Raw genomic sequence first — 106,246 nt, 5'->3', positions numbered from 1 at the left:
ATGCACTATATTTTTTATATCATCCATGTTTGGCGTACACCCGCTCAGGGATATGCAATACGATACTGGTACCTATTATACACTCAAGGCATCAGAACACAATTAATCCCCCTTGGTTTTATATATATTGTTTTTTTTTTTAATATAGTTCCAACTTGGGTAATAGTTACCTTCCACATTTTTTTCATATTTTTACTGGAAACTTATTTGCTGAAGTTTTGCCTCTAATTAAAAGATTAAAAGAACTAAGGACTACATTTAATACTAAAAATATTCTTATGTGTTACTTGCAAAGATTTTGGTTACTTCCGGTATAAATTCTCCCAACTTAAAGCGTCACGTATTGTGTGTGTGATCAGACATCAGGTCTCAGTATCGTATTAATTTTCCCATAGACTTCTATAGTGAAGTGCATATTTTTAGGATTTTTTAAAAAATATGTAAATTGATTCAATAAAACTTTCACTTATGTAGCATTTCTAAGGACATGTGAAAAAATAATTTCCCGCAAAGAAAATAGGGTGAGTCCACGAAGATCGGACAGAAAAGTAGTCTCGAACTATAAATAGCCATTTTCCCTTCTTTCACTTTCGTTTTGTACTCACCAAACCAACCTTTTCAGTGGAACATTTTTATGATATTATGTTAGATTTTCTTTTAAAAAAGTTCTTCATCTTACAGTGTGATGTTTGCTCTATTTTATATGTCATTGTTCATATCTTTTGACAAAATATTAGTTTGTAGAGAGGCAAAAAGAAAATGCACTATATTTTTATAGCATCCATGTTTTGACGTACACCTGCTCAGGGATATGCAATACGATACTGGTACCATCAACCAGGTGTACAAGAAAACTCTTTAACATATCTCCGCAGGCATGTACAATGATATTTTATCTCTTGAGCTACAACATCTCCTGCACTAAGTTTTGCTAGAAGATTTGGGTTTTGCAGATTATGCGCTCACCGATTACGTTCATTATTCAACTTCATCGTCATAGTCATAGCTTCAAGTAGCTCAGTTAAGGGTACCTGTTTCTCACATATGAAACAGTAACCGTGCATGGACGACTGATTTTCTGTTGGTACTGAAGTACTTCTTCGGATAAATTTCGATGATATTTCTCAACCTTCTAAGTTGATTTTTGAAGGATGATGTTTCTTTTGAGCTCATTTCAGTTTTGTGCTATTAAAAAGCAATCTGCAAGATTCATGATACTGTGCCTGATTTTTCATTAAGGCTGTTTTTATTCCATCTCCGTCATTAATCCGGCGAATATCTAATGATATAGGCATGTCATTTAATTTGGCAAACTCGAGTATATATACAAGTGTTTCCTGAAACATTTTAACCCTGCTTCTGCTGAGCAGATGGGGGAAAGTCGATTTCTTTTCAACATTCGCGTCATAAAATTAAAGCAAGATAAACTAATAAGAAAACCAAGAATAATTATTAATCCTGACTGTTAATATCGATAGGACAACAGACCAAAACGATTCAGACGACAGAACAGAAAGAATAGAAGACAAAACACAGAACCGCATATTTTCACAATGCTCAAACAGGACCCCAGAAGTCACAAATTCAAGTATTGCGGATTAGAAAACGGTTGAAATAAATGAAAAAGGTAGCCATTTACATTCAAGAGTAAAATATATGGGCTGATCCTGGTTAACATGATGTATAAATGACCACTTTTAAGATTTGCAGCTTGCAAAATGTAACTATTTTAAAAATATAGCGGCCATTTTGAAAATGGCGGAAATCATGTTGGCCAACACTTGTTATCGAACTAGTAGTACCTAGGGAGTAAATGTGCAAAATTTCATGCTTGTATCACCATGTGAAATATTTTGGTGAAATATTGAGCTTAGCCGGTCCACTATTAATATAGATATGTATTGTGGTTGTATAAAAGGGAAATAAATTCTTTTCTGATTTGGGTGACTTTTTATCCTTGTAAATAATAACAGTGTAAAGTAATATTCGTAATCCTTTTGAGAACGAGAGCCATCTTATTAGCCTTCATTAGCATTGCAGTCATATACTTTTTTGATCACTTACATTTATTAGGTTGTAAGAATTATTCAACAATGGAATACCGTCAGCATACTCTATGGATAGTGAACCTGTCGCTGAAATTGATATACAATTTGTTAAGAAAATTAGTTTGAACAGAAAAACGAGTTTTTCATCTGTGTCATATATATTAAAAAAAAAAGAAAGACAAATCAACGAAAAAATGTTCTTTATCATGAATCTGTATTTTGAGAAATGTATGAAAAGGGGCATATCTAAAATGTTTTGCGTTAACTTAAACAGTTATCAAAGGAACCACTATTCAAGCGGAAATTAAAAAAGGTATGTTTCAAGGATAAAGACTAAACAGGGAAATCAGCCACGTACATAAAAACGAAAGTAAATGAGCAATTCGGATTTCACTTAAAACCAGTAGCATGGATCGGATGCATCGGTAAGGTAGGCGTACACAATTAAACGTATAATGAAAACAAACGTGAATGCTCAGCCATTTTAGTTGATAATTGTTAATTGTCTGTTCTGTGTACCTTAGGCAGTTGGCGGCCAATTGACCGAAATGGTTTCTTATGTTTACAATATTTGTAATAAGAACCAGTTGTACAGTTGATACCTGTTTGAAATACCCATTAAATTAATAAGTAATACGAAAATTAATGTTCTCTGTGATCTTTTGATCGGTGTTATCATGACTATTTGTACACTTACAGTTACATGGCTCCCCATACTTTCTGAACTGGATGGATTGTCCAACACAGTTCTTCCCGCCGTTATGCGGAGCTGGGTTTGAACAGGATCGTGTACGGTTTACATAACAAAAGAAAGAGCAATATATCAAAACAAAATGGTAAAAGAAAAACCGATGGGGATGGGGATTTGAAATAGAAAAAGAAGGCTACACATAGCTTCCCGATACTTAACAAAATAAGCCATCTTTTTTTATGACCCATAGACTATACTATATAATTCATCGTGCAAAATATACTCAACGAGTTTCTTGTATTTTAACCAATAGATTAGTTCGAAAATACACGATGTCGATATCACTGAATATATTTTAGATACTTGGTTATGTCAATGATTTTCTTTAAGTTATGAGGCAGACTTAAATATAAAAGAGAGTTTCTTAAGTTATTTACTTAATACCACCAATGCGGTTATAGCAATAATTGTTTGACATAACGAAACAATTCTTATACCTCTTTCAAATGCTAAATAAATCAAAGCTCTTTAGACAATTAAGTAACAGACAAATTAGACAGTAGACGATTCATGTATGTAAAAAGATCTACCAAATTCCTTTTATTTCTTACTTAGAAACACTTACAAAGCATGTTTATCATTCGCTTGATGCAAGTCCGAAAAAGGTAAATATATTTATATATAAATCGTAATTGATATTGAATCTTTGCAAGAGTTATCGTTCTTGATATGCTTGATATATGTGGCAGATTAATACATATTTTTTTCTTAAATAAATTACACAGTTGGATATAGAAAAGACGATTGTTACGTAAAATCTCAGCTTATTCAGTCAAGAAAAGCATCTGCTCAGTAGTCGTTCTGCACAAAGAATGACCTCTGCAATTTACATTGTTTTAATCTTATATGAATTCGTACGTAAGTATAAAGTATCATTATTACCTGGATTATTATTCTTTTTATTATTTTTGTAATAATAGTTTCCTGCTAGCTTCTTCTTTATCGTGTTATGACCCGTTATATAAACTGGGAAGGCAGGATTATATATATATGGTACATCTGGATAGTAACTACCAGTAAATTCGCCCCAAAATTAAATTGTCCCAGAACTAGATTTTATATATCAATATACCGGTTCAATACATTTCAATAAAATTTCCAGATGTCACGATAGAATTAAAAGGATTAAACAGCTATTTTCGGATCTTGTATTTCCTATAGTTTTATTTATCAAAAGCAGGATTTTTGGTTTATGTGACCAATCTAAACGAGTGACCACATTACTTTCGAAGTATATGTATGTTGCCGTTGAATGAGATACATTACATGTAGCAACTTGAAAGAGATTAATATTTCAATAGTTCGATTTTATAAAATCATCCAGTTTTACTGTAATTATTAGACAACTTGTGTTATGAAATTGAACAAACTTAGTGGTAGGCTAAAACCCAATTAGAACAAGAAGTTTCTATAATAGCATTTTAAAGAAGGAAATCAGGTATCACACTTCATCCTATTATAATTCTAATCATGAGATTCTTCCAGCTTATAGCCGTTTTTGATTGGTCGAGAACGTCTTTGCCAGAAAGTTCATACTTGCATGAACTAGCTGTTTAATCCTATAATATACCCTCGTGAGAGTATAATGTATGCCAGCACTCCACAGTATTGTAGAACTGCCTAATTTTGGTCTTGTAATCTGATGCTTTGTAACATTTATCATTTTAAAAAAATGTCAAGCATCTGTAAATCTATATATCTAGAAATAGCTCAAGCCAAGGCCTTCAGGATGCAGTAAAAATTTCCTGGAAAAAATTACCCACAGCATATAGGGTAACCATAGAAACCATGCAAAAATATGCGAAAATTTGCAAAAAAAGTTCATAAAATTAGGTTTTAAAATATCAAATTTCCCGCAAAATATCTGAAATTTTTATTTCATCCCCTGAAACTGTTCAAACTTTTTCCTTCGAAAACCCCTTCCTCATATGGGCATCGCCAGTTAGATTTTGAGCTATTTCACTTTGTAATCCACTTATTAAATTTAGCATAGTGAAAAATTGACTTACTTTCACTTTCACAATGAAGTCAAATTGTCAATGAAAAAAGCACCTTCAACATTGAAAATGTATAAAACATTGCAAAATACTTTTAAAAGTCCCCTTTTTCAGAAAATGTTTTATCAACAATAGATTCTTCATTTTTAATCACTATAGCAACCACCGGTTTCCATTTATGTCATTTTTCATCCCTAGCCAAAAGTGCGAAACTAAACTAAATTGTGGAGTGCTGGCTATATGATTCGAGTCGGCCGTATTTCCGTCATTTGTGTAATATGATGTCGCCTAGATAGCGCCTCAATTTGTTGACAGATTTTTTTTTCACTAACATACTTTGTTGAATAGTTAGGGGGGGGGGGGGCGTCCGTGAGTCTGCCTTTTATCATTGAAACCATTAATTAATTATAAAAGGGGTGGAATCACTCCAAGTATTTAAATCAATTGGTTGTCTTTTTGAGGCCATTTCTCGTTCAGATTGAATTTTACATTTATAGTAATTGCGTTATTAAGTTGGGTGTTCTTTTCTGGAATAGGGGCATTATTTTTCTAAAGATGGCATATTTGTGCGCGTGAGGGTATTGTGGGTGTGTGAACTAGGGTTCTGTGATTTTTTTTCTCACTTAATGATTATTTTTCAGTATATGTATTGTCTGTTCCACCATGAATGATAACACCAATAGTAATATGTTAACAAGTCCAAGTTCTAAGCCAGGCATACATGGTTATCAAAATAAATAAGCAACAAAGGTCATAATTGTGTTTCTTGTCTGATTGTACAGACAATATATACAAGTAACCGTCCCACAGCAATATGTTTTTAGGATCATAACAGGTACATGCACTTTTAATTCAGTCGTGTTCGGCTGTTAAAATTAATGCAACTTTATACACGATAATAAGAAAAAAGACAAATCAAAATTATCAAATGTACTAATGAAATTAAACACAGAATTGTACTTAATCTTACATTAAGTCATTTACTAATTTTGTTACATAGAACAAGTGTTGTAATGTTTAGACATTGTGATCTACGGGCATGAATTAAGCACGAGGTCAAATTTGACCATTTTTGGACGGTGAAGATATTTAGTTTGAATTTTTCAACACAGGTCAACTGAATCATAGTTCACTGATTTTTATCATTAGTCAGAGATAACTCAAATGAATTTCTATGCTAGTTTTAAAAATTTGGTAAAATTTGAGTGTTTTTACCCCAGTAAGTAAGTTATAAACAGACTTATGAAGTTACGAAATTATTTTCTCAGTTTGGTATTAACGGTATATTTGAATATGGATCTAATGCATACGTACCAAGAGAACTTTGTTTTGTTAAATTTGTATTCAAAAGTCTCTGTCCTAAGAATGCATTGAGGGTACCCTCCGAAAATAGGAGCATTTTGAAAACGTGACCATTGCAGATTACGACGACATACCAAATTATAAACTAAATATATTTTTTTCTTTCGAATGAGTCTAAAAACAGCCATGTGTCATACTATTAACCCATACTCGAAAACTTATTTAAATGCCCACAACCCAACTACAAGAATCATTGAAACACGGGTATTGCTACACCTCAGAACTTACCATTACAGAATTATATGTCAAGCATCTTTGTACATAACTTAACGGCTATCTCAAGCTACAGAAGCTATATGCCTTAACTTGACAAAGAAATATTTACAAATCGGTTCACCATTATGACAACGTAACCTCTTGATTTCACGTACAACATACAAGATACATGTGTAGTCTTGCTGGTAATGAATTTGCATTTAGTTGTTAATGTTTTTCATACAGAAAACAGCTATTTTAAAGTCAAAAAAGAAAGTTCGCAGTAAGCCAGAAAGGGCGAGATGTGATGTTTTGTTGAAAGGTTTACATAAAAGTTATTCTTTTTCCAGTTCTAAACAACAGCGTCTGACTTTCGAAATTCACTTAAGTCAGAGGGGAAACAAACGGCCATCGTTGATTCTGTTTATCGGCAACGCCTCGGTCTGTTTGATGCAACGTTGTTGTAGTAAATTTCTAATGCTTTTGGCGTATCACGCCAGCAGCTTGAGATTCAGGCAGTATGAACACTCGGACGCGATGAAATGTCGATAAACTATAGTTTAGTTTTAGAAAACAACCTACATCAATGCTAATGATGATAGTGTAATTTATGTTTGTGAAGTTGTGCACATCTCCACTCTAGCTTCTGGTCACTTTTATTAAGCCCCCTTTTCTGAAATGTCAAGATCGCTGACTACTTTTCACTGTCAGTAAAAAGTGTTATTAATTTGAAGAGACACGACACAAAAAGTCTACACTTTCAGTAATATCTTAATTAGGATATATAAATTGAATAAAAAGTCGGTCGGAATCAGTCCTACTAGCGATTTGGTTGCTGTGTTGACGTTCTGGCATACTTCCAGACGTCACTATGTCAAATACTGATGAGTTTGTTTTATAATTTTAAAAAAATATCAAAATGAAACGTAACAGTCTATTTGTTTGAACAATTTCTACTCTTGGCAAATCTTCGTGAAGATTGTACCCCTTTAAATTTATAATAAAATGAAATCTATGTACACATGCACTTAATGAAATAAAAGAGGATGAAAAACATTTATCTCTTACCATTACAACCTATAATCACTTCCTAATATACTACTATATCTGCTAGCTTTTAGACTCTGCTATACAGGTTGTAAAAAACAGGGTAGGAGCACCTCTCGTAATAAATTCGTGAAGCTGTTTCCAGTTTACTGCAGTACTAGTTTGGGGAGGGGTTTAACACCGAGTGTGGCAGTGGTGTAATGCTTTGAAATAGCAATATACACTCTTTCTGCAAGATAATCTGCTTGCTTGTCCTTAGGTCTACTTCCTTAGGATACTTGATATCTATTCACACTCTTTTGTATAATTGAACTATACAGATAGACAATAACCAACTAAATGTATCATATCAGGGTGCTTTGAGCAAGTACTTTCATTCAAAATGGACGTGAAGGTTTTCCTTAAGCATAGAAAAAAGACCACATTTTTTGGAACAAAAACTCATCGAGTACTAAATCAAAAATCTTTACGAGGACAGGCATTAGATCCAAAACAATGTTTTTAAGATATTAATTAACAATATCATCAATTCCACGTTTTTTATTTCTTATATTTGTTACTATTTCGTCTTCAGAGACCGGGCCATTTTGTAATTCATTCAATTAGCTACACAAGTTGTTAACATTATTTTATTAGGTCACATGCAAAAGTTTGTTCTCAAATCATTTTCGTTCATTTGAGGTCACAAACCCTAAAGTATGGTCAAAAATGGATATTGTTTTATAATATACTGAAATGATAAGAATGAAATAACTGCAATATTTAAAAGGAGTATCTAAAAGGAAATAACTATTTGATTTGTTCATAATTTAGATGACGTGTTGTGTAAATCATATTCTGAGTTATCCACTTTTGATGTAGAAAAATCCTTGTTCTTCCTGATATCATAATGAGTTGTACGTTGGAACAAATCATTCGTTGAAATAAGATTTACTCTGTGTCACCCCTATTAGATATGGACAGTCTTATAAGAGAAAAATCAAAAACTTACCTAAAAAGTCCTTGGAAAGTATTGAATGATATTTAAAAGATCCAAACAAAATACAAAGAGTGACGTCACTGTGGAAAAAAACTAAAGTATTTAGAAAACTTTATAAATCAGAAGATCAGACTATTCCTGATATCGATTTTAGCTTGATTCCCAATGAAAATATTAACAATATGCTTAACTCTCCAATAACTTAGGAAGAAATTGTGCATGTTGTTAAGAAATTGAAGAATAAAAAGTCTTAAGTGTATTTTGATATTGCTAATGAACATATTAAAAATTCTATTTGATATTCTGTAATATATTTAATATAGTAGTGCAGTCTATTGTAGTTCCAGACTCAAGGTATGAAGATATCATTTTTTTTCAAATTTATAAAAAGAAAGGTAATGGAAAAGATCCCAGTTCGTATAGACCTATAATTTTGGTTTCATGTCTTAGTGAAACTTTTACATCTCTATTGAATAAAAAAGATTATTTTAACTTTCTAATGAAATTGATTTAATTAAAGAAGCTCAAACTTGTTTCAGGAAAGGTTATAGCACATTAGACAATATTTTTAATGTATATACATTAAGGTCTTTCACTACCAAGGGAAAACCTTACTACTATTCGTATGACTATCATAATCATTTTTTTATTCCGCCACATTTTGACTTTGTCGTTTCAAGAGAAATCAAGTTCAGTTGTACACCAAATAAAGTTATGTAGCTTCAGAAGGTACAGAATTTCCCCTGCTAAGAAAACACGTGTCGTTACAGAGTTATTTCCCTTTCGTCAACAATAAAACTTAGCTCTTCTCCTCCTAGGTTTTAACAAATAGAGGTGAAAATTGTAAAGTCAAAACAGACAAGAGTTATGGCCACTATCCACTTCCTGGTGTTTGTCTCAGATTTGGATAGGAAATTAGAACTCGTGAACAATTTACCAAAGAAACTGTAATGCAATAAGGTGTTGTATTTGCATAATTTCTTTTAGAAATTTTATGTCATATTTGTTAAAATTGCTTATCAATAACTGAACTTTTATAATATAGAACTTATATAGAAAATCTGTCAATAGATATTAGCTACTATATTCGTACACAACGGACTTGCTGTGGTGCGTTTATTATTATTGGTAAATATTATACACCTCGATCCAATATTAGAATTTTAGTATGCAACTAATTACAAATACTTTCCATTTTACGACGGTTTTGATTCGTGGAATGTTTGTCAGTCTTTTTTTCATCACTTCTTTCCCTTGAAAACAATTCTGCGTATCGACATTAATGATTTGTTTTATATTTGACACAAGAATACATATAACGAATTTACCTCAATTTACTGTTCTTTTGATAACTGGACCTGCACGGGAAAAAAACTATTTTCTTTCTTTCTTTCTTTCTTTTTTTTTTTTTTTGACAATGTTAGCTTCCGTTTTTACACGATGAGGATCATTAAATTTGAAATTTATTTCCTCAGTTTGAGTTATATATACAACGTATCAGAATGTGACGACTCTATTCGCTACACTGCTACATCGGATCAAATTGATACAGGGAAGATATGTAAACGTATAAAAAGGTCTGAAAAATTCCCAACGATGTTAGAATATATATATACGTCTAAATATGTTAAATATCACCAGAAGATGGTGAAATTTAAATAGAATATTTCGGATAACTGATATCCTTCTTCATAAAACTCATAAAACTATATGAGCATAAAACTCACTAAACTTCACGAGCATAAAACTCACAAAGTTCAGGATCAAAACAGATTCAGAAGCTGAATCGCGTACGCTGTGGGTGATTGTACCTTTATCAAAGGCTCACATGAAAATAACAAAGAGGGTCTTTTTATCAAAATTAAAAGTAAAAATTAACTGTGGGAAACAATTAAAAAAAATAAAAAGTCAAAATATAGTAGTACGGCGTATTGATGTATAGCATGTAGTGCTGTACCAGCCTAAGACCAAGACCTAAAAATGAATTTTTTTTTCGTTAATTCCATCTGGAGAAGTTGCTTGCAATTTCGGTTACAGACCACCAATTCAACCAATGAGCATTTGGAACACACGCAAAAATAGTCCTACGCAGAAATTACCCCTGTTCCTCATAGTGCTGTGAAAAAAGTTCTCATCTTATTTAAAAAATTTAAACAGTTTCTGAAAGGAAAAACATTTCTGTACATTTTATAGGTGCATTTTGCTTCTTGTGATGTGAAGCCTAATCTCCATAATGATTTTTAAATATACCCCTGACTTGTGAAAACACTGGGATTTCCCATGCTATTTATAGACCCTTCACTTCCGGTGACCAGTACTGCACTGCAAGTCTGCTAACCCCACATGCCATTCTGAGGATTGTGAGCTGACATATGTAGAATCATGCTGATATATAGTCCTCTGCAGGTTAAAGTTAAGGTAAAGTCCAGAGAAGCCATTGAATATTGTGAAATTAGCATAGAAGCCTATGGGAAGTGGAATTAGTGGTTTTTAGCCTTTCTTCATCCAAAAGCTTTCCCGATATACTCTTATATTTAAACTTCATGTTTTACTTTAAGAGAAACCATAAGAATCTAGATTCTAGAAGAAATCCGTAATATGAGACAGATTAAACCTGTCAGGAAACACAGCAAAAAAGCCAGAGAGACCTTATCGATAATTAAGTCACTTCATGATGACGTCTTATGTTCTTATAGACTTCGGAAGACTTGTGAGAGGAGTTGTTCCATATATTAAACTTTCGTCTAGCACATTTTATGAAACAGCTGTGGCGATACTTCCTTGAACAGTGATGTTTTCAATGTAAACATTAAATAAAGTAAGGATATAACTTATTTACAATCTTCATGTCAAGACCTTAAATCAAAATTAACACATAGTCAAACATATTTTATAGTTATGTGCGTGAAATATAAGTTTTCACTATCTAAGTATTCAATATCCATACATTGGGTGTACTAGTATATGCTTTATACACTTGTCTTGTATGTTTCACAAACCTTTTGTTTTCTTCAATGTGGTTAAAACGCAATGGCAAGGCATTATGTGGTACCATCTGAAAAATGTGCCCGTTCATCTAGCTGCCTGACCCCCCCCCCCAAACGGTTTCTAGATGAAAACGTAAAGAAATTAAAGGATCTTTTTCAAACTTCATGTAGACATTGAGTATCATAAATTATTTATCAAGTTCTAATTCAAATATGAACAGATTATTTTCTCAAAAGCAACTGCCATTTTAAGTTCTTTTTATCCCCTTAACTATTTTGATGGACTGGAGTTATCTTTCTTTGAATATTGCATAATAATAGCTATAGTGAAACGTAAGGTATAATTTAATGCCAATTAGCGATGGCGGTACGATTTTGATTTCCCCATTGTTAATTTTCAATTTCTAGATTGTGATATTACCGAAGCACCCTCCTACGGTTTTTGCATTTTACAGCTAGTTTTTGTAATTAAGTTTAATGAACGCAAGATATTTTGCATTTGAAATAATCTTTTTGCATAAAACTAGTAGTTAGATCCTCAATTATTTTACAAATTTCAGAATTAGCAGGAGGTTTGATGAAAGAAGAACGAGTCTACGACTAATAAGAAAGGAAAAAATAGCGTCAAAACATTTAAACATATAAACTTTTATTCATACTAAACAATTATGTCTATAATTTAGACAACAATAAACAAAAATATTAATTTAATTCATAACTATAATTACCATATTTTTTTCGTCATTTATAAAACACTAACATGATTTGCACGGCTATTTAAGAGGGAAAGATTCTTGAATATCATTAAAAGAACAAAAGCAAAAAAAAGTAACTGGGTTGGGAAGCATTAGTAAATAATGTTTTTCCGAACTAGGAAAGGAAATATAACGAGAAAAGGTATTGCGATTATGTCAAAAAACAAATGGCAGCCCAAGGCCACCCAATGGTCTTTAATGAACGTCGAGAAAACCACAGCAGCTGGCCCCTAAACATCCTTATAAACAGATACAGCGTAATAGTTGCCCCTTGATCTCAAGGTACACAAAAAGAAACTAAAAAATAAATAATGAAAGAAGACATACAGCGGCCAGAAATTCCTGACTTGGGACATGCGTACAATAATTCCAAAACGATTATTTTAAGTAAATTCGGAATCCCTTGACACAGGAAAATCTAAATCAATTATAACCTGTTGTAGCGACTTATTTCTGAATGGATTGAAGCAGCAATCCTTTCCTAAAGAAATTGGATTCTATGGTATGATGTGAAAATATATACCTTACCTTACTGATGTTTCCACCGAAATGAGCTATAAGCCGGATATTAAACAAAAATGAACGACATCATTCAGAGATTTTACATTTGAAATTTTTGTTGGATAAAAGAATAATCAAGGGAATCAAGGTTCTAGCGGAAATCAAACGAAAGCAATCCAGGGACAAAGACAACAAAGAACTAGAAGTAACTAAAAAATACATACAAGGAAACAAAAGCAAATGAACAACTCGGACCCCTACTAAAAACTGGGAGCATGGACTAGGTGCACCGGTAGGGTAAGCTTCCTCGTCGAGTTGCTCATAAAAAGTCAAGTCGGGGTAGACGAAAGAGGGAAGGAAAACTATGACACGATGAACAAATCAGTTTTCATGGTGCAAATGGATACATCGTAACTATCCACGAGTTCACGACCATAAAACTTCTGTAGTGATGAATTCAATCTTGTAGCAACATAGCCTTGTTCCAGAAGCCTAATTATAAGAATACAAAACGTCTGCGTAGTTACGGCGAATTCTGGCATAACGAATGAGTTGTGATATGAAAACTCCATACGCAGGGATGTTGCCACAGATGAAAGGAAAGTTGACAAATCTGAAAGAAAAGTCATCACGTACGGCGTAAAGTTTGGTCAATAGTTTTCATATACCATCGATTTCTAAGTGTAGGTCAAGATACGAGGCTGACTTCACGGTGTCTGTAGTATCCTTTATCTCAAGTTCTTTTGGGTAGATGCGATGTATCAAGTCCTCGAAACTAGGATCGTTTAAATATATAGCAGAAACTGATACTAAAGGATCTAGCTAAACGATGTTCTTTCTTTCTGATCAGATCAGCTATAAAGTCAGCCTCATAATAGTGAAGGAATAGGTCAGCAAGTAGGGGAGAACAATTTGTTCTCATTGGAATGCCGGCCGTTTGTTGAAAAACGCGTCCACCACACTGAAAAAATATGTTGTCGATAAAAAATTCCAGCATTTTGAAAACGTCTTCTTCTGTACATTTAGAAGATGATTTGGAATTATGTTTTACAAAGTATGATGAATCTCTACCAAGAACTATATAATTACATCTGGGTGTACCATCTTTTTTGAAGAAACATCGATGTATAAAGTCTTGAGTCTGGATTTTAACTACGTATGAGGAATAGAAGTATACAGTGTTGAAAAAAACATACATAGGTTTTAATGCTTTAATATTCTGATAATAATCTTGAATTGAGGGTCTCTCAAAGATGTTTCGAATTTTTCAGGACCAACATTGAATTAATACCACTACCGTAGTAACAAATGTTGTGACAAGACTGGAGACCCTCTTTGACAGTTGTGAGTATAAAAGTTGAAAGTTTTGAAAGAGGTTTCGTGGTATTAAACTGAGAACCTCACACATCTTACCAATTCTAGAATTAGCAGGAGATTTGATGAAAGGAGAGCGAGTCTACGACATATTAGAATGGTAAATATTGCCCCAAAACATTTTTACATAAGAACGTTTGTTTACACAACTATACAAGGAAAGGCTCTTGAATATCATTAATATTAAAAAAAAAGAAAAATAAATAAATAAAAAACTTGGTTGGTAAATATTAGTAAATAGTCTTTTTTTCGAAGCTATGAAACGAAAGATAACGAGAATAGGTATGGCGAATATGTCAAACACCAAATGTCAGTCCAAGGCCACCCATTGGTCCATAATGAACGATGAGGAATCCCCCATCCAACAGGGCAGGCTGCAGCTGACTCCAAAATTTCATTATACACAGGTACTGAGAAATAGTTGCCCGTATATACTCAAACTACATAAGAATTAACTAAACGTGTAAACGAAAGAGGAAACACAGAGGCCAATAATTCCTGACTTCGGACACGCGCAAAAAAGTCGAGTACGATTATGTCAAGTAAATTCCAAATCCAATAACACAGGAAGATCAAAATAAAAAATCACAGTTCATATTGCCATTAATAACACAGAACACTAATCCGATCCGTGATCAAATCAAGTCCAAAACAAATCTGGCAAATTAGATATTACATCTCTAATAATCCTAACTTTATAAGGCATTTCAAACGAAAAAGTGGGTTTAATTTCAGTTTGACAGCGATAAACCTCCCTCTACTATTGAATATACCGATGGTGATAAAAGAGCATTTGCATGCTATTGCGCCAAAATCGGTGAACTATTCAATTGAGATGGCGGTACGTTTTTGATTTCCCCATTGTTAGTTTTCAATTTCTAGATGGTGATTTTACCGAAGAATCCAACTACGGTATTAACATTTTACATCTTGTCCGTTGTGTTCGTATTTGTAATTAAATGTCATATTTTAATGAACGCAAGAAATTTTGCATTTGAAATTTCTTTTGCTGCATAATACTAGAATTGAGATCCTCGAATAATTTACAAATTTTAGAATTAGCAGGAGATTTGATGAAAGGGGATCTAGTCTACGACTAATCAGAATAGAAAATATGGCATCAAAACATTTTAACATATAAACTTTTATTCACTTAACTAAACAACTGTGTCTATTATTTAAACAGCAGTATAAAAATAAATCTTAATTCAATTCATAACAATAATTACACAATTTTTTTCTATACTTATAAAAAAACCAACATGATTTGCACGGTTTTTTGAGAGGGAAGGGCTCCTATATATCGTTACAAGAACAAAAACCAACTTGGTTGGGAAATATAAGTACATATTTTTTTTTAACTCGAAAAGGAAATATAACGAGAATAGGTAAGGCGAATATGCCAAAGAGACAACAACTCCAAATGTCAGCCAAAGGCCACCCATTTGTCCTGCATTTGCGATGAGGAAACCCTCATAACAAAGGGCAGGCTGCAGTTGCCCCCAAAATATCATTATAACTGGTATAACGAAATATTTGCTCCATATATCCGAGTTACATAAAAAATGAAATAAAAGGAAGAGACACGCAGCAACCATAAATTCCTGACGTGGGACATTCGCAAAAAAATATTCTAGTGCGACTATTTCATGTAAATGCAGAATCCTATGGCACTGGATAATCACAATCAGTTTTAGCTTATAATATCAAAGCGACTAAAACATTGATTTCAAAATGCACAGAAGCAGCATTTTTTTATGATGAACATGGATTTTATAATATGATGCAAAAATATATATCTTTCGTTACATTGCTTCTACCTAACTGAGCTAAAATATTATGTTAAACAAACATGAACGATATCATAGTAATTGTTGCTTATTATCATGCAGATACTGTTTTATTCCTTTATTTTAATATATCAGATCCCATTAGATTTTCTAAATGACGCGTATTGTAATATGATTTGATTTCTTTTCTGAGCACACATATACTGATGATATCCCAATAAAATTATTGTATAAATACGATGTCTTATTATCAAATACCCGATTTTATGTCCTCCTTACTAAAATGAAACAAAAAGAAAGTTGGAAAATTTCTAAGATCAGTTTCAGTTTGTTCCTTTATTTAATTTAAATGAACGCTAGAAACTTTGCATTTGAAATATTTTTTGTTGCGTGAAATTAGGTGTGAGATCTTCAAATATTTTACAAATTCAATAATTACCAGGAGATTATATGAAGGGAGAACGAGTCTTCGACTAATTAGAATGGAAAATATTACTATAAAAACATTCTACATATAAACTTTTATTTATTCGACTAGATAATTATGTCTATTATTTAGACAACAGAAAAAAAATCTAAATTCAATTCATATCTATAATTACCATAGTTTTTCGTTATTGATAGAAGAGACAACACGATTTGCACGGTTTTTATAGAGGAAAAAATGGACTATCATAACAAGAACAACAAAACAATTAACAACCGGATACGGAAACATTAGTAAATTATCTTTTTTAAGCAAAGTGCAAATGATCAGTGAGTTCAGAATCCTATGACACTTCTTGAAGATCGAAATTAGTTATAACCAATAATGTTAAAGCGACTCAAGCACAGATTTTAGAATATGCTCAAACAGTTTCATTCTATAATATGAAGTAAAAAGAGTAATCACGGGAACATTATATTCTGTCGTTAACCAAAAGAAAGTAAACCAGGGACACGGAGACATGGAAAACAGACACACACAACAAAGAACATAAAGTAACTATTAAAATAAAACACAAAAAACAACAAAAGGAAATGAGCAACTCGGACTCCACTAAAAACTAGGAGCATGGACCAGGTGCACCGATAGGGTAAGCGTCCTCTGCTTTTCTAGAAACACCCACCAAGTTGTTCATAAAAAGTCGTCCTGGGTAGACGAAAGAGGAAAGGAAAACTATGACACGTTGAACAAAATGAAACACGTTTTCATGGCCCAGATGGATACACAGTAACTATCCACGAGTTCACGACCATAAAACATCTGTAGTGATGACTTCAATCTTGTTGTAACATAACTCTCTTCCAAAAACCTAATTGTTAGAGATCTAGCGCGATAAAAAAGGCTGCGTAATTTCGGCAAGCTCTACCATAACGTAGGAGTTGTGGTATGAACACTCCATACGCAGATGCTGAAGGGATGTTGCCACAGATGAAAGGAAAGCTGACCAATTCTGAATGAAAATGAGAATCATCACGTTTGTCAAAGTTTGGTCAGGTCAGTAATTTTCCTATACCATCGATTTCTAAGTGTAGGTCAAGATATGAGGCTGACTTCACCGTGTCAAGTTTTTTGGGGTAGATGCGATGTATCAAATTCCTCAAATTAGGATTGTTTAAAGATAATACGTCATCTATATAGCGGAAACTGAGATTAAAGGGTATAGCTAAACGATATTCTTTCTTTCTGATCAGATCAGCTATATTCAGCCTAATAATAGCAAAGGAATAGGCCAGCAAGTAGAGGAGCACAATTTGTTCCCATTGGAATGCCGACCATTTTTTGTAAAACGTGTCCACCACACTGGACAAATATGTTGTCGATTAAAAATTCCAGCATTTTGTAATCATCTTCTGTTGTATATTTGGAAGATAATTTAGATTTATTGCTTACAATGTATTAGGAATCTCTACCAAGAACTATATATTTGTATCTAGGTGTACCATCTGTTTTGAAAAAAGGGAACGTTGAATAATGGTTTTAAGTCGGGGTTTAACTGAGTATGGGGATTAGAAGTATACAGTGTTGAAAAATCATAGGTTTAATGCTATTATATTCTGATAATAGTCTTTAACTGATTGTCTCCAAAAGATCATTCGAATTTTTTTAGGATCCACACTGAATTAATACCACTACGGGAGTAACAAGTGATGTTGTAGGACTGACAGTCGTGAGTATAGAGGATAAAAGTTTTGAAAGAAGTTTGGATGTACATTTTGCAGATCCAGCTATGTAACTTTGTATGGATTCTTGTGGAGTTTAGAAATCCAGCATATAGACGGTGAATCACAATTGTCGTCCTTGGTAGAGAGACCAAAGAGGATAGCACATATTTATGGTTTTCCACAATCTCTTCTTTGGAGAGTGTGGTAGCAGTATAGGTCTTATCACTGCTATTGTTTTCTACATCTACCTCTGATAATAAACATTAGATTAAAACGTTTGGCAGACAAATAAACCCCTTTTTATGTCCTGCTTACTGATAGGAAACAAAAAAAAAAAAATAAATTGAATCTCGAACTTTCTGGACATTTCGGTGATCGGTTTCATTTTATTCTCTTTACTATAATATATCTGATACCTTTAGATTTTCTAAAGCACTCGTATTGCAATATGATATGATTTCTTCTTTGGACAGGTAACCTAATGATATTCCAATATAATTAATTTTTATTTGAATACAGTGTGTTTAACTTTTGTACTTGATTAAATGTAATCAAGGCGCAATGTTGTACAAATCTTATAAAGGTGACAATAAAATTACTGAACACTAATCCAATCCATGCTCAAGTCAAGTCAATAAAAAGAAATCTTGCAATATAGATATTAAACCTCTGCAATAGTCCTGACTTGGTACAGACATTTCAAACGAAATAGTGGGTTAAATTTTGGTACGGCAGAGATAAATCTCCCTCTTCCATTGCGGGGTGAATATACTGGTGGTGATTAAATAGCTTTTGCATGTTGTTGCGTCAAAATTGGTGAATCAGCCAATTGAGAGCGTGGTAATTTGTTAATTTTCAATTCCTCGATGGTTATATTACAGAAGCACCCTCCTACGGTATTAGCAATTTACAGTTGGTCCCATTTGTTCGTATTTCTAATTATACTCCAAGTCACCTCAGATTGTTTGCTTTTTTTGCGTTTATTTTTGTAATTACTCGACGGTTCCTTTCAAAAACTTGTCATTTTATTCATGTCGTTCTGTACTTCGATTCCCTTACAATTATTTTTCGTTCTTACCTCCGAGATTGAAAAAATTCAAAATTTATTTTTCCTACGAGAATTTTGCACTGAATGTATTGTTTATCCGCCATCTTGTTTCTATGGATATTTTGAAATGTTCCCTATTATCTCACAATTGAAGAGCTGAAATATCATGATTTCCCGCCATATTTTTGCTCTTTACCTTTAGTAAAAGACAAAACCAGAAGTTCCGAATGAAAATGCTATAACTGGTACTTAATATGAGTCTTAACACATAAAGTAATAAATTAGCAGGGAACCAGAAATCGTGGTATTTCAGCTCTTCAATTGTGAGATAATAGGGAACACTTCAAAATATCCATAGAAACAAGATGGCAGATAAACAATACGTTCAGTGCAAAATTCTCGTAGGAAAAATAAATTTTGAATTTTTTCTTACTATCTTACTGATAGGAAACAAAAAGTAAATTGAATCTCAAACCTTTTGTCAGTTTCTATGATCAGTTTCATTTTATTCCTTTATTTTAATAGATCAGATCCCATTAGATTTTCTAAATGACGCGTATTGCAATATGATTTGATTTCTTTTCTGAGGATATACTGATGATATCCCAATAAAATTATTGTATAAATACGATGTCTTATTATCAAATACCCGATTTTATGTCCTCCTTACTAAAATGAAACAAAAAGAAAGTTCTCAGATCAGTTTCATTTTGTTCCTTTATTTAATTTAATAAATCAGATAAGATTTTCTAAAGTACTTGCATTGCTATATGTTATGATTTCTTCTCTGAGGAGGTAAATTGATGATATTCCAAAAATAAAATATATGAATACAGTGTATGTAACATTTGTACACGATTAAAATGTATACAATACGCACTATTGCACAGTTCCTATAAGGATGACAATAACATTACTGAACACTTATCCGACCCATAATCAAGTCAAGTCCAAAATAAATGGCAACATAGATATTACACCACCGCAAGGGTCCTGACTTGGTACAGGCATTTCATACAAATTAGTGTGTTAAATGTAGGTTTGACAGCAACAAACCTCCCTCTTACATTGCGGCGTGAATATACCGGTAGTGATTGAATAGCTTTTGCATGCTGTTGCGTAAAATCGGTGAATCAGCCAATTGAGAATGCGGTACGATTTTGATTTCTTCATTCCTAAATTTCAATTCCTGGATGATTATATTACCGAAGCACCCTCTTAAGTTATTTACATTTTACAGATAGTCTGTTCAGTAATGTTATTGTCATCCTTATAGGAACTGTGCAATAGTGCGTATTGTATACATTTTAATCGTGTACAAAAGTTACATACACTGTATTCATATATTTTATTTTTGGAATATCATCAATTTACCTCCACAGAGAAGAAATCATAACATATAGCAATGCAAGTACTTTATAAAATCTTTATTAATTACAAATATGAATAAAACCTTATCCGACCCATAATCAAGTCAAGTCCAAAATAAATGGCAACATAGATATTACACCATTTTACAAATTCCAGAATTAGCAGGAGATTTGATGAAAAGGGAATGGGTCTACGATTTATTAGAATGGAAAATATTGCTTCGGAAACATTTAAACATAAAAACCTTTATTTATACACCTATACACCTGTGTCTATTTTTTAAAACAACTTTAAGGGAGATATATAAATTCAATTCATAACTATATTTACTATATTTTTCTCTTTACTTATAAAACAAAACAGGATTTGCACACTTCTTCAAGAAGAAAAAGCCGGAATATCATCACAAGAACGAAATAAAAACCGACTGATGACTCATACGTAAATTTGTTTTTCAAACGAAAAAGAAAAACTATTCTACAGGTAGTACAATTATCTCATAGCTTGTCAGTACAAATGCTCAGTAATTTAGGTTCCTATGATACTTCTGGAAGATCAAAATCAATTATAACCAATAATGTTATAGCGACTCTATCATTGATTTTAGAAAGCGCTGAATCAGCATTCACTTCCTGAAACAAGGAAATCTTTGATATGATGCGAATGTATATACCTTTTTTTTTTTTTTTTTTTTTTATAAAAATACAATTTTTTTTAAGCTTTTGTACATAATAAAATGTAAACAATGCGCAATATTGCACAGTTCTAATAATGGTAACAACAAAATTACCGAACACTAATCCGATTCAAAATCAAGGCAAGTCCAAAATAAATATGTCAAAATAGATATTACATCATTGGAACAGCTGGTACCGCAATGGTTCTGATTTGGTACAGGCATTTCAAACGAAATAGTGGGTTAAATCTAGATTTTTATGGCGTGCTGAATCTCGAATTTTCTGGATATTTCAGTGATCGGTTTTATTTTATTCCTTTACTTTAATATATCAGATCACTTTATATACCTTTAGATTGTCTAAAGTATTCGTATTGCAATATGATATGATTTCTTCTATGGGCAGGTAAATTAATGATATTCCAATATAATTAATTTCTATATGAATACAATGTGTTGAACGTTTGTTCATGATTAAATGTTAACAATGCGCAATAATGTTGCACAGTTCCTATAAGGGTGACAATAAAATTACTGAACACTAATCCGGTCCATGCTCAAGTCAAGTCCATTTATATTAAATCTCTGTAATAGTCCTGACTTGTTACAGGCATTTCAAACGAAATAGTGGGTTAAATCTAGACTAAACCTCCCTCTTCTATTGTCGTGGTCATTTGCATGCTATTGCATCACAATGGGTAAATCAGCCAATTGAGATTGCCTGACGATTTTGATTTCTCTATTGTTAATTTTCCATTCCTAGATGTCGATTTTCCCAAAGCACCCTCCTACGGTATTTACATTTCATAATTGGTTCGTTTTGTTCGAATTTATAATGAAGCGTTAAATCTAAATGAACGCAAGATATTTTGCATTTAAAATAATTTTAGTTGCATTAAAATCTAACAGTTTACACTCCCAAATTAGTACGAGGTTTGATGAAAGGAGAACGAGTAGACAAAATTGAAAAGAGAATCTAAATTCAATTTACAATTATATATGCCATTTTTACGTTATTTATAAAAAAACATAATTTGCACGGTTAATCGAGAAGAGAAAGCCGGAATATCATTACAAGAACAAAAACTGAATAACTACCGGGTAGGGAAACATAAGTAAACTTCTTTTCCTAACTTGGAATGGAAGATCTACACTAGTACGTTTATTTCATGACTTGTCAGTGCAAATGATCAGTGAGTTCAGAACCTAAGACACTCCTGAAAACTGATTTTTTAATGCGCTGAAGCAGCATTCTTTTCCTGAAGAACATGGATTCTATTGTATGATTTGAAATACTTACCTAACCCTAACCTTAAAAAAAAATGAATTACACCTCGTACTTTTTGAAAACTGCTGTGATCTCTTTTATTTCATTCCTTTGTTTTTTTTACATAATAATGTCTCATCCTTTTTAAATTTTGTGAATAAACTGTTCATACTAACATTCGCATTGATTCGTGTAAAAAAAGCTAAAAATCATTTTTAACTATTGTACACAAGTGGGCATGCAATCACTCACAAATCTAACTGAGATGACATTTTTATTAATGTATTTATATTTTTTGAAAGATTGCATGTATATCTTTGTAAAATATTTACTTTCAATATATGGAAGGCCTTTTACATGATTATATTTCGAAAATAGTGCAAGGTTTTCTCGTCTTGTTAATCACAATAAGCATGCACGAAAGATTTATTGAATGAACAAAAATGTTCAAAAACGCATCACAAAAATAATTCATTCGGGACACGTCACAAAGATAAGTCAACACGAAACACTCTTCCCAACATAATTATTGTTTCGAACATGCTCATTGTGCAACATATTAAAGTGATGTCATAAACTGATAGAATACAATTAGAGCTGCATTAGTGTAACAGTATGACGCAATTTACTTCTTATCCGAAGTGAACATAGGGTTGACGAAGTAGCGATGAGGCTCGTAGTTCAATATCTTTCATTGGTTATGATAATTAGGTTTTATATATTGTTACTCATATTCATTACATCTACATTAAACTCCTATATTATTCATAAAATTGGCTTTTGTACAATATAAAAAATATTCAGTTGAGCTTAATTTTTTGTTCTCGCAAAAGAGGTAATATAATACAGAATTTCGTCATTATTCCACCTATGTACACGCCACATTATTAGATATGCAAGACAGAATATTCCGACAAAAAGCCGGCACTTTATTTTAGATAAGATAGTTTAAACAATATTTTATTCATTATAAGGCTGAAAAGAATCGGGCAGCAGACAATGCCTAAATGAGCCCTCTGCAAAATAAGATAATCATTGCTGAGAAACCAAACAGTTTGTTTTATTACGTCCGGTTGGGCTAAAAATAAAGTTTACTCTTTATTCGTTTTTTACCGACCCTTGAACTATATGATCGGAGTAAAGGCCAGTGAAAACGAATCATTATCATTATCAACCAATTAAATTTCTATTGACCATTCTTTTGTAATTTTTACATTTTTGCATTAAAAAAAAAAACAAAAGTGTGGTTACATAAAACTGGTAGTAAGATATTCAAATATGTTTCAAATTCCATAATAAGCACGAGGTTTGATGAAAGGAGAACTAATTTACGACTAATTAGAATGGAAAATATAGCTTTCAAAACATTTTTAACATTCAAACTTGTATTCATATAACCAACCTAACACTTATGTCCATATTTTAGGGCATAGTTGATCGTTGTAATCTGACGCATTGTGGACAAATCAGGCGCAGTACAGATGCGGAAAATAGTAAATATTAGATGAATGTAAAAGAAAGAAGTTTTTGCTAAAAGCAACTGATATCATATAACATAACAGATATCAATCTATCAAAATATGTTTCCTAAGTGAGGTAGTATTCATGAATGGAATATAAAGCTTATATAAAAAGACAATAATGTAATTTTAAATAAAATGCAAAAATGTTAGCATTTTATCTTGTTTTTGTTATCAATAAGCCAAGGGAAAAAACCATGCTAGTATGATTTATAATTATGATTAAGAAAATTCCGTAGTGAATTATATGACTTAACTCCTTTAAATATACCCGATACATAGTTGAACTGGCTTCTAAAACGTTTAGACCTATGACACTCTATACATTGACCTCCTTGTGTGATAATATTGTGGATTGTTTCCTGCACGTTACACCATATGCAATTTGTCAAGCTACACACAAGCTTCGAGAGCTTTTGTTTAACTTAGATCATCATGTGTAATTACATGGCCTCCTACTCGAATGAAAATAATGACATTTTTTTCTAGAAAACAACCTATAAATTTAGATGATATTTTGGTTCTGAATTCTAACTACCTTTTCTCACTATATTGCTATAAAAAACATCTACTTTTCGATGGTTTGGATATTTTCCATAAACGTTGTGGGACTATACTTGTATATATTGGCACAATAAGAGGCTGACCATGTACAAACCATGTTTTTTAGCTTTAGTGTTTGTTTGTGTTTTGTTCCAATGTAATGTTCAACAGTTTATCAAAACCTAACATTCCAAATTGCAAAAGGATGCATTTGTATATTGAAATAGGTGAAAATGTTTTGAAAACAAAATTTGCCATCACCACCCCGCGCCTTTTTTGTTCAACGTGTCATGGTTTTCCTTTCCTCTTTCATCTACCCCGAACTTTTTATGAGCTACTCGGTGGGTAATTTTAAAAAAGCAGAGGACGCTTACCCTACCGGTGCACCTGGTCCATGCTCCCAGTTTTTACTGGAGTCCGAGTGGCTCATTTACTTTTCTTATTTTGTATGTATTATTTTGGTTATTTTATGTTCTTTATTGTGTGTGTCTGTTTTCCATGTCTGGCCTTTGTCCCTGGATTGCATTTTGTTGATTTCCCCTAGAATCTTGCGTACCTTAATTAATCCCTCCACAATTATATTCCCATCTGTTAAATCAAGCTTTTTACTTATTAAATGATAAACAAGAAGATGACCTGTTGGAGATTGTATAATACTCATTAGTTTACTAAAAAGTATATCAAGTAGAGAGCTAAATCGTAAAACAAGAAGACCAAAAAATAAGCAATATCACTGTATATTAGCTTATTTTATACAAAAAGGAAATTTGTTATTGTCATGTGATTACTTTTTTACAAAGAATTAACATCCAGTTCCACTAAATGGTCCTAAAGATGTGCAGCTGTATTTCGGTCGGTACTTACACTCCACGGGGCCAAAACAACCAAGATCAGACACTGAATCTAAGGGAAATCATAGAAAATATTAGTGTTATTTGACTTTATATTTTACTATAGGTTTATTCTATTTCCTTATCTTGTAGAGGAGACATTGATGAACTATTGTCAACTTTGGCTGAATTGTGCTGTCTGCATTCAGTGTATCCATTAATGTAAATATATATGATTTATTCTCAGCTATTGTGTATTTAATTATATATAGTAGTAATATTAAAGATAAAATTATTGAGGATAAAGAATGTATTTACATCAGAAAATACAATGATTGTAGGAAACACAGCTTATCCAAAGTAGCTACACTATAAAAGCAGACGACGCTTACCTTACCGGTGCACCTGGTCCATACTCCCACTTATTATTGGAGTCCGAGTTGCTCATTTGCTTTTGTTACTTTGTGTGTATGATTTTAGTTACTTTATGTTCTTTGTTGTGTATGTCTCTTTTCCATGTCTGGTCTTTGTCCCTGGATTACACTCTTTTGATTACCGCTTATAACCTTGGTTCCCTTGATTACCCTCTACTCCAACATACCACATACAGAGGAAGTTTTCCTCATATGAGGATTGCAATCTCCGAAACGTCTACGTAAGAATAGTTACAAGTAATTATACATCGTGAATTTTACACAAAGAACACTAAATTGTAACGTTAAAAGAAAAATGTCGAAACTCATTACATTATTTCGAAGTCATAAAATAACATTGCAAAAATGCTTCACTATTTCGAAGTTATCCTGACATGACTCTTAAGCCCAGCTTCTTGACGATCAGTACAAAACACAAGGAACAAGTTTGCAAAACATTTACACTAGAGCTATCGTGCTCCATAAAGCGAAAGATGTTTGTGTCCTTTTTTACAACAAACTTTTCGAAATTCTTGGACATTAAAATCAAACGTCGGTTGACAATCAGATAACGTCAAATGAAAACATTCGCAGTTTCCCAAATTTGCAAGATTCTTGCCTTGTTGTGAGAGCTGCGTTTAGAATGAACATCGAACGACAGGCGCTGTCCAGAACTTGTATAGCTAATTTTCGCAGAACAATAACAGAATTTCAGGACAACGTCTCAATAGAAGATTAACATAATATTTACCTGTTGCACCATTGGCTGAAAAAAAGAAAACATACCAAAACGGAAAACACCTTCTTTATTATCAGTTTTTTTTTATATAAAACTCGGTCAGGAGGTGCTACATTGCTGTCATAAACCGACAAAGTTCACTTTAATTTCTCAAACCACATCGGTAGTCTTAGTTTGCCATACTTTTGAAACACTTGAGATATATCGAAATAAGTGGTATGTATTTCGTAGTAGTCTGCAATGTTGTTTTATATGAATATTTTATGTATTGTGTAATAAAATATTTGACTTGTATGAATGTGTATTATGTTTTACTATTTGACTTGGACCGATTGATAGACGAGCTTTCGGGAACTGGTTATTGAATTGCAATCTAGTCGTAATCTCCATATTCTTTTTCATGCTTGATTAGTACGCACTTCTTTTCTCGTCATCTATTGGTTGGTAATTGTCGCGGGTTAATTCCTTTTTCATTTGAACACTCTTACCTAAGTATCTGAACGGACATTTTGGTTTTTATGTTTATCCGAATCTAGCAACCTATATTCTTATCAACTCAACTTATATACGCATCTGATTTCAACTTAACTATTACTAAGGTTAGTTTCCTTAGCATTCCTAGATTAATTGTGCTTGTTAATGGTCTAGAAATTAATATTTTTACCTCGTATGAAAGTCTGGTATGAATGATTGATTGATTGTGTAACTTTCATAATAATTTGCCTAAACATATAAATCTGTAATGATATTTTACTATGCTTGAATAATAGTGATTAATGATTGATTCATTTAAAAGTTCGAGTGGACCGCTCGAAAGTAAAAGTGTAAGTTTTTAAATCGATCATACAATGTTGTCATAAAGTATTTTTTTTTAAAACTATAAATACAATAAGTGATTTTGGATACTTCAGGTACAATAAAGTATTACTGGGGACTATTACTATTCCTGTGACCATTTACAAATGTGCCTCTTGCACGATATGTGAGGTAAGCTAAGTGTTTTGTATACTTGAGTTTTTGCTTTGTTTATGTATTTGCTTTGCTATTTTTTTACGCATTTTGTATGCACCAAATCGCTTATGCTCTAACGCTGTTGTTTAGCTATTTAATATAATTTGTTACATTTGAATATGGAGTAAACCCCCCGAGTCAAACTACATATTTAGCTAGTTGGTTTATGCTTCACAAGCAGATTGATGAAGCCGTAAATTAAATTTACTCAAATGCTATATTTTCCTATGATATGTAAATGTACTATAATATACATTTACACACATGGTTAATTTTTAATGTTATCTTTATGTGCAAAATGCTATTATTTATCTTGTGCTGTGTATTGAATATAACAGTATTTTACAGGGCATTAACATTTATTGGCAATAAAGCATAGAACCCTAGAAATTAGAGTTTACTTCTATCAACCCACTAGAAATAGAGGTTGTGACATTTTTTATGAATTGGCAATTTACAATAGTTATCGCTCTTAATTTGACTAATTTAAGTGAGACTTATACCGTATAGCGGATAATATTAGTAGGGTACTTATTTTTGCGTATTTTAGCGGTCTGTTTAAACACTCCAAAATAAATTACGCTAAATATTACGCTGGGGTAATAACTTAGTGCTTAACTTAGAATTCGCCAAAATATTCGTATTCCTTTTTGCTTCAAAGTCAAATTTTACACTTGCCAAAATTACCCGTCGTATCATAGGGCTTTCATCAAAGTACAAATAATTATACAAAAATAATTACAGAAACGTTGAAATATGGCGTATGTAGACCAAACATACCTCGTTTGATAATGGAATATTCTGCATCTTTTATCCGTTTTTTAGCAGTACTAGAATTGTATATGGATAGGAACTCTAATCTTACAATCACATCAATGTTTTCTTATCCGTTTTTCATAACATATATCATCTTTAAGTCGTACAATACTATTTATGACAGTTAAATAGTTTGTTACATAGTTTGTCATAGTTTTCATTCCCTCGTTTGTCTACCCCGGACTTGACTTTTTATGGGCAACTCGGCGGGTGTTTCTAGAAAAGCAGAGGACGCTTACCCTACCAGTGCATCTGGTCCATGCTCCAAGTTTTTGGTGGAGTCCGAGTTGCTCATTTACTTTTGTTACTTTATATGTATGATTTTAGTTACTTTGTATTCTTTGTTGTGTGTGTCTGTTTTCCATGTCTGGTCTTTGTCCCTGGATTACATTCTTTTGATTACCGCTATAACCTTGGTTCCCTTGATTACTCTTACAAATATTTACCTCTTAAAACTACGATAAGTCCACCAAAACACAAATCGTTTTGGTTCTGTGGAAGATTTGGAGAATTCACTGTAATAAAACAAATTGTAGTTAAATTTATTATGCAACTTCAGTGTCTAAAATAATTTTTACATACGTTCTTTTTTTCATCTTTTCTATCACTGTTTGTTAAATAAGCAAAAGCTCGCTCTTAATTGTACACAAATTCGTCTAAAGAATCATTAACTGATACTTTAGAAATATTCGTCGAGACAAACACTACACTTTGGTCTATTTAAGCTTCAGATATGGAAGAAAATGCCGCCTATACAAAACGTAACAAAGACGTCTATGTTATTTGAACGAAACTATTCGGACTTTTTAAAAATGGTACTACCGGTTGATAAGATTGAATGGATGTCGAATCCGCAAAAAAGTTTTGACCGATAATGTTACAAATATCTATACTGTTCATTGCCGACTCGATCAGACTGATGAAAATATCCTATGATTAATGACGTGAAGTATTCTTCTAAAAAGGGGAAATTAGCACTTTATGCTTCGCTCACACTGAAGGCCAATGCATTCCTCATATTAATATATGATATATTATAAGTCCTTAATGCTACACGTAAACGAAGTGTGCGTATATAGCTCTTCTGTTTTTATTATATACACACAAGCCAAAACTTACCCAATTGTGATTTGTTCACAATTTAAACTACCGATATCATAAATATTGCAAATTTCGGTATGCTGAACACGAGTTTCAAGGAGTAACTTCACATCAGCAGCATTAAAAATAGTCATAGGAAATTCAAGATACAAAATTTAGCAGCTTTATAGCCAAGTATGTAGGAAGAATAATCTTTTTTTTATTGTTTTTTTTTTGTTTTTTGTTTTTGTTTTTGTTTTTTGTTTTTTGTTTTTGTTTTGTTTTGTTTTTGTTTTGTTTTGTTTTGTTTTGTTTTTTTTTTTGGGGGGGGGGGCTTTTTTGTATCGTCAGGGGTTGAAAGGGGTTGTTAGATTTGACTAATTAAGACTGGTATTTAATACATAAAGATTTGATAAATATGGAACAATAACTCACATCTATAAATCATTTTTGCTACATTCTCAGTTTCCTGATGATAAGTTTCGCATCTATACATGCTGCCCCTACAAATCGATACAAAAATAGTACTTTGAATTATTAAGATCGATAGGTCACCCAGATGCGGAACAATATAGAAGAGTAATCAAGGGAACGAAAGTTATATTGGTAATCAAAAGAATGTAATCCAGGGACAAAGATCAGACATGGAAAACAGACATACACAACAAAGAACATACAGTAACTAAAATCATACACGCAAAGCAACAAAAGCAAATGAGCAACTCGGACTCCACTAAAAACTGGGAGCATGAACAAGGTGCACCGGTACGGTAAGTGTTCTCTGTTTTCTTGAATCACCCGCCGAATTGCTCATAAAAAACCAAGTCCGGGGTAGACAAAAGAGAAAAGGAAAACAATGCCAAGTCGAACAAATCAGTTTTCATGGCGCAGATGGTTACACCGTAACGATTTACGAGTTCACGATGACGACCATAAAACTTCTGTAGTGATTATTTCATTCTTGTAGCAACATAACCCTGTTCCTGAAGCCTAATTGTTAGAAGTCTAGAGCGATACAGAAAGTCTGCGTAGTTTCGGCAAGCTCTGGCATAACGTTATATGAACATTCGATATGCAGGTGCTGAAGGGATGTTGCTACAGATGAAAGGAAAGTTGACAATTCTGAATGAAAAGTCATCACGTTTGGTCAATAGTTTTCCTTTACCATCGATATCTAAGTGTAGGTCAAGATATGAGGCTGACTTCACAGTGTCTGTAGTATCCTTCATCACAAGTGGGTAAATGCGATGTATCAAATCCCAAAAATTAGGATCGTTTAAAGATAATACATCATCTATGTAGCGGAAACTGAGATTAAAGGATCAAGCTAAATGATATTATTTCTTTCGGATCAGATCAGCTATAAAGTCATCTTAATAAGAGTAGAGGAATAGGTCAGCAAGTAGAGGAGTACAATTTGTTCCCACTGGAATGCCGACCGTTGTTGAAAAACGCGTCCACGACACTGGACAAATATGTTGTCGATTAAAAATTCCAGCATTTTTTAAAATCTTGTTCTGCATATTTGAAAGATGATTTGGAATTCGTTCTTACAAAGTATGAGAAATATCTACCAAGAACTACATATTTGTATCTAGGTGTACCATCTTTCTTTTAGAAAAAAACCAACGTTGTATAATGTTTTTAACTGAGTATGGGGAATAGAAGTATACAGTGTTGAAATATCATATGTTTTAATGCTATTATATTCTGATAATAGTCTTGAACTGATTGTCTCCAAAAGATCTTTCGATTTTTTCAGGATCCACATTGAATTAATACCGCTACGGGAGTAACAAGTGCTGTGGTAGGACTGCAGACCCTCTTTTACATCTGTGAGTATAAAAGATTTGAGAGAGGTTTGGTGGTACATTTTGCAGATCCAGCTATGTATCTTTGTTTGTATGGATTCTTGTGGAGTTTAGAAATTCATTACATAGACATTAAATCACAATTATCATCCTTGGTAGAGAGACCAAAAGAGGATAGCACATATTTTCCGCAATCTCTTCTTTGGAGAGCGTGGTAGCAGTATAGGTCTTGTCACTGCTATTATTTTCTACGTCTATCTCTGATAATAAACATTGGATGAAAATCGTTTTGCAGACAAAACAATCTTTGTTGGGCTTTGTCTGCTGGTAAGACAACATATTTGTCATGTAAAGTAGACAATGTTTTTGCTATATCGTGGTCTTTGAAAATTGACGTAGCATTGGCACTCATTGAGCTACTTAAAATTTTCATTCTGTGGAATTGTTAAAATACTTGGTATATAACAGGTTTTATTTCCTTACTTTAAAACTTATTTTAAGATGAAAAATATATGGAAGCATGAATTCACGATAAAACTTTGAAAATTAAGAAACACGAAAAAAGTATGAATGAGTTGACAAACATTCAAGCTAAAAGACGTTCTGAAAAAAAAAAGCTCAGAAGGACAAACATTAAAATATTACACACAGAATCTAGCAGCAAGAAACACACAGATTATGGGTCCGTGTCTCTTAGAATGAGGCAATGGGTGAAATATGGTATGAAAAAACAACCATTTTGAAAGTTTAGTTTGACTGTTTGCACCATCAGAATAATGAAAAAAAGACAAGATAAAATGTCTGAAATTTTTCATAAAACCAATTGGGGCTCATCAAACTCTTTTTGGGGATTAAAAAAAACTCATACTCAAGTTTTATTTTTTTAAGAATTCGATGACCAACGTTTGTCTTTTATAAATATGAAAGAATGTCAGTTAGGTGCTCTTTATCTATAGACTACTTTTTGATAGTTATTTATAAAGACTCCATTATCCCGAAATCAAGTTAGGTGACCTAGAATGTTTACTTTAAAATCCTCAAGTTTGTTTATTCAATGTCATCTTACAGAAGAACTAGTAATATTTATCTTCACAAATATTAGGTATGATCTACCTAAAAATAAACACTAGTTTCTTATCATTTAAGCTGATGCCATGATGTATTCAGCTGTTGTTAATGCTTGAAGCTCCAATCAATCCAATTAGAAAAGACTTATCATTTTTTTCCACCCATTCAATGCAAGTAGGTTCTAGTAGCATTCCATTCTACGTTCAGTTTAGATTATCTTTTTTTTAGAAATCCAGAGATTTTTCCGTTGAATAATGCTTTCAAAATCATGAACGATATAATCTAATTGGCTGAATGGAACAAATGATAGGACCAATTTTAATTAGATTGCTTCTTCTATTGGACTAGTCTTTAGGGAACTTTAGTTTTCTTTACGTACTTTTGAATAATATAATTTCTTCCAATGGCTTCAAAGCATGTCCATTGTCCATCAGCATCCGTATAAGAACTATCTGCAAATGTAAGTTTTCCAATCCGCATGGGTTTTCCAAGGAATTTTGAATCAAAACTTTTGCCAATAAGATACTTTGGAAACTTGCATAAACCATGACCTATGGAAAAAGCAACAAACTGAGAGTCTAATGTTCGACTAATATGTAACACAAAAAATGAATTTTTAATGTAGTTTCCATATACATAAACACAAAACGTTCTAGTTTCGGGGATTCGATACATCAACATCACCCCCCTCAAAGAATTTGAGATAAAGGATACTACAGGCACTGTGAATTCAGCCTTATATCTTGACCTACACATAGAGATCGATGGTAAAGGAAGACTATTGATCAAACTATACGACAAACGCAATGACTTTTCATTCTATATTCTAATATGACCCCCTTATAAGGCTTTGATGCCACAACTGTGGATGATTTTCGATTGCTATATGAGCAGCACGCGACTTATTGATTGGGCGTGGCTTGTGTGTGTGTAAATTACTGTCTACCTTAATCATGTAAACAAAATTAATTAAAATTCTGATGTCTATCAGCTGTTTTCATTCATTTCAGAAGAGTGAATGAACATCAAATTCAAATCTAATAAAAATATAAAACGTCATGTTTTAGATACGTTATATTTTATCCAGTAAAAATCACTTACACACGTACACGGTACCACCCACCACGAGCCACGTACGCCATCATGTATTAAACAAATAATAACAATCGTCAATGAATGAAACATTGTACCTGTCCATGTGTGAACACTGTGACCTTATAATGCAAACAACTATTGCCATATCTATCATTGTTTTACTTCATTTGCCCCTTCCATCATTATAGGCACAAAATACAAAGCAAATTGTTACTAGCGACCATTTCAACTGACATAGCGTAAATTTTAAGCCAAATACGGACAAATATTGTGGTTCTATGGTTACCGTAATAGGTGACAAAGACGTTAAAAAGTACCTTAATTTTCCTATCAGAATCGAAATAAATCACGGAAACTCCATTTCATCATTGATCGACGACGGGCTAACCATTTATGCCGATATATTAAAATAATACGTCGTAAATGGTGAGCCCGTGGTAAAACAGTGACAAAATGGACTTTCCGTGATTTATTTCTTAATTGCCAACTTTGCTTTCATCTGCAACAACATCCCCTTAGCATCTGCGTATGGAGTTTTCATATCACAACTCATCTATTACGTCAGAACTTACCGTAACTACGCAAACTTTTTGTATCGCGCAAGAAGGCTTCAGGAACAGGTTTATTTTGCTACAAGATTGATGTCATAAATACAAAAAAATTATGGTCGTCATCATGAACTTGTGGATCGTTACGGTGTACCCATCCGCACCATGAAAAATTTGTTCAACGTGTCATTGTTTTCCTTTCCCCTTCCGTCTTTTTATGACTATTTATGAGCAACTCGGCGGGTGTTTCTAGAAAAGCAGAGGGCGCTCACCCTATCGGTGCACCTGATCCATGCTCCCGGTTTTTAGTGGGGTCGGAGTTGCTCCCTGGATGTTCATTCTTTTGATTGTTTGATTCTAGAATCCTGATTCCCTTGATTACTCTTGCATATACATTTATTGTATGTTAGGCTATCCATGATTTTTACGTCGAAGCATTTTCTGAAAGAAAGATATGCATAGATCGCTTATTGATGATGCTTGATTGAAGAGTTAAATTTGAATTATACTTTTAGGACTATCTCAAAAATGGAAACAAACTTACAGTAAACAATGCTTACTATGACTGCTAACCATGTGTAACAAGAACTCTTCCTCGCCATTTTCAGTGTATTAATTATATGATGCACAACAACCTGCAACACGTCGAAAGAAATGTCGTTGTCAATCAGGTTTCGTTCATAAGTAAGGTTTGATCTAGATAATTAGAGACCGGAAGATCTACGTCCGAAATATTAATTGCATGACTACACTGGTAGGCTACTTCTGTACCCCCATCTTTGGATAGAATGAAAGTAGTATGGTAAAATCATATGGTATGCATGTGTTATTCTTGAAGATATTATTGACGTGATAAAATCATTAACAAGCAATAAAATAGGAGCTTAAGCATGGAATGTTTTGTGAACAAAATACATAATAATATATAAAAATATGCATGCATTTTTTTCAACTACACCTTTGGTGATAAGGTCTTCATTTTATCTTAGATGTTGATAGATTTTTAAAAAATGTAGTTGTGCAAAAATTCCGTTCTAATTCACAAAATACACGGATAATCCGGTTTCATCCTTCTCCAATACGTCGGTTGGGATAATACGAACGTACAACCTGCAACACGTCATAACAGTTTGATTACACTGGTTCAATGGATCAACATTTGAGATTTTTGCTTTGGCCTTGTGGTTGTGGATTAGTTTTGTCATTGCATACGTCAGTCATTGTCTTTAATTTTTGTTCTGATTAAGTGTCTGAAATTAAATGGGTTTTCTTTTAAAAAAAAAGGAATCATTGAACAGTATATATCTAGGCAAGCAAAGTGACAAGACTCTTACCTTGTTATTGTAAAACCAAAAACCCTAACGTGACAATGATATGCCGGTATATATTGTTTGCATTACATTTGAAACATATGCTACTTTTATAAAGTCCATTGATTTTAGAATAAGTCGTATTGATTTTTGCAGAACCATTCTCGTGTAACGCAATATGAAACAGTATTTATTTACTTTTAAAGCATTTGTTTTAACAACAGTTTGTTATCTTCAGAAATACATCTATAAGAAATTTAATATCTTCAAATCTCTTGAAATATGTGGGAATTTAAATTTACATGATCATCTGATAAATATTTATTGCATTTTGTTTGATTATTCATTGCAAGCACGCAACAGCCGAATGATTTGTAAATATCTATGAAATGCTTTGTTAGAATTGCCACATCTATCATAACAAAGCCAAAAAGTGACGTACATTGGACTTGCGTGTTGGTAATTGCACACCGACTTGTTGAAAGGTATAAGCACTTTTATGTAATAATAACTCGTGTTTATTATCTATATGTGACTTGTAATTTTTATCACACGACCCCATGATTCACATCCGTCATTTATCCCCATTCAAAATTCAGAAACATAAAAAATGGTTGTTTATTAATTTACTGCTTTGCGATGATAGAGTATGAGGTTTAAGTTTTTTTTTCTCCAACTATTCATCATATTGACGTACCCAGAAGAAACAGATGAAATATCGGTCTTCGGTTTTGAATGCTTTCAGCAACAGTAGTTTCGTAAATATATATATATATATATATATATATCAGTGTTGAACTTTGATATACCCTATGTAAAACTATGTCTTTTATTCTTGTAACTTGACTTGTTGTCATTGAAAAAAATGCAAAATATCATTTTGTCTCGTTTACTTTGGATCTCAATTGAGCATATATTTCAATCAAAAGAGCAAATATTACATATTACAGACAGTGTCAAATATTCCCGTTGGCCGAGACATCAGTAATAGCTGTGCATTATCATTAAATTTTATTTTAGTGAAAATAGCTCCGTTCCTCATAAGAAAATCCTACTACCATATCAATCTGGAATAAAAATAAAATCGAACATTCTCTAACTATGCATCATATTGACGTACCCAGAAGAAACAAACGAAATATCGGTCTTCAGTTTTGAATGCTTTCAGCAACAGTAGTTTCGGATTAGAATACAAATCGTAAAAGAGTCTTAAAAGCCCTATAGCCTGTATCAACATTCTTTCTGCAAAATTGTATTAATGTCGATCATCACAATTCCCATTGTATTAACTCTAAATCCAAGGCCTCATAACGATACTATATAAACTTTACTTACAAGTAATTCTTTTGATTTCCAATAGAATCTTGGTTTCTTTGATCCAATCGGAACAACCGAAGAGTGTACCTGATGATGGGATTTAAACTGCTTGGATTTGTATTTATCTCTATTATTCTTGAAAATGTGGGTAAGTCAAATCACTGCTTCAAATTCAGCATTTTGAACAAAATCTACATATTTAATGTCGAGAGTTGTTTGCATATTTTACTTGAAGAACAAATGAGTTCAGTAAATTAAAAATATTCCGTGCATTTAAAATTGCAATTTCGTCATTTTCACCATAAGCGATTGATATTTTAATAAATTGAAAGGAAAAAATATTTTTAATAGCTGTTCGGAACCTCTGACTGTGTCTTTTGCGATTGCATCCCATTAAATTTTGGGCATTAAAATATTTCATATAAAATTATATAGTGTATTGGTAATTGCATTGATATCAAATTACGCAATAATCAGTATTTTATCATCGTTATTTCTACATAATTTTTTTTCACTTTTTTTCACCTTTGACATAATGGTACCCCTTTGGGTAGGTACAAGTACTTGTCAGGGTTATAAAATAGAGAAACAGGCATTGATAGAAGTAAGAGATTATGATAGAAACTTATTTCTCTAATTTTGCTTCAATTTTCATACCGCTTGACCGGCATGGAAAAAATGTTCCCATCACTAGTGACTTTTTTGTTCGATTGGCTTAGAAATCGATTGTCTTTGACTCCATCTTGAATCACCTCGATTGCCATTTTAGTTATATTTCAGTTAAATGAGATATAATTTTGGTGTTTTCTTACCTTAAATAAGAATTATGAAGGGACTCATGAAGATTTGAAGTGAAAATCTTTGGAATCATCTGATCTCTTATGTTTGGAATGTTTGCGTTTGTTTGACGTCAACATGTTTCCTACGAATCGGAATCATAACGTTTCGCGCGCTTTTCATTTTTCGGTATTTTTGACGTTTTTAGATCATTAGAGAACAGAATCTACACTCAAAGCTTGTTGATTATGAATTTCTCATATCTCGTGAAATAAATTTTATAGTTTGAATAGCTTGGCAAGCCTCGGGATCAAAACTATAAAATTTATTTCACTCGATGCGAGAAATTCCATAATCAACTCGTTATCGTTGTAGATATATACTAGTGTTGAACTTTAATATACACTATGTAAAACAACTACATGTATGTCTTTTATCCTTGTAACTTGTTGTCAATGAAAAAATGCAAAATGTTCAATTTGGATTTCAATTGAGTATATATTTCGTTCAAAAAAGCAAATGTTACATATTACATGTCGTGTGTCTAGGACGTATATAGGGCTGTATTCATCTTCGCAACGTCAATTCGGAAAGTCTAGGAATTAATCGTAACACATGGCAGCGAACCAGGGTAATTTTGCTTTAGACGGGTATTTGTCGTATTATTGTGCTTTTACATTTTGTGTCGTATTTATAACCTATTGTTAGCCAATAAAGTCATGTTACGATGGAATGTAGCAATCAACAGGTTAATCGATAACGTCGAGATGCGTTTTTCATATGTGCTAAGCTGATTGTCATCAGTAAACCATATCGAATGAACTTTTGCTGCGCCTCGGTCCGAAAATAAATAGCTGATCTTTGACCTATGATCAAGTCAATTAGGAATACCTTAAAATAACATAATATTTCAATGAAGAGTAATCAACTTATCGGACTAAACAATCTAAAATATGAGGTCCCCTTATTGTGAGTGAATATTTTTAAGTACAATTTTGTCAACTGATAGAAATTTCTTATCCATTTTGTAGTAAATGGAAAATGTAAATTTCCTTGTGATTGGATTGGGAAAAAGTTCTTGCTATATATGGGTCCTCAGTCAGTTGTCAATATGGTGTTTGATGAAAAAACCCCGACAGAAGTCTTTATGGGAGTCGCTAATGACTGGGTATATCCGTTTATCAGAAATCCTGGTGCAACTATGACTTGTGTTGAAATGGTTGGAAATAATGTTGTCCTCAGGTGAGATTAAAGATTCATTTTGGATATCAGAATAACAATTTTCTAGTCAGAAAACTTTAGTGTAACATTTGTTCTATATTAGTCAGTTTCTTTGTGCTTTGTCTTTGTTATAAATTCTTAGTTAGAATCCTGAACATAACATTAAAAAATGTAGTCGAAGTTTTAACTTGTAATGTATAACTTTGATAACTTGATGCGAAAACAAGATTATTTTGACTCAAATCGTAAACTCCTTTCTTAGTGGCAATAAACAAGCTTCTTTAATCTATGATTTGTACATTTCACTATTGATCCGTTACAGTCTTACAGGGGGCTCGTGCAAAAACTTTCTTTTTGGTGATAGTCACCTATGTTAATATCATCATAACAGAATGGTTACGATAGTCATCACAATTCTATTTCGTTGATAATCTTGTCCTACATGGTTTATAACCCACCCGACATTTGACACCTGACATATTTTATTTACTTCAAACGTGCGGGTGCTGCTGTCAGAGCAGGGCATAGTTCCCTTTCTGTGATATCACTTGTATATTATATATTTCAATACTAATTGCGGAGAATACAATCTAGTCTGAAACTATAAGCTCTAAAGAGTTTAATTACTCACTTTTGAAAATAAAAACCATAAATTTTTTCTGTCTATCATTATGGTGTTCAAGATGAAATCAGAAAATGGTTTCTGTTTTTGAGTATTTTAGTATACATACCTATGTGCATGCTTTGTTTGTGGTTCTGTCTGCTAATAGTCTACTTTCCCAATTAATATTCTTTTTCTGTATTACACATTGTGGGTTTGAACATATATCTTCAACGATAAGTTAAATCGTTTGTTTATGATTGCAGCATTGTTTGTTCACAATGCACCCTATGTAATTGGAATTAAAAAAATATATTATTTTATAAAATTCTTACAGTGTATATTATACCTTATAAGCACGATTCCGTAAATGCATTTTAAAAAAAATTATTGGCATTTTTTATTCGAGTTGTAATTTACTTTGTTGTATAGGAACATATTCTTCCGATAGAAAGGTAAAATTAACATTCAATGTATTCCCATAATGCACTGGGTGCAATATAGCTTCAAAATCATGACCCCATAAACTAAAACATTTGTAGTACCTAATAATCGATTAAAAGGCTTAAACATTACATAAAAAAACATTGTCCCAGTTATATGACATGTTGTACTTATAAGGACGGGACCATATTGCCCAATATCTATGTAACACTGTAATATTATTAATGATGTTCTGTGTGTTTTGTTATATATGATTGTCCTACGTTGATATTGCTTTCATTTTGTTCATTATTTTTATTATAGTTGGACATTCGATGGGAAAACATATTATTCATGTTTTTACTTTCGGAAGATCAGTCCAGATGTCTTCACTGTTGTAACTCGGATGACGTTTGATACAAGTGATGGTTACGGTAAGATTCTCATACACATTAAAATTAGGACGCAAGAATTCAAATGCCGTTATTATACCAAAGCAAGTCCAATTCACACTTAATTATTAATTATATGATATTTACTGTAAAAAAACAATGAGCTGTAAGAGATAGAACAGCTGTATTTCCCTTGGATTCTACAGATGCCTATTTCATCAAGTGTTCTACTGGGTGCTGGAGCTAATCCAACATGATTTATATTATTTTTTCATTAAATAGAACCAATCTATCTTTCAGCTGTAAACTCTTACAAATTTGACGAAGTCTGTTTAGAAGGCGGGTGGCTGTATATTGGAAAAGGTAAGAACTACGTTCTTTTAGTTTCGATCCTGGTCAAATATTAAATTTGTTTATTTAGAATCTACTCAGAAGTGCAAAAGTACTCATGGCGATATGTAGATTTGCAATACATATGGGAATAGGTATGGTGAATATGGTCAAAGAATCAACAACCCCATCGGGATAAAAATGTCAGCTCAAGGTTACCCATTTGTCTTCAATCAACTACGAGGAAATCTGGCACCAGAGAAGAGGTGGCCGCGGCTGGCCTTGAAACATCATTTATTCACAGATACAGCGAAAGAGTTGTCCCTATATACTCCAGTAACACCAAGCTTAACTTAAAGTGAAAACGAAAAAACATACAGAGACAAGAAATTTCTGATTTGGGACAGGCGCAAAAAAATGCGCCGGGGTTAAAGTATTTTGGCGTCGTCAAAACTTTCCCCCTTTAAGATCTTATTCAAGATATAATTACCAAACTTGATTAAAAGCATAGTCATGGTCATTGGTTTTATAATGAATAATCAAATGAAATAATGAATTTACAGTTTAAAAAGAGTGTCATTTCGAGCAAACAAAGACAGTTATTTTATCCATTTATCCCTTGGGGTCTACACTTAGTATGTTGAGCAAGTGTCCACTGTCAACATTTAAATAAATATGTCACATTACCTCTGTACGTACCTCACAGAAATCAGCTTACGGTTTCAAATGATATGACATCATGAGATACCGTATGGAAATTGCAAAGAAACAAAAATATATAATTAAATAAATACACAGAAAAAATATAATTTAATGTGCTCATAAAATATATAATTTAATATGCAAGGGTATTTAGTACCCTCGCATATTCATATTATCCATATTTATTGATAGAGAAGAGAAATGTTAAAAAACTTATCCATGCACGCATGCAATACTGCTTAATTTTTAAACAGAGACGATACAGTACTAGTTGACAACTGGAAATCTGAATACTGATGATTATCAGTATGAAACAAAATACAGTACTTATACAGTTTTAAGGCAAAAACAAAAAGGAATTGAATTTGTCGTTTTTGCTATGAAATGTTTCAATTTATTTCAGTCCAAGGATCAAAAGGTTAGGAAATCATATTATTAAGTATAAACATTAATATATTTCATGTACATGTTTTTGGTTTTTCTTTTTTTTTTGTTTTGTTTAGTTTTTTTAGGGGGGGGGTGGGGGTGGAGTTCGGGTTGCTCATGTAATTTTGTTTCCATGTGCGTGTTCTTTTTTTTTTATGTCATTCAATCAAAAGGACAAATGCGATGACCTTTCATTCCGTATATAAACTTTCCTTTCATCTGTGGCAATAACCCTTCAGCACCTTTGTATGAAGTTTTCATATCTCATACGTTATGCCGGAGCTTGCTGAACATTTTGTATCGCGCAAGACCTCTAAAGAATAGTCTTCTGGAGCAGGGTTAATGTTGCTGCACGATTGAAGTCATCACTACAGAAATTTTATGGTCGACATCTTAAGCTCGTGAATCGTTACGGTGTTATCCATCTGCACCATAAACAATGATGTGTTCAATGTGTCTTTTCGTCTTCCTCGAACATTTTATGAGAATATCGACGGGTGTTTTTAAGAAAAGCAGAGGAAGCTAGCCCTGCCGGTAAATGAGTTCGAGTTGTCCATTTACTTTTCTTGCTTTGTATGTGTTATTTTAGTTGTTTATGTTCTTTGTTGTATGTATCTGTTTTCCATGTCTGGTATTTGTCCTTGGACTACATTCTTTTGATTTCCACTAAAATCTTGGTTCACTTGATTACTCCTTCTTTGTGTGTGACTATTTTCTTTCTCTGGTCGTTGTCCCTTGATTGTGCAGGTTTTTTTTCTTTTTTATCCATCCCGTTTCCCTTGATTTCCCTTCCAACAAACTCTTAAACAAATGTTCGTGCCTATAAGTACTAGTGCATGGATTTGTGTAAAATCATATCTGACAGGAAGGATGGAGTTGTTGATAATTCCCTTGTTTTCATGCAATAACTTTAGTAAAACTATATGGATCTCTAGTACCATGCACAAATGAAAGAGTGTAATTGATTTGGAGTCGCAAATTAATTTATATTTTGCAGAATTTCCCAGAAAGCCTATCTTTTCTGGTCAACTTAGTCGAGTTTCATTCCCAAAATTAAACTTTATTTGATTTCAAATAAAATTACAATCATAGTTTCATTGATTCGGTAAAATGTTCTCTAATGTTAAATCTATCAATGCTTTATTGTGGAGAAAGTGAACATTTATTTACATTAATATGAAAAAATATGGACCATGAGTCTGTAGACCAAAGTTGAAAAATATATCGGAATCTCTTTGTCTGAAAGCAATACTTAACTAAGCTTGATCAACCACAGGTCTATTCTCTACCAAACTTAACTTCTAAGTATTCTTTGATATGATCATGTTATCAATGTTTTCTGTCATGTTGTCTTCTTGGACCTATGGCAATCAGTCCAAATCATACTTCAATCAGTCTGTAGGTTTTAATATACTCTATGGCTTGTTAAGTTATGGATATCAAGTACTATCAGGGAAATGTTGGGTGTTGTTCCCGTTTATTGAGAATTGTTACATATGATATTGAGTATTATTTTTCACTCCTACTTAATACTGTTGAACGTGTAACCTTTTTAAGAACAATTAGGTTACATTCACTTAATGTTCGGTTCAATTTGAATATTCATAACATATTTTGACAATTGTGTATTAACATACTAATCTCATTATATGTTTATGATTTTATCCATAGATCTCGTAGATTTCCGTAATTGTGATGATCCAAAATCGTGCAATGCACTGGAAACCTGTTAGAAGAAACTTAAATAAAAATGAGACATGATACGAGTTATTTTGCTATGTTTTGTTATAATAAGTAGCACAGCCAACTTAATGAACAGTATCTTTCTTCCTTTGATTGAATGGCCAATTACATCATTGCCTTGGGCAATTACTACGGAGATTAAACTTTCCATTAGAAATAAACTCAAATACCTATGAAATAAGGAATATTTTGATAATGATCTTCCTACATATTTGATTTTAATGCTGCTGATGAGAGGTTGCTCCTTGAACCCCGTGTACAGCATATCGAAATTTACAATATATAAAACAATATATTTATTATTCCGCTACAATCTTGGTTCCCTTGATTACTCGCTGTAATTGAAGGTGTAAAATATAAAGAAACCCTTGGATGTACATCCTTAAAGGTAAATAACAAAAAATGTGTTTTAGAGGTGTAATGAGATCAAAACTTTCATAGCAGAAATTAACTTTGAATGAACCATTTAAATCAGTAAGCTGTACACTTTCTCAAATCATGTAGTTACACACTATTTTCAGTTATAACTGCTAAGGCGATTAATTCCAACTTCTCTTATTCATGAAGATTTAAATAGCACTCCAGCTAAGAATTATACAAAATGCGATTCATGGCTAAAAAGCCTACATATTTTTATTCTTTTATTTTTTGTTTGAATTGCCATTATAAACAGAGGTTAACATTCCGTTTTTTATATGACCCGTGTTCTTATGAGATAAACAATATATAGATTGCACCGTATGTTTCAAAATTAAGGCAGATAAGTCTGTAAATAACACTCAAATACAATAGCATCTATTGGATTTTCAATGTTGATTATCTCCCAAGATTTGACAGATTGGAATGAACAATTACATATTTCATAATACAGACCCATAAACCAATTTAATTCCAAAAAATATGTAGCCCTTTTTGGGGTGTGTCACATTTTTCAGATTTTGCATGACTCTTACATAGACCGATACTTAAATCAAACTAAGAATTTTGATTATTATAAAAACTATAATGCTATAAGACATCCTCAAACTAAAATCACAAAAAATACAGTTTTGACAAATACAAGCTATTAAGGAGGTAGACCAAGGGTAAGGGAAACAACTCTTGAAATCAGTGAAATGTTTGTATCATATTCAATTTCGCTAAAGCCTTTCAAACTTTCATTTAAAACAGAATGAAATCAGTCAAAGTTACTTAGATGCTTATATTAGATTGATGTAAAATGTTGAATACAAATATTCCAATGATTTGCAAGAGTTATGTCCCTTAGGCTAGGTCTAACTCCTTAAATATCTTTTTTTTCATCTAGATTTATATAAATAAAAGTAGTTTGATGGTACAAATTCAAAATCTAAGGATCAATAAAATCTGACTTGTATGATAGAGTAACTAAGGGAAGCAAGATTTTTTAGCGGAAATAATAATATATTCAACGGATAAACGCTAATCAGGGAAAAGGATACACAAAAGAAAGAACATGAAATAATAAACAGTAATATGTTCCAAGAAACAAAAGTAAATGAGCAAGCCAGACCCCGCTAAACCCTATGAGCAAGGACCAGATACACTGACAAGATAAGCGTCCTCTGCTGTTTTAGAAACACCCTACGAAAAATATTAGAAAAAAGATTTCATTCTTTTTAGCATTTATTAATTGATCATGGTAGTAAATGAAAACTTATTAAAAATCAACAACTTCTGTAGATTCTGATTATTTTTCAAAGATAAAGCCTGGGTGTATCAGCCACCAGTTACAAATTCTATTTATTTTTCATATTTCGGTATGATTTACACATGTATCACAAAGTAACCTCTAATCAGTCTGATCAGCGGCTAATTTTGTTCCGTTCCTGGTGAACAATTATCATATAAAAATGCTGATCTTAAATATTGCAAATTTCGATATACGTGTTTCAAGAAATAATATCTCATCAGCAGCATTAGAATCAACTACATAGGAAGATCTCATTATATAATTAAGCTTTAGATTTTATAGTAAAACTCCATGATTATATTGATAATCTAGAATGTATGTCAACATGCACAAAATAAAGTAGAGGCAAGTGTAAACTTATTTTTTTTTATTTCATGTCACAATTTTTTGTCATATTGATTGCTCAGTTTTAATGCCATTGTTTATTAATCAACCATGCTTTATTCAGTGTTTGTCATTTGCTAGAATTACATAAGATTAATCCTCCATGGACTATGACTGTATATCATATATAAACACAAAATTTGTTTTTTAGAAAAGTATTTAATATATCCAATATATAAGTTAACATTTTAAATAAAACAAGTAGATTTACAAATTACATATATGAAACATAGAGGATCTAAATTAATACAAAAGACAATTAAATAATCCTAAGTTAATAGTAACATTTATACCAATTAAATTTAGATCTACCTATTGTTCCTTAGTCATGGCATGTTTGATTTTACAAAACGTGATTCTTATGATTATATTTTGTGGATCATTATAGTGTATCCATCTGCACAATGAGCACCAATTTGTTCAGTTTCATTGATTCCACTCCTTCTTTCTTCTAGCTTGGGAGTGACATTTTATGTGCAACTTGGCAGGTGTTTCTAGTAAAGCAGATGCCGAGTACCCTACCAAGGGACTCGAAAATTAAATATTAAATATTAAAAATAAATATAACTCAGGAATAATGACTAACAATAGGGAAAATAGACACATACAGCAAAAAACGTGAAATTACCAAAATAGCAAGTACAAAGAAACAAAAATAAATGCGCAACCCATACTCCACAAAAAAACTAGTAGCAAGGACCAAGTGCACTGATAGTCTTAGCATCCTCTGCTTTTTAGTTTCATAAGTAATTGAATTCAATAGCATTTTTGTAATATATTAATCTCAATCAAATATATAAATACAAAATAAATGCAAATCTGTAAGCAAAGACAAGTAAAATATTTTTGTCTGAAACAAGTGGTACGTCAACAATTCACTGATCTGACATTATATCCAGTCACTCACAATAGTCTTCTACATTGTATATTAGAGAAAAAGCTTCACAGACACAGCATGTTACGACTGCAGCATGTTAAACTCTGTTCACTTGAGTCAAGTGTGGACACAATTAAGCATAGAGACTTATAGTTAATTATGGACACAACAGCTGGTTTGGACATAATATAGCACAAACTATAAAATACAGTTAAAAACCATCTGAAATCAGACCAAAAATAAAAAAAAGTTGATATTTTGAGGTGGACCCCATTGGCCCCTAAAAATTGAAAATCCTAAGAAATTTAGAAAAAAAACCGCAGGCAGAGATTTCCAATTTCTATACTGGAAAATTTCCAAAGAATTTTAAAAAAATCACACTTAAACCAGCAACCTGTACCTATATTGTTCATATGTTGTACATCTCAGTAACATTGTTCCCGATATCAAATAGCAAATAAGAAACAGCACCACAAAACAGAAAAAAATCTATTGAGAATATTCTCAACTGCTTGTTGTCAAAGGCTCTGGTTGTATCAAATAAGTTAAGAATTTTCCTGTAATGTTTTAGGGTGCAGAGGCCTAAAAATAACTGTCCCACTTTCAATATTTAGTAGGTTTTTCTTTCAGTATAATTATGCTATACAAATTGTCTAGCTCTCAGTACTGTTGCGTCCCTACAACACTCTTTATTCCATGGCAAAAAATAAATACAGATTTTTTGGTGTCTAGTTTAAAAAATTCTTCAATCTACCTCTGACCAACAGAAAACCTTCCTTCAAATTTTTCAAAATTGGTCCTGAGAAATTAGACTTTTTTTGTATGGCCTTATACACATGTAACTTAATTATCCTTAATCAGTGGCCTTGCCATTGACTATAAGAATTATATATAAAGATGACAGGAATGATAATGGTATGAATTTTATTTTGAGGTTCGTATATCCTTAAATTAAGTAGTAGAAAATATTTCTATATCTGGGACATATTCTTATTTAAGTAGAAAAAGTTTCGTCTAACGAATGTGTTTCAATGGGATTCATAAAAAAGTTTTACAGTAAATATTTTAATGTGTTGATGATGACCAAAAAAAAAAAAAAAATTCTGTGACATATGAAAAAAATAAATTGTGACATTCAAACTTGCTTCAGACTTTAAACACAAAATGTTAGGCATCATAAATTTTCAATTGAATCATTCAAAACTAAATATAAATAAAATATAAGCATACTCTGATACAACTCTTAATGATATTTTGATAATCAATTAGGTTATTTGACAAGAACTTTAGACTTTTTCATTATACACCTGGCATTGACTTCACAAAAAATTCTTAAGTGGAAAGTTAATAGTAAGTAATGATGTCATAACAGAAAATAGCATTGTTAGGTCATAACTTACTATCAATTTAACACTTACGACTTTTTAGTAATATTGACGCCTGATTCTTAGGTTGCTTTGTATCTTGATTGGCAACAATTACATTATACTGAAACTTAATTACAACACAAGTTTTGAGTCAATATATTTTTGTCTTTTTTAACAAAAGTTTTTGTTGATTGATTAGACTATATGTCAAGTAAAAAGTTTTTTTCTTGTTTAATGAATGGATTCGAACCTCTACTAACATACAAAACTTCATTAAAACAGTGAGAGATTCAAACCAACAAATAATACCTCAATAAGAATGGATTCCTCAGATTGATTGAATTATTGTAGTTGAACATGGCAGATATGTTATGCATTTTAGGATGATGACACGATAAATTGAACAGAAATGCTGCGCTGGAGTTTCTATGTACTAGCTATACAGAAGTAACAAACACCGGGTAGGTATGTCATCTCAGGCAGACACAATATTCCGACTCCTAACAGTGATCACTCTTTCTGTATTTGCCATATGATTGGTAGAGAAACAGTGAGTACCAAGTTTTAAGTAGCTGGGGATCAAACCAACGACCTCCTGATATTAAGGCTAGCTGGAAACCACAAAACCATTGGGTTGGTCAATTTCATCAGGTATTTTTACAAAAACAGGACAGAGATCAGCTCATGAAATTTCAAATAAAGGACTGATTTATGGAACAATGATCCACAACTGATTAAGAGCCACTAGTGATTAATTTTGGAAGTCTGAGTTATTTCAGTTGCATAAAACAGAACATTGGAAAACTGCCATCATTTGGTATGAGACTAAGATAATTGCTAAAGACAAGAAGAGATGATAAACAAAAGCAGCAATTTAAGACATAAGGAACATAACAATATGAAATGTCATATGGTCGTCTCCAAACTATAATGACTTTTCAACATCCTTTTTTGTGTACATATTATCTTTCAAATACTGATTCTGATTTTCAGATTAAATGCATTTGATGCATCTATATGGTGTTTGCAATGAACCATTTTTTTTGTTGCATCCATCTTATTCAAAATCTTTCTAGTCCTTGTGATTGCACTGCATACCTTAGCATCTTCATTATCAGGCTCCATATGACAAGCAAATTTTAAGTTATCCTCTGCATATTCATGACATACAAAAAGGCAATCAAATTCAAAAAGGTGATTTCTAAGAGTTGTGTCCTTTACCCTATGTCTACCTCCATAAGGAGACCATGTTTATTTACAAATTATAACCATTATCAGAATATATATGCTATACATGTATTTACTGAGAGAAAAAATCATACATTTAACATTAATGTTTTTGAATCATTATTTTACTCCACTATAATTTTATTAGTTTGGTAAAACACAAAACAGACAATGCACTATATTGTTGTACCCAGAAGTAGCCTATATTGTTGTACCCAGAAGTAGTCTATATTGTTGTACCCAGAAGTAGCCTATATTGTTGTACCCAGAAGTAACCTATATTGTCGTACGAAGAAGCCTATATTGTTGTACCTAGCAGTAGCCTATATTGTTGTACATAGAAGTAGCCTATATTGTTGTACCCAGAAGTAGCCTATATTGTCGTACAAAGAAGACGCCTATATTGTTGTACCCAGAAGTAGCCTATATTGTTGTACCCAGAAGTAGCCTATATTGTTGTACCCAGCAGTAGCCTATATTGTTGTACCTAGAAGTAGCCTATATTGTTGTTCCCAGAAGTAGCCTATATTGTCGTACCAAGAAGAAGCCTATATTGTTGTACCTAGCAGTAGCCTATATTGTTGTACCTAGTAGCCTATATTGTTGTTCCCAGAAGTAGCCTATATTGTTGTACCCAGAAGTAGCCTATATTGTTGTACCCAGAAGTAGCCTATATTGTCGTACCAAGAAGAAGCCTATATTGTTGTACCTAGCAGTAGCCTATATTGTTGTACCTAGTAGCCTATATTGTTGTTCCCAGAAATAGCCTATATTGTTGTACCCAGAAGTAGCCTATATTGTCGTACCAAGAAGAAGCCTATATTGTTGTACCTAGTAGCCTATATTGTTGTACCCAGAAGTAGCCTATATTGTTGTACACAGAAGTAGCCTATATTGTCGTACCAAGAAGAAGCCTATATTGTTGTACCTAGCAGTAGCCTATATTGTTGTACCTAGTAGCCTATATTGTTGTTCCCAGAAATAGCCTATATTGTCGTACCAAGAAGAAGCCTATATTGTTGTACCTAGTAGCCTATATTGTTGTACCCAGAAGTAGCCTATAGTGTTGTACCCAGAAGTAGCCTATATTGTTGTACCCAGAAGTAGCTGATATTGTTGTATCTAGAAGAAGCCTATATTGTTGTACGTAAACACAAATCTGTCTTCAGATTAATATGATTTTAGGCTATTCCTATGATGAACATGCGGAGCTCATTCTTCATTTACGGTGTACTGCCATCTTGCTATGGACTAAGTCTCATTCTGTGAGAAGGATGTGCGAGACTGTATTCTTGAAGGGCTTAATACATTTCTACACAGCGAATAATTTCCAAATTATTTATTAAATAAATAAATAAATATAAAATCTTATCCATCGACATTAAAAAAACAAAATAATGCTTTTACACTTGTGCATTTGTCTTTCGTGTTGACAAATTTCATCAATAGTTGTTTTACATATTTACGGAATGCAAGCCATTTTAGCAAGTTTTTCGAACGAACGTAACCCACAAACACTCGACAACATGGTTGGCGGTCTAATAGGAGAAAGGATGAGTAGTAAGCATTTTTCTTGGAAATTATTTTCACTTTGATAAGTACCTGAATGGTTTGAAATATGTTATTTAAACATATCCAAGTACTAACCAGGGCTCTAAAAAAATTGAATATTTGAATTTGAAGTCTACTGCTGTCCATTGCTCCAATTTGAAAGTAAACCAGTCTGACGGATGACAAATTTGTAGAAATTTACTCCCCTTTGCTTAAATTCTTAAAAAAACGAAGTCAGGAATATGAAAAAGGACTATTCTGTCGGAAAATCTTTCCCTCCGTGGGACTCGAACTCGTACCGCTGTGACATCTATGGCAACACCGCCTGCACGCCTGCGCCCTAGACCACTCGGCCAGCTAGGCTATATAAAATATAGCTTTCGCTGGCCAGGTCATTCCTCCTCGTAGGATTAATATAGGGCTCTTACTTAGTGAACTGTACTGCACTGACCACCAATGGGGGTATTTGAGGGAAGTCAGTACTGCACTGACCACCAATGGGGGTATTTGAGGGAAGTCAGTACTGCACTGACCACCAATGGGGGTATTTACATTTGAGGGAAGCCAGTACTGCACTGACCACCAATGGGGGTATTTGAGGGAAGCCAGTACTGCACTGACCACCAATGGGGGTATTTACATTTGAGGGAAGCCAGTACTGCACTGACCACCAATGGGGGTATTTACATTTGAGGGAAGCCAGTACTGCACTGACCACCAATGGGGGTATTTGAGGGAAGTCAGTACTGCACTGACCACCAATGGGGGTATTTACATTTTAGGGAAGCCAGTACTGCACTGACCACCAATGGGGGTATTTGAGGGAAGCCAGTACTGCACTGACCACCAATAGGGGTATTTACATTTGAGGGAAGCCAGTACTGCACTGACCACCAATGGGGGTATTTGAGGGAAGTCAGTACTGCACTGACCACCAATGGGGGTATTTACATTTGAGGGAAGCCAGTACTGCACTGACCACCAAATGGGGGTATTTGACAACATACTATGAAACAACTTATATTCTTGAAAACTTTATTTTGTATTTTAGGGTGACACTTCAATTTCCCTGTTCTTTATTTTGCAACTTACACTTTTTGAAATATAAACTCCATAATGAACTTAATTAAAACATTTATCTTTGCTATTTTTTCACTTCTGAACTCTTAGGAAAATAAACAATATTTAACTTGCAAAATATGTGGTGTAATGGTGAGCAATTGCTGGACTTGGATAGTGGGGCTTGTGGTACCATAATGGAATGACTATGCACCTCGTAGAAACTTGCAAAATAGTTTACAATGATTCCAGATCTTAATATCTCTTAAAGTCTGTTTTACCTGGCCAAATAGGGGTTTCTGGAGGTAAACTGGAAATTTTATCTAAAGACCTCAACATTGTATTGGCTGGTTTCTCAAACATTCTTCCTGTATAGAAATGAAAATATAAAACTATTAACAATTCAGGCCCTAATATATAGTTTTATAGCTAATGGCATACATGTATGTTCGATGACATCACATGACTGTATAAGACTACTAATAGAATAATAAATCACTCATATAGTCAGGTCTGCACTTCTAGTTTTGGTGGAGTTAATGTTTAATGTTTTAGTATAACATCTATTTTCTTGACCTGAAATTATACAGATTTTTCAGTGTTTCCCAGATTTTAAGACCAACAAGCTCACTTAGAGAGACATAAAGAGAATGCCAAAAATTAAAAAAAAGAAAAAAAACATACTAATAGACTGTGAAGCTTACCACAACCTCCTAAAAATAGATGGTCTCCAGAGAACACTGAGTCAGGGGCTCTAAAAGGGGAACCATCAAGTACAAAATACATATGTCCAATAGTATGTCCAGGGGATTAATGGTAAAATGCAAGTTTCCCAATTCTAACTTTTCTCCGTTAGATACTGGACTGCAAACATAATAAAATTATGTATTAATAGAGAAACAATACTACTTTATGGAGAAAAAAGACATAACCAAAGTGCTGATATCACTGGCAGTTTTTGATTCTTGTGAAAATTGTAGCATGAACAAAATTTTAAAGATTACATGATGTTAAATAAAATTGTGATCATACATTGCTTTAAAATACTATTTAGAACTGTCCTTTTTTTAATATATATAAACTGCAAGTCAATCTATACAAAAAAGTACTACTGATCTGATTTCACACACATTTTTATTCCATTTACCTGTTCTTTCAATTTTACATCTATCCAAAAGTTCATGTGCATTTACATTCAAAAGCTATATTAACAGAGTATTTTCCTACATAACAATTATACTTAAATAAAACCAATATCAAGATTTTCAAAATCGAAACACTTATATCAATTTGAATTTTCCAGTCAATTTTACTTGGTTGAAATCACTGCTCTTCACTTCCTGTTTATGGATGGTAAAATATTATTGATAGGATGAATAATTTGACCAATAAGTTTAAATGAAAATATTAAACACTTTTTGTCCTTCCAGACACATACATGTAACTCAAGAAATAAATTCCATAGATATAAATTTATTACTGAATATCTTTCAAGACCAAAAAGGAGGCCCTCATATCTTGAGTTGATATGAAGACTAGATCTTAATTTTACTTGCATAAATAAAAGAATATTATTATATTATTGAGCAGATAAATTGCAAGGCACATATTTACTTGTTATAAAAGAGGTATTGAATGATATATAAGATATATAAGGAATTACATTGGGACTATATTTTGTGTAGTGTTCATAAATAGTAGGGTTGTTCCAATGATGGACCGGTGACAAAAGGTATTTTGATCCTGAAGAATCAAAAACCCAAAAAGTATAGCCATGTGTATGATATATTATCTGTTTGAGACAACATGACTCACAACCATGAGAAAAACATTATCTGCTAATGACAACATGACCCACATGCATGTGCAATATAATACCTGCTTGGGGCAATATATACTAATAAAAATGCAATAACTATATAATATTGATAGTTCGGGGCTATTTAAAAGAAATTTTACAGGTTTATTAACAGAAAAAAGAACAATTCACTGTCACTAGGGGATTTAATCCTTGGTGTGGGGCCAAAAAATGTACCTTTTGTTCTGTTGACCTTTCTTATAAGCCAATTAGATTTAATCTTTCATTATTCAAAGGGAAAAACACAGAAAGTAGAAAGGAGTGTTGTTAGCTCCTACACACAGTGACTGAATGGAACATTTGTTAGGCGTTATTTCAATAAGAATGTTTGCAAAAAAATCCTCATTATTCAATGTCAATTTTTGATTCAAGTCTAATTTCAGATTTGATCCTTTCTCAAAAGGTTATTTAGTTTATAATCATTACAATGAGGGATTGCAGACCAAATAACTTCAATAGAGTCATAGTACCAAATTAGTATACAAAATGTTGCCTAAGGAGACCAATTACAATCAGTTCCAAACTTACATATATATTTTTTAATTTCATACCCTTTTAGATCATATGGATGTTGCTTATCGGTGTTCTCCCCTTGTGTATTGGTTGTCTCTCGCTTGTGGTATCAGTCTTATATTACATATTCTTGATTGGTTGTATGTCAAAACATTGAGGCTAAAAATATTATGTGCTCTCTTTTTGCCTCTCCTGTTTTTGTTACTTCACAAATGATTAACATTTTTCATCAAAAGTACAAGGTAAATATCCAGCTATGACCAGGCCTTTCATTAAGAGGTGGTACACTCCTAAGCAAATGAAAGGTACCTCCAGAATTTTTAAATAACATATATTTTTATAAAAGAAAATGATGAAAAGTACCTTCTACGAAACCAAAGGTACCTGCATTGTAAAAATTTAATGAAACCCTGTATGACACAAAAAAACTTGTTTTTGAGGAAAAACAGTATTTTCATGAAAAATATACCTAAGTTTGTGCCTTTTTTTTCTAAAGTGGACCAATTTTTTTTGACATTTTCTTAATGGATAAATATGGTCAAAAGTTGGATTGATATTCTTTGTCTATGTTTTGTTTAAACGAAAATTGATGAAAACCTTATAGAAACCTATGGGGCAAAGAATACAAGACTGAGACATTATTTATTGGTGGTCTCCCCTTGTTTCCAATTACAGTGAAACCTGTTTTATCTAAGTTACTGGAAAATAAACAAGAAATTTGTGAGCAACAGCTCACTAGTGATATCCTCACTTTCAATAACAATGTAAGGAAAATAAACAAAGTCCTCTGTAAACAGAAAGTTGTTAATTTTTTTCAGAAATTGAATTCTATAAGGCATACCTATAGGAAGAATTTGTTAAAATTTCAAGCCCATGTGATGATTAGTTGCTGAGAAAACTGTAACAGATACAAAATTGTTATGGACACATGGAAACAAAGACAAGGGTAAAACAGTATACCCCTCTCTTTTGGACCAGGCAATATTATGTCAGCTTATTACAACAAATACTTCAAATGAAAATGTTATTCTCAGAACAAATGTCAATATAGAGCATAAAGAAACCTACCAGTGTTTGTGTTTGACTAAAAGAGCATCAGGTGTAAGATCAGCTTGCTTCAGAAATGCCTATTAAAGGTTGAGTTAAAATTCATATTAAACAAACTGCAAAATGACTATGTCAATTTGCTTCAAAATTCCACTAACAAGTACAGCTATAGTAAATTTGTCCGTGCATCTTTGTTTGATGAGTAACCAGATCTTTTTAAAGGAAAACAATCAGTGTAATCCTATACATAACATATTAACAGCTGTCAACAAAGTATCAAATTAATGGATCATTATCATACTGGGACAAATACTCTGAAAATCTTTAAATTAGTAGGTATTTGTCACTCTAATTTACCACAGGAACTTTATTTCATAATTGTTTTGTTTCATTATGTTAAGGCAAATTTATAGCACGATAACCAATGGTGTATTATTCAACTGCTGTTTGTTGGTTAGTTACTACATCAGAATTAACTTATAATTACATGTACTGGGTCACCAGAATCAATTATAACTGTTGTCTGTCCATCAGTAATCAAATAAGCTAAGTTGTCCAATGACATTGGCAGAGGTGTTATTTTCAGATCTGAAAAATCAAACGAAGATTTTGTCAACATAGATTTATTTTTCTTTCACTACTCACAGCAAACATTTTTGCGATCAAAATTTTAAAATCCTTCGATTACTCCTTAAAACAAATAAGTATTACTTAATAGATCAAGCTAGCTTGTGTATATAACTAAAGTAGCTCACATTATTTTTCCTGGTTATTATTTCTTTGACATATTCACCAATTTCATTCTCACTATAGAGAATATTTATACAGCAATCAGAAAGTCAATCATACTGCCAATATTGTCACGAAAAATTGGGGTTACTATTATTCATTTTTTTTTTATCAAACTTACTTCAACCCATTATTTTGACTAGCCATAGTAGAAAACATTTAGAAATTAACCTCAATGGATTGTTTCAAATTTTACTGATGTTTTGCTTGTTTAACCAAGTTCCATATATTTACACTTATTCATAAATAACCTATTTGTTTATATGTCATTAAGTGTCTCTAAGAGCCTAAGTAGTTTTTTTCACAACTTGTTCAAATATTAGAAACAATCCTATAAAAATACTTGATATGTTTCAGATATTTGTGTTTCAATCAATATAATGGCACATTATAACAACCATACAAAATGACATAGTCAGAACCTTACTATAAAACAGGTAACCAGTAACATGTATGTACATTGTACATGTACTTCAGCAATGAGAAGAATTAATTTTTGTTTGTATACAGGAATGACTCCCTCCTTCTCCAGACTTATCTCTGGCTTTATCCACATCTCTTCTGTGATAAATGTATCCAAGACAAGTCCTTGTATAAAACCAGTAACTAAAACATAAAAGAATTACTTAATAGGGAATAAAATGTACTTACAAATCATAAACATTTCTTTTTATTTTATGATGGTAAAATTTCTGATTTCTCATGTTTTGGGACAACCAATGCAAACAATTCACATGCTCTCACAGTTAAGCACTTTAATTCTACATTTCTGAGAAATTAAAAAATGTCCTATGAATTTTATGAAAAAGCACACATTTTTCTCACTCATACCGTCTTTTTTTTATCACCACACTCAATTCTTTAATTCTCATTTTCAATGGGATTTGATTGGTTAATTGAGGAAATTTAATGGAAGGAAGCCATAAGGAACTACCTTGTCAATATGCGAAGATGGAAAAATCCTCATTTTTCAATTGTAAATGTCTTAAAGAATAATCAAGGGAACCAAGATTATAGCAGTAATCAAAAGAATGCAATGCAGGGACCAAGACCATGCATGGAAAACATACATACACAACAAAGAACATAAAGTAACTAAAATAATACATTCAAAGTAACAAAAGCAAATGAGTAACTCGGACTCCACTAAAAACTTGGAAAATGGACCAGGTGCACCGGTAGGGTAAGCGTCCTCTGCTTTTCTAAAACACCTGCTAAGTTGCTCATAAAAATTCAAGTCCGGGGTAGAAAAACGAGGAAAGGAAAACTATGACCCGTTGAATACATCAGTTTTCATGGTGCAGATGGATACACCATAATGATCCACGAGTTCATGATGACGACCATAAAACTTCTGTAGTGATGACTTCAATCTTGTAGCAACATAAACTAGAAGCCTATTTGTTAGAGTTGTAGAGTGATATAAAAAGTCTGCGTAGTTTCGGCAAGCTCTGGCATAACGCATGAGTTGTGATATGAACACTCCATACGCAGGTGCTGAAGGGATGTTGCCACAGATGAAAGACAAAATGACAATTCTGAATGAAAAGTCATCAAGTTTGTTGTAAAGTTTGGTCAGTAGTTTTCCTTTACCATCGATTTCTAAGAGTAGGTCAAGATATGAGGCTGACCTTACAGTATCTGTAGTATCCTTTATTTCAAGTTCTTTGGGGGTAGATGCAATGTATCAAATCCCCGAAATTAGGATTGTTTAAAGATAATACGTCATCTATATAGTGAAAACTGTGATTAAAGGATCTAGCCAAACGATATTCTTTCTTTTGGATCAAATCAGCTATAATGTACATTGTAGACATAATATTTAAAATAGCATGGAATACATGGATCTATTCAAAAGATAGTTTAAAAGAAGATTTAAAAAAAAAATAAAGAAAATACATGTGAAGCTGCAAGAAAAATTTGTAATACCTTTAGGGTTCTAAGAAAATTCAGCAAAGAGACACCTTGCTACAACTTCCATACCCAAGTATGAGGAAGTGTCTGGACGTTTTGGAAAAGAGATAAATAGGTTCTCTCATCAGATCAAATTGAGTGAAGATCAAAGATCAGGTTTTCTTTCATGAATTCGAGAAATTCAAGTCTATTTCACCAGTGGAGCGTAACAGAAAAGACCAAGAGATAACCCAATTTCATCTGCAATGAGTATATTGACACAAACATATGGTGAAACTACAGATCACTGTGTTTGGTGTGGTACTATGATTTGTATTGTTGTATTGTATTGGTTAAAGAACAAGCTAAGACATTGAATTGTATTAAACTGCACTGCAGTGCTAATGACAATGCTGACACAATTTACAAAAGTACAGATGTATGACATGCGTGTATGGGAGTTTACAGTAAAGAATATCAGTTCAAGAATATATAATGAATCATTTTTGATTCTAAATATTTCACCCAATTTAAAAAAGACAGCCTCTTCCCTAGTTGACATCTTCTAGTACACAAAATATTTACAGTGGTTTTAGAAAAGCAATGACGGAATATCTTGAAACTTTCAGGATGAGTTAACTCCCCTGAAAATAAACCATGTGGTGTCCTTTTCGTCGCCATTCGTCGAAAGGTGTAGACGTAATAAATTCTTCTCTGTAGTTTCTACGCAACACAACAGTTTTTTTACGAGTTTGATAAAAATAACTTGTTTATTCATAAAAATTGATTATCAGAATTAATAATCCTCAACTTAGATTTATTTTATTTAATAATTTATTAGTTCAGAATTTCCCACGTGGTTTTCGTTCTACCCCCTTTTAACAAGGATTTTTTTAAGTAATAAACTACCATAAAAATTCTTGGCTGAATCTTGTAATATTGTTAAACATTAGCTTTCAAGAAAGCTGAAGTCGATTGATTAGGTTTCTCCGCTTAAGGTTCGTAAGAACCTTTTAACAAATACAAATACAAATATTTTATTGGCTCAAACTCAGATATAAGAAATAGTTAAGGTCCATTATACGGAAAGATATATCTATGACATTATCAATATACATATATATTGTTGAGACTATAACAGTAATATGGCAATTACACTGAAATATGAAATAATCATAATAAAGTTTTCCTTAGATCAAGGCATTTAGATATGAAGGAGGAAGACATTTTAAGAACAGGAAGAGAGTTGCTATTTAAAATTAGGTTTACTTTTATGGTTACATCTTTATTATTAAATTTTTTATATTAGTTGCAAATTTTATTTTAACATATACTTCTTTGTGTATTATATGCACTACAACTAAATAAAAAGTGTATTTCATCTTGAATGTTTTTATGAAATAAAAATGTGGTGTCGATTCGAATTTACCACAAATTCTCTCCAACTATAAACCAACATGTGTATCGAGAACTTCCTCAAGCATAGTATGGTTTAGATATGAAAACGTTGCACCAGTTTCATGTAAAATTATATCATTAATCAAAGGCTGACATGACTTTTGTTGTTTATTTTTATCAATTCTGAAGAGTGCCAAAATAAACTTATGTCTTAAGTTGATGTATAGTCATGAGATGTTCCCAACCTATTTAAGTAAATTCTATTCACACTGACATGCTGGTCAATATAGAAGGTCAGTAGCTACCTATGCACAGTAGGTGATTTAAACTGCATAAATAATTGACCACATTAAGTGAATCTCAGGTGTTAGTTTATTTTGGCCTTCTGCAAAATTGTAAAAAAATAACAGCAAAAGTAATATTACTTTTGGATATTATTTTACACAAAATTGACGTAGCTTTCCGGTATCAAGGGCTTGTTATGCCTTAAGAATTTTCAAGATGCACAGGTTGAGAGCTATATAGTCCGAGTGAATTTTTAGGTAAAATTGAGGCTATATTTGTGGAAAGGTTATGAAGAACCTTAATACCTATATTAGTAGAGCAAGTTAAAATAGGCAACCAAATCTGATGTTAAAATTTAGTATTATCCACATAACAGCAGAAGATTTGTGGATATTTTTTATTGCTATTTTTTTTTTGGTGAAAAATACTAAATAATTTTATTAACATATTAAACAAAATTTGTTTTGTGTAATAATCTCCCTCATGAGCCAGGGTAGGAAACTTACTGAAATTCTAGCCAGTTCTGAATACAATTTTTCAATATATTTACTATATGGCTATATAGATTTTTGCTTAAATTAGCCAGCCCTGCCAAAAAATAGCCAGTCTCGGGCTGGCGGGCAGGCTACTATTTCTAACTCTACGTGAGCTGTTTCAAAGGATAACGGGTATCGTATTCTTCCGTGTTTATCATGCCGCCCCTTCTCGGCAAGGGAGTGTCCCTGTAAAATATGCACTGGAAAGTGAGGAAAAGTCACCAGCAGAAGATGACATTGAAATGAAAGGATTTTCCCTGCATTTGCAAGCCATTTATTGATTACAGTGATGTATTGGATCCATTCAATGAGTTGGCTAAAATGTTCGAATTACCTTTTCATATGCAAATCAGGTATTTCACTAAAACATTATGGCGTCAAGTCCGATCTTTAATAAAAAGATTAATTTGCCAGGCTTGATATTTGACATCTGAAAACAGTTTATCAAGAGGCTTAAAGGAGTAGTAACAATTGTTTTCACCTTTGAAATTCACCTTTGTGTTTTGATGATTAAATAATAATGGGCCCATGGACAGGTTGGCACTCCTATTATTGTGTATTTGATGCTTCACCGCACACAGATGAAGAAATTGAATTAGGATGTCATGTATTGAGAGAAAAATAAGAAGCTATTCATGTGTTTCCATACAATATGTGAAATACAAGAAACTTGCATTTAATTAAATATTAAATAGGAGTTAAACTTAATTTCACATACTGAGCAAAACTGTTCTCAAAAATACAAAATAGATCGTTGTTGTCTATTGTTTGTGACTTCAGTTCCGATTCCCAAAAGTTTTGTCTCCAGACATAAAATGTAGAAGCTCAATGTTTAAGTGTATACCCCGTACCCTCTTACTGGAACAAAGAAAAGGTTGGGTTGGGGGGAGTGGTATACACCGAAGAATATGGTAGGAACAGAGCAAACCTGACATAATGTTTAAATGATTGAAATAATTTACAATTCTTCAGAACTTAATACTGTGAATGTTTTAGTGCATTGTGATTTATTCTTAATTATTGTTTATCTTTAAACTGTCGTTCTACAATCCCTGAACCACATCAAGATGGTCAAGGAAGATAGATCAACATGGAAGTCTAACTACTTCATAAAATTGCTGTAAGTATATGGGATCACTAGTGGGAAAGATCTGAATATAGGGCTTTTCTTCCTGGTGGAAGTCGGAAGAAGAAAAAAACTAATCTAAAATTTCCTGTAATGTTAGATGCATTGCAATGATGATATAAATCGGTTTGATGGACTAATTATAGATGTTGAATCATCGTATTTAGTGCCATGTGATCAACCATGGATCAACCGACTGAGCAAAACGGTCAAATTTTAAAGTTTCAAAGTAATGGGATGACAGAGGGTAAAAGGACTTCTATCTTAAATGTACCGTTGTTTGTTTGTACTGAATTTGTTCTGTTCATCTAACAGCTGGTCACTTGTTGTCACTCGAGGGGACATGGAAACGCCAGGCGTCCATCCGTCTGCATTTTCCACTCTTTTTTATGCTTTTAACAAATAAGTTTGTTTTTGTTATGTGGCCTTATTATGAAGAGTTACAGATTAAGTTCGACTTTGGTTATGGTTGAATGATTTTTACGGAAATTACTGCCCTTGGACTTTTTTTGAATTTACAGTTTTCCGCACTTTTTTGTAATGCTATCACCAATTGATTTTAAGTTTTGTATGCAGTCTTACTATGAGAAGTTGCAGATTAAGTTTGACTTTGGTTATGGTTGAATGATTTTTACGGAAGTTACGGCCCTTGGACTCAGAAAATTTCGGTGAATTTAAAAGTTTTCCTCACTTTTTTTCGCAGGGGACATTTGAACGCTGTTCTTTTATTAAAATTATTACCTGCCGTTGTTACAGTAGGGTAAAACATGAAGGTCGGAATACCCAATTTTTTTTAACATTCATAAACAAATTGATAAGCCTCAATGCTCTAGTTAAGAGAATGTCTTCATTTTACAGAAAGGTTAAGCATTTCATTTGACTTTCTCAACAGAAATCCCCTTATTACCTTAGTTTTACTGCCACGGTTGACAGAAGATATTTTTTAGAACCCTGTCAGTGTGACTTTAGTTCTTGAAAGAAAATGTTATGTACAAATATGTCAATACTTGTGTATGTTTCCTATGCAATGAGGAAGATTTTTGGTATTGATGGCTGAACCGTGATTCTGTCATAGTTCATGTCATGTGATTTGCCGTGGATCAACCAACTGAGCATATGTGCCCATATCCTTTAGGAGAATAGGATAGGGTAGCTTAGAATCTCTACATTTGAATGACTGACACAACTTAATACACGTAGTTGTACTTGCTCCTGCTTTTTCTTTGCATCTGATGCAAGATTTTAAAGTCTGAATTGGCAAGAATTGTTTTTAATCTGCAGTTCCCACTTGATTACCTGCTGGACTTTGTGCGGGCGGTGTTGCCATAGATGTCACAGCGCTACGAGTTCGAGTCCCGCGGAGGGAACAACCAAAAATTTGCATAGCAAATTTGACAGTTCTAACATCGTTTGGAATTTTTCTTGTATGTATATATATATATATATATATATATATATATATATATATATGTATATATATATATATATATATATATATATATATACAAGAACAACTGTACCGTAAACTGGCTTTTGAGGCCAGCTTATCTACGGTTATCCGCAAACTAGAGTAAGCTGGCCTCCGATGGAAACCAGTTTATCTTAGGATGTTATATTGGGATAATGAGTAATGTTTGACTATCGTATACGAGTGAAAAGCGCTGTGTTTATAGATTACAGAAAGATTTTATTTTCAAAAATGCATTAAAAAAAAAGAAATTTATCGCAATTTAAAGACACCTCCCCCCCCCCCCCCGCAAAAGTATATATCTCTCATATCCGGTTTGCGGTCAAATTGGGTATAAGCTGGATCCTATCTTAAAATCAAGTTTTCATCTAGAAATTTGCTTTATATGTTACATTTTATTGCACGCATCAACGTATGATACTTTAATCTATATATTTTTAGCATCATATACTAGATATATGCCTCAATTTTAATGTTGTAAGAGATATATATTTGTTTTGCTCCCTAAACATCGATTTTTAAAATATATGTTAACATCCGGTGTCATCTACGTCACAGAAAAATGGTGGAACAGAAAACGAAGCGGTGACCTAGATTCTAATATTAGTTTGTAGGATTTACAAGTGGATTTACATCCAAACATGAAGGAAAGCAATTCTTCCGAGCTTAGATTTACATTAATAACAGTTAATAGGTTGATACACGTATAAATTTATAAGAATCGGTGAACAATGTATGCAGGGAGGAGGGGATTGTAGATATTCCAAACATTTTTTTTTATTTTGTGATTTTTGTGGTAACAAATTACCAGTAATATCCAAGAATTTCTCTGAAACCTCTTTCGGGATCCACCTATTCAAAATATTCTGATATTAGTATGGCTTCAACAAAGAGCACCACAATTAGTAGGCACATACATGTATACATGTTATTCACTACAGTTTAAAGAATATGAATACTTATAAAATAACTGTCATGCATGCATGTTTATACAGCTATAAGTATTATTTACTGAGAGTAAAACATTTATTTTACATAAACAGTTTTGTAGTATTGAGATATACTGATGCTTAAGATTATCCATTATTGGACTTGTTTACTATATCTTTTAATGACAATATGAAATATACAGACAACACGAAAAGTTAATATCTAATATGTAACAAGAAATGATACATTAAGTGTGGATGTATAAGAAAACCACCAGTTATATTTGTAATGCAAAAAAACCCAGATTTTCAGAGAGTAGACCTCATTTACTTCCACATACATGTATGCACTGTATGGCATGATAAAATAAACAGAAGAAAAAAGACATGAGATAAAGTATAAAATCATCATTTGTTTTCACTATCTGGCTTGATTTGACTGAATCAAACATTTGTTCTGATTTGCCAAGACTCCTTCATGTATTGCATTGTTCTTTTTGAAAGCTGTTATTGAAACAAAAAAAAAGATATTATTTTAATTGGAGCAGCAACTTGTTCCTTTAAAGATTACTTTTTGTGGTACAATGTATATACATTGCAGAAGTACATACATGTACATGTAATGTGGTGATGAATAACATGTTTTCCATAGGTAATCCTCCTTTAAAACTATATTTCTGATATCTGATAATATTTCTTCTGTCTACACGTATTTGTATACCCACTACCCAAAAGCAACACTGAATACAACTAGGATATAATTTTAACAGGGTTCAACAAACAAACTTTCTAATTTGTCTAGTTTTCCATTTTTCTTATTTTGTACATCGTCTCATTCCACCTTTTCACTAGGTGTATGTTGTGTTGATCTAAATATTCTAAAAATAGTTCACTAATTTACAATGTGTAACTGTGAGAGGTTATATTTAGATACAAGATACAAAACAAATCCTAGTTAGTTAATACATAAAAAGAAGTTAAATGTACCTGTACATGTTTATAAACAAGACTCTCAGAACATTAAAACAGATATAAACATCAACCCCTAGTAGACAGAGTCAAGGGGGAATGAGGCTGTTGAACTTGGGCATTTTTCAGCAAAACTTAGTCTCATCCATTGTCTGCAATTCCTTTTCAACAACTTGCAGGATTGTTATGAAACTTAATAGGATGTTGGATTACCCAACTGTGATATCCATGTTGTCAAGAATTTATGTTTAAAGTAAATTTACAGTTATATTCTGTTATTGTGCTGTCAACAAAAACAATAGTATTGATTGCATTTTGGAGTTGGGTATTTTAGAGATGGCATCAAAATAGTGTCAAAAGTGCTTCATTTTCCCTCCATAAAAATTATGTTGAATATGAATCCTGGGTCCTCATACAGGATTCCATAGGTGCAGGGGTATTAGTCACATTAGGGTCAATGTCTAGTTATATTCTGTCATCAATCATTTTGCAATTTTGAAAAATCAGAAAAATTAAAACATTTATTAAAAATTCCTTCAAACATCTTATTGTGGCATCAGTACATGACATTCCTACTACTTATGCTTTAAAGTAAAATGTGCCTTATATTTATTCCTCTAGCACTGAAAATGTGCTCAGTAAAGTGCAAAAAACATTTCCAGAGGTATTGAAACAATCATAATTAACAATTCATTATATCATTTTGAAGAAAATACAAATCTGTTGTTTGGTTAAATTATTCTCATCATGATATTCCAATGACAAATAAATGTATATGTATACAGCACTTGCATGTTTGAAATAATATCTATTATTCCATTTCTGTATAACAGAATCTTTTTGTTTTTCTTTTCCAGATTCAGTCATATTTCCTACAAAGACTTCTTGGATTAGTTGTGGTTTATTTTGTGCAAATATAGACAGAAAAGAGCATGAGGCTGAATTAATTTGATATTGTTTCAAATTAGCAGAAGTGTGTTTCATGCATGACCGTTTTATTGTGAGAAAGAATTTTATACACAAATCTATTGTTTATACTACAAATTTTGATGTCTTATAGAGAGTAATAAATATATATGCACACTTGATTGTACGTGTTGAGCTGTATATTTATGTTAAATTACCAGGGGCTGGGATGTGGCGGGCGTGCATCCCCTAAAATTTGCAAAGCATGGGTTGTCATGGGTAGATTTAGGTGGTTTTAGGTTGAAACTTTAACTTCTGGCTAATTTTACCACAAATAATATCTACACTGCACCCACTCTAGAAGAATATTACAAAAAATTAACCTCAAAACATTTTTCGCATAGCTCCGCTCGGTGAAATTGTAACTTTGCGCCAACCCCCCCCCCCCACCCCCCCAATCGAAAATCCTGGATCCACCCCTGGTTACATTATGTTGATACAAACTATGGTACTATGCTAAAGTGTACATGTGCTGCTTATGGTAGTTATTTCAAGATTGACAGATTGAGAGATTGTGAGAAACATGTCATTTAAAATAAACAAGAGGAATAACAATGCTAATTTAAACCAAAGAAGTTCAATTAAAAACACTTTGTTTCTATAGATAGGGCACAAAATGAAGTACAGTCTTACACAAAGTAACACTGTTTACCTCCAAAAAGCTGTTTCCCATAGGAAAGCTTCTCACCTAGTCAAAAAATGAATATCCAGTTATACCTCACTAGACTATCTATTTTTTTTCTTTGTAAGAATCAATCAGTAGATTAAAAATCAATGGTATGAAATAAGCCACTTCTTTGACAGTGTGAATTTACTGCTTGTTTTCGTACCAATAAGATCAAGGAATAAAGACAAAACTGTCTATGTTATTTTGATAAATTCAGTTAAATGAACAAATCTTGCCCCCCCCTCTTACCTAAAGCTCTGGATCCGCCACTATTGACTGAAAGTACACGTGTAAATTGTTCAGTTTTGTTTTGTTTTTGGCATCCATGTTTTGGATTCTTCGAGTTTTATCTGATTCTTACAAATACTTGTCAAAGTACGTATAAATTTTTACTCCCAAAAGCCTTCCATTGTGTTATTTACTATATCTTAGTTCCCTAAGATTACCCATTTAGAGGATTGGGTAGTTTTGATAAAAGTCAAATTCATGTATAACAATTATACTGCACTACACGAACAACGTTATTGCTTAGTCCTTCAAACACAACAAATTTTAATTTCCTAGGCTTTTCAATCTTAAAAATTAAACGACTCAAGCTCCAGGAGAAAGAAACATTCAAGACGTTGGTTACTTCCATATCAGGCGCGTAGCTGAGAAGACGAGGATGTAATTTAGTAGTGGAAGCGATCATGTAAGAGAGTTTCTATGTTGTTTCTTGATTTTTGATGAACATTACACTGTTCCAGAAGCCTTATTGTAATAAGTCTATCGTGGTACAAAAAGTCTGTGTAGTTACAGCAAGCTCTTGCATTACGTATGCGCTGTGGTATGAAAGCATGTGCTGAAGGGATCAACAATTGAAAACAATACAAAATACAACATATCAGTGGGGAGGATAATTTTTTCAATTTAGTTTTATCCTCGATCATCACTGTCACTGCTGTTATTAAAAAAATTAAAACAAAACATTTTCCACAAAATTATCTCACAGCATAAATTTTGACTAACTTTTATAGGTGTAAAACGCTCAAACACCGAAAGCTTCACGGTGCTTCGCTCCATGCCCACTCCCCACTTGCAATTTGGGCCTTTAGCGGTCCCGTATACCTCCTGACGAATTTGAGCGTCGACTCCAAAGAAAGTCTAGCTACGCCCCTGCATATACAAAAGTATTAAAATAACGAGGAAAAAGGTACACGTAGCCACTAGTAAAATAAAAGCGTCATAACTTATCTGAATTAGGAAAGGAGGGAAACCCTTCACAATATGGTCGCTTATCACATCTTCAAGACAGGCAAGGGCGGTGGACATGGCAAAAGACGACAGGGAGAGAAGTGGAAGGAGACTAAAATGTATATTAAAATAATTGTGAGCCGGAAAGCAAATGTTGAATGAAATCATAGTTGTCAAAAAGCTTCAAATAAAGTGCTAATAAATGACCTATATACCCCATTGTTACTGCTTTAGACAGTTGTCTCAGAAAAAAAAATAATCCCCATACCTTATGAAAACTCGCAATCGAAGGACTTTATGAGCAAGACATTATTTCAGTCCATACAGATGCCGAAATTTTGTTTAAAACGAGCTGAAACATCTGTAGAATTAATGTAATAAAATTTCGTCAGTAGTCTAAAATATGACACTTTTCAAATTATATTGCCTACTGTTATTTTTTTTAAACATTTCCCGAAAATTAATCCTCCAGAAAATCACAAATAGTATTTCCTAGAAATTGAATATGTATTAACTAAATGTTTCGATGCGAAGCACTCATATTCAAAACCAATAAAGTGCAAATAGGGGCGCCTCCAGGATTTTAGATTAGTGGGCGCGCATTTAAAAATTTTTAGGTTAATTTTTTTTGATGTTCATTGTTATTCGTTTTACGTTTTTTCGTCTTTTATGAATAGTTTCAATTCATTTATTTTGGAGCCGTTTACAGCTTCCTTTATGGTATGGATTTTCCCATCATTGAAGACTGCGTGGTGTCCTGTAGAAGTTTAATGGATGACTTTCAAATTGGCAATTATACCACAACTCGTATTTTTATATGTTTCATTTTTTTCTTTTCCCATTCACGTGGTGCACACTTAAATGTTATTTTCATATGTGCATCTCGGGCATTAAGGTTATTTCAAATACACAAACCGAATATAACAGTCATCACTTATTATTATTCAATTTTAGTATCAAAACTTAACGAATAGATCATCAAAAAAGTTTAATGGCGCCAAATTCGCATAACAAAATTTGGTCTTTCCAATCAGAAAGCGTGTTACCTCTATAATTATATCATAATTAGATGTTTGCTTTCAACATCCGCAAAAAAGTATCGAAACGCAAAGAGGAGAATTAAGGTACATCAAAATCCGAGTAAAAGACCCGAACGTTAAAACAGAAAACCGCATTACATTCACAATGTACGGAAAAGCATGAAATAAGATTAGATATGTAAACTGAAAATAAGGAAAATAAGTCACCACTCAAAAATTTAAGCCCTCACAATATGAACTCCCATAGAAAAAAAATCGGGAATGACATTAGGCAATCCAAAATGGTAAGTACCTGTATGTCCTGTTTCCCAGCGGCATCTGTCGCATTGCAATAAGTAAGAAACTTTATAAAATATCAAAATGTATTTCAAATTAAACGTTCTGGTTTCCTAAGGTTTATGAATATGGGGAAAAAGGATCGACTACAAGGCCCATGAATGTAAATAAAGTGAAATAGGAAAATGTTACCAAAGGAGTAACATCCCTTCTAAAGAATAAAACATCAAAAAGAAACACTACAGACATTTATAAATGAACGGTGATATTTTTTCTACACACGGAGACTGCCTTCTACTTGCTCCGAAAGGACAAATACGTTGTATCAGCGAAATTGGTATCACACTATACTTTAAGCATGTACAAAAACCTCAAAGTCCAACAATTTTAAACAAATCTAGAAGTTCCTAATTTTTTATAGGAAAAAAGGATGCGACGGGGTTGAACTAGTTTGATTGGTTTCACTATCCCTATGAAATGCAGACAACAAAATACACAAATTTAACTCAAATTCAAAACTCAATTCTGAGTCCAATGTAAAAATGGGCAGCAAACACAGCATACACAGCATAAAAACAACTACATGCATCTGTACAAAGGGATACTAGCATTACTGACATGCTAGCTCCAAACTTTAATTTGACTGATCGAAGGATTATGTCTCTGAGTCTTCATTAAGCACATGAATCATTCAGTAAAATTATATCAATAATTATATACATGTAAGTAACAAATTACAATGGCCATGCCAACAGTTTTGCTACGATAGTTTGTTTTTAACCTCGATATAAAAGGTTGTTGAAAACAAGTGATCTTGAATTGAACGGACATACTGTACTAAAATTATAATTATGAAATCAGTTTATTAAAGGAGACTTCCTTGTGATTTCCGTGCATTTTCTGAAAATTTCACTTGATAGCACTTCTAAAATATTTTTACAATTAAGTACTTACTAATAAGTTATTTCCGGTCCTTTCAGTATCAATAGGATAATTCACTGGAAAGAGTGACTAACAGAAACGTGATGAGATTTTTGAGAAATTTACTTTATGCAAAATTTGGTTGCATTCTTGTGGAAATTTAAAGTCATTTTCTGAACCATCCATTGTCGATTTAAACAAATCTTCATACTATAATAACATACACATGGTTCAACAATAACATTGGAATAAAACAAATCTGTGGGATAAAACATACAATGTGCCACCCATAGAATATAGTAACTGCCTGGTTTCTATATGTACATGGACAAGTGCGCGTAACGTGCACGTACGAGTAAACTTTAAATCTATTTTTAGCGTTCTTAGCACGAGTAATTATTATATTTTTATATATATTAGATATAGATTTTTTCGTCATTTATTGGTTTCATTTTAAACTTTGTGATCGGCAAACGTTATTTCAGTTTTTACGTGTTGGTGGGAAAAAAGTCAGTGTGTGAATTTTCCGAATTTATTTCATATTATGGAAATTTATTATACATCGGGAACTATTTGATGTATAAAAGCAATGAACATAAACAAATACAATAAATACATTTTTCAAAATTTGAAATCTATTTTTTTCAGTAAATAAACATCTTACGGCAAATTTAGTGAAATAATCAATCTAAGCACCGAAGGTGCTGAAACTCATAAGTCGCTTGGCGTGCAACCTGCAAGATAGGTTCCCGGTGTTTATTTTTAAGCAATGTGTTAGAGTGTCGGTCATGACATGGACTAAGGTTTGAGACTGTTTTGGTGTTGAACCCATATTTCCTTTGCAACCTGCAGCAAAACAAAACAAAGATGTACACAAATATCGTGAAAATAAGATTATTGCCTTTGCTTACGTTCTTGAGACCTTAAACTTGATGTTGATTGTGACGCTTCTTGATAAAATGATTTTGATTATAATACCATTCACGGGGAATAGTTGAAATCCAATACCACCCAAATAGAGATAACTCCAATTAAATTGTATTGGCCTTTATCTATTTTCCATGAAATTACTACGCGGCCAAGTGTGGCAAAAATAGTTTGGCGTCTCGATTTAATTTACCAGTTCGACAATATTTAGCTGAAAATTAACATTTAAATTGTTTGAAATATCATTCTTTTTGGATATCGGTGAAATATTTAAAGTTTAGAGGAGAATCACGTATTAATTTGAAGAAAGCATTTCCGTCCGTGAAGTTATCTGCCGGAAGCCCTGTCTATTCTTTTTTTTTCATAAGCAGACATAAAAAAAAAATCGCTAATTTGTCAAATATCCCCTATTTGTGCCCTACGACTTCGGGAAACTCCGCTTAATAATAACTTCCCACATTACACATGTCACAGTACCTCTTCATTTCACGCAATGATTGATATGTTTCGCTGTGGCCTTTAAGGGGTACCTAGTATCTTCTCTAAAATTTATTAGGCCGTTTGAATTTCTTGAAAATTTATTCACTATTTCACTTTAAAGGAAGCAAAATAAATAAATTTCAAGAAATTTTAACAACATGTTTCATGGGAATAATTTCAAGTAATCAGCTAAACTTTTGATCACTAAGGTGCTTTGAATTCGATATCAGAATGTCACAAAATAAAACGTCTCGCTGATTTTACACTTATTTCATTTAGGTGTTGTGTAACACCTTTACCTAACCTGACAGCCCAGGTAATATTTTCGTTCCACAAGTTTCTCTCAAATATAACCCCGGGTCACCAGTGACGTCTTCTAACGTCAATTGGCTGAGCGGATAAGACGTTATAATTTCATTTAATTTTATACGTTCTTATATTCAAATTCCAAAAAGAAACGTTTAAATATTTCTTTCAAATTACTTATATTTCCTTTCGATACAAATGCACAATAATTAAGTTAATTTAGATAATTTCAGTTTGTTTTTTTTATTTTATAAACGGCAATTTATTCATATATTGTGCATATCCATCGCTGGTGACCTAAGTATATATTTTTAGCGATCCTAAGGCCGCTTATGATATTGAACAGGGAACCAGATATACCCCTTTAACTATAATATTCGTCTCCAGTTACACGAATCTTTTTTAAAACGAGTGAATATCGTATCTTTCAGGAAATGGCACAATAGAATTCAATAAATTTGTAGCAATGGTGCTTCAAAAGGAAGAAAACACGAACCATCTAGACAAATTGAGAGAAGCTTTTAATGCCTTCGATCTCGACGGAAATGGACTAATAACGTGTAAAGAATTCATAAAGGCAATGATCAGACTGGGTCAAAACATATCAGAAAAGCAAGTAAAAAAATAATGCAAGTTGTAGATACCGATGGAGACGGCTGCATCAATTTTCAAGGAATTATTTTCAAGTATTTCATAGCAATCAAAATTCATTGTCATACTTCCCTTCTGATCGTTTTTTTTTCTCAATGGATTGAACAAGTGAAAGTCCCTATTTATATCAATATTAAATAACCACCCCGGTGACCTTGGTGTATATAGCGTGTTAGTGCGAGAGGTCGTGGGTTTGATACCCAGCCAAGTTACACAAAAGACTGTAAAATTGGTAGTCATCGCTTCTCTCCCAAGCACATGATATTTAAGGCAAAGAACGACATCTGGTTTGGCTGGGAATCAGAAGGTGGTATGCCTATCTGCGGGATGTTGCTTCTATTAGCGAGCTTATAAAAATATCCGACTCAGAGTATCGGACTAGCATAAATCGGGGTCTCTACGATTTCTCAAATGTTTTCGTTTTAAAATGCATGAAATATCTACTCTTGAACGTTAAACCATTATCAATCAATCAATGAATCATTCAGTATTAAATGACTTAGGAAAGCAGTACTTTCCAACTTTTAAAAACTTCAAAAACAAATTGATGACCAATTTTGATGTTGTGAACAACCCTAAAAAACTATGAAAAAGCAGATCTATTTTTAAAGAAATACGTATCAATTTCAAATGTTTTTTACTTTATTTTTCAATATTATACTAATTTTTGGTAACTGAAAACCGAAAACTCGAGATTTTTCGTTTATTTCTAATACAGTAATTCCAATCTGGTAGATCATAGGGTAAGGGTGATTTATAGCGTCGTTTCTACGACGATAATCATGTCTTCGCTATATTGCCATTATGTAACCTAACACTGTGTTGATCACTGACATCACATTTTTTTCTTATTTTCAGAATTTGTCCAAATACTGAAAAAGTAAATATCTGAAGAGGAAAACCGTTCATATCAACCCGCTGATCAAAAGGAAATACTGAACATATAGCATGCAACAATGATTTTGACAGTGAACCTAGATATTAGATATATGGACCTAAAGGCAAAATTATCGTATAGCGAGATATCTTTTTTTTTAATTAGTTTTTAATTTTTGCTATATTAGCGAAGTTATAGAAATCGCAAAAATAAAAGCTTGATAAATTTAGGTCCAGATATTCTACATATAATTTTCATTCCATTAAATCTGAAGAGGCGAAAAAAAAGACCGCGAATTTTAATACACCTTTCATGGAGCAAATTTCACAATTGCGGAAAATACCTGCTAGACGATATTTCCTATCTCTTCCTCCCTCATCCCTTCTATGTTATGTCAATGATTCTTTTAAGTACGTAGTCTAGGGTATAGGACACAACACTTACAAATAATTCGAACGTTTGTACTCATCATTTTACATCAATCTCAGGCAAGCATCAAAGTAACTTGGACTGATATCATTCCGTTTCAGTTTATAGCTTGATAGGCTAGCCCTAGGTCTCCCTCCTTAAACAATGGAAGGATGTTGACACACTTGAAAAAATTGAGAAAAGTGTTATACTATTGAGATTAAAGAATATTTAAGTATTAAACTTAAGATCACTATCATGTATATTTATTCAACGCCGATGCAATGTTATTAAAGTAGTGTATATACATACTAGCATCACATACTGAATATTACATGTCAAAACTAGTATCACATGCTGTATCAACCCGAGACTCCTACATAAACCCGAGGGCCACCGGACCGCGGTTGATATAGGTCAATGATTGATACATGTGTGATACAGATAATTTTAACATGTCATGTTCTTTGCATCATATATTATAACCATACTTTTTAACCAAATACCCAAAATACGTTAAAATATGTCAAAAACTGACCAATTTATATAAATTCAAACCAGGCATCTATACGGGGCCAATATGAAAAAAGAGGGCCAATAAAGCATCATAACTTCCGGTCGTTTGACACCGCCATTTTGAGTTAGAATTGGATTTCATGAACTTTGATCACCAAGACTAAAAGCTTCAGAAACACAAAAAAATCTTCCATTTTATAAAAAAAGGATATTTAAGACTGATTAATGGAAATAAACCTACATCTTCTTGGTAAAACACGAAAACAACTGCTCTACAAATCATCTACTTGAGTTGGTTAATAAAATTGTCAATAAATATGTAATTTCATATTGGCCCTGTTATAGGTTTCGGTCAATCATATTGGCCTCGACAGCCTTATTGACCCTCGGCGATGCCTCGGGACCAATCATTTTCATACTGAAAATTCAGAATACCCTTGTCTAGCTACAAACATGTGTTTTCTATTAAAATTTTTATATAGGTACCTTATTCCAGGCATAAGACTAATATCTCAATGTTTGCCAGAAAATATTACTTTTGATAAACAGCTGCTGCATTTGTCAAACTAAGCAAATTTGTGGTTTATCCTGACATGGTAGATACATAAGCTGTACTATGAGTTCCAAATCATTATTTAATCCCCACTTGTGAGTTCCATATATGGAAATATTAATATCCGAACCTCCTTTTTTGTCTTAACCACATGGGAGCCTCTTGTTTAAAGTAAAGTATATGTACAACCAACTGTTCTAAACGATAGATATGGTCATTTCAATTATAATAAATCCCAAAAAAAATGATACTAATATCATAGTTTAAAAAATATAGCTTTTCATATGCAGAAAAAACAGATTTGAAGCCATTTTGGCACCCCAGGCAGATACAAATGGACCTCAATATGACAGGAAAAGGATTTTTTCTTTACAACAGATAGCTATGCTGCAAGAAAAATAGTTTACTGATGTAAACATAATAATAACATTTGTCTGCTTTAGATACATTTTGAAAATTTCAGTTTTTATATATAAAAAAAAACACCATAATTTTTTTGCCGCATTAGAATCTGTCCATTTGAACCACTAAAAAAAGACCACTAAAAATTGGCTGTTGACTTTTGTGACATTTCTGTGTTTAAATCAATCACACAGTTATATGGCTACTCATTTTACCTATTTATTTGAAAAAAAAAAACAAAAAAAAAAAAAAAATAAAAAAGATATTCATTTTTTCATATATAAGAGGCAATGTATGGAAAATGACTATTTTCAAGTCCTAACCACATACTCAAAATGTGTTGTAACTTGAAAACTACCCTTTATGCAGGAGTATTATTTGCTTCAGGTTATCTGAATATAGATATGCTCATCATAAATAGTCAAGATAATAATTTTATTGAACTGATATCCTACAAATTCATGAAAACAAAATGCATTTCCAAATTTAGTGAAGATTAACCATAAATGCAAAAAACCAGAGCTACCATAAAAAAATCAGGTTCAAAAGTAGGCTAATTCATCTTAAAAGTGTTACCTGCATTGGAGTACTACTTTTTCAGCTGGTTAAGACCACTTGCTAAATATCCAACTTTACTTGAAAAACTGGCTTACTAGGTCTCAGTATCGTATTAATTTTCCCATAGACTTCTATAGTGAAGTGCATATTTTTAGGATTTAAAAAAAAATATATATAAATTGATTCAATAAAACTTTCACTTATGTAGCATTTCTGAGGGCATGTGGAAAATAATTTCCCGCAAAGAAAATAGGGTGAGTCTACGAAAAACATGCATTTACAGATTTTCAATATGAGTCCATGAGATTATGAATTTCTACATGAATAGTAATTGTTAACAAACAGGTCAACAGACTGTTTATGTTAAAAGTATTTCAACATGGATTTGAACTGAAAGTTAATAGCTCCTAAACTATAGCGTTTTGTTTGTCTCTATGCATTAGTAGCAACAATTTTTAATGTCAGTTTCTTTCGCATATAGAATGTATAAAATTTATTTTTTATTTGTCAATTTATAAAAAAATCTATGCTTAATACTTTATTTTGACATGATTTTACTTCTAAATATATTTCAGCGTATATGCGTCTTGAAATATGTTTTAGTCATTTTCATAATTGTGATTGCTTGGTGTGTTAAATTGATTTAATCCCTGTGTTCATTAATCAAACTTTACCCTTTTAAAGAGATGTTATCATATTTAGTATCTTTCTTCTGTCAGAATCAAATTTGTGTTTATTGAATTGTATTATTTGGTTCCTTAAGGTCATCAGTTATCGTACCATTTGTTAGAATTAGTCTTTTCTACAATTTAACAATGTTAGAAAATTTTAGATTGTACAATATTCAAAGATATGCAGGAAAATGCATTCAAAAAATAATAACACAAAGTTTCATTCAGGCCAACTGTTATCTTATTGTAAGTAATGAATTTTTTTATCCATAAAGACATGATATATATATATATATATATCATTTGCACAGTTTTTGAATTTTTGTGTTATCCCAAGTCATTCGCATAAAATATATTTATGCAGATGTGCAGCAAACATTCAGAGGAGGCTGATTTTTTTTCAGTAAGGACATTCCGTCAAATGACCTCATAACTTTTTTTCAGTGACGTTACAACTGAGCTGTGCTGGTTTTTTTTGGGGGGGATTCAACGTTTAGTAGTCACATGCTATTGAAGCGCGCGCTTGTGGCAGCATGAAAGTACTGACGATTGTTTTTCTTATTTGGTCATTTTTCATTAGGCATTTCGCAGTTTTTCGTCTGTTTATTGATGGTTTTACAATAAAGATCATTTACCTCGTGCAGAGAAAAATGCCTTTCTCGATTCGCACTTTCGATGCAATATTTTAAGTGGGTCTTCCCACATTTGTTTGCTTTGATTTTGCCTTTGGCCACGATGTGGGGGAGGGTTTGGATCTAGGAAATCATGTTTAATCCCACCGCATGTCTCATGTGTCTGTTCCAAGTCAGAAGTCACGGTCGCTGGTTTGTTCTTGAACGTGTATATTTATTTGTATTTTGTATGTAATTATAATAACCTGGAATACTGTTCCTAGTAATAACATTGAGGCAAGATATACTAGTAATTATAGTATTTAGTTTTAAGTATACACGGCTTTTTATTTCCTTTTTAGAGCTCGTCATGAGGAGTAGAGTTCCACCCTAGTTGAAGGCCATCATGAGAACTCTAGATTCATCAGTTTTCTCCGTTTTTTACTTAGATTGATTATGGCCTCCTTGATACTTACCACATATCTTCTCTTCTCTTTTTTATAATGGTTAAATAATTAGTAAAATTTCTTACATCGATAGTTAAATCCAGCTCCATTTCTTCCCCCATCCTTCTCCAAATAATTCTAGCGTGGGAATGAGTATTTAACTTTCAAATTTCTCACGATCATAATTTTGATATAAAGACTAATGCACTTGAAAAAAGTCGAAAAGAAAAGAAATTAACCAAACAAGTCAACAAATGCAAGTCGACTTGTTCCAAACGCTTCTCATTTCAACTGAACAAGAGCACTTTAGACAAGTTCATTTGGCCTGTTCCAACGCAACAAGTGAACTTAAAAAGAGGCGTCATTAAGTTTACTTCTTCGTTGTTTGTACAAATGCAACAGCACAAGTATACTTGCGACATGTAGACTTGTTCAAAGACGTTGTCATGTTCACATTTTACAAATAGGAATATTGAAGCGTATACTAGTTTTTATGTTAATATAACATAGTTACCTTACCATTTTGTTTCAGATAAGGCGATTAATCTAAATTGAAATGTAAACGAAGAGGTTCATGTAAAAAAATCAGGCTGATCCTTTGATATGAGTGGCACAGGGTAAATTTTACCCCACTTAATGTTTTGTTCTAATGTAAAGTGTACATCATATGCATGTCAAAATGAATTTCAATGCTTTCTATGTAATTTTTTTTCTCTCTTTATTCGTTGCAGTTAATCAAAACTAACATTCAACTTTGAGAAAGGATGCATTTATGATATGGACAGGTGAAAAAAAATCTTGAAAATAAAATTTGTCTTGTGCAATCTACTGCCTGGTTTTTGTATGGACACCCTCGTAATATATATATGAATATTCGAAATAATGAAATCGGTACAACCAAAACTGTAGCTTAAGTAGTGTAATTTAGAATAGAAATACAAACCATGTACTAACTTCCTTTTCAAACTGACAAACGAACGGAAAATTACCCAAATGGATCACTCTGGAGGCATTAAAATCTAATTTCCTGCTGTTATGATTAACCACAGAGTCGGTGGCATTAGTTACTTTGTATCTTGTGGATACATGCACATGCGAATTTTATTCATTCACAAGTCTGTTAATTTCACCTAACTTCCCATTAAAATAGTGTTCACACTTATCAAAAGATACTTAGGAACATGTGGTCGTTCCAATCAACAAATGGTGCCCATTGCAGGAGTTGATTTCATCAACGTCTAGCAAAATGATAGAAAGTTCTATTTGTTAATTTTGTAACCCACAAATATATTTGTGTATTTTGGTAAAAGTATATTTCGTCTGAATAAAAATTAAAAACTGCTTTTCATCCAACTAACCAAGCTTCATTATTCAATAAATGCGATGATATCATTTTTGTTTTTATTGCTTGTGGACTCATACCTGGTATTGTATGCATATATTGTGAAGTAACATTAAAAAACACAAAAGAATAAAACACTGCAAGTTTAATGACAAAGAATTGGCAAATATACTCCACAAAAAAACAAGGGCAAATATTTTTTTTCTAATATTTCAAAATTATGAAATGAACTTGTTACGAGAGTGATTTAAAATATTATTAAACAGATGTTATTAAGATTGTTGTCATTGTTATGGTGATTAATTTATACTATTTTTACCTAATTACATGTTGATGATGATAAAAAAATATATTCAGTATTTTCTAAAGTGACTTTTAACTTTTTTGTTGAGGAGATATTTATATTATAAAGAAATTATGAATCACTAAAGTGATGTTATATTTCCCATCTTGTCATAATTTGGATCGGTCGTTTTTTCATTCGTGGTAGCCATAATGTTTTCTAGTTTGAAGTATACATTTTCATTGTAAGTATTAGAGTTTATCTTCTTGTGTTTACCATTTATATCAAGATGATTGTACCCATCAACATACAAATCGAGGTCATTTATCAACGCCGACTCTCTGATTTCATAGTACGGGTCTTCTTCATCCTTGGATTCTTTTAGGGCGTCACTTCTTCGAAATGGGTGGCCTACAAAATGATAAGAAACATACAAAAATAATGTTCATGAGAATCTGTACGTAATCTATACTAACAAATAAAAAACCACGAAAACTAAAACAATGATGTCTTCTTTCTCCCTGTTTGACATATGTAGACTTTTTATTCACATTTTGACAATTCTAGTAACCTATGCTACTTACTACCCGTGTCGATTTTCTATTAAGTGGATATATTAGACAATCCTTCGTGATATTTTCAATGAATGGAACAAGAAAGTGACAAATATATACGATTTTTGATCAAATTAATGAATCAGACGGAAATACAAAATGTATTGGTTCTCGAGAAAAAAAAGGGTGGTGGAAACCATCCACGCCCAAAGTTCCTGTGTTATCCAAGAGTTATATACGTTGTTCTGAGATAACGATTAAATCGAACATTACTGAAAGCAAAAAAATGATGTTTACCTTTAGATTGGTTTTTCTTGAATTGCAGATATCTGTAAATTAAAAAAATACTGTAAATTTTGAACTGTCATTAAAATTGTCTCACTTCAGGTACGAGGAGAATTGTTTTATGGTCACTTCACATACGATATTGAGCATGTGCTTTGAACAATTGTACTTTAAAAAAAAAAAACTTATTCTAAAATGTGGAAATACCACCATTTATATGTGCGATGATTTTAGCATACCCGAAGTAAATGCATACATTCTAGTATACCGGTACTATCTTTATGGTTGAATCTACATATATTTATGATTATGATACATATAAACGTGAAAGGATGGTTATCCAAGTTAAGACTTAAGATAAATATTGCTTACACAAATACTGAAACAAGTAGAAGAGCAGCAAAAAGAGCAACAGAAATACCAACTGATCCAACAACTGTAGAGTTTTCCATGTCTGCAAAATTAGATTTGTTATAAAATGTAAAATTCAGATTTTTCAAATGTAAGAGAAGATTAATGGTGCAGTAAAACCCATCGAAGAAAGTTAACGATCTATCTAATTACTCCATATTTTTTCATAACCATACTCCTTTAAGTTTTTTCTTGTGTACCTCGGTATTTTGCCGAGGTTAGTTAGATAACTAAATTTTCAGCTTAATTGGATAGATCATATCCATATCATATCAAAATGAGTTTCTTTTATTCTACATTGACAATGTTTGACGTAAGTATATTCAAATCAGGTTAAGTCACTCACTCGTAGCATTGTGTTTATCAACACAGCCTTTAGCCTTGTCACACCTGCAAATGAAGGACAATATGCAAATCAAAACGATAATATTTATAAAAAAGACATATAGTATAGAAAAGCTACGTGGTTAAAAAGTAAATAAATAAAGTATTAATAATATCATGTAAATTATGTTACACGTATGTTAAAGCCTTTACGAATATATTCTTATTGAAGACAACGAAAACAAAAGTAAATTTTGTTAACTTACCGTTGAATACTAGAACAGCTGCACTTCTGGGCACAATTTTTTCCGTAATCTTCTGATTTACATTCAACACATTTGTCTTGACTATATTCGTCCAGTCTGTATGCCCCGATTTTACACTCTGAAATCACATAATTTAAAGTTATTTACTTTGAGCGTGATTCCCAGTATAATTCTGTGTGTAATTCAAGTTTTAATAGGAACAGTTTTTGTTTTTTTTTGTTTTTTGTTTGTTTTTAGTTTTGTTTTTGTTTTTTTTTTGTTATTCAATTGCATGTTTTGTTCCAAGTTGTTTAAACAAGGAAAGACAAAAAAAAAACAAAAAAAAAAACAATGAAACTGTTCAATCACGAAGTAGTAATAATTATAAATTATATGTATTTTGAAAACAACTAAAGATCTTTTTAAATCTCGCTCCTTCACCGAAGTAAACTCTTTTGAAATTTTGAAATTTTCAACATTATATACAACCTTGCCCCACGATAAATTGAAAACCCGTGTAAAAGAAATAGAAACAAAATCATTCAACTGAAAGAATGGTTGTTGTTTTAGGCAACGATTCTACATATTTTACTACAACAGAACGAAAAAAAAAACAGAAGTTGTTACATCGAGCTACATGTGATCAATAAAGTTTCTCCTCGACATTTTTGTCACTTTCGGAAGGATATAAATTTTCAACAAAGTATAATTATTCAAATGGGCACTTGTTGTGCCCATCTTCTAGCTGACATGTTTCTTTATTCTTAAGAATCGGAGTTCCTTCAAAATCTTGTGAAAGACAAACAGGTAAAAGAGACTAAATCCTTTAGTTTCACATATCGATATACTGGCGATGTTCTTTCAATTAATAATCCAAAATTTGCTGAATTGCTTCGTTTTATTTAACCACTAGAACTAGAAATTAAAGAGACTACTGACACAGCTTCCTCCGCGTATTTATTAGACATTCACATCGAATTTGACGACAGTGGTGATCTGAGTACAAAAGCATATGACAAACGAGACGATTTTTATTTCAAAAGATCGTTAAAGTATGTCAAAGTTTGTAGCAATTATTCTGACTTCTTAAAACCCTGCCTTAAAGACAGGCTTTTGGCTATACGAAAATACATCTCGTACGCTGTCTAGAAAAGTTTTATATCCGATATCCATATCTTATTGAACAGTATTCTGTTTTTGACAAACAGATTATAGATCATGATAGATTATTATGTCTAGTTTTCTGTAGTTTTTACTTGTATATTATTGTTTTATTTTAAAACTGACACACTTTCCTCACAGAGTTCAAGAATATTTGGAAACTAGTGGCTTGAATTTACATAATTGGTATTTTAATTAGTTCTTTGTACTTTCAATTATGTGTTGTTCATATCTTCTGTACTGTTTTGACTACTGATTTCAACAATTTTGACTGGTGGCAATTTGATGCGGCCCATTTATGTTGATAAATACCGGAAAAAATTAACCATAATGGAAACGGAAGGTTTAGCGCTATAAAACCTTGTTTAAACCGCCTTTTATTTTTAAATGCCAGTACCAAGCCAGGACAATGCGGTAGTTTTAAACTTTTCAGTTTTTAACTGAAATACTGTCATTTGTTTTACTGACTTTCCTTTTGACTTCTGCTTTGATTTTATTGGTTTGGTACTTTTGTTATTATCCTTCATTTAAATTAAAAATAAACATACTTTTGCATTCATTATATTCCATATAATAGTGGGCACAGCATTTCAACGGCTCAAATCCACTTCAAATAAAAAATGATAATAGTAGTGAGGATTAACGTTAATACATAAAGAGTACTCTTTTTTTCCAAAAGGAATTTTGTTTGTGGTAAAGATGCCTCAAATTTTTTTTCAGACTTACATGTAGAAGCATTATCAAAGAGAGTAATATTGTTAACTTTGAGGAATAGAGTTGGTGTGATAAATGTCAGTCACCTGATGAAATGTCTAAACTGGACAATTAACAAAGAAAATGACAAGGCGATTTAAACATGTTTTTTTATCAATTTGCAGGAATTTTAATTTATGATGATAGCTTTGTCAGTTGCCCTGTTATTAAGCATCTAGCAAAGTTCAGCAGGTAATTGTAATTTGAAGATCATCGTTAAATTCCTTATAAAATGTGCTCTGTTAAATTAATTCATACACATTTGCTTACCTTTCTACTTGTAATAAATGCATATAAGGTGATTATCTAAATATATATTAAGTAACATAACAAACAAATAGAAGAAAACACATACGAAAAGATTGATCGTACAAGCTTGGTGGTCGAGAAAAGTAAAGATTTCACATTACCATACTGGTCCCGATTGGTCATTGTGGACACTTTCCAAAGCATCAGTGCTCGGGTGGTTATTTGCTTCCGAGAATATTAAAGTCACCAACAAAATTAAGACGCACAATAAATTCCCCATTTGTTTAATCGTGGTTTTGTCATTTAATCTTATTTGCAACTTTCAAACCCTTCAAACAATATTATGTTAAACATCCTTCCTTATGTATTATCTATACTCTTCTCTCACAAATATTTTTGTTGTCGATTACATTATGGATCGACATATAACATCACAATATTTTGCAGATTGCTACAGGACAAATGAGGTTTTTAAATGCATTGGAACGGATTTGCGCGAACGAGAAAAAATTAATGTACTTTGCGTTCACTTGCCTTATATGATAAATTACCTTCATGTAAGACATTTGCATGCTTTTCTGTTTTTTAAACGTGGACTGCAAGAAACATGTACATGCGTACATGCACTGTATTCTGGATGTCTATATACTTTCTCAACACATGGTTTGGGGTCTGAACCCCCTTTTTGTCCAAATATTTCAATAATTTGTAAGTTATTTTTTCGATCTTAATTGATGAAAATATAAATCGACGAGGTTAGAATAACCGATATTTGTCGAAGTTGGCGTACTTCCCTACAGCTTAGTTCGAGAAACCGTTTTTAAAAATGGTTTGCTAAGAACAAAGACCTGATATTAAGATTAAATGAAAGGCATTTTGTACAAATTTCATTTTTACAAGCTATTATATTGTTAGATTTTTTGTCAAGTATTAATATTGTTTTTCGCCAAACAAAGGAGAGGGTAAAACCGTCTGTCCGTAAAAAAGGCACATGAACCAATCGAAGTTAGGATTCCGCAACTATACGACTGACGCTAATATTTTTAGCGACTTTGAAACCTTCAACCGAGAAGAGTCAATAAACTTTTATTCGGCCGCTTTACTATAATGCGATCGGCACTGTCTTAATAAATGAGCAGTGGAAAAAAATAGCGGGAGCGGATTACTATACACTTGCTTCCTCAGGATAAAGTAGGCTAAAATACCTAAAGAAACAAAGAAAAAACAAAAAAACCAAAAAAAAACCAAACAAACAAAAACAAAAAAATAACATTGATTCCATCCCTTTCGGTAAACTTGTGTTTTATATAATTAGTAATAGGTAAATATGAATAATATATATATATATGTATATATATATATATATATAAGGGTCTTATTACCAAAATATAACTTAAAATCATATAAAACAAAAATGTCTAAACGGAAAACAATTAAGAAAAATTCCGGATAAAGATACAACTAAATACCGACGTTACGTTATAAACGAAAATAGAAAAACAAGTTCAGACATGCAAAAAACTGATGACGTCATATTTGACGTCCCTGACGACTAGTATAAATACGACGTAAGTAACGTCAAAAATTCATAATTCAAAATTAGATGGGAGAAAGAGGACGTGAAATACGTAGATGCCTAAGAGAAATTATTCGACTGCTTTTGGAAACATGCCTAGAAGCAGCAAGAGAGCTAGATACTATAGACGGAAGAGATATGCAGCAAGAAGAGCATACTACAGAAAAAAAAGCGTATTACAAAAGGAGATATAGAAGGGGTACGATGGTTACGGTCTCGAAGCCAGACTATATAACTAAAGCAATACATAATGGACAAATAGATGTACAAGCTACAACTACAGATCCAACATCAAGGTTTGGTGCATTTATATTCAGATTGAGTGATTGCCATTGCTATGATACATGGAGAAAGATGTATGATCAGTATAGAATTAAGAAAGTAAAAATATATTTCTATACTCAAAATATAGAACTTGGAAATCAAGATGGATTATTGATGCTAAAAACAGATTATGACGATAATACAGGAATTCAACTAGCTAATTTGATGGCAGATCCAAAAACATGTATATATAGATTAAATGAACAAAGATTTGTAAACTATACATGCTATCCAAGAGCATCAACAAATGTTTATGGAGCAACAAATGATCAACATGGTATACAACCAAGACAAACATGGCTGGATTGTGGATATCCAGGAGTAGTACATTATGGAGTAAAATGTGCAGTAGATAATGAAACACCAGCGAATACAAAAATAACATGGAGATGCATGTACACACTTGAATTTAGAGGACAAGATGCAGTACATAAAATGTTTGTAAATATATTATTTTAATTTTAATAAAGTTATTAAAATAATTAATTTGTTTATTATTAGTTGGACGACGGATGCAAGGATAGTGGGGTATGCAAATAGTGGACGACGGATGCAAAGATAGTATAAATGAATATTAATTGAAATTTAAAATTTATTTAACAAGAAAATATTTAACACAAAATTAATTTTTGTTCATCATCAACCATATAAACAATCCATCTATCATCACTAAGTTTAGTTCTATCAGGTTCAAAGTTGGAGAAGCAGAATACTTTAGGTGGAATGAATTTCTTTGCTCTAGATTCATATTTGATAGAAAATATTCTTCCATCCTTTAGCATTTCCAATACCCCATAATTAATAGAATCAGGAGTGTCTCTAGTATAATTAAAGCAAACATGGGATTCATCGTTGTATGCATAGGCAACATGAGCAGTGGGACAATTGGTAAACATAATACCATCCTTATTGTCCTCAATATATCTTCCCAATTCAGTTTTTCCGGTACCTCAAGCTTCAGAATAAACCCATAAGATTTGACGATTATTTTGAGTAGGTAGTACATGGTTTAAAATACCTGCTTGCCATCAACGGGGTGTCCAAGTTTCCCAATAGTTAGAGAAATGTTCCTCTTTCTTTTCATCATTGAAATGATTGAAAAATTCCTTAAATTGACGTTGCTGAGTAGGAATGCAGAAACAATATGGATATGAAGTAGGTATCAAACGAGATGTACGTTGAGAATGGAGATATGCTTTGCAAATAACAGACAGATAGTCCTTATCAATACCATGGCATATACATCTATAGTCCTCTTTAGAAATACATCTAACAGAGTCATTCAACTTCTTACAACGTTGTATATCAGCTATGCGGCGAGGAAAACGTTCTTTAAACTCTTTAAAAGACATTTTCTTCTTAGTAACAACAACAGCATGAGAATGTTTCTTATTTCCAATTCCAAATTCATTTCAACACAAACACCAGAAATCCAAGGAGATAATTTCAAATGAAATACTTTTGCAAACCAGTATTTGGTAAAAGCTTGAAAAGTTAAGAAAAATAATGTTCCTCTACCTTCACGTTTACGTTTCTTCTTCTTCTTCTGATTTTGAGCATTATTCCTACCCCTTACACGGTCTACATAAGCTAAATCACGGGCAGCTCGCTCAGGAACAGCTCGACAAGTCCTATAATGACGTTGAAGATTATCTCTCCTCATTTCTTTATTGCAATATATGCAATTACCACGTAAATGTTGTTGCGCAGGTATAGTGCCTCAAAAGCGACTCAATTTTAACAGCGGCGGTTTCGGTAATACTAGATACCGCCGATTTTTGAGGCACTACAACGTATATGAGGTAATGTAATGGAGATGACTAAATTACAACAATGACGGGTATTTCTGGAAAATAAGGAGAGAGCAACTCTGAAATAAAGATGTACAGCCCATGGAAACGAAAATAAAAACGCCAAAAATGTCTAAACGGAAAACAATTCCGGAAAATTCCGGAATTGGTACAACTAATAACCAAAAAATAAGTTAAAATCATATAAAAATGCAACGGACGGAAAGGGGAGAGCAACTCTGAAATGAATATGTACAGCCCATGGAAAAGAAAATAAAAACGCCAAAAATGTATAAACGGAAAACAATTCCGGAAAAATTCCGGAATTCTTACGACTAAGAACAAAAATATAACTTAAAATCATATAAAACAGCAAAGTACTTGAGGAAAGGGGAGAGCAACTCTGAAATAAAGATGTACAGCCCATGGAAAAGAAAATAAAAACGCCAAAAATAATGGAAATAAAAATAAGCTCGACAGGTCCTATAATGACGTTGAAGATATATATAAGGGTCTGAAAAATTCCTTAAATTGAAGTTGTTGAGTAGGAATGAAGGAACAATATGGATATGAAGTAGGTATCAAACGAGATGTACGTTGAGAATGGAGATATGCTTTGCAAATAACAGACAGATAGTCCTTATCAATAACATGACATATACATCTATAGTCCTCTTTAGAAATACATCTAACAGAGTCCTTCAACTTCTTACAACGTTGTATATCAGCTATGCGGCGAGGAAAACGTTCTTTAAACTCTTTAAAAGACATTTTCTTCTTAGTAACAACAACAGCATGAGAATGTTTCTTATTTCCGATTCCAAATTCATTTCCAACACAAACACCAGAAATCCAAGGAGATAATTCCAAAGGAAATACTTTTGCTAACCAGTATTTGGTAAAAACTTGAAAAGTTAAGAAAAATGATGTTCCTTTACCTTCACGTTTACCTTTCTTCTTATTCTGATTTTGAGCATTATTCCTACCCCTTACACGGTCTACATAAGCTAAATCACGGGCAGCTTGCTCAGGAACAGCTCGACAAGTCCTATAATGACGTTGAAGATTATCTCTCCTCATTTCTTTATTGCAATATATGCAATTACCACGTAAATGTTGTTGCGCAGGCATAGTGTCTCAAAAGTGACTCTATTTTAACAGCGGCGGTTACGGTCAATTCCTTAAATTGACGTTCTTGAGTAGGAATGAAGGAACAATATGGATATGAAGTAGGTATCAAACGAGATGTACGTTGAGAATGGAGATATGCTTTGCAAATAACAGACAGATAGTCCTTATCAATAACATGACATATACATCTATAGTCCTCTTTAGAAATACATCTAACAGAGTCCTTCAAATTCTTACAACGTTGTATATCAGCTATGCGGCGAGAAAAACGTTCTTTAAACTCTTTATAAGACATCTACCTCTTAGTAACAACAACAGCATGAGAATGTTTCCTATTTCCAATTCCAAATTCATTTCCAACACAAACACCAGAAATCCAAGGAGATAATTTCAAATGAAATACTTTTGCTAACCAGTATTTGGAAAAAACTTGAAAAGTTAAGAAAAATAATGTTCCTCTACCTTCACGTTTACGTTTCTTCTTCTTATTCTGATTTTGAGCATTATTCCTACCCCTTACACGGTCTACATAAGCTAAATCACGGGCAGGTCGCTCAGGAACAGCTCGACAAGTCCTATAATGACGTTGAAGATTATCTCTCTTCATTTCTTTATTGCAATATATGCAATTACCACGTAAATGTTGTTGCGCATGCATAGTGTCTCAAAAGTGACTCAATTTTAACAGCGGCGGTTTCGGTAATACTAGATACCGCCGCTTTTTAGGCACTACAACGTATATGAGGTAATGTAATGGAGATGACTAAATTACAACAATGACGGGTATTTCTGGAAAATAAGGAGAGAGCAACTCTGAAATAAAGATGTACAGCCCACGGAACGAAAATAAAAACGCCAAAAATGTCTAAACAGAAAACAATGCCGGAAAATTCCGGAATTGGTACAACTAATAACCAAAAAATAAGTTAAAATAATATAAAAGTGCAACGGACGGAAAGGGGAGAGCAACTCTGAAATAAAGATGTACAGCCCATGGAAAAGGAAATTAAAACGCCAAAAATAATAAAAATAAAAATTCGCTCGACAAGTCCTATAATGACGTTGAAGATATATATAAGGGTATGAAAAATTCCCAACGATGTTAGAACTGTCAATTTGATCCGATGGAGCAGTGTAGAGAATAGAGTCGTCACATTCTGAGACGTTGTATATATATATATATATATATATATATATATGTATAAGCTGTACATACCTAATTACTGTTTATCAATAGTAACACGATTCTCTTATAATGATGTTTCAATAGGATCTGCCTGACTATTACAATGATCTATACATATTTAAAGATTGTTGCACATGTAAGTTAATTATGGCTGTTTAATAACCTTTGCGTTTGTTTTGTGTTCCAGTTGTTTTGATGGGAAAGAACACCATGATGAGGAAATCTATCTGGAGCACATCTGGAAAAGAACCCTGACTTGAAAAAAGTAATTTAAATAAATAGGGCTTGCTCTGGACAAGTAAGATTACAATTTTGATAAGTGTAATTTACTGGCACAAGGACAACCTAGTTTTAAATTCACCCAAGTAAAATTTTCATTGTCCAAATTGACAAAGTTCACAAACGTAGCTGTCATACCTAGGTTATTGTGCAAATGTCAATGTAATGTATTTGAATATTGACACCTACTCAATTTATTAAAATTTAAGGTGGATTTTAAGTTGATTTGAAGATGAACCAGATAGGTTGGTGTTAAATTGATAGAATGAGTCATGCTAAGAAATTATAGAAATTCTCGACATGATAGTATTATAAAATTTATCACTTGTCATACATTTTAGTATGATACAATTTTTATTAATCCTTGTGATGTATTATTTCGGACTACTGCCTTGCATCAAGCAGAATGTAGGAATTGTGTTCTTGAAAGGTGGCCTCTAAAAGTCAGAGACATCCTCTTGGCCAAGAAGGTACGGTATTCCAAAATTATTATTGGTATACATTTTCTAGTTTAGATTTGGTTTTTCAAGCATCTAAACTCCACAGTGATGAATATCTGATGACGTGCCAATACATTTTCACTAAGTCTCAGAACCAGAGATGGTTGAACCCACTGATTTTGAGCATGCATTAAGGGCAATAAATTACCTTATAAGGATGTCTGAGTGGCAAAAAATTACTTCATATTTTTTCTTCAAATTAAGGGGCTTAGACATAAACCTTTAGTACTTAAGTAGCAGTCTTTTCAAGAATCATGCAAATTCTATGTTATGTGATATGCTGTCAAGTTGTTATGTGTGTCTAGATGATGAAATGTATGAGTATTCATTCCAAGCTCGCTACTCTTGGGAGATAATCCACATTGAAAATTCAACTGTTTCTATTGTATTTTAATGTCATTGAGAATTATCTCCCATAATTTTGAATTCTACAGTACATTCTATGCAATTTTTATCTCCTAAGTGCGTGGGTTATATGAAAAGCCACGTATTAATTTCTGTTTACTAAAACATTTTAAACAAATATATATAAAAAAACTATGTATATAAGCTTTCCAACCATGAATCACATTTTGCATGATTCTTAGCTGGAGTGCTACTTGAGTACTATAAAGTTTGTGTTTTAACTTGTTTTGCCACTAGGACCTATACCTAACAATTTATTTTGGGTTAACAGAAGATTACTTACTAGTATATAAGAATGAGATGATTTATGATCAGAAATACCCTATTGTGTGTAATTTTGGCACATTATAACTGTCTAAAAATGCTGAAGTAAATTCTGCAAAATATTTACTCTTAGATTCTGTATTCAGTTCTCCAACTTGCATCCGCCATAATTTTTTGTATACCTTTTTCCCTCAGAATTGTTAAATTTTCCACCCGCCATAATTACATTAAGGCCAGACCCAAGATCTGTTGCATAAAATACATATGATTTTCTTTCATGATAATGAAATCCTAAGACGTTGCTAGTACCTAGTCACCAAGTGTCAGATGCAGAAATGTTTGAACCCACTGTCACTGACTATGTGCAAAGGGCAACAACTCTCCCAATAGGGATGTCTGAGTGAAAGATAAATCAAACCTAAGAAATGAAATATTTTGAAAATTCCTTTTATTAAGGCTGGAAATAAATGAAAATTAGCAGAAGCACAATTTATTTAAACTGCAGGGATTGAGTCCAATTGCTTTCACCTTTACAGATTATTTATAGGTTCTACCAATTTTGACCGCAATGTCTACTCTATAGATTAGGCATCCATGATAGATAATCATAAAGTTAATGTTGAAATTTACGAATTCAGGATTGTGGTGTTTATATTTATAGGAAACGGATAAACATGTTGTAGTACAAACATGAATCAAAAAGGTTAATAGATGTTATTGGAATTTAAATAGTGTTTACAAAATTAATAGCTATGTTATCTTTTGTATGGAATGTACTGAAGAAAAATGTGAATCTTCCTAATCTTTTTCATATCCTATGCAAAACAGAAAGTATATATTAGGATCATGTTGTCCAAAGTTTTCAACTCCAACTTTTCTGAAACAGCAGAATTGAACTTTTTAATGAAATTTGTAAGTGATTTTTTTTTATTTCATAATGCCATTGTGCACCTCTTATATTGGTATTTACATCTAAATTACTTTTCAAGTATTCTATTTTGATCCTTGGAAGGGGAATGAGAAGTATCACTTACTGATGTTGTTCTGAAGTGCAGTGATGACAATACTTAGGACACCTAACGATTCTGATGATTATAAATCTAGCGTTACCATGTCTGAGCACACTTGTTATCAGCAGTCCAGTTTTCCATATGTCCTTTAAACCATGACCCTCAAGTCTTTAAGGGCAGTGTTATCAAATTAAATTGAAAAAATTAACGACAATTAATGCCTGTGCATTTTAACTAGTTCGCCGGTAAAGATCTAATCTGCCAAGATACGAAATTTCAAAACTAATTTTTTTTTCTATCTTTTTCTACAACTTGTCTGTGAATTTTTTCTGAGGTAGATTATGGAGGTTGAAATTGGTCAACGTTTGCTTGGTTTTGAGTATGGAACCTTGCAGATCAATATTTAGGCTTCTGTGTGTCCCTTCTGCATAATCACATGGCATTTATGGGAACTTAACAAAATGGTAGACAGCCATAAAACTCTAGGTAATGGGTAGGAGCTCTATGCTATTGCTTAGCCCCTGATTTTATTCTATTACTGTAAACATGCTAATTTTCTTGGTGTACTTATTTTTGCTAATTTGGTGATGAAGAGACAAATGCAAAAAGAAATAGTATCCTCAAAAATAATTTTAAAACTACAACGCCACACAGGAAAAATTTGAACATGTTTTACATATGTTTTGATTTAACCCTTTAAAGAAAACATGTTAATATCATGAAAAAAAACGTATGTTAGGACTAACAAATAAAATGCTAATTTTATGACTTCCATTGGACTCTTTTTTTATTTGAAAATGGATTGTTTTCATATACTTTCAGAAAAAAACTTTTCCATTTGATTTTAGAGGCATAAAAACATAAATTTCCATATTGGTCGCAAACATATGTTTCCTGTGTAGACCAGTGCTACATTTCTGCATTTTTATAGTTTATAATAATGACTTGTTGCTTCCTTTGCTCAAAACAAATATATACGCATCCTTGTGATTAGTATCTTAAGACTTTGATCAAGCAAGACAATCTTAATCATCTGTTTGGTGCAATCAGAACATCAGGCTTGTGTCTTTATAAATGGATTTAAGTGCTGTGATGACAATAATTAGGACACCTAACGAATATGATGATTATAAATCTAACGTTACCATGTCTGAGCACCTACCAAGGCAGTGTCGAGATTATTTCTAAATTTAAGGTTTTCACAGAAAAGTTCTAAATGAAGATTAACTTTCCAACGCTTTCTGATTTCAAGATTTTAAACTTTTAAAAGGGAAAGTGGAACATGATAAAAAAAACTTTCCCTTACAAAAAATTCCCTTGCACTAGAAGTCTTGGAACACTGTTAAGGGGCCATTTACAAATCCTCAACTCTTAAACAGCTTAGGGGATTACAATCCATTTTTCAGTCTTGATTATGTAATCCTCTTATTGTTGTTTTCCATCTGAACAACCTTTGAGGTTTCCTATATTGTTTCTGGGAAGGGGAGCTGGGTGTGTCACATACAGTGATGTATTGTTTTGTTTTATTTTATTTGGATTTTTTAGACAGTTCTAATTAAGTGCAGTGATAACAATACTTAGGACACCTAACGACCCTAATGATTAGAAATATAGCGTTATCATGTCTGCGCACCTAAACAAAACTTCCATTTTCAACAAAAAAGCTATTTTATGGAGGGTTTTTGATCATAAAAATAATTAAACAAAATTTATATGAAACTTTTATCTTCAAAAATAACCTGCAAATACATATATACACTGTGCCTTTTGCCCTAGACTAGAACAAATTGTGGATGCAGATTAGAAATTGAGTTAAAAATTGCTGCTTGAATATATAATAAATCATTGCAATTGAGGGATTGGACCAATGGCGAACTTTTTTTTTCAGGACAGACTGCATTTTGGATGTAAAAAAAATTAATTGAAGATTACTGCTTTGCACTATAGTGGCAATATCAGTATTAGTACTGAAAGAGTAATCAAGGGAACCAAGGTTATAGCGGTAATCAAAAGAATGTAATCCAGGGACAAAGACCAGACATGGAAAACAGACATACACAACAAAGAACATAAAGTAACTAAAATCATACATACAAAGTAACAAAAGTAAATGAGCAACTCGGACTCCACGAAAAACTGGGAGCATGGACCAAGTGCACCAGTAGGGTAAGCGTCCTCTGCTTTTCTAGAAACACCCGCCAAGTTGCTGATAAAAAGTCAAGTGATTTTCTAAACATGAAATAAATCATTCTAATAGATTTACAAAACGTTTGTCATTCAAAAATTACTACTTGAACTGTAATTGCGTCACAGATTCATAAAATTGATAAATTGAATACTTAAATATTATCTGATCGAAAGTTACTTTTCTTTGTCTTTCGAAACAGTATAACACTTGCCAAAAGATCAAAATGAAAATAGTTACTCTCATTCGTTAACTTCAATATTATATAAAAATAAGCATATTAAAGAAAACTGAATTAGTAAAGCAAATAGAAAAAGCATCTAACTAGGCAAAATTAAGCTAAGCAAAACAAATCAAAGCAAAATACTAAGCAAATGTAAAATAAGCAAATACAAACTGAACGATTTACCATACCTCATATGAGGTACAAAGGTTATGCCTCATTACATCATAAGCTAGGTTACCAAATCTGTCATAATACCTGTACAACAAATATTAAATTATAGTTACTGCGCACAGACTTGTATACACTGAAATTCATATCTGCCTTAGACAAATTTAATAAAAGAAATGTAACTCAAAAGTATTTTATAAAATTTAAAAGTTTACTCATTTACTCTCGGACTCATTCCGCTAGTCACTCGTCATTCATTACGTTTATTTAAAATCAAGTAATTTAATTCAATGTAAATCAATAATACAACCGAGTAGAATAATGACCGAAAATGTAAAGATAAAGTAATAAACTGATCTGAATTAACTGTAGAATTCCTCCAACATGAAAACGAGAATATCAAACTGCAAATTAAAGCAACAGAAGAAATCAGATACGTGTGTTCGGCTTGAACATAAATCCGCAACTACCTGGACTTCAGAAGGAATAAACCGCCAAAAGAGATATGACCAATGAAATAGTAAAGAGTGTGCAGCTAAATCAAGCGTAAAAACTGACCATATAGAAATAGTAAGAGTGAACAATAATCGAGACGAAAACTGTCAACTTTCAAAGTCCGTCTATGTAAAATACACATATATATATAATTCATAATCAATTACAATCCGTAATTAATCTATGTTAAATAAAGACAAAAGTTTCATATGAATATATGAATGATTTTATTTTAAACTAAATCAATATAAATTAATTAATTCAAATTACAAGTAAGTATTCAAATATAAATTTTAACACAAATTCTGAATATTTACACACTATCACATATATAATGGTTTGTATGTGATTTTAACTTCTATTCTAATAATTGTGCATAGAAACATATTTTCTGGGAGCCTCTTGTTTTAATTAAAAAAATGTTAAAAGTTTTAAAATTTCATTATCTCAAATATTGTATGGTTTGAAAAAAATGATCTCTTTTGGTCACAATGGTGGCGTCAAAAAGTTAAAGTACGGTTATGAAAAATTGTTTCTAAAATGTCTATCATCGCATTGTGTAAAAGAGTAATCAAGGGAACCAAGGTTATAGCGGTAATCAAAAGTGTTGAATAAACAAACAGCTTCTTGGTATGCCATGATAGTTAATACAACTATCACATTTTCCCTTTTGAGCTTTACATACAGGTCAGTATTGTTTACCAAATATTTATTGTTTCTACATGGTCAACGCAGATGGTTGTTCACCAATTTATTTATGATTTCAAGCAACAATTGGTCAATAAGTATAGTCCCATTTCAACATAATGTACAGGTAGCTATAGCCCCATGCAGTATAAAACTATTTTTAGCATCAATGATATGAATCATTACTCAAATGTCTGTGGTGTGTATGGCTGTGTAAACCCCAGGAAACGTTCTGCCAAATAACATTGCTATCATTTACCAAATAAAAGGATTCAAAATTATTGGGGACAGAAAATTACTTATTGGTGATCAAGTTGGGCCCGACAGGTGATCGTAGATCATAAACATGTTAGTGTGGTATACATGATTAGTAAGGACTTAGGCACATGTACTGATACTATATAAGAAGACATTGTTTTGAAACTTTCATTTAGTCAATAATTTACGATACAAACATATAAAACTGATAAGTGCAACAGCTTCTGAACATAGCGATCCTTTACTTCATAAGCTCAACCTGAAAGAATACTTCGTCAAAATATAATAATTTTTCATCACTTTTCCAAATTAGTGAAAAACAGGTGTTTTTGAGTGATGAAAAATTAGAGATATTATGGTTTTTATCTTCAACGTTTGGCAGTTAATAGTAATTTGGTACACATTTTCTCTATCTCTTTCAGAATGAAGTTAACTTGATCAAGGAGGGAGACAAAGTCGGACTTTCCGAATCTACTCTCTTGAACATGTTGAAGATTTCTCCGTTCTATTACGGATTGCTTATTCAAGACGGTGAGTACTAAGTTCATTCTTTTGTTTGCTGTTTCTGTTTTTGTTTTAGTTGCGGCACAATAATTGGCACTTCAATAGAAAACTGAAAACTTGAATGTAAACTCTAAAAATTATTTGATCTAAACCAACTATATTTCTGTGGGTATCCAGTTCTCTTTTCGTAAATGTTACAAAAAGCATCCAGTGTTAAAAGAAATCTTCTTTCTGATGTATCATTTATTAGGCTAGAATGTGTTTCTTCCACACTATGTTAGGATGATAAATCAGCCATTGGAATACATGTAGAATGAAATTGTCATTTTGGGATCTGACTTAAAATGTCATAGACATTAGAATTTGGACCACTCTAAGTTAAATTACTGTATATGAATGAACTATTCCTTATTTTAAACAATTTCATATCTATCACAGAGAGTGAGAAATGTAGCTTCAATATCTCTGGCCATCGGGTACCCAGCTCTGGCCTCCGCACCCCACTCAATTGCAAATGGATTCAAGTGGTTACTGGTTGTTGCTGTATCAACGGATTTCTCCTTCAAAGAAGCTGAAAAGGTAGGCCAAAATCTGATATGTATTTCATCACACTGCTTAGAATATAACAGAATACTTTTTTTTGGTCACTCACCGTCAGTAATACTATACATTTAAGACATCCAAACATTCCTTTGTGACCGTCAAAATTGTGCCAATTCTCTGCACATAGACTTATTTTAAAAATAATTAGTAAATGTACCTCTTTTATGGAATGATGGAGAAAATTTTCATCACAAAAATCTCAGCTCCCAATAAATAGATTGATTTTAAATATAGAATGTGGCCTTCCGTAGATAGGACATTCATTGTAAGCAACATCAGATGCTGTCCAATATTGACTTGATGTATAAGTGGGAGAATACCTCATGACCATATTCTTTATGAAAGGGTTTTGTATTTGGTGACCGTTATTTTATTTTTAAAATAAATAATTCTGATAAGGGTCATGAGCAATGTACATGTTTATATATTTTATTTTATTTCTTTTTTTTTTACAAATTTATACTAATTTGCTTTATGAAAAAGGTGTTATAATGATGACCCCTTTCAGGCTGGAGTTTCAGACAATTGAACCATAGTGTCCTTTTGAATGAGATTAATTGAAAATCTGAATAACACCTTTCAACATTCCCATTTAATGTTGTATGGTCTTAGCTTTATTTGTACCTATAAGAATGAAACTTGACACTAGACTTTAACATTGAGTAAATTGATGCTATTACATGTATTATTGATTTTTGCTGTGTTTAATGGCTACATTTCTTTCTCTATTCTTTCAGACAAAGGAGTACTTTGCTGATCCCTCTAAGTTTGCCGTAGCTGCAGCCCCAGCTGCTGCCGCCGCTGCTTCTGATGCTCCCAAAAAGGAAGAGAAAAAGCAGAGCCAGAATCTGAGTCTGATGATGACATGGGATTTGGTTTCTTTGACTAAATGTCGTTAAATGTACGACTGTCAGAGTGGCGAGGACTTGTCATTTGTCAATGTTCTTAAAAAAAAGAAAAAATAAATTTAAAAAAGTGTGATCCGTTTTAGTGTCGTATTATTAATTTTGTCAGGAGTGGTTAGGGTAAACCCATGTTGTCTCTCCTAATATAATTCTTTGTTTAAACCCTATATCACACCCTAGACCTATATCGCATACCTTATATTCCACCCGTGAACAGACCATGTTTGAAAAATGGTTATTATATATGCTTTAATGAACATGACATGTTAAAATCTGTATCGCATGCTGTATCAACCATCGACCTTTGTCCCCCACAGATCGGTGATTTTGGAGTATCGGGTAGATACAGCATGTGATATAGATTTTGACATGTAATATTTAGTATTTATGAAATACAACATTTGCATACAGATACAATGGAAGAAAATCTGAAATTCCGAAAATTCCCTGTTCATTTTTTAGTTAAAGTCATTATTGTGACCTTGAAACTGGTACTAACCAAAATGTGTAACCCGTACCCGTACCATTTCCATAACTACAAAAAGGTTAGTCTTTCATAACATTTTATAACCATATCCACATTCAACACATAAGTATCTGTATTTTTTGGCATTTTATGTCCATTCTTAAACAAAAAGTGTCAAAATGCAAAATCTTTAAAAAAAAAAAAAAAAACTATATTTAATACACCCAATTTTGTGTAAAAATTGGGTTGATTTTGTGCAAAATTTTGGCAAAAACGAGCAAATCAAAGCCTGAATACCCTCTACAACCCTCTTTCATATTTTCTAACGATATGAAATAGATGTCCATACAATTTGACAGGAATTAAATGTCTGAATCAAAGTCTAACTCATCATTTTGAACCTTATATCATGGGCAAGAACCACAGTTCATATAAACTATTCCAATCTGGCTAACATAGACATAATAAAAACACCTAATATTGTCATGAATGTAAACAGATATAAAGTTACTTTAACAGAAAATGAATGCCTGATACATATTACAGCACATCAAATCATAGTAAGGTACAATAATGAATGTTCCAAGTTTTTCCTGAATCGGCAGACATTTATTAATGATTATTCAATAAAATTAAAACCTTTTTTGCAATGGTGGGGTTTTGAATAAAATGAATTTATTTCTTCTGATGAATAAACGTGTAACTACATTCCTATTTCAAAATTTACATGTTTGTTGCTTATGTCTAAACAGCTGTAGTTTCCTCAAATGTTACCCTTCTGTGAATGAGGCTGATACATCTAAACTATTCCTTGAATGTCAACACTTTAGCTTCAGTGGAAATGATATTAGCAGTAACAAGTACATGTATGTACACATATCATATGTAGGTACCAATGATGATTTTTTTACAACTGTACTCCAGTATCACCAAAAAAGATTCTCAATTTCTCATTTGATGGTAATAATAGTAAAAGCTCAAGTTATGTACAGCACACTTTGTAGTGATGATCTGATCATGATAGTGTTGCTCTTAAATATAATGTGAAAATCCTCCTAAAATTTTGCAGGAATTTCTTGCTGTATACCAGGGGCTATTCTGACCATAGAATCCCAACCAATAATGATACCTAAAATGTAGTTAAGAACTAAAAGTGGCTTAGTATTGGTTAAATTTTTAATAAAAAAAAATGCAAACAAAGCACAAAAATGTGATGTCAAGGTCAATGGTAATTTACCCTAGAGCATGTAGAAGGCTATGCATCTTGAAAATGCTTAACAACATGCCAATTATCATAAACCTACCTTGAAAGATAAAAATGTAACAACATAGTGTAAACATGATTTGTGTTACTGGCCGACTAATTATTATGAGGGTGATTGCTCAGTTTCAGCAGGTAACAACCACCCCACTCACTTTTCAAAGCCATGCAAAGCATAATCTGTAGGTCTTCAACTCTTAAAGGTTTCTTACAAGTATTTATAACTTAGTAATGTATTCTGATTTATATGGAACTCATTCATGTGTCGCAGTGTAATTCACCCCACAAACTAATCTAGAAAAAAAATATGGCCACTGCTATAAGAAAATGAGCCGTCCAACATTTAATATTTTATTAAATTCTGAAAAACAATAATCATCAATTGTAAAGAAATACAGTTCATTAATAACACATAGATCTAAGTATAACATACTATATTTTCTTCAGGAACAAAACCTGAAATCTATGCTCAAAATATTCGGAACTTCGATTCAAAAGTATAAATGTACTTTACTAAACTTTCTATTATAAAATGTAAAATCTTTATCTTACTTCACTTCGGGTGAAATTATCTGTAAATTTATCCAAATTGTTACTGATAAAACTTTATTCGAATTACTATAAAATATCAAGAATTAGAATAATAATTTCTAGATAGCTAGTAATTTATCTTTAACTGAGAATAAATAAATGCTTTTGAGAATACTTTAAAAATATTAACGATACCTGAAAAGTAGCGGCATTAACCAAACTACATATCTGTGACACTGAATCTGGACTAAACATAATTTAGTAGTAATATTTCTTTAAATAGTATATATACTAGTGCAAGCATGCCGTGCACGTGATAATGCAACAAGTTAAACGCGCGAAGCATAAACGTAGTAACTGTCATATATAGTATAGTATAGTCCGTTCCCTATATCTGTCCATGAATGAAAAGGTCTCCAGTACGATAGTCTTGTCCAGATATATATGATTTACGACCATGAATGATTATATGAATAATATGCATGAATGAATTGGTTAAACAAACTCTATAAACATGACACCACAAACCAGACACACACAACACATAAGACAACTATAGGTTACAGACCACCAATTCAACCAATAAGCATTTGGAACGTACGCAAAAATAGTCCTACGCAGAAATTACCCCTGTTCCTCATAGTGCTGTGAAAAAAAGTTCTCATCTTATTTAAAAAATTTAAACAGTTTCTGAAAGGAAAAACATTTCTGTACATTTTATAGGTGCATTTTGCTTCTTGTGATTTGAAGCCTAATCTCCATATTGATTTTTAAATTTACCCCTATCTTGTGAAAACACTGGGATTTCCAATGCTATTTATAGACCCTTCACTTCCGGTGACCAGTACTGCACTGCAAGTCTGCTAACCCCACATGCCATTCTGAGGATTGTGAGCTGACATATGTAGAATCATGCTGATATATAGTCCTCTGCAGGTTAAAGTTAAGGTAAAGTCCAGAGAAGCCATTGAATATTGTGAAATTAGCATAGAAGCCTATGGGAAGTGGAATTAGTGGTATTTAGCCTATATAGACCAAATACCCGGTGATAATGTATAAAGACAGAATGTGCTAAGTTGAAAAACTACTTACAAGTAATATGTTTCTTGTGCTCAATTAACCAACAGAGCGCACAACATTAATAACAATTTTAAGTAAACTGATTACCTAAATAAAAATATCAAAATCATGTACAAGTAATGTTTTACCATGCATATATATGAATACCTGTAATTACAAGTTACCACATGTTGCTCTCACTACAGGATCCAAAACCCAATCCATCATCAGGTTGGTCAATGTATTAATAGTCACCTGGTAATATCATCTGGTAATGTAGGTTGTCCCTACAATATACAAAGCTGAAAGTACTGCATTAAATCTCTACTGATGCATTTCTTCACATAAAATTTTATCAAAATACCTTGAGTGGTTTTTGAGGAGCTGTCCTAACAAGGTTTTTTACATTAAAAACCAATCAGTTCAATTATCTCCCTTTATGGGTCTTGCACATATATTATATCTTTATATAAAGCCTAACTTTCCAATTTTAACATATTAAAAAATGGTTACTGCTAATAGATTAATTTTTTTTTCATTTAAACAGCATGTGTGAAAGTTTCTGACAGTCTGTGAAACGAAAAACCAAAATCAAACATCTCCACTACTATTTTGCAAGTTTAAGTGTGCTTAATGTTAGAATGCTCGTCATGAAAGCTTCCTGTGCATTCAAAGGAAAACTGTTTCAGCCTATTGACAATGTCATCAAGATTATGTTAAAAAATGCATACATGTGGATGGAGAAAAATTGTTTAATTATTTAATAATCACTGAGTATTGCATGTACAAGTACTTACTGCCACAGTAAATGTGACAAATGATAATCACCCTTTTTAATTGGTCAGTATTCTTCTCTAAGAAATGTGTAAGTGTCTTTCTTTTAAATACAAGTCTTCATTTAAAGTTCTGAAAAAAAATACAGCTAGACAAATTTAGTTTGTACAAATTTTTCAATTCACTAACAATATATTTTTGAAATATTGAAATGCCAGCCATATGTGTAAAGATTGAGTTAAATATGGTTCTGTTGAAAAATTTCTGTTGGTATTGAACAATGCACATCTTATTTTAAGTTCTATTTAAGAATTTAACTTTTTGCAGAATTGTCATGTAATGCCTGTTTTGTGCTATAAGTAAACAAATTGTAAGTCTATTCTACTGACTGAAAAGTTGTGACTTATTCTTGTTCAAATGAGGTTTAATTGATTACAAATACTGTAATTCTTCTTTCACAGATAAGTACCTATATACTGGGCAGATCCAGAAATTTGTTAAAAGGACTGGGTGTTCATTTTTTCACTAAATAAGCATATATTAAAAAAAACATTCCACCAATGGGGGTCCAATACCCAGAATCCTCCCACCGGATTTGTTGCTTGGTATGTGTTCCTAATACATGTACCACAGGTTCATGTATTTCCTACATCATGTCAGAGTTCAAAAGTAAAATTTTACTTGTATTCTTACTATATACAGTTTGATAATAAGCATTTTTTTATAATATATTTGTATAAAATTATTTTCTAACTAGCACAATGTACAGAATAAATTAATTTCAAAACTGCAGCAATGAAACAACCAGATTAGATTGTGTGGTACAGTGTACTTTCTTATTATACATACTGTATATCACGGGCGGATCTAGAATTTCAGGTTAGGGAGGCATTGATAGAATAAAATTCAGAGCGGGCAAAAAAAATTTGGAGGTAGAATTTGTGAAAAATCAAGATTTCATAAAAAAAAAACCACCCCAATTTTAAATCTGGAGAGAAAAGGCTAACTCTACAGTAAAATACACTCCTTTACATGTACATAGGGCCTTATAATCACAAATTAATAACAGGAGGACAAGAAGGTTATCATTTTTACCATTAGAATTTTTGATTCATATAAGGTGTACTTGTAATGCCCAGATAATGAATTTTGCCTACCTAATTTATACAGGTTATTAATATTACCTGTATAATTTATTTGCAAATCCTGATACAGCATACGCAACCTTTTGTTGATTAGTAATTGATGGAAAATTGACAATTAACATCCTGTTGTCATTTATTAATTTGTATAACTGAATTTTTTCAAAAGGTATCTAAAGCAGACAATTGTTATTATAATATTTATACCAGTAAACCATATTCTTGCATCATAGCTATCTGTTTTAAAGAAAAGTCCTTTTCCGGTCATATTGAGGTCCATTTGTATCTGCCTGGGGTACCAAAATGGCTTAAAATCTGTATTTTCTGCATATGAAAAGCTATATTTTTTTAAAACTATGATATTGGTATAATTTTTTCTGGATTTATTATAATTGAAACGACCATATCTATAGTTTAAAACAGTTGGTTGTACCGGTCATTATACTTTACTTTAAACAAGAGGCTACCTTGAGTTAAAGACAAAAAAGGAGGTTCGGATATTAATATTTCCATATATGGAACTCACAAGTGGGGATTAAATAATGATTTGGAACTCATAGTACAGCTCATGTATCTACCATGTCAGAATAAACCATAAAGTTGCTTAGTTTGGTTAATGCAGCAGCTTTTTATCAAAAGTAATATTTTCTGGCTAACATTGAGATATTAGTCTTATGCCTGGAATAGGGTACCTATATAAAAATGTTAATACAAAACTCATGTTTGTAGCAGGGCAATGATATTCTGAATTTTCAGTATGAAAATGACTACTCTAGCAGAAAAACAACAACTTCTATGATTATATTGAAATGTTTATTAGTAATAGGTACCAGTATCGTATTGCATATCCCTAAGCGGGTGTACGTCAAAACATGGATGCTATAAAAAAAATATAGTGCATTTTCTATTTGCCTCTCTACAAACTAATGTTTTGTCAAAAGACATGAGCAATGACTTAAGATGAAGAACTTTTTAAAAGAAAATCTAACATAATATCATAAAAATATTCCACTGAAAAGGTTGGTTTGGTGAGTGCAAAACGAAAGTGAAAGTACGGAAAATGGCTATTTACAGTTCAAGACTACTTTTCTGTCCAATCTTCGTGGACTCACCCTATTTTCTTTGCGGGAAATTATTTGTTTCTCATGTCCTTAGAAATGCTACATAAGTGAAAGTTTTATTGAATCAATTTACATATTTTTAAAAAAAATCCTAAAAATATGCACTTCACTATAGAAGTCTGTGGGAAAATTAATACGATACTGAGCCCTCATCTCGCTACCGGAACGAGGTCATAGCGGGGAATGAACCGTATACTTAAGCGTCTTGTGTCATGCATGATTTCGCCACCCCGTTTCGTCACTGACAATACATATCCAAGGTTTTCTCTGTAATTATCCTTTCGTATGTTTTATCGATGCAGGAACGCATAAGATGAGCATTCCAGTAACGTAGTAAATAGTTGTACAAAGAGTTATTTCATTGGCTAGCGAAAGAGTTAAATTTAGGTAAATGCTATATAAAATATAAATCCTTGGGCTAGCGAATGAAACTGCATTTTCTCGGGACTTTGTCTTGATTAAACATAGTACGTGTAAATTTTAATACCTAGATCTAACGTAAGATGCTGGCATTTCTGTTCGTCCATACGATGGTGCCATATCAGAAAATAACTTCCATGCAAGCGAACCTCTTTCACGGGCTGCAGTAATTCGGTTTTGTAATGTAAATTAAAGCATGGACTGTAAAATCATTGGCGACAGTTATACGCATAGATCTGTAATTAATTATAACTCCCTGTCACATGTACGATTTTAATTCGCTAGTAAAATTATAAAAACCTTATATGAATTAAAAGAAAAAAAAACTCATTCACTAGTAAGCAGATCCTTTCAGTAAATATAATTATATACAAGGACTTTTATAATAGCCTATCAAAATCCGTTGGTTGTTATATCCAAAAAAAAAGTACTGAAAATGATATAATTGGATTAATGTGGATAATTTCATGCAAAATTTTGGTGAAAATGAGAAAATATTATACTATGACACACCCTTTTTTCTAGACCCCCACCCCTTTTAATACCCACTATCTAAATCTCGGTTAAGTTTACCTACGACACTACACAGGCCATGTGACGAATAGAATCGCCCTGAGGTAATTATAAAAAAATTAATTGTTTTATGGCTCACATAGAACAAGTGACTCAACAGGTGACATGATTTACCTGTCCAATATTGCAGAAGATACAGTTCCGATTATCCGTGTATATATAGTATACAAAAATGCGTTCCTGTTATATACAAGAAGCTTTTACAGATGACATGATGACAAAGGTATACTAGTATATTCCAACATTACAGTAAAAATCCTTAATTATATATATATTAGCAATATTTCAAAATCGCTTACATACATGTAAGGAAAATGAAGCTCTAAAGTTCGTCATACCTCTGGTTATAGCTACAATTTATATGATATGCATTGAACTGTATTGTACATACGTGTAGTAAGATTCACTCATTCTACTTTTCGAAACACTATACGGTGGAATCTATATGTACAATCTATACCTGGTATACACTGAACATACTATTTTGTACAGTACATATTGATTACCAAGTGTCTACACGTTGAAGTTCAATGAAAGTGTACATTGCGCGTTTTACGATTCAACTTTTGCGCCAATTGGATAAAAACTAGTTAAATTGTCCCAACATATTTCCCCGTGATTGAATTGCGCTTAAAAAGACTGGCACTAATTTTGCCAGTTTACCTGTAAAAGGTAGTGATATCAAATATTTCATGAAAATATGAAAATAAAATAGACGTTAAGAATATATATATATATATATATATATAAATGCCTAAAAGATGTATATATAAATGCCTAAAAGATGTAATCTACACTTAAAAAGATTTACCTTGTATTGGATCTAGTATTGAAAAATCTTTTAAATGAACATTTACTCCACCAGGATAACTCGCCGGTCCAATGTCTGGATGTCCCTATCACATGTAAAATCAATTTCAATCCTTCCCATGCGCGGTTGAGCCACGGTGCTTCACACGTCATACAATAAGGACACAACCCATGTCATACCAAAAACTGTTTTAAAATATAGTGGTCCAATTTCTATTTAAAGACTCCATGAGCGAATCAATGTAACACCATAACACATAAGCCTATTCAACGGTTTAGTTTACTTATTGGGCGGGTATCGAGCTTTCCGTGCTATGTGTAGAATATTACCGTAAAACAAAGGGTGAGAGACAAACATGAATATTTGTCCATAACAAACGAATGGTAATTTACAAAGTTATCGAAGTGATAAACTCTATATAAGAGTCAAAATGAAAAGTCTGCATAAAATTTAAATGGTATTATCAAAGTACAACCGGAAAGTTTACAACCATTGCAATGGTCATCATCACTCGGTACAGACATTTCCTTTGGAAATCGAGAATTAAACCAGGTTTTATGGCGGCTGTCCTTGGTCCCCTTATAAATTGATCTTATAATGTGACATTTGTGCATAAGCAATAATCAAACAAATAGTAGCTTAATATATTTTAGACAAAAGTGAATAGAATGTATCACTTTCATAATTTTCGTGGGTAAATTTAGGGTCCTATGTCAGCCCATATTTTGTAAATCTCTTTATCTGCCACACGAAACACGTACGAAGCCATATTACGGGATGTATTTATTACCTAGGTTATAAGTGCCCCTAGCTAAACCGACCACTTCCCGAATATTGTACTTAATTAACAGTAAAACGGAATATCGAGCTGTTGATACATTTAGTCATTTTCTCGTAATAAACGAAAATTTGAGTTTTACGTATACTTTTTGACTGCAGATTTTGTTTTTTTAAATTCATTTTAAAAATCAATTCAAATCAATTTCTGTATAACTTAAATAAGGCAATCATGCTCACCAGTACAGTGTTACAACAAACAACAATACATATCCCAGTATTCTAACAACTGAACAGAAGATAATACACGTTACAATTTCAAATACACAATCATAATTAAAGTAATTAAGTTAAGACTGTAAATAGATGGAAAAGGAACCTACATAAATTACACATTACCTTGAAATTTCCAGTGATTTTGAAATATATGCATGCACTATATTTAGAAAGAGGAGGGGCTCCTAAAAAAATAAGGCTAGACATACTGGCTTCACAACTCGATACAAAATGAAATTCATCCTCGACACTTTTCATTGTGCACAAAGCACACTATCTATTTGACATCTCTATACCATAGTAACGCCCAGTTTCAACAAACAAGGAATGTGATGATTGTCTTAGTTTACATCTAGTAAGACATTTTTTTGTAATGAGTCCGTTTTGTTAAATATTTTTGCGGACTTGGTACAATTTCTACTAT

General features: G+C 32.4%; 4 protein-coding genes and 2 long non-coding RNA genes across 11 annotated transcripts; 2 read left to right on the top strand and 4 right to left on the bottom strand.

Annotated features, from left to right (window-relative positions):
* Nucleotides 1-25,005: 25,005 nt before the first annotated feature.
* Nucleotides 25,006-35,324, bottom strand: LOC148598738 (uncharacterized). 2 transcript variants are annotated; one of them, XM_088560769.1, is made up of 7 exons: nt 35,105-35,324; nt 34,315-34,405; nt 32,507-32,678; nt 29,684-29,751; nt 28,615-28,683; nt 26,354-26,368; nt 25,006-25,262 (listed from the first exon to the last, which is right to left on the bottom strand). In XM_088560769.1, the coding sequence occupies exons 2-7, from the start codon at nt 34,370-34,372 to the stop codon at nt 25,162-25,164; spliced, it is 483 nt and encodes a 160-aa protein (XP_088416895.1). In that variant the 5' UTR covers nt 34,373-34,405; nt 35,105-35,324; the 3' UTR covers nt 25,006-25,161. The 2 variants fall into 2 exon arrangements, with proteins under 2 accessions (XP_088416895.1, XP_088416896.1); XM_088560770.1 differs by lacking the exon at nt 35,105-35,324 and having other exon boundaries at nt 34,315-34,624.
* A 103-nt stretch (nt 35,325-35,427) lies between these two features.
* On the top strand, nt 35,428-43,030 carry LOC148598736 (uncharacterized). The gene is made up of 7 exons (XM_088560768.1): nt 35,428-35,565; nt 36,441-36,545; nt 38,206-38,416; nt 39,744-39,853; nt 40,112-40,174; nt 41,247-41,261; nt 42,941-43,030. Exons 2-7 carry the CDS (start codon nt 36,488-36,490, stop codon nt 43,000-43,002), a joined length of 519 nt encoding a protein of 172 aa, XP_088416894.1. The 5' UTR covers nt 35,428-35,565; nt 36,441-36,487; the 3' UTR covers nt 43,003-43,030.
* Nucleotides 35,971-39,752, bottom strand: LOC148598737 (uncharacterized). The gene is made up of 4 exons (XR_015918409.1): nt 39,127-39,752; nt 37,708-38,065; nt 36,416-36,484; nt 35,971-36,147 (listed from the first exon to the last, which is right to left on the bottom strand). It is a non-coding gene; the product is annotated as an uncharacterized LOC148598737 (long non-coding RNA).
* Nucleotides 41,735-72,927, bottom strand: LOC148598734 (putative thioesterase PNKD). 5 transcript variants are annotated; one of them, XR_015918408.1, is made up of 7 exons: nt 72,687-72,927; nt 55,823-56,001; nt 55,094-55,194; nt 54,628-54,686; nt 51,893-52,052; nt 51,470-51,556; nt 41,735-42,995 (listed from the first exon to the last, which is right to left on the bottom strand). XR_015918408.1 is itself a non-coding variant. In XM_088560771.1 (6 exons), the coding sequence occupies exons 2-5, from the start codon at nt 55,854-55,856 to the stop codon at nt 51,902-51,904; spliced, it is 345 nt and encodes a 114-aa protein (XP_088416897.1). In that variant the 5' UTR covers nt 55,857-56,001; nt 72,687-72,926; the 3' UTR covers nt 44,471-51,556; nt 51,893-51,901. The 5 variants fall into 5 exon arrangements, 2 of the variants coding, with proteins under 2 accessions (XP_088416897.1, XP_088416899.1); XR_015918407.1 differs by having other exon boundaries at nt 41,735-43,008; nt 48,450-51,556; nt 72,687-72,926; XR_015918406.1 differs by having other exon boundaries at nt 48,450-51,556; nt 72,687-72,926.
* Nucleotides 62,645-65,087, top strand: LOC148598735 (uncharacterized). Its single transcript, XR_015918470.1, has 2 exons — nt 62,645-62,795; nt 64,857-65,087. It is a non-coding gene; the product is annotated as an uncharacterized LOC148598735 (long non-coding RNA).
* Nucleotides 72,928-77,994: 5,067 nt separating the features above from the next.
* Nucleotides 77,995-82,504, bottom strand: LOC148598733 (uncharacterized). The gene is made up of 7 exons (XM_088561050.1): nt 82,277-82,504; nt 81,662-81,720; nt 79,974-80,091; nt 79,730-79,773; nt 79,345-79,426; nt 78,985-79,016; nt 77,995-78,544 (listed from the first exon to the last, which is right to left on the bottom strand). The coding sequence occupies exons 1-7, from the start codon at nt 82,393-82,395 to the stop codon at nt 78,276-78,278; spliced, it is 723 nt and encodes a 240-aa protein (XP_088417176.1). The 5' UTR covers nt 82,396-82,504; the 3' UTR covers nt 77,995-78,275.
* Nucleotides 82,505-106,246: the final 23,742 nt, after the last annotated feature.

Source organism: Perna viridis, chromosome 14 (assembly GCF_037379345.1).
Source record: "Perna viridis isolate PV_CMFRI_1.1 ecotype Kerala chromosome 14, ASM3737934v1, whole genome shotgun sequence".
Classification (NCBI taxonomy): Eukaryota; Metazoa; Mollusca; class Bivalvia; order Mytilida; family Mytilidae; genus Perna; species Perna viridis.
This window is presented reverse-complemented; position numbering and strand designations above follow the sequence as displayed.

Coding starts and splice junctions, on each gene's coding strand:
- LOC148598738 (XM_088560769.1), bottom strand. CDS start 34,372: ATGGCGAGGAAGAGTTCTTGTTACACATGGTTAGCAGTCATAGTAAGC. Junction 32,679..34,314: donor CATAGTAAGCATTGTTTACT/GTAAGTTTGTTT, acceptor CTTTTTCCATAG/GTCATGGTTTATGCAAGTTT. Junction 29,752..32,506: donor AGAAATTATATTATTCAAAA/GTACGTAAAGAA, acceptor ATCGATTTGTAG/GGGCAGCATGTATAGATGCG.
- LOC148598736 (XM_088560768.1), top strand. CDS start 36,488: ATGATGGGATTTAAACTGCTTGGATTTGTATTTATCTCTATTATTCTT. Junction 36,546..38,205: donor TATTATTCTTGAAAATGTGG/GTAAGTCAAATC, acceptor TCCATTTTGTAG/TAAATGGAAAATGTAAATTT. Junction 39,854..40,111: donor TGATACAAGTGATGGTTACG/GTAAGATTCTCA, acceptor TCTATCTTTCAG/CTGTAAACTCTTACAAATTT.
- LOC148598734 (XM_088560771.1), bottom strand. CDS start 55,856: ATGTACATACATGTTACTGGTTACCTGTTTTATA. Junction 54,687..55,093: donor ATTCTGGTGACCCAGTACAT/GTAATTATAAGT, acceptor AACCTTTAATAG/GCATTTCTGAAGCAAGCTGA. Junction 52,053..54,627: donor TTAGTCAAACACAAACACTG/GTAGGTTTCTTT, acceptor TTATGTTTGCAG/TCCAGTATCTAACGGAGAAA.
- LOC148598733 (XM_088561050.1), bottom strand. CDS start 82,395: ATGGGGAATTTATTGTGCGTCTTAATTTTGTTGGTGACTTTAATATTC. Junction 81,721..82,276: donor GACCAATCGGGACCAGTATG/GTAATGTGAAAT, acceptor TTTTATTTGAAG/TGGATTTGAGCCGTTGAAAT. Junction 79,427..79,729: donor TGATAAACACAATGCTACGA/GTGAGTGACTTA, acceptor CTAATTTTGCAG/ACATGGAAAACTCTACAGTT.